The sequence below is a fragment of the Dasypus novemcinctus genome, chromosome 5 (genome assembly GCF_030445035.2).
Source record: "Dasypus novemcinctus isolate mDasNov1 chromosome 5, mDasNov1.1.hap2, whole genome shotgun sequence".
NCBI classification, from domain to species: Eukaryota; Metazoa; Chordata; class Mammalia; order Cingulata; family Dasypodidae; genus Dasypus; species Dasypus novemcinctus.
The window spans coordinates 23466911-23611089 of record NC_080677.1 but is presented as its reverse complement, the minus strand read 5'-3'; the positions used below and the strand labels follow the sequence as shown (position 1 = coordinate 23611089).

At 39.1% G+C, this 144179-nt stretch overlaps 1 protein-coding gene and 1 pseudogene across 3 annotated transcripts; one reads left to right on the top strand and one right to left on the bottom strand.

Moving 5' to 3' along the window:
• The first annotated feature begins 53005 nt into the window (after positions 1-53005).
• On the top strand, positions 53006-54316 carry LOC101445301 (thioredoxin domain-containing protein 15 pseudogene; annotated as a pseudogene).
• A 22864-nt stretch (positions 54317-77180) lies between these two features.
• HERPUD2 (HERPUD family member 2) lies at positions 77181-133876 on the bottom strand. 3 transcript variants are annotated; one of them, XM_004457117.5, is made up of 9 exons: positions 133516-133876; positions 132902-133301; positions 116367-116444; positions 105724-105837; positions 103274-103428; positions 83038-83160; positions 80582-80905; positions 78518-78635; positions 77181-78038 (listed from the first exon to the last, which is right to left on the bottom strand). In XM_004457117.5, the coding sequence occupies exons 2-9, from the start codon at positions 133046-133048 to the stop codon at positions 77877-77879; spliced, it is 1221 nt and encodes a 406-aa protein (XP_004457174.2). In that variant the 5' UTR covers positions 133049-133301; positions 133516-133876; the 3' UTR covers positions 77181-77876. The 3 variants fall into 3 exon arrangements, with proteins under 3 accessions (XP_004457174.2, XP_004457175.2, XP_012380094.2); XM_004457118.5 differs by having other exon boundaries at positions 105724-105834; positions 133516-133848; XM_012524640.4 differs by lacking the exon at positions 116367-116444 and having other exon boundaries at positions 133516-133649.
• Between the last annotated feature and the right edge of the window lie 10303 nt (positions 133877-144179).

The following is a 144179-nucleotide window of genomic DNA, read 5'->3' as shown; positions in this document are numbered from 1 at the left end:
GTCAGGCTATTGCCCTTGCCTGAGAAGGTCTGCAGCAGAAGCCAGTTCTACTCTTGGCAATGGGGGACATGCTCCTTTCTGGTGCTCAGTGGCATGTACGTGTGCTATTCACATCTTCACACACCTGGATTTTCCTTAGATCCGTGTGATAAGATGAAAAACTCAGGCATGGGCTTAGAGGAAATAGGGAATGCAAGCCTCTCAGTCTTCTTTGATTGAGGGCCATTCTGACTTTCCACGCTTAGAGAAAGGCCTTCTCTGCAGGGCCCAGCCTGGCTCATATGAGCTCTGCACCAGAGTCTGGACCAGAGTCCCAGTTAGTGGCAAATATCCCTTTGTCTTGATTGCTGGTCAATGCCTCATGACTGTAATTCCTTCCAAAATCTTGTCTGGCTGTGTGAGCACTGGAGGGCCTTTGCCGTAATACTTTCTCAATAATATCATCCTTAAATGAACCCCAAATCATTCCATCTTAACTCTGCTTTCAGCTCTGTCCCAGACTCTCCTCCCTGTGTCTAGACTTCAACTCCTTGGTTGAGGTTCCTGACTCAGCTCGCGGATTGAACCCAAAACCTTCATTGTCCTCCATGCCAGTTTTCATGACCCTGGGCATAATGACAGCTCTAGTCTCAGTTCTTTCAGTCTCTCTGGAAGTAACTTATCCAAGTCAGTCTTATCTACTGTAACAGGGCCTTGGGCCAACTCAGATCAACATAGGAGGAAGGGTCCAGTCAGGTGAGAAGAACATGAGTTGGACCCAAAATGACTATCAACCAAGCCTATCACTGGATAAAAGGTTACACTTGGAGGGCTCATTCAGTCATGTAGGGGGGGAAGCAAAGGCTTCTGTGATAGCCCTGTCCCTCACTAATTGTGGGACCTTGGGTGAGTTATTTAACTTCTTTGAGCTGTAAATTTCTCAACTGTAAAAGGGACCGTGAGGCCTACCTCCCAGCTCTTAGAATGGAGAATGATGGCATAATGGAGTTCCTAGTCCATGATGCAATGGGCCCCAGCACCTTGTTGGTATACTGGGAAATGAAAGGAAGTGAACATTATTTTGTCTCATGTGGAAGCATTTATGCTGCCTCTAAGAACAACAAATTTTTCTTTCAGCTCAAAGTCACCATAGAAATAGGCTAGGAATAAAGAGGTGAGAGGAGTTTTCATTCCCTTGAATAGAGAAAACCACAGGCACAAGTGACCACACAGATCTTGGGATCTCAAGTCCACCAGGGCAGTTTTCACGTCTTCCTGCAGCCTTGCTCATTGGTACCAAGATGGTCTTCAGAGGTTCAGGTTGGAGTGCATCTCCCTAGGTATAGCATCCAGGGGTACAAGAAAAAGGTCTCCTGACCCCCAGAAACTCTCTCACTAGGGTTTGAAATTCCTCCAATAGGGAACATAACTTTTTCTTGTACAATGAGAGAGAAAGCTTAAAATGGAAATACCACTTTAGGAAGGGAACCCTTAGAATGAATTTCACACTAAAGTATAAATGCCTGACAGTATATTTTCCTCTGAGTGATAACTTGAAAGGCTTACTGCATGCCTAAATGGGGAGGTTCACTGAAGAGGAAGTGCCAAAGAAAGGACAAAGCCTGGGTGGAAGACAAACTTCTCCTACTTCTCCCATGAGATTATAGTTCTGGCAAAGAGTCAACAATGTAGTGGCTCCTAGAGAGATTGCCCAATGAAGTTAGAATGATTTGCCCAGGACCAAAGAGCTAAGTGATAGCAGAGATCGTACTTTCAATTCATTAATTTTCTCTCTACTCTTACCCTGCAAGTGGTAATGTGTGAAGGCCAACATCAAAGTTTGCTCATGTCATACCATCAATCACACCTACCATGCCAGGAGTGGTCCTTCACAGCCAACCTTCAGCTATGAGTCCTGCAACAAATTAGCACTGCATGAAATGATTCAGCATAAAGATATTCTAGAAAATACCCGTGATGACAGACGAGCAAATTCCTGCCAGTAGACCTGCTCATGATCTACTAAGGCTCATGACCATTAATGATTCACTCAACAAAGAAAGACATTTCTCAATCCTAGAGGATACATACAAAAGTATATGTCTGGTAATGTTAACTACAATAATGATAAGGGCACTATCAACTGAGGATTTTCTCTGTACCAAGCATTGAATTTGATGCTTAACTTGTTAAATATGCACAGCTTAGAGTACACCAAAGGCAAGCCAACTAGCTCAGCATTTTGAGGAAATGGTTTCTAAGAACATGGTAGCTCCTTACATATTGATATAAACTTAGGCAGTGTTATTTCTGGATATTTCACATTAAAGATGTTTGTGCTGGCAATAGGTGATTGTGCTGAATTTATCAATGATCATATTACATTGTATTCATTCACATAATCAATACTTTTAAGCACCCATCATGAGAAAGAGGGTGGGTGGGTCCTGAGCATAGCAAGCAGAAGAGCATCTTTACCCACAGGGAATTTATGGCCAGGAGGGGAGGAGAATTATGAATGGAAATAACCAAAAAGTAAGCAATGTGAATGTAAGAAGTGAATTGTGAGTATATTGCTATAGAGGTTCAGGGGAAAGGGAGATTTCTCCTAGATAGAGGTGCTGGGGTAGAGTATGGAACATTTGAACTGGGCCTGAAGGAGATGGGAAAAGGAGGTAGGTTCAGAGGGTGGGCAGAGGGAAAAGCAAGGAAGAATCAGCCACAGGGCAGGAAGCCACACAACATGTGTGGAGAAGAGAGTGTTCAGTTAAGCAGCATTTATTGAGCATTTGTCCTCCCCAGATGCAAAGAGGGTCAAAACAAGATTCCTGTCCTTGAAGGGCTCACACTCTAGAGCAGCACTTCTTGATGTGCCCATCAATGACAAGATAAGAAGCCTGCACCAGAATGAGTATCAGCCTGCCTCTTCTTTTATTCAGAAAGTCTGGCCATGAAACAAGCAAGCTGAACTCATGACTGAATTGACGGACGTTTTGGCCCAAGCTCACCTCATCACAGATGAGCAGCTACAGCATTAGCTACACTTTGAATCACCCTTCTCTAGAGCAGTGGTCTCCAAAATGGGTACATGCAAGAAGAAAAAAATATATATTTTTTAAACTTACATTGTTCCACAGTATTTTATCTGTTACCCTTGGGGTCAGATGTTCCTTGGAATACAGAATTTGTTTTGCATGCTAGAAAGATAATATGGTACATATACCATGGTTTCTGTAACTCACTGCTTTAGTTTCCTGGCTGCTAAAACAAACACCATACAATGAGTTGGCTTAGACAATGGGAATTTACTGGCTCACAGTTTTGAGATTAGGCAAAGTCCAAACTTGAGCTTCCGCAAGGCAATGCTTTCTTTGCAAAGACTGTGGCATTGTGGAGCTGGTGCTGGCGATTCTAGGTCCTTGGCTTTTCTGTCACATGACAGTGTGCATGGCGGCCTCTCCAGGCTTCTCCCCCATTTTTCACTCTGCTTATAAAAGACTCCAGGAATCCAGATTAAAGTCCAACCCGAATCCATGGAGCCACACCTTAACTGAAGTAACATTTTGAAGAGATCATATTAACAATATTGGTCTGCACCCACCAGAATGCAGACCCAAACCAAGAATTTGTATAAACAATCCACCACACTCACTCTGCAGCACCTAGGCCAGCACCCACTAAGCAAACACATGAACATTTCTGCAGCAAAATTTGTGACTGATCCTTCTAAGCACCATAAATAAAGACTCTCATCTTTTCGGTGCAGCTCAGGTTTTGCCACTGTTGAGAGACAATTCTCCCTAGATTTCTTGGCAATTCTGCATGGTTCAGGTCTCTGAGCAAAGTTCAAGGATGACTGAAGAGCAAACATGCCTTGGAAGCTAGAGGTAGTGAATATAAAAAGATAGAGAATGTCTCTCTCCCCCAAAGACATTCCAGGATAATAAAACTTGGAAAAGACTTCTTCCCCAGAGGTGTTCCAGGGTAGAAAAGATAATGCCTTCCTCAGAGGTAGGGGTTAGGCAGGTTAGCTAGCAGTTTGCTTCTAAGATTAGGAGTTTCCTAAGGTTCCTCAGTATGACGCAGGTCCACTGTGTCTGCAGCATCCACCCTGGCCCACTCCACATTGCTCTCCTGAAACTTGGGGGGAAGGGGGTAAAAGGAACCAATATGAACTTGTTGGGCCATTAATATGAAACTGCCTAAAACCACTTGCGCTCATTATTCCCTTACTAATTGAATGTATGGAAGTGTGGCAAGCAAACCTTGGAAACTCCTTGCACATATGGCCTGGGAGCCAGCAATTAATATGTAATAAAACTTTCCACTCTTGGATCTTTTTTGGGTTTTAAAATTGAAGATGAGGGACTGTGAAATCCATCTTTATTTATGACCTTGACATATTCATTTCTCTTGCTGTGTATGCTTTCTAATGTAGATAATGGATTAGTACAACAGTACATGCATATCATTTATAAGTAAATAAATATGCATCTCTTGGGGGAGCTCAAAATGTTTTTGCTGTTAGGGAAATGAAATCTAAAAACCTTAGAGACTTCTGGAGGACCATGGCAGGTATAGAGGGGAGGCAGAGGAAATGATATGAAAAGGAGTGGGCCTGGATTGGCAAGGGCTCCAAATGCAAGGCCACCGAGTCTGAAATCTATTTGGATTTCTTCAGATTTCAGTGTAGTGACTGAACCAAAAGCTAGCTTCTCCTTCTAAAATAATTGTCCACTTCTGTTGCTTATGAGAGGTTTGATTTTCTTTCACTGAGTCTGAAAAAAAAATACCATTTTAGAAAATTACCAAGATTTAAAACACAGCATGGTACAAACAACCCAAAGAAGAGTACATATAATAAAATAAATGTTTGTGGGCTGGATGAAGTAGAGCAACTGTCAGCAGCCCCACTGAGTTAGGTTAGATCACCCTTTACCCCCATGTCTGGGCTTCCTTCTCCAGGACAACCTAAGATTCTCTTTTGGTGTAAAATTCCTTGGAGACACTTGAAGCTTAGATGCTGGTCTCAGAATGTGGGAGCTACACCCAGGACATCTAACACGATGATGATGGATGACGCCCATCCCAAGGAACAGAGTGTCTGCAACTGCAGGCAAGGTAGTTCTCGCCACCTGCTCCATGGGATCTAAGCTCCCTCTCAATGAGAAGCAGAGTGGGCATTGCTATCCCAGAATCCTGAAGACTGGGGAATGAACAACGGATTAAAGTAGATTTATTATTATTCTACTATAGACTTAATATTCTAACAATGGAAGAACTCTTATCATTGATTTAAAGCCAGGCCACCTGAGATTCTGAGGGGAGGAAGAGGGAAGAATAGGTATAACAAGGGGGAATTTTCAGAACATTGGAATTGTCCTGCATGACATTGCAGTGATGGATACAGGCCACTGTATATTTTGTCATGACCTACAAAACTGTGCAGGACAGTGTATAAACTATAATGTAAATTGTAATCCATAGTTCTTGGCAATACTTCAATATGTGTTCACCAATTTCAGCAAATGTACTACACTAATGAAGGATGCTGTCCCTGGAAAATGTGGGAGGAGGAGGGAGTGGGACATATGGGAATCCCTCATATTTTTCATGTAACATTTACATAATCTAAACTTTCTTTTAAAATAATAAATAAATAAATGTAAAGTTATTAAATTGAAAAAAAAAGTGGGAGCTAAAAGCAAGTTAGAAAGTTTTATTTAAAGCTTCTCATCTTACAGGTGAGAAACCCAGAGACCTAAAGTGACTTTCACAGGGTTCCACAGAGTCAGGCCCAGAATCCAGAACCCAGGTGCCCGACTGGCAGTCCCCAGGCCCTCTACCCTGAGAGGTGATGTGCTTTCGAGAGAGAACAGGAGCTTTGAAGTCTAACCAAAATGATTCAAATAATTCTGTCAAAGTGCCTGCACATAAGTGTGTGAGTTGTGATGAATTAGCAATCTACTTCAGACTCCGTTTTCTCATCTATAAAATAGAAACCAACCATACCCATTCCTCTGATGATTCTGGTACCACCGTTTGTATTCATACATGTTTCTATGCTTAGTTGTTTAGCCTGTATCCCCCAATGAAATAAAAACTCCTTGAGGGCAGGGATCACATCTTGCTTGTTAATCACTGTCTGTGTATATAGATGTGACTGATATTAATAAAGCATCCATATAAATTAATAACAGATATCTTTTGCTGAACGAATGAATGGTCACTCCTGCCTGTTGAACTAACATAGGACGTGGAGCCCAGCCTGACTCCTGGACTTGACTCTGAGGTTCAGTCATAGTTGAATGCCTGACAGGATCTTGCTCTGAGACCAGACTCCAGGCTGCTCCCAGCAGAATGCCTGAGCTTCTACTTCCTCTGCTCGGAGCTCTTATTCTTATCTCCTCTAGAGTCCCCTAGAGCACCCTAGAGTCACCCCTAGAGTCCCCTAGAGTCCTAATGGAGTGGGAGGGAGCCCAATAAAGTGTACCCTTTTCCCCGCCTGAGTTTCAAACCAATTGAAAGATATGACAAAAGAGCACTTCGTATGAAGGACACAATATTACCTTATTTCTGATAAAGCTGATATTGGAGAATATGGCTTATATCCAGGGTGGTAGTGTTCTAATAAAGAATCACAGAATAAAACAGACATACTTGCCCATTCCTGGGCAGAGACGGGCAGGGCAGGCTTCTCCCCTCAGGGGCAAAGCCTGTCCACATGGAGGAACTGGATAGAGTGCATCCTTCCAGTTCACTCTCCAGAAAAAGGGCAGAAAAGGGGTGTGGAGGGGCTAGTCTCATCAATCAGAATAAGTCATTCCTCCTGCCAAGAGGAGGAAGGAGAGAGAGGCCAGGAGAGCTATGCTGGTGGGGCTTCTTCCACATGGAAGGAATGTTCAGTGGTCAGAAAGAAGCATTCAGCCACTGCCCAAAGCTTTGCCTGGCTAGAATCTGGTGGAATCCAAAACACCATCTGCTTGCCTGCCTGACTAGCCTCCCCCTCCCTCCACTACCCTGGAGATATCACCACCTCAGCTCAAACCCCAGTCCCAGGGGGTTCCCTCAAATTCCCATGGCCCTGAGTCTTGTAGGCTGGCAGGGAAACTCTTTCTGAGGTCTGAGGTCACAGCCAGGCTTCGCATCCTTCCTGTAGCTCTTGCAAGAACCACAGCAAGGCCCTGTCTGGCCTGTGACTCCCTCTCCAGTGCTCTTTCCCCCTCACACTTCTGCCCCTGCTGTTCCACCTTCTGGCAAGGTTCCATATAGCAGCACCCAGTTCTCATGAGATCTCCCTCCAAGTAGCTTCAATAGATCTGTGGGAAAGAACGTGGTGGTCGTGAATGCGGTCTTTTCAATTCACAGAAGTTATAAAACCTTGCAGCCTGGCCTACCGGCCTGTACTCCCTTGCACTTAAGTTTCTGATGCACAGCCTAAGTTCTAGAGGTTACTACACTCATAGAACTTCACATAACAGAAATGCCTCCTGAGAGTATGAGATGATCATGGAGTGAGAGGAAAATATTGTATGAGAGCTTATTATGTACTAGGGATGTGCTGCATGCTTTAGACAGATCGTGTCATTTCAATCACAAAACAAGCTCATGAAGAAGGTCCATCATTACCTGCTGCATACCCAGGAGCATGGGGTTCAGCAAAGCTAACCAACCTGGCTGGCCAAGATCACCCAAACAGTCAGCAGAGTAGCTGCTGCCAAGTGTCGAGCTCTTCTCTTACCCATCACACACTCTGATGAGGATGTGCAAAGGGTACAGGGAAGAACCAACAACTAGAACTCCTCAGGTAAGCCAAGTCTCATAACTGCTCTGACTCAGTTTCCTTATCTGTAAAATGGAGTGATTACTTTTCTACCTCCAAAAAGTATAAAGATCTAGGGAGATGATCAGGAAATAGTGCAGGCCAAGATGTTCTGGAAATTAACACCTAAGAGATCATAATTTACGCAACTGCAATCCAACGGTCCTAAAACCCACAAATGGGAATGAGCAAGATTTCTAGCTGTGCCCCTGCTTCCAGTTGCAGCCTTAAGAAGGCCCAGCAATGCCCAAGGGCCCTCCTTAGTGGGGTTGTGGGCCACACTGTGGTTGCACAGGCCAGCCATAAGCCCTGCCACGCCTGCAGGAACAGAACTTGCCCTGCTTTCCATTCTTTCATTCCAGAAATAGTGAGGACCTCATAGCAGGTTACAGGGAAAACAGTGGAGCTGCCATGTTTTGATTTTACCCAGAACTTATCAGAGAAGAAGAGCAATTCCAGAGCCTCTCTGTACAGGAATGAGGATTGAGTGCTTAATTCCTCCAACTTCAGCTAAACACTCTCTCCTGAGTATAGTTGAAAGGTTAAGCAAGCGATTTTGTTTTCTAAATATATGCTGACATGGGGCCAAAAGAAGAAATGCAGGTTCAGATGGGGTCTAGAGAACAGGAGCTAACATTTGAGCACCAACTATGTCTCAGACACAGAACTGAGCATGTTCCCATGAAGTAAGGACTGTGACCCTCATTTTATGACAGATGAAGAAGGGGAAGTTTGGAGAGATTAAGTGATCTGCCCAGGCACATGGGTAGCAAGAAACAAAACTGGGGTTCAAAGTCAGCTTGTCCATTCACAATCCCATGCTTTTTCCAGGGCACTCTTCTCATCTGACTTGTTTAAATACCCCTTCATTGCCAGGTGAACAGAGAGCAAACATACTGTCAAATGCCAGTCCCTCTTATTTTCTCTCTTCATCTGTCCAAAATCTAACTATTTTTCCCCTGCCAGGTAGAAAAGTAGGCAGGCCCTTTAGACATACATTGGTGGCACTGAGTTTTCCATCTCACCTTAGAATAATAACACTTTTGGAAGTACTGAGTAGCTGATTTCTGTCTGTGCCTGGGATGCTGCCAGCAAGCAGAAGACCAAGATGTCAACCATTACCAGAGGTGGCGCCTGGAGCCCGAGTGCACTGCAGTGAGAAGGCTGGAGGCCACTGGAGGAAGCCAGGCCTGATGGCACCAGTGACAGCCTTTCTGGTCTCCATTCCTGTAACCCAGGAAACAACAGGGGTTCCTCCTGCTCGTGGTCACACACCCCTGTTTATTGACGCCCCCACATTTGCTTTCTGGACTCATAACCAGCATTAGAAGGGCTGGGTCTACTTTAGGCCACCGCAGCTTGAAATGGAAGGGGAAGAGTTTGGAAAAATTCTGGAAGAAAGTATTAAAACATGGAGGACGAGTTGGAAAATGACAGTATGAGAGGGAGGAGAAGGAGTACTTTGCCTGGAGAGAAGAAGAATGAAAGGTGACAGCATTCACAGGCAACTCCTTATTCCTGGTGTATTGTTTTTGTTGTAGAACATCCAGGACGGAGGCGGGGCAAGATGACGTCCAAGCAAGTACACCAACGGTCCTCTCTCCTGCAAAGGACCAGCTGAGTGGTGACGGAATCCTGCCGGAGCAGGATGTTTCAGGAACCTACAAAGCAGGAGGTGTCTGGATTTCCATCTGGAGAGACTGCCAACAAAATCAGTGCTTGCTCAAGGTAAAACTGCGGGTTTCTAACACTGAATTCAGAAGCCATGGAAAGGTAAAACCCTTCTCCCTAAGGCTAAGGGCCATAGCGCTCCCTGAGAACTGCCAGTAGCACGGCAGCATTCCCAAGCCCCATGTTCCCCAAATGTGTGAACCCCAAGCCCGTGTTCCCTGAACCCCCACAACCCACATTTCACAGACCAATGTACGCCGAGTCCACACTCTCCCGGGCCTCTGTTTCCCGAGCCCAGCACTCCCAGAAATCCAGCATTGCCCTACGCCTCCAGTCTCAGACTAACTCCGGGAGTGGGAGGGTTTAGGTGGGAGATGCAGAGGGGCCAAGGAGTGCAGGTTCAATTTTCTGGTGCCACCCCCCCTCATTTTTAATGAGTTTGGAGGAGCATATCAGCTGACTTGGGAAGAGCCTAGGAAGAGTGAGAGGTGAATCTGCTGAGAGAGCCTGATTTACCTAAATGCCCTGAGATAGGAAACTTGGTCTGGGAGAAGGCAAAGTCAGAAAATTAACTGGCCCCCTGTAGCACACCTAAGAGAGAGGGACAGTAGGCTGTGCTTTGCAGGCTTACAAAAGCATATTTAGGATTGCTGGCAAGGGGTGGGTGCTCTCTCTCAAGAAATTAAGAGATATTATGTTCTGAGGTGAGTTGGTTCACCACGGACCCATTTGAATCTCCTATGGGAGCTCTCACAACCTTCCTACTGCCCTGGGAGAGAGGGAAGTGAGGAATTGAGAAAGGGAGAAGGTCAGACTCCTAAGCAGTTTATTCAATTGCAAAGAGGATTCCTTGCCTGAGGCCTTGTCTGGTCTTTTTGTTGGTTTGTTTTCTTGTTTTTCCTTCCTCTTTACCTGCTGGGGCCCTTTTCTTCTTCTTTTTTTTTTTTTTTTTTTTTTTCCTTTCTCTTTTTCTTGCTTGCTTTTTTTTTCTTTTTTCCTTTTTTCCCCCTCTTTTTTCTTTTTTTATATTAGGTGCTGCAGGCAACATTTCTTATTTGCTGTGCTTCCTCATCCTCAATTTCCTCTTTTCTGTGTGTACTGATTTTGGCTACCAACATTATTCCCTTTCCTTTACATCTTTCTATCCGCCATCATTTATTGTTTCTCTTACATTCCACCTCTCTTTGTTTAGCCCCCAATATTTCTGACTTTTTATCTCTAACACCTCTATTCTGTTTTCTATTTTTTATTCACTCTTTATAGTATTGTCTTGTCTTTTCTCTTTCACTCTCTCCTGATCACACTGGCCTTTTAATTCATACTATATTCCTCCCCATATTGTTTACTATCTCATTACAGGTACTCCACTTTTTTACTGTTATAACTCAACACAGCTTATATAAGTTCAACATTCATTCTCCTAGATCTCACATGGTTCTTCTGCTAACATCCACTATCAATTCTACTGTAATATTTTTCTTTTCTTACCCCTTTTGCTTTCTCTGGGCCTAATATTTTCCTTCAAGAGAACAACAAGGAAATAGAATAAGAAGAACAAAGTGACAAAGAGAAGACCTAACACACACACAAAAACAACAACTAATTAAACCCTGAGATGAAGAAGCTAATCAGCTGAATAAACCCAACAAGATAAAATGATGACCAGATAGCAACAAAAACTACAGACCATACCAATAATCAGGAAAACATGGCCCAATCCAATGAACAAACTAAAAACCAGGAAGAGGAGTGGAACATCAAACAACTAATTAAAGCTCTCAAAACATGTATCATGGAACCATTTTAATGAAGTGAAGGAAGAGATTAAGCATATAAAGAAAACACTAAAAGAGCATACAGAAGAAATTGTAATCATATGCAAAAAAAGCTAATGGATATGATGGGGATAAACAGCACAATCCGAGAAATCAAAAATACACTCTCAGCAAATAAAAGCAGAGTTGAAGAGGCAGAGGAAAGAATTAGTGATGTGGAAGACAGCACATCTGAAATCAAACAGATAGTAGAATTGATTGATAAAAAGATAGAAAAAATCCAGGAGGGACTTAAGGACCTGAATGACAATGCAAAACACACACACATATGCATTATAGACATCCCAGAAGGAGAAGAGAAGGAAGAGGGGACAGAAGGGGTGTTGGAGGAAATTATGGCTGACAACTTCCCAAACCTATTAAGGGAGATGCATGTACATGTCCAGGAAGCACAATGCACCTCAAAGAGTATAAATCCCAACAGGCCTACCCCAAGACATATACTTGTCAAATTATCCAATGCACAAGGCAAAGAGAAAATACTGAAAGCAGCAAGAGAAAAGAGAACCATCTCATACAAGGGAGGCTCCATAAGATTAAGTGCTGATTTCTCATCGGAACCTATGGAGGCAAGACAGCAGTGGTATGACATAGTCAAGGTATTATAAGAAAAGAATTTGCAACCAAGAATACTCTATCCAGGAAAACCAGCATTCAAAAATGATGGAGAGTTCAAAATATTCACAGATAAACAGAAACTAAGAGAGTGAGCCAACAAGAAACCTGCCCTTCAAGAAATACTAAAAGGAGTTCTGCATGAGGAAAGAAAAAAACAGGAGAGACAGAGTTGGAGGAGAGTGTAAAAACAACTAAAATGACAAAAAGAGGGGGAAAAAATCAAACAACATACAGTAAACACAAATCCAAAGAAAATATGGCTAATATAAGTAATTCCTTGAAAGTAATAACACTGAATGCCAATGGATTAAATTCACCTGATAAGAAACACAGATTGGAAGATTGGATAAGGAAATATGACCATTTATATGTTGTCTAAAAGAAACGCACCTTAGACCCAGGGATTCAAGGAGATTGAAAGTGAATGGCAGGAAAACAAAAACCAAAAAAGGGCAGGAATAGCTATATTAATATTGGACAAAATAGACTTTAAATGCAAAACTATTGTGAGAGACAAAGATGGACACTACATATTAGTGAAAGAGATAATCTTTCAAGAAGAAAGAACAATCATAAACATTTATGCCCTTAACAAGGGCACCTCCAAATATATGAGACAAACACTGGAGAAACTAAGGGAAGGAATAGATGCCTCTACAATTATAGTGGGGGACTTTAACACACCACTATCATCATTGGACAGAACATCTCAAAAGAGAGTCAATAAAGAAACAAAGACTTTCAACAATACATTGGAGGATCTGGACCTAATAGACATATACAGAACATTACACCCAAATACAGCAGGATATACATTCTTCTCAAGTGCACATGGATCATTCTCCAAGATAGACCACATGCTAGGTCACAAAGAAAGTCTGAATGAACTCAGAAATATTGAAATCATAAAAAATAACTTCTCTGACCACAGTAGAATGAAGCTAGAAATCTACAAGGGCCAGAGACCCAGATGTGGCACCAAGATATGGAAGTTAGGGAAACGGACTTTGGCCCAGTGGTTAGGGCATCTGTCTACCACATGGGAGGTCCGCAGTTCAAGCCCTGGGCCTCCTTGACCCGTGTGGAGCTGGCCCATGCGCAGTGCTGATGCGCGCAAGGAGTGCCGTGCTACACAGGGGTGTCCCCCGCGTAGGGGAGCCCCACGCGCAAGGAGTGTACCCATAAGGAGAGCCGCCCAGCACGAAGGAGGGAGCAGCCTGCCGAGGAATGGCGCCGCCCACACTTACCATGCCGCTGACAACAACAGAAGCAGACAAAGAAACAAGACGCAGCAAAAAGACACAGAAAACAGACAACTGGGGGAGGGGAGGGGAATTAAATAAATAAAAATAAATCTTTGAAAAAAAAAAGATATGGGAGTTAAATAACACATTCTCAGAAAAACAGTGGGTCAAGGAGAAAATCTCAACAGAAATCAATAACTACTTTGAAACTAATGAAAATGATAACACAACATATCAAAACTTATGAGATGCAGCAAAAGCTGTACTGAGAAGGAAATTCATAGCCATAAATTCATACATCAGAAAGAAGAAAGAGTTATAATTGAAGAACTAACTGCATGACTGGAGGAATTAATAAAAAAACAACAAACTATCCCCAAAGAAAGAAGAAAGAAAGAAAGAACAAAGATCAGAGTAGAACTAAATGAAATAGAAAATAAGAAAGTGCTCAAAAATTAAACAAAACAAATAGCTTGTTCTTTGAGAAGATCAAAAAATTGACAAATCCTTAGCTAGACTAACAAAGAAAAAAAGAGAGAAGATGCAAATATACAAAATAAGAAATGAGAAAGGGGATATCACCACTGACCCCACTGAAATAAAGACTATAAGAGGATACTTCGAAAAACTATATTCCAACAAGAAAGACAATTTAGAGGAAATGGACAAATTCCTAGAAACACATAAGCACCTACATTGATGAAAGAAGAAATCAATGATCTCAACAAACCGATCTCAAGTAAAGAGACAGAATCAGTCATTAAAAGCCTCCCAAATAAGAAGAGTCCTGGGCCAAATGGCTTCACAGGTGAATTCTACCAAACATTCCAGAAAGAACTAACACCAATCTTGCTTAAATTCTTCCAAAAAATCAAAATAGAAGGAACATTACCTAACTCATTTTATGATGCCAACATTACCCTAATACCAAAGCCAAACAAAGAAAGGAAAAGTACAGACTAACCTCTCTAATGAACCTAGATGTGAAAATCCTCAACAAAATACTTGCTAATCATATTCAACAACACTTTAAGTGAATTAGACACCACGACCAAGTGGGTTTCATCCTCGTATGCAAGGATGGTTCAACATTAAAAAGATCAATTAATGTAATACATCACATAAACAGATGGAAGGGAAAAAATCACATGATCATATCTATAGATGCAGAAAAAGCATTTGACAAAATACAGTACACTTTCTTGTTAAAAAACACTGCAAAAAATAGGAATAGAAGGAAACTTTCTGAACATGATAAAGGGTATATATGAAAAACCCACAGCTAACATCATTTACAATGGTGAAATCTTAAAATCTTTCCCACTAAAATCAGTAACAAGACAAGGATGCCCACTATCACCCCTTCTATTTACACTGTGTTAGAAGCACTTGCTCAAGCACTGAGGCAAGAACCAGATATAAAAGGGATCCAAATAGGAAAGGAAAATGTCAAAATTTCACTATTTGCAGATGACATGATTCTATATATAGAAAGCCCTGAGAAGTCTACAACAAAGCTTCTAGAACTTACAAACAAGTTCAGTAAAGTCGCAGGTTATGAGATCAATGCGCAAAAATCAGTAGCTTTCCTGTACACCAATAATGAGCAATCTGAGGAGGAAATCAAGAAACAAATACCATTTACAATAGTAAATTTAAAAAATCAAATACCTAAGAATAAATTTAACTAAAGATGTTAAAGATTTATACTCAGAAAACTATACAACACTGTTCAAGGAAATCAGAGAAGACCTAAATTAATGGAAGAATATTCCCTGTTCATGGATAGGAAGACTAGATATTATTAAGATATCTATCCTACCAAAACTGATCTAAGGATTCAATGCAATTTCGATAAAAATCAACACAGCATTTTTAAATGAACTAGAAAAACTAATTATGAAATTTATTTGGAAAGGAAAGAGGCCCCAAATAGTCAAAGACATATTGAAAAAGAAAAATGAAACTGGAGGAATCACACTACCTGACTTCAAAACATACTACAAGCTACAATAGTGAAAATGGCATGGTATTGGCACAAGGATAGACACACTGATCAATGGAACCTAATTGAGAGTACTGATATAGATCCTCACATATAAACTCATCTGATATTCAACAAGGCCATCAAGCCCACTCAACTGGGAGAGAATGGCCTCTTCAACAAATGGTGCCTAGAGAATTGGATATCCATATGCAGAATAAGGAAAGAGGATTACCATCTCACACCTTATATAAAAATCAACTCAAGATGGATCAAAGACCTAAATGTAAGAGCCAAGACCATAAAGACCTTGGAAAACAAATGTAGGGAAGCATCTACAGGACCTTGTAATAGGAAATGGCTTTATGAACTTCACACCCAAAACACAAGCAGCAAAAGAACATATAGATAAATGGTACTTCCTCAAAATTAAAGCCTTTTGCACCTCAAAGGAGTTTGTCAAGGAAGTGAAAAGACAGCCTACACAATGGGAGAAAATATTTGGTAGCCATATATCTGATAGGAGACTTATATCCTGCATATATAAAGAAATCACTTATCTCAAAAATAAAAACAAACAAACCATTTTAAAAATGGGAAAAGATTTGAACAGACTCTTCTCCAAAGAAGAAATACAAATGGCTAAAAAGCCCATGAAAAAATGCTCAAAATCACCAGCTATTAGGGAAAAGCAAATCAAAACTACAATGAGATACTATCTTACTCCTATAAGACTAGCAGCTATCGAAAACAGAGAAGACTACAAGTGCTGGAGAGAATGTGGAGGAATGGGAACACTCATCCACTGCTGGTAGGAACACAGAAGGATCCAGCCATTCTGGAGGACAGTTTGACAGTGTCTCAAAAAGTTAGCCATAGATTTGCCATGACTCAGAAATTCCACTGCTGGGTATATACCCAGAAGAACTGAAAATAAGGACAAAAACCAATATATGCACACCAATGTTCATAGCAGCATTATTCACTATTGCCAAAAGTTGGAATCAACCCAAATGCCCATCAATGGATAAATGGATAAACAAAATGTGGTATATACATACAATGGAATACTACTCAGCTATAAGAAGGAATACAGTACTAACACAAGTGATAATATGGATGAATCTTGAGGACCTTACATTGAGTGAAGCAAGTCAGGCATTGAAGAATAAATACTACATGACCTCTCCGATATGAAACAAGCAAACCAAGCTGTCTCAGAGAGCTAGAGACTGGAAGATAGGCTTAAAGGAATTTGGGGGGGGAGGGGGGAGCGAGCTGACACCTACACAGGTGAAGTCTATGATAAGCTGAAGGTAAGTATTTGTAAAGGAAGGGATAAGATGGGGGCATAGGGATACCTTTGGATGGGACTTTGTGGGCTTGAGGGGGGCTATGGTTGGGAGGATGAGTTTGATGGCCCAAGGAATTGTTGGGAGGGCTAGGGAGAACAGTTGAATATGGGAGATTGTCAGGTATATGGCTGAAACTATAATGCTGAGAAAACTCTTTAGAAAATATAATAAGGAACAATTACATGTTTTAGGTGCTTAAGGGGAGGCATCTAGTACAGGGGCAGGCTTCTAGGGAGTGTGTGAGTGCTCATTTTGTCATAGTGTGTTAAATCATTGGGTGGAGACCCATACAATGAGTGTGATGGTGTACCCACATCCTGGGGTGACCTGATGTTCTCAAACAGAGGGAATTGTGTATCTTGAGAGAATCGGGGGCTCCCAATTGGTTAGGGCAGTCTAGTATGTCAAGCCCTCAGCATTGTTGCAAGTATCTGTAAATCTGGTCCCTCAAGTAGTGAAGATTGATTGTCACTGTGGGCCCTGAGGGAAGGGGAGAGGTATAGAATAGATGGAAGCAGGGCAACTGGGGGGCAATGGAAGTGCTCCCCAAGATCATGTAATTATAGATATAGAACATGTTAACTTACACCAAAGTGTATGAAAGTCTATAAGCTAAAATGTAAACCATAGTGTAAAACATAAGGTCTAAAAATTTTAAAATGTGTGCAGTCTAAAATAAAAACCATACTGTAAACCAAAATGGAACCATGTTTGATAGCTGTTTCAAAGTCTGTACATCAGCTGCAGCAAATATAACATGAATATGTAAACAGATCATTGCTGGGGAAAGGGAAAAAGGGTCGATGTGGGATATATGAGAGTCCCTTATATTGTATATATGAATTACTGTGATCTAAAATTTTTTGAAGACGAAATTAAAAATTAGAAGGAAAAAAAATGTATGTAGACACTGAAGAAGAAATGAAAGAAAATGCCTTGCCACTGTACATACAGGGCAACACCTATTACAATGATGAAAGGCAAAATGTTAAAAACAAAGCTTTATGACATTTTTCATTTTTTTAACACACCAATTTATTTTTACTTTATTTTAGTATTTCTAAATTACTATGTATTCTATTTCTAAACTTTAAACCCATCACTATTTCAATTTCCTATTAATTGGATTTGACAATATATTAGGCTTCATTATTGAAGAAGTTTTGGACCACAGAGAGGTTCAATTATGGCAGGGGAGGAACACTGGTGTAGGGTGTTATTGATGGAAAACACATGGGTGGGAGAGAGTTCTCCAGGGCACGCATATAGGGGACATAAAAATGTTCTGATATATCTTGGGTGTTTTCATAGTAGTTACAGTTACAAATGTCAACTGAGGGAGTGCTGAGTTCCTACTCAGTGGAGCTCTGTCACATTCCCCAATGGAACAGCAATAATCCCCCAAGTGCAATGGCAAAGACCAAGAAGGAAGGATGGTACAGTAATGAGCCCTTGATACTGATGACTATGCTTATGATTCTGTGTGCCTGAAACATGAACTAGGCCTAGAGCTGCAGGGTATCTAAGAGTTACCTCCTGAGAGCCTCCATGTTGCTCAAATGTGGCCACTCTCTAAGCCAAACTCAGCATGTAAATGCATTGCCTTCCCCCCAGCATGGGACATGACTCCCAGGGATGAGCCTTCCTGGCACTGAGGGATTACTACCAATCACTAATTGATGATGCAACTAGAAAGAGACCTTGAATAAAACGGTCAACTCAGACCAGCACAGTATTGCAGCCTACATGTAGGATTATGTGTTAAAAACTGCCTTGACAAATGAGTTTATATGGCTAAGAGTCTTCAAAAAACAGTCAGGACATCATCAGAGGGGTCACACTTATACACAACTCAGCAGGACCCTGGAAAAAGCCAAAGTAGATACAACCCTAGGTACTGGTTCTCCTGAAGGTTACAAAGACCCACAGGGTATATGGTCATGGCAGATGGATTTGGAGTTCTGTGCCATGTCAGAGGGCCCTGCTTTGGAATTTGTGCTCCTGAATGTGATGAGCTGAACTCAGATGTGACCTTTCTACATGTGCCTCTTTCTGTCACTTTTACTGAACCTGTGGTTGATGCTAGTGATGGTGTATATTTAGGGGACTTAAATCTCTGGACTGCCCATGTGCCAGCTGGACCCTGAGCCTCAGCAGAGTTGCAACTCCTACTCTCTGGTTCATTGGACTTACCCAGGTCAGCTAACAGGGAGGTGAGGATGGTCAACCACCACACCAGGGAATCAAGAGTGCCTACAACTGCAAACAGAAGAATTACATCCATCATCCATGTGGAATTTAAGCTCCCTCTTGATTTACAGGTGGAGTAGACATCACTATTCCAGGGTCCACAGGATGAGGAATAAAATATGGATTAGAGTGGACTTACTGATATTCTACTATAAAACTATTGTAACTAGTAATAGAAGAAATTGTAGCATTCAGGTGGAGAAAGTGGCCACAGTAATTGCTGAGGGCAGGGAGAGGAAGAAGAGATGTGATGTAGGGGGGCATTTTGGGGAATCTGAGTTGTCCTAAATGATATTGCAGGGTCAGATGCTGGACTTTATATATCCTGCCATAACCCACTGAATGTACTTGGGGAGAGTGTTAACTACAGGGTAAACTATTATCCATGTGGTGCAGCAGTGCTCCAAAATGTGTTCACCGAGTATGAGTGTGCCACAGTGATGGGAGAGGTTGTTTGTGTGGGAGGAGTGGGGTGGGGGAATGGGGGGTATCCAGGAACCTCTTAGGTTTTTTAATATAACATTCTCTGTGATCTATTAACTTTAATTTTTAAAAGTGTAAAAATTAAAATTAAAAAAAGAAAATTCTAAAAAAAAAGAAAATCCAGGATGTTGAGATACATCTTTTGTACGTCACTGGACACTTTCAGTAGGTTGGGCACTGGACTGGCACTCTTCTCACCTTATCTGTAATGGGTTACTCCTTCTGATCCATACTGCATTCCCATTGATGCTTTTTGAGCAATTAAAATGAGGAAGAAGAGGAGGGAAGAAAGAGAGAGGAAGAAAGGGGTGATGCAGAAAGAGAGAGGAAAAGCAACTCTGCAGATGTAGGTTCCAGGTTCTATATTAGGCATGTTATATGCATCCAACATTTCTCCTGGCATCCCCTTTGCAAACTGCAAAGTAGACATGAACTGGCCCATTTGAGAGATGAGGAGACTAGAGCTCTGACATGGTGAGCAATTGGTCCAATATCACACAGTTGGTTAATGAGCTTTCACTTATGCCAATTTGATTCAGAGCTGGTGGCAGGCTGAAAAGAATTCTGCTAAGGGAAAAAGAGAAATAAAGTTTCTTAGCCCCTAAAATAACCATGTGACTATGGCAAAACCAGGAGTTTTACTTAGATTATTAGGATATTTGCCTTCATTATCAACATTAACTTGTCTGTATAGGCAATCCTGTGCTTTGTTTGCAGGGTAATATGGGAGATTTACATCTACAGCTTAGCATGGAAAACAAGTCACTCCCTACTTCATTTTTTTTACAGTTCTTTTTTTAAAATAACAAACCCAGGAAGCAGGTTTGTGGCTCAACTGATACAAGCATCTGCCTACAATATGGAGGGTCCAGGGTTTGATACCCAGGGCCTCTTGACCCGTGTGGTGAGCTGGTCCAAGCACAGTGCCGTTGCGCACAAGGAGTGCCATGCCACGCAGGGGTGTCCCCCACATAGGGGTGCCCCATAAGCAAGGAGTGCGCCCCACAAGGAGAGCTGCCCCATGCAAAAAAAGCACAGCCCACCCAGGAGTGGCACCACACACGTGGAGAGCTGACACAGCAAGATGACATAACCAAAAAAAGCAACACAGTTTCCCAGTGCCACATGACAAGAATGCAAGTGGATGCAGAAGAACACACAGTGAATGGACACAGAGAGGAGACAACAGGGTGGGGGGGGGGGCGGGGGAAGGGGAGACAGATAAACAAATCTTGGAGAAAAAAAAAGAACAAACCCAAATTGTAAGTGTAAAGTCCAATGAGTTTTCCCAAAGTGAACATACCTTGCAACCAGCACCCAGACTAGAAATAGAACACTAGCAGCCTTCCAAAACTCCTTCTGGCTCACTTCTAGTTATTACCCCCTCATGAATAACCATTATTCTGACTTCTAACACCATAGAACAAGTTTTGCTTATTTTTGAACTGTATTTCAATGTTAACATATAGTATGTAGTCTTCCATGTCTGGCTCCTTTTGCTCAATGTTATGTTTGTGAGATTCATTCATATTGTTAAATGTAGTTGTTATAAATAACAAAATTTTCTGTGTGCTGCCTTGGCATCCCTCTCACTTTGGCTAAGTCACTTGCCTGAGCGCTTACCTTTGGCCTGATTAATAAGTAGCTTTCTAGCCCTGGGGCATAAACTTCCCAGAACCCAAACTCACATCTGCAGCCTCCACCACCACCTACTCCCCCATCCTCCACCCCTGCACATCTCACCCAACCCCACGGCTGGTCTCAAATGATACACTCACCATCCCCACTGCCCACAGCTCCTAGCCCCTTTCCTTTTTCACATGCATTTGCTTTAAACTAACCAATCCTTTACTCCCACAGAAAATCCACCTTCCACCCCTGGGCCACAATAAAGGCATAAGGCCACAGGACTCTCTCTCTCTGCTTATTATGCTCCCTGCCTGCTGGTTGAGCCACTCCAGCCAAGCGCGCTGTCGACCCCTCATGGCACACCCGGCCCCTCTCTTTCTGAGACCTGTGAGCAACAAACAATCTTTTCTCATGCATTATGGCCTCAGTTTTCTATTGGGTCACACCTGACCTCCACTTGGATCCAAATTTAAAATCCATTTAACTAATTCAAGTAGTAGTTGCTCATTCCTTTTAATTTCTGTATACTATCTCATTACATAGCTATTCCACCATTAATTTAACCATTCTACTACTGATGGGCACTTGGAGAGCTCTGGCTTTGAGCTATGATGCACAGTACAGCTATGAACATCCTAGCACATCTTTTGGTGAGCATATGTACCAACACAAACTTTTGTATACATGTGTAAAGGCAAATCCTAGCTGCTTATTTGTATCTTTCCCATAGTTCTTCAACATTCCCCTACTGATGAGATATAGGAAGTGAGAATTCAAAATTAATTCCATGAAAACCATTTTGGGATTACCTGATAAACAAAGAAGAGGCAATGAAACTTGACTGTTATGATAATCTTTGATACTCAGGCTACAGTCCCTGACATTCTGCTTCTTCCTGGAGTGGAAAGCTGAAAGACCCAGTGGCATGGCAAATTTAGAAAAATTACTACTACTCTCTGAGGACAGAGTTTACCTGTTGGTCTTCCACTAGGAATAGCCACTGTGGCACAGAACCAAAGCTGACAGTGCAGTTACTAGAAGGTGGAAGGCATTATGCCTTTTCTGTGCAGCAAACTGCCAGCTGCCCAGCATAGGAGGATTCTCCCAATGGGAGCTGAGAACTGATCCTTCAAAGCCTTAACTAGAGGTTGGAGGGTGAATATCAGAATGCTTCCTGGAGGAAGAGCTAAGTTCAAAACGAAGTCCATCATAGGGGTCAGAGAAGCACAGGAGACAAGTTCTAGAGCTAGGAGTAGGGGACAGAAAAGTTAAGAACAATGTCTCTCCAAAGACGTAGGCTGGAGGTAGACTCAAGTTAATAGATGGAGTCCAAGTTTGCATCCTTGCAACATACATTTTACCCATTCCAAGTACACATTAGATGGTTAGACCAGAATTATGTAAAGGAGCCCAACCTGACACACTCTAGCCAGTTAAATTTCGTATTTTCCATTATAAATTACTAATTTGCCCTTTGGGTTTCTACCCAGTGTCCAACACTGTGCCTGGAATATGGTAGGCCCTTGTGATGATTAGGCTATTATGTCAGCTGGGCCAGGTAATTGTGCCCAGCTGTTTGGTCAAGCAGGCACTGGATTAAATGTAATACAAGGGCATTTATGGACTTTAGTCACCATTGACTTAACTGCAGTGGTAAATCATAGATAGTTGATTATAATTCCATCAGTCAGGGAGATTGCCATCAGCAATGAGTGACGCTTTATCCAATCAGTTGAATGCTTTTAAAGGGGAAGTGATTCCAGCATTGAGTGAGAATTTCCCAGCTCGTCTTTGGACAGCCAACATCTCCCAGAACTCATCAAGGACTTTCACTGGACTTTCATTGGAGCCCCTAGTTGCAGCCTGCCTGCAGAACCTGGACTTGTGCATTCCCACAGTTATGTGAGAGACTCATAAAATCGCATACTTTTGACAGATATCTCTTTTTGATTCTGTTTCCCTAGAGAACCCTGACTAATACAGCCCCAATAAATATCTGTTGAATAAATAAATACATGAACTAGCTAATCCTTTTTAGTGAGCCAGAGTTTAAATTTTCTAGATTTATAAGCCTTGACCCTGAGTGACCTATAGTATCCCAAGTTGATACCTCTCTATGCTAACCACCAAGAACTCAAGCTTGCATAACACTGTCTTCCCTTACCCAGGAAGTCATTCCTCCATCAGCAAAAGTCTAGGCCCTTCTCTCAGAGAAGAAGCTGAAAATCTGGACAAAGGGCCACCTTGTGGCCCACATACAAATACCTGTCTCCTTGTCCTCAGAAGTAAAAGTCTATGAGAAAATTGTATCTCACCAAAACCACAGCATGTGGCCAAGTCATAACCTCACCAAATTCATAAACCAGACAGCTCATCCCCAACACCTTCATTTACAGCTCTTGACTCAGAGTGGGAGGAGACTCTCATGAAATTCAGCCCAGATGTGTTTCCTTTAATATTTAGTTCCCTCTAACTGCTGTAAAGTAGTTCCCAAGCCTTCATATACTGATCTAATTTCAAAGCTGATTCCCTCAGATATTTCTTCTAGTGGACAAAACAAAGGAGAGAGGACCTGAGAAGGAAAGAGAAAATCCTGTACAAGTAAATCAGAAATGTGATCAAAGACCAAATCTACCCAGAAAAATACTTTCCTGTATATTTTTAAGAGAATCTTTCCCTATTTATTTAGACATTTACTTCCAGGAGAGAGATTTAAGGCTTAGACATATTCTTCCCAGAGAAAGAGTAATGGGGCAGAAAAATAATATATGTTTTATCAAAGAGGAAGACAGTCTGAGTTCATATTTTGTCCACTCCACTAATCAGTTGTGTGACCTTGGGTTAACACTTCTGGGCACAGTCTCCTCATTTGTAAAGTAGGAAGAATAATTACAGCACCTATCCGATAGGAATGTTGTGTGGGATGAATTCCACTTGACATGCTATGAGAAATTGTATCACATCTATTGACCACTTATTAAATAAGCAAGATTATACTTAATAAATCTTGTGATGACCCTATAAGGTAGAAATCAACAGTCAAATTTCATAGAAGAAATCCAGAAGCTCAGAGAAGTTTAAGTAATTTGCCCAAAGCAATGCAAACATTAAGGGGAGATCAGGTATTTGAATCCAGGTGTTCTTGTCAGTAAAAGCTCAAGGTTATAGAAAATGTTGCTTCTTAAACCCACAGTTATCACATGATGGTTCCTTGTTCTCATCATGATGAAGGTAAGGCTTCCCAATGGCCTAAATGCTCTACTGTCGCCGCCCCCCCCCCCCCCCCCCCCCGAACTCCTAGCAGGCAAGGACTTCCAGACATGCGAAAGAAGTAATTGGTCTGGGGTGCAGTGTGAGGCCAAGTGATTCCCATGTTCAGCCAGGTCTGAAAACAACTGACTTAACACTTCAAGTGAATCAGCTGTGTTTGCATTAAAGCATGCCACCTTGTAATTTTTTTAGATAAAAATAATAGAATTTACAGAAGGATTAATCCCTAGGCAATATTCCACATTTGCTATTCTTTTTCAAAATGTCCATTTCAATTTGACTTTGGATTGCCTTCTCTCGGTAGTTTTTTCCATCCCTATTACATGGACAAACCCATAAGATTTAATAAAAATCCAATTATTTTGTACATTTATGTGGCTTTCACACACATTTTTCATAAACACTTCCAAAACCCCCTTTCTTTCATACAACACTCATAATTTGTTCCAATTTCATAAAAATATGAGATTTACTTGAGCAAATGTAAAATTCTGCTAAAGTAGGATTTTATGATAGTTTTTATAAATATGTTTCCTGTACCTACATAGTAGTCAACTCTTATATTCCTAGGTTAGTAAAGAGTGGAGATTAGCAGGAATCTAAAAATCAAAACACTGTTCTTCTTTCAAACGTCACATCTTCCCCGAAAGAGAAATATATGATTATTTTAGCTGAGGCTTTTTTTTATTCACACCTTAACCAAGGCAAGGACAGGCATTCACCATGCACTACTGAAGACCATCTGTGATAGGGAAATGGACACAATTCCCTTAACACAGTGCTTCCCAAACTTTATTGCATATTAAAATCACCTGGGATGGGGGAGCAGCTGTAGCTCAGGCAACTGGGCTCCCACCTACCACATGGGAGGTCACTGGTTCAGACCTGGTACCTCCTGAAGAAGAGAGCAAGCTGGCATGATAGGCAGGGGCAGCAAGCTGACATATCAAGACATGTAAGAAGAAAGAACATAATGAGAGGCACAAAGCAGGGAACAGAGATTCCTGGTGCCTCCTAAAGAAGACAGCAAGCTGACATGATGGGCAGGTGTGGCAAGCTAATGCAACAAGATGATGCAACAAGAGACATGGGGGCGGCGGACTTGGCCCAGTGGTTAGGGCGTCCGTCTACCACATAGGAGGCTGCGGTTCAAACCCCGGGCCTCCTTGACCCTTGTGCAGCTGGCCCATGCACAATGCTGATGCACGCAAGGAGTGCCCTGCCACACAGGGTGTCCCCCGCGTAGGGGAGCCCCACATGCAAGGAGTGTACCCTGTAAGGAGAGCCATCCAGCGCGAAAGGAAGTGCAGTCTGCCCAGGAATGGTTCTGCACACACAGAGAGCTGACACAACAAGATGACACAACGAAAAAGAAACAGATTCCCGTGCCGCTGACAACAGAAGTGGACAAAGAAGATGCAGCAAATAGACACAGAGAACAGATGACAAGGGGTGGGGAAGGGGAGAGAAATAAATAAATAAATCTTTAAAAAAAAAAACAAGAGACATGGGGAGGAAAAATAGAATGAGAGACACAACAAAGCAGGGAGTGGAGGTGGCTCAACAATTAGCTCCCTCCTATGTTGAAGGTCCCAGGTTTGGTTCCTTGTGCCTCCTAAAGAAAAAGGAAGATAAACAGACTCAGCAAGTGAAAACCAAAAAGGGAGTGGGGAGAAATAAACAAATAAAATAAATCATTAAAAAAAATAAAATCACCTGAAGAGCTTTTTGAAATTCTCATGCTCACAATAAGCATATGAAAAGATGCTCAACATCATTAGCTATTAGGGAAATACAAATCAAAACCACAATGAGATACTACTTCACAACTGCTAGGATGGCTCTTATTTATTTTTTTTTAAAGATTTATTTTTTATTTATTTCTCTCCCCTTCTCCCCCACCCCAGTTATCTGCTCTCTGTGTCCATTCACTGTGTATTCTTCTGTGTCGACTTGAATTCTTGTCAGCAGCCCTGGGAATCTGTGTCTCTTTTTGTTGCATCATCTTGCTACGTCAGCTCTCCATATGTGCAGTGCCACTCCTGGGCAGGCTATACTTTTTCCACACAGGGCGGCTCTCCTTATAGGATGCACTCCTTGGGCGTGTGGCTCCTCTATGCAGGGGACACCTATGCATAGTACAGCACTCCTTGTGAGTTTATCAGCACTGCATATGGACCAGCTCACCACATGGGTCAGGAGGCCCTGGGTTAGAACCCTGGACCTCCCATGTGGTAGGCATGGCTCTATCCATTGAGCCAAATCTGCTTCCCTTATTTATATTTTTTTAAATGCAAAGTAATAGGTATTAGTGAGAGGTAGAAAAAATGGAGCTCGCCTACATTATTTGTGGGAATGTAAAATGGTACAGCTGCTGTGGAAAACTTTCAGAAATTCCTCAGAAAGTTAAACAGAATTATTATATTACCAAGCAATTCAATTCTACTCCTAAAGAATTGAAAACAGGGACTCAAAAAAAAAAAAGAAAAAAGAAAACAGGGACTCAAGCAGATACTTGTACACCCAAGTTCCACCAGCATTACTCATAATAACCAAAAGGTAGAAACAACCCAAGTATCCATCACCAGATGAATGGATAAGCAGAATATGGTACAGACAAACAGTGGAATATTATTCAGCCATAAAAAGAAATTTCTGACACATGCTACAACATGATGAACCTTGGAAAAGATTCTAAGTAACATAAGGTAGACAGAAAAGGACAAATATTACATGATTCCACTTACATGAAATATCTAGAATAGTCAAATTCAGAGAGACAGAAACTAAATTAGAGGTTATCAGGAACTGGGGGTGGGAAGAATGGGAACTTATTGCTCAATGGATACAGAGTTTCTGTTTTGGGTGATGAAAAAGTTTTGGAGATAAATAGTGGTGATGGTCACACACAGTTGTGAATGTAATTAATGCCCACTGAACTGTACACCTAAAAATGGTTAAAATGGCTAATTTGTGTTATATATATATATTTTACCACAATGAAATTAAAAAACAAAATTTCTGTACCTGGGTTGTACTGTACATAATTAAATCAGAATTACTAGGAGTGCAAGTCAGGCATTCGTATTTTGTAAAAATGTCCCAGGTATGGAAATGAGAGCAAAATAAGTTTTCTACACACACCCCCAAGCTAACTATTTTAAGAAGAGACTATTTAGATTGGAGATACTTGCACATAAAAGTTTATTTGTGGACCGGACTCTATTACAAAATGAAAAACTTAAGAAATCCAAATGTCTCTTCATTTACCAAGGTTTAAAATTAAAGCAGAGCATATTATTTCAATAAATTATTACCCTTCAGATTTGAAGGCTAAACAAAAGTATGGTTCAATAACTGAATAATCTAGTTACAGCTTAAATGTTTCACAACTAAGAACCAAATCAAAAACTGATACCAAGAATCAAGTTTTTATCATTAAAATAACTAGTTTATATTTCTTTTATAACATAACCATTAATTAACTTATGAAACTTAACATCTTTATGTTTTTTCAGTTCTTAATTGTATACTACTGCTTTGCAACTTCATTCATGTAGCTGATTTATATCATTAATTCTTGTATAATATCTATTGTTTGGTAGTAAAATCTGTTTAGTGAAATAGTTTAAAATGGGGGCAAATAGCCACATGCTTCCCACATAACAAGGGTAAATTTTATTAAGGGAAATTTTTTTTCGTGTCTTTGTGTGTGTAAAGTGCCTCTTGATATAAAATATTCTTCTCCATCAAAAGGATTGAAATTCACTGCTATAGAACAGCGTTCTAGGCATCATGTTCCATCAATATATATCAAAACGCATAAGCTGGAAGTCCTAGAAATGAGACTTAGAGAATACCTGGAGAGGAGAACATTTTTGTTTTGTTTTGTTTTGTAACAGGCAAAAAATAAGAGCTATCAGCTCTTCTCTTCTCTGACGAGGTGGAAACAAAAAGTCACCTTGGAATAGATATTCATTTGGCTGATACTGAACCCATAAAGTCTCTTTTGCCCACATAACAATATAAAAAGCTGAGGCCCCTTTGGGGAGAAGAGCCTGGCAGGACCTCCTGTGGCCTGACAAAGGCTGATTTCCCCATGTGCACCTGGAGTGCAGAGCTGATTCACTGGAAACATTGGCCTCATCTATGTGCCAAGAAGCCTCCTGGGAAAATAAAAGATGGAGACTCTGACCCTCCGTTTAGAGGTTTAAAAGCAGCAGAGTTGCAACTCCTACTTTGGTTCATTGGTCTTACCCATGTTGGCTAATAGGGAGGTGAAGACGGTCAAACACCACACCAGGGAATCAAGAGTGCCTACAACTGCAAGCAGAGGAATTACATCCATCATCCATGCGTAATCTAAGCCCCCTCTTGATCTAGAAGTGGAGTGGACATTGCCATCCCAGGGTCCACAGGATGGAGGAATAAAATATGGAGTAGAGTGGATATACTGATATTCTGCTATAAAACTATTGTGACTAGTAATAGAAAAAATTGTAGCATTGAGGAGGAGAAAGTGACCACAGTAGTTGCTGAGGGCAGGGAGAGGGCAGAGGAGATGTGATGTGGGGGTATTTTTGGAACTTTGAGTTGTCCTAAATGATATTGCAGGTCAGATGCTGGACTTTATATATCCTGCCATAACCCACTGAATGTACTGGGTGAGAGTGTGAATTACAGGGTAAGCTATTATCCATGTGGTGCAGCAATGCTCCAGAATGTGTTCACCGAGTGCGATGAGTATGCCACAATGATGGGGAAGGTTGTTGATGTGGGAGGAGTGGGGTGGGGAAGTGGCGGGTATTTGGGAACCTCATATTTTTTTGTATGATGTATATATCTTCAAAAAAATACAATTTACAAAAATGATGGGGTGGGAGGGGAGCGGGGTATATGGGAGCCTCTTACGATTTTTATGTTTCTTTTTTAAATGTTTTTTAATGTAACATTCTGCGGCGGCTTGCTCGGTCGGTAGAGGTGGGGTCTGGCTGCGGACGAGGGGTCGGTCCCACTTGGGACGAGGGGTCGGTCCGGCAGCAGACGAGGGGTCGGTCTCACAGGGGTTGCGCGGTTCGGCTGACAGGGTCGCCCGCCGCGAATCTGGCAACGAGGGGGTCGCCCAGAGAAGCGGGTGACGAACTGGGGACAAGGGAGGCCAGGCCCTTGTCGGGGGCTCTCAGGACTGGAGGGCGCACGGCAGAAGAACTACCGCGGAGACAAGGTAAACACGCAAGTCCACTTTATTGAGGGAGAGGCAACAGTTTTATAGGGGCTGGGGAAGGCTGATTGGTCGAAGCCATGCCCTGTTCTGATTGGTTGCCGGAGAAAGGTCAGTGGGAGGTACTGGACGGGGGAGGGGTGGTGGTTAGGGATTGGCTGTTGCTGTTGCTGGGGGAAGTGGCAGGGTTTAGTGATTGGTGGCTGCTGTTGCTGGGGTGGAGGGCAGACTTGAGTTTCCCGCCCACGCCTGGCTGTTGCTGCTGTCGGGGGGAGGGAAAAGGGCAGACTGGATTTTTCCGCCCATGCCTGGCTGTTGCTGCTGTCGGGGGAGGGGAAAAGGGCAGACTGGATTTTTCCACCCTGCGCCTGCGCAGGGAGAAAGAAGAAGAAGGGTGCCGCCCCACAAGGCATCGTGTGGCGCCATCCGGGAGGAGGGGCGGCCGCGGAAGCATGGCTGCCGAGAAGGGGAGAGTCGAGGGCACTCTGCGCCCATGCCGAGCTTCCTTCAGGGGTGGCGGTGGGCCCGACCAACCACCCTACCATGGAGGCAGCGGAATTAGGCCTACCGCGGCCGCTCCCCTCGCCAGGCCAGCAAACCACACTTCAGCCCGAGGGGTGACCGCAACATTCTTTGTGATCTATTAACTTTAATTTTTTAAAAGTGTGGGAAAAAAAGGCCTAATATGGTCCCAGATGAGGCTGTTCAGCAGGAAAGGAAACTCTCCATGAGGCAGGAAGGATCTAGCTTAGTGGCCATAGGCCAGAGATGGTCCTGGCACAGCCAGATGGAAGAAGACTTTGACATGGAGAAACTGCTTTTTGCTAAGAGGAACTGCTGGGGTCTTTGAAAATCAAACAGAAAAATAATAAAGATGAAAATGCTTTAAACAAAAGAAAAAAGATAAATGGGACCTCCTCTAAATTAAAAACTTTGGCACTTCAAAGGAGTTTGTCAAGAAAGTGAAAAGGCAGCCTACTCAATGGAGAAAATATTTGGTAATCATCTATCCAATAGGGCCCTAATATCCAGTATTTTTAAAACCCTACACCTTGAAAATAAAAAGACAAACAACCCATTTAAAAAACAGGCAAGTGATCTGAATAGACACTTCTCCAAATGCAGAATGGCTAAAAAGCACATGAATGCTCAACATTACTAGCTGTTAGGGAAATGCAAATCAAAACTACAATGAGGGAAACGGACTTGGCCCAGTGGTTAGGGCATCCGTCTACCACATGGGAGGTCCGCAGTTCAAACCCCGGGCCTCCTTGACCCATGTGGAGCTGGCCCATGCGCAGTGCTGATGCGCGCAAGGAGTGCAGTGACACGCAGGGGTGTCCCCCACATAGGGGAGCCCCACGCGCTAGGAGTGCGCCCATAAGGAGAGCTGCCCAGCAAGAAAAAAAGTGCAGCCTGCCCAGGAATGGCGCCGCCCACACTTCCCGAGCCGCTGACGACAACGGATGCGGACAAAGAAACAAGACCCAGCAAATAGACAAAGAAAACAGACAACCAGGGGAGGGGGGGGAATTAAATAAATAAATAAATAAATAAATAAATAAATAAATAAATAAATAAAAACTACAATGAGATACCATCTTATACCCATTTGACCAGCAGCTATTAAAAAACAGAGAACTACAAGTGTTAGAGAGGATGTAAAGGAAAGTGAACCCTTATCCAGAGGTGGTGGGAAATGTAGAATGGTGCAGCCATTGTGGAGGACACTTTGGTGGTTCCTAGGAAAGCTAACCATAGAACTGCTACAAGACCCAGCAATCCCATTGCTGAGTATATATCCAGAAGCATCAAAAGCAGGGTCATGAAAAAATACAGGCACACCAATGTTCATCGTGGTATTAGTCACTATTACCAAAAGTTGGAAGCAACCCAAATGTCCATCAACAGATGATGGATAAGCAAATTGTGGTATAGACATACAATGGAATATTACTCAGCTGTGAAAAGGAATGCAGTATTAACACATGGGATAACATGGAGGAATCTTGAAGGTCTTATGGTGAGTGAGTAAGCTAGGCACTGAAGGACAAATATTACATGACCTCACTGATACGAATTAAGCAAATTGAGCAGACTCACAGAGCTAGAGTCTGGAAGATAGGTTTACAGGAGACAGAAAGGGAGTGGAGGGCTGTGAGCCAATGCCCACATGGGCAAAATCTATGATAAGGTGGAAGGGCATAGTTATGCAGTGGATGGGCATGACGGTGGTGCAGTGATGCTATTGGGCTGGGTGGTACTGGTCTGTGAGGGGACTAGGAGGGGAAGGGTGGGTTGGACTGTTCATGGAACTGGGGGGAGGGTAGGAAGAAGGAGCAGGTGAACTCTGGAGATCTGTGGGGGTGTGGTTAAAACTACAATGTTGGGGATTTGTTTTGGCAAATATGGCAGGGGAGGATTACTGGTGTAGGGTTTTGGGTGTAGGCGGCAGGACATACAGGACAGGATGCATGCACTTGGGTCAGGTTTCTATGGAATATGTAAGTGTTCTTCTTATCTTGGTGTGTTATATCAGTGGGTGGAGACCCACACAATAAACAAGAAAATATTAAACTCCCAACCTGGGGAATTGTGCTATGTTCTCAAATAGAGGGGGCAAAAGTGTCTCAGACAGTGCCCAATAAAACACAGACGGTGCCCAATAAAAGAAAAAGACCAATATGTCAAGCCCTCGATATTATTGCAAGTAACTATGAATCTTATTCTTCAAAAAGTGGCACTTAGTGCTTACCATAGATCCTGAGGGGAGGGGGAGGGAAGAATAGAATAAATGGAACATGGGACGTTTTTAGGGCATTAGATTTGTTCTGCATGATCTTGCAGTAAAAGATACAGGTCATTTTAAATTTTGTCAAAATTTTTAAGTGTATGGTCCAAAATGTAAATCATAACATAAACCATTGACAATGGTTAGTAGCAATGCTTCAATATTTGTACATCATCATAACAAATGTACCACCTGCATGTAAAATGTTATTAATAGGAGAGAGGGGAAAAGGGGGAGGGTGTTGGGTATATGGGAATCCCTTATATTCTCTATATTACTTTTCTGTAATCTAAAGCTTCTTTGAAGATAAAATGAAAAAAAATAAGACACTGGGGGGCTATATGGAAGAAATGCCACTGTGCATACAAGACAACAGATCTTACAGTGATGAAGGACATAATGACTAAAAAATATTTTATGTTAATTTTTTAATTTTTTTGTATTTTATTTGTTATTTTAAAAATTATTTCATTTTCTTTTTTTTTTTTTTCCTTTTTTTTTGCTTCATCTTTGGAGACATTTTAGATCACAAAAGGGTCACAACTGTAGCGGGGAGGGTCCTTGGTGTGGGGTGTTGTTGACGGGGGATGCATAGGAGGAGGCTCATCTGGGGCATGACTCTAAGGCATATGAATGTGTTCAAGTGTTCATGGGGCCTTGTCACAGTGGGTGGAAACCCACCCAATAACCAAATGAACATTGAAATCCCATCCTTGGGAGATCTGCTACATTCTCTAATGGGAGAGCAAGAATCCCCCACGTACAGGGGCAGTACCTAGTGAAGGAGGATGCACCACTGCACTGGGCCCTTGATATTAATGATTGTACTTATGAAGCTTTTCTTTTGAAATTGAAACTTAGCTTAGTATTATATGTTGCCTAAGAGTTACCTCCTGAGGGCCTACTTGTTGCTCAAATGTGTCCTCTCTCTAAGCCAAACTCAGCATATAAATATAGTATTTCCCCCACTTCCTCCCCAGTGTGGTACATGACTCCCGGGGAAAAACCTCCCTGACACTGAGGGGTTATTACCAAGTGCCAACTAGCAATGCACCTGGAAAAAGACTTTGATCATAAGGGGCAAATGGTAAATACAAATGAGTTTTTATGGCTAAGAGATTTCAAAGTGAGTTGGCAGGTCATTCCAGAGGTTATGCTTATGCACATCTCAGCAGAATCTCATTGAATGCCACAATAAGTATTGCCTCAAATAGCAGGGCTCCTGAGGGCTCTGGAAACATCCAGACATCATAGGCAAGGCAGACAGCTCAGGAGTTTGGTGCCCTGCCAAGGGGCCTTATCTTGGAATTTATGTTCCGCAGTGTGACAGAGTTAGACTCATTTACGGTTTCCCTACACGTGGCTCTTCTGCCCCTTCTATTTGAACATATAATTAGTACCATACTTAAAAGGTATATGTCCAAGAGACTTAACTCTTTGGCCTGTCCGTGTGCCAGTTGCGCCCTGAATCTCAACAGAGTTGCAACACCTACTCTCTAGTTCACTAGACTCATCCAGGGCAACTAACAAGGTGATAATGATGGACAACACCCATTCCAAGGAACAGAGAGTGTCTGCAACTGTAAGCAAGAGTTCCATCTGCTCCATGGAATCTAAGCCCCCTCTCAATTAGAAGTAGAGTGGGCATCACCATCCCAAAATCCTCAAGACTGGGGAATGAGCAATGGACTAAAGTAGATTTACTATTATTCTACTATAGACTTACTGTTATTCCAGCAATGGAAGAACTTTCATTATTGATGTGGAGGCAGTGGCCACTGGAGGTTCTGAGGGAAGGGAGAGAGAATAGGTATAACATGGGGACATTTTCAGGACATTGGAATTGTCCTGCAAGACGTTGCAATGACAGATACAGCCCATTATATATTTTCTCATAACTTACAAAATTGCGCGGGCCAGAGTATAAACTATTATATAAACTATAATCCATGGTTAGTGGCAATGCTTCAATATGTGTTCATCAATTGTAAAAAATGTACCACACTAATGAAGGATGTTGTTAATGTGGGAAAGTGTGGGAGGGGGAGGGAATGGGGCATATTGGAATCCTTATATTTTTATGTAACATTTATGTAATCTAAAGTTTCTTTTTTAAAAAAAATTAATCAATTTTTAAAAATGAAAATGCTTTATAGCCTAAACTGGTTTTAAAAATGCAGACCAGGTATTTGCAGGACTGAATTTCACTCACATTCTGTAATATTCAAGCATATTATAATTTACTAATAGCCATTAATTATCTGGTATACCCTGCATCCCTGTATTAGTCAGGGTTCTCGAGGAAAACAGAACTGACAGGAGATATCAGTAAATAGTATGAGATTTTTTTTAAAGTGGTTTATTATACTATTTGATTTTCTTTTTTTTTTTTCTTATGATGGTATTTTTTTTCAAAGATACTTAGATCACATAAATGTTACATAAAAAGTGTAGGGGATTCCCATATGCCCCACTCACTACCCCTCCCACACTTTCCCAAATTAACAACATCCTTCATTAGTATGGTACATCTGTTACAATTGATGAACACATATTGGAGCACTGCCACTAAGTGTGTATTATAGTTTACATTATAGTTTAATCTCTCTCCCACACATATATGTAAATTATGACAAGATATATAATGGCCTGTATCCATCACTGCAACATCATTCAGGACAATTCCAATGTCCCGAAAATGCCACCATATTACACCTATTTTTTTTTCAAGATATTTAGGTTACATAAAAAATATAGGGGATTCCTATATGCACCATTCCCCACACCTCCCACATTTTTCCATATTAACAAACTATAAGATTTTTTAAAATTGTCTCATGCAACAGTGGAGATGCATGAGTCCAAATTCCATAGGCCAGACTTCAAGCCAGGAGCTCTGATGAAGACCCTTGATAAGTTCCCCAGGTGACATTGTCTGAAGTAGAGATAGGAATTCTCTTTCTGAATGCTGAAATCACTTCTCCTTTTAAGGCTATCGGCTAACTGGATGAAATCTCACTCATTGCTGAAGGCAATCTCCTGAGATGATTGTAGATGTAATTAGTTACAGATGCCATCAACTCACTGATAATTAAAGTCCATGAAATATCTTCACATTATAATTAGACCAGTGCTTTACTGACCAAACAACTGGGCACCATTACATGGCCAAGTTGACACATTAGCCTAACCATAATTCACATTAGCCACCATGTGGGCCTGTCAGAAAGAGAGACCACCAGACATCTGCATCTCCTGATGGAGGAACACAGTGTCAACTGTGAAGTGGTCTTGCCCAGCAAAACTCAAACCCAAATCTGACCAAGCCTCCAGATATGGCTACTGCTTTACTAGAAATACAAGGACGAGGAGAACACCACCACAGAGATACAATCAGCAAAACAGAGACTGTGGGAAATTCTACCTGACAGACAACCTACTTTCTTCAACTAATACATTGTGGAAGGGAAAAGTAGAATAGATGATTAAAAACTCAAAAAAAATATAGCAACCAAATGCAATACAATGATTTTGTACCCTGATTTTTTTTTACTTTCATCTTTCCTTTTGTTTTTCTTATTTTTAACAAAATAAAAAAACTTTGAGAATATCAATGAAATTGGAATACCGAATGGATATTTAATCATGTTAAGGAATTGTTGATTTTGTTAGGACTTACATTGGTGCTATGGTTATATTTATAGACTTACTAAAAAATTATGGATCTAATTATAATCCAGGGTAGGCAAGGAGTACCAATTGTATCTAATTATTCACTTCTCTCTATTTTTAAATATGTTTAGAATTTTCCATTTTAAAGAAGGTATAAATACCCGTTTTAGTTAGCAAAGGCTGCCAAGGCAATATACCAGAAATGGGGATTTATTAACTTATAAGCATAGAGTTCTGAGGCTGAGAAAAATGTCCAAATCAAAGCATCAAGCAAAGTTCTCTCCCTGAAGACAGCTGTGGACGATCCTGGTCTCCTCTGCACACGGTGGCATCTCCCATTCTTTGTCTTCTCTTCTGGGCGCCAATGCTTTCAGCTTCTGGCTGCTCCATCTGGGCTTCCTCTCAGCTTCTGTGGGTTCTTCTCTGTTTCTATCTCTTTTCTCTTGGTCTCTGCCTTTTCCTCTGGGTCTCGTTTATGAAAGACTCCAGGAAGAGGATTAAAACCCACTCTGGGCTATGCTTTTTGTAAAGGAAAGGCATAATGCATGCCTTTCAGGCATAGTGAATGTTTACTGAAGAGTTCTCTCTTCTTCATTCCCATAAGTTTCAGGACCTTAATAATTTCCTTTAAATTAACAAACAAATCCAGGTTCAACATATTGCTGCTTACATGCATCAGATAAGGTGGAAGGTGGCTGAGTTTGGCATAGATTTTATGCTGGAAAGGAATTCCTCTTGAAATAAATTGTAATTACAAAATATTATTGAGAATTTTTATGATTAGCATAATCAGAATAAAAACATTAATTATAAGAAATCAAACTCTGGAAGAAACTGAAAACTTAAGACACATGAGCAAATATTGATAAAATAGTTCAGTGTATACTATAGGTATCTTACTTATCCCTGCAGACAGATAAAAAATGAAAGACAGTAATTTTATTAGGCAAGAGAAAAGCCTCCCCTCACCCATCTTTTGAGGTATGAGGATCTAAAACAAGGTTGGTTCTTCAGAGCAGAATTCAAGTAGCCTAGAAAACGTCAAATCCTTCTCTTTATTCTTCTTCTGATCTTTAAAAGCAAGGTGATATTGGAATCAAGTTCATTCGAATCAATCAAAGTTCAGCACATCAGTTTGGTATACATGAGAAAATCATAGGACTGGAAGGCAGGTGACCTGAATTCAAGATTTAGAAGCTACCCGTGGGATCCTGAGCAAATCCCTGAACTTCTCTAAAACTGAGTTGTCTTGTCTACAAAATAAAGAGCTTAGAGATGTTTTCTTCTAGATATTTAGACCTCCTTTAGCCCTAAAATTTTGCGATCTTAGAGTTAGACCTGTCTCACATGCTATATTACTGAATTGGCCACTCACAAATTACTCATAGTTCCCTTCCCTTTTGCCATTCCAATCATGAGCTAGAAAGGAAAGCTAACACTCTGGATTCCCAGACTCCTTTGCCCTTACATGGGATGGCCATGTGGCAAAGTACAAACTAACAAAGATGTTAGTTGAAGTCTTTGGGAAACTTCCAGGAAAGCCTTTTCGGACAGACTCAGCTATAAAACCCCATCAGCCTTTCAATCCTTTCTCCATCTTCCTGTTTGTAATATAGGCCTTGAGCCTGAAGCCCCAGCAGCCATTTCTGATTATGAGGCACAGACTACGTATAGGACTAAGGCATATACTCTAATGCTGCTGGAGGAAAAAAAAGACAAAAAAGAGCCTGGTTTCTGAATGCACCTTGGACCTAGTTGGCCAACAATCACATTGCTGCTGTTTGAAACAAATAAATCCTTACCTTTTTAAAGGGCTGTTAATTTTTAAAGTGCTCATAAATGTTATGAGCTGCTAATGAATGCAGTCCTAACTAATAAACCTTCAAAGTAATGTTTTTTCTTTGATTGTTTTCATAACAGTAATGATTTTAAAGTATACTTCAGAATTAATTCTTCTCTTTGGAAGAATTTCCACTTGGAGACAATTTTCCTTCACTTCTGTTTAGAGTTTTTTTGTTTGACTGTTTTTTGGTTTTTGGGTTTTTTTCTGTTTTTTGGAGGTACCAGGGATTGAACCTGGGGCCTTGTACATGGGAAACAGGTGCTCAACCACTAAGCTACATCCACTCCCCTGTTTAGAGCTTTTATATCTCCTACTCAACCCTCCACGACCTTGTTCATCCCCCTATTCCTCTAAGAAATTTCTCCAATTCTTTTAATGGCAGCTTATCAATCACACCCTCCTCTGTGCAACCACCACACCTGGGACTCTCCTCTATTTTTGCCTGACTCTTGAATTATTTAATATTATTATTTCATACTTACTAAACCAAGAGTCTCCAGAGGACAGTCATCATCTCTTATTCAACTTTCTTAATCCGAAGTCTAGCTTTGAAACTAGTGCATAGTAGATGTTCAACAAATGATAGTTTAATACAATAATTGTGGATGGGTACATTAATTCATTAATATCATAATCATTTGGCAAACTCATCACTTACCTGGAAGTGACCTGGGACACCTGTATTCCATGTTGATTGTTCTATTTGCAGGCTGAATAATTTCAGATAGCTGTATCCAGACTGAATAAGTGACACTGTCATTTACCTCTAAACATGGTATAAACTTATTTTCAAGAGGAATTCCTTTCCAGTGTAAAATCTATGTCAAACTCAGCCACCCTCCATCCTTATCTGATGTATATAAGTAGCAATAGGTTGAACCTGGATTTGTTAATTTAAAGGAAATTATTAAGGTCCTGAAACTCATGGGAATGAAGAACAGGGAGCTCTTCATAAATACTGTTCAGTAAACATTCACTATGCCTGAGAGGCATGCATTATGCCTTTCCTGGTACGGTATTTATTACAAATGGAAGACACAGTATGGTATTAATTCTATCTCATATATTGATTTCCTTGGCATAGCACAGGAAGAAGATATTCAGAAGTGCAGATTGTGTGTGTTTTTAAGGCAAGAGCTATCCTAAAAAGGTCAAAAAAGTAATTGGGACATAATAAGATTGTGTGAGATTACATTAAAGCCTACAATTATTCAGCTTATTACATTTTGCTACAAGCCACTAAAATGTCTATCTATCTAGGCAAATTGAAGCTGATTTAGTTTTGTTTAAGAATACTCAGAAAATTAATATTTTAGTGACCCTCATTCACTGAAGCTATGGATAAGACCATGTTTTCTCAAGGAAAGTGAGAAGAACTCAGAAGAGTCCTCAGAAACTGTGGTTATTCACCTAGAAAGTATTGGATACAATTTTTGTCCTGTACAATCATAAATTAATGAACCGTTTCTTTTTTTCTTTTGGAAATTTACTCCCCTTTTAGTTTTCTTCTTAAGTAAATTTATTTTTGAAGGAATTGCAAATCCATATCACAAATTTAAGTAAATATGTAAAATATATACATATGTATATAAATGTAATATGTGTACATGTATATTATATATAATATATATTATATTTATGCATATATATTTAATAGTAATTAAATTTTAGGAAGATACTATGACCCAAAAGGCCCTAAGGCTGAGGCCTGATCTTTTTTCTTAAAAAGTAAGATAATTGAAAAAGGAATCATTTTCTCATTTTGTGATTTAACATCATGCCCATGTATCATGTAATGCCTTTTTAAATACCATCAGAGATATACATCCCACAGCTTAGCAAGCATGAATATGGTAGAAAGAGCACAGGTTTTGGAGCGCAATAGAGATGGCTATAAATTCTAGGTCTACCACTTACTGCATAACTTAAATAGATTCCTTTATCTCTCTGTGCTTCAGGCTTCTCATCTGTAAATGGGGATAAAAAAGGACCACAATAGCATTTGGTTAGTGAGCAGAGTGTTATAATTTGCAAAAGCATGCTGAAGTGTGAAAATGTCTATAGTTCATTTTGAAATGTTTTAAATGGCTCTATATGCCAGCTTGGCTAGGATAAATCAGATCTCCGAAAGTTTTCTTTCCTGTATGTTTCTGCTTCAGGTGGGCCACATTTTTGTATGAGATTTGGAAGGTAGAAATGAATCAGGGGAAGCGGACTTGGCTCAATGGATAGAGCGTCCGCCTACCACATGAGAGGTCCAAGGTTCAAACCCAGGGCCTCCTTGACCCGTGTGGAGCTGGCCCAGGCGTAGTGCTGATTTGTGCAAGGAGTGCCATGCTAAGCAGCCCCACGCACAAGAAGTGTGCCCCGTAAGGAGAGCCGCCCAGCACGAAAGAAAAGTCCAGCCTGCCCAGGAATGGCGCCACACACACGAAGAGCTGACACAGCAAGATGACACAACAAAAAGAGACACAGATTCCTGGTGTTGCTGACAAGAATACAAGCAGACACAGAAGAACACACAGCAAATGGATATAGAGAACAGACAACTGAGGCAGGACTGGGGAGGGGAGAAAAATAAATAAATAAATAAATTTAAGAAATTTTTTTAAAAAAATGAATCAGCCATCATTATTATTTTTACACTCAGGCTGTTACAAGAAAATACAAGTGAAAACCACTAGAACTGCTTCTACCCATGAAAATAGTAAACCAAATAAGTACCCCATTCCTGGAGGAATCACAGAGCTTAGTGCCACCAAAATGGACTTGGAGGGGCAATACCTGCCACATCCCAATTCGACTCATGGATTTTGACTTTGCAGAAGACAGAATTACAGTGGATTATCTTAAATTTAATTAGGTGGTGACTCTGATTGCAGCTTCTATTCCAGATATGGTCTCATTGCTGGAGGAAATCAACAAATCTCCTAGCACCTGATACATTGCTATTGATTTTGCAAATGCTGTTTTCTCTATTCCTGTTAGTAAAGAACATCAAAGTAGTTTGCTTTCAACGGGGGAGACAAACAATACACCGTCACTGTCCTACCTCAGGAGTATATCAGCTCTCCAGCCCTGTCATAATCTATTCTACAAGGAACTTGGTCATTTTCCCATTCTACATAACATCACTCTAGTCCATTGCATAGATTATGTTGCTTGAAACTGGGTAGCAGGAAATAGCAACTACTCTAGATAAATTGATAAGATAGTTGCATGCAACAGATTATACTTTCATAAATTAAAACAAGCTGTCCCATGAATTTGGGCATTTCACCTCCAATAACCTAGTTCCTACCCTATTACAAACTTATATGACTAAATACCATAAACAATAAACATGATTTTTCTAACTTTATTACCAAAAGGTTCAAACTGCATTGCAAAACAGCTACCTAAACAGATCCCAGCATGATCTGAAACCTAAATATTTTATCTTCTGAGAAGACATCATAGAAAAATTGCCATTGTGTGATAATAAAAAGAAGCTTATTAGATACTGCAGACAGCTAACAGTACAGTATAGCTCTATGGTGTTGATTCTTAGATTCAAGTTTCCTGATTAAAAAGGCATACATTATCTTATTTTGATCAATGAACACCCATTCCACTGGAAAGCCTTAAACTGAAGAATTTTAGAAATCCTCCATAAACAGACAACTGCAGAGAGTAGACAGCTTCCACCCAAACTGTCAGATTAAGTTATAACTATAGGTAATAGATTGCTTCCTCCTAAAACAATCAAATGAGATTAATTTTTTATTTCCCAGCATCCTTTTCTTTTAATACTAATCTTGTCTTTTATTGTACTTTGACATATGCTAGGGACCAAGTAAAAATTTTCTCAATATGCTCTTCCATATCTTCATCTTTTTACTATTGGATTCAATGGACTTCTTTTGCAATTTAAGGAAAAACAGTAATCTTTTGTCCATTTTTATCAGACTATGGTGACTGCTCTTAACTTACATGATTGCTGAATCTCTAATCCCCCACCTGAATCTGTTAACAAAAATCGTAAAACCTATTCCTTTAAACACTTCAGGAACTAGGTATCTTTGTACACAACCCTTCTGGTACTCAAATTGCCCTCACATCATTAACCCCAACCTTCAGGCCTGTGAATTTCACATCAATAAAATGTTCTGCTGAGGCCATTACAATCATATCAGCAAAACACACCCCATCAAATGTAGGCACAAATAAGAAGAATAATATGGTTACAATAGACAGTTTGTTCTCTTTGGAGACACTCCAGCTTGCCTTCCTAGAACTGTTTAACTCTACTGAGAAAATCTGCCCACCCTAAAGGAGTAATCATTGTCTCATACTAGTTGAGTTAAATGACACATATTCCCAATAGAATCTGTGCATCTTTACATTATTACTCTTACGTATACACTACCTGTACTCTGAAGGCCAAAAAACCTACTTAAGTTCTCTAGTTTAGGACAAAATACAATCAGAGAGATGGAGCATGTGTGATTAGACTAAAAGTAAAGACCATGACCTGGATCTCCAGAACATTCCTACCTGGACTTTGGGATATGCTCTCATGGTCCAGGCTTAACCATCTAGCCCCTTGACTTTCCTGTCTACTACAAAGACAAATAATCATTTTGCTTGGCATAATTGCCTATATGTCACTTGGGCAATGCATCCTGTAGAGTCTAAAATCCACAACCATTGTCATGTCAGATAGTTCAATAACTCATCCTACAACAAAAAGCTTCTTCTTTATCCCTCACTGCCTACATACAATCCACCAGCAAGTCCTATTATAATAATTCTAGCACCAAAATACAAACCAGATCTGATCACTTTTCATCATCTTCACTGCTCAAACCAAGCCTAGCCACCATCAGCTGTCACCTACACTATCATGATAGTCTCCGGATATATACCCTGCCCTCCATTCTGGCCATTCATTCCTCTCCCACTGTCCATTCAATTCAACACAGCTAGAAGGAGCTTTACAAATAGGAAATATGTCTGTATATATAACATAGAGTTTATTAAAAGACGTTCAATCTCAAAAAGGAACCACACATTTTCAAATTAAAACAACACAGTTCTCGGCACAAAGTGATGACTCAATGAATATTTATTGCACATATGAAAAACAATTTGGCAAAGATTTGACAGATTGGCAAAGATTTAAAAATAAAAATTCACAGTATTGACAAGAGCTCATGGAAATAGCACTCTATATACTTGAGAAGAGATTGTGAATTTTATCAGAAAATTTTTCTCAAAGGTCTTCAAAATGTCCATATACTTTGAACAAGTACTTTCATATTTAAAATTTTAACTTAAGGATTTAATCAAGGATATGCTCAAAGTTGTAGCTTCTAAATCTTCTATGCAACCAGATGAGACCTTCAGAAATTAGTTGGTGTCTTTGTTTGTTTGTTTGTTTTTGCTATAGCTCCAAATATGGTCAGAGGATTAAGAAAGGGGATTTTTGTTACATTACGCAAGGAGGGGTTACCTAAGGAAGGCCAATGTTTCACAACCTTGAATGCATTTAAAACAATCCGGGGAGTTTTTTTTTAAATACCCTTTGCCCAGGCCCTATTCCCAGAGATATTCCATTGGTCTGGGGTAAGGCCCAGGCAGGATACTGTGAAAGCTCCCTAGGAGTTCTCACAGTAGTAAGCTGAGAAGGATTGACCTGGGCTTTCCTCACCGCCGGTAGGAAAAGGCCTTCTCCACATTGCAGTTTCTGAAAAGGGCAGAGACAGCACCCCAGGTGGACAAACCTACAAGGGATCTGTCTGCTCGGGAACTGCAGGAGACTCGCTGCCAACGCCCTTGACCGAGGGTAGCAAAGAGGGTTCCTGGGGCCAAACCAGCAGCCATTAGGGGTTATTGGTTATATAACCAACCTTTTTTCCATAAAATAATATTGTAAAAAGGAACATTTTTTCCAACTTAGTCCAAATTTTTATAATACCCAAAGCCTAGTATCTAAATGAATTAGATTTTCTGTGAAGAATTTAGGATATTGCCTGTCACATGATTAAGTGTTCAATAAATGGATCACTTTTTTCTTCTTTAAAATAAGAGCCCTTGTAAAGATAACATAAGATAAATTGCAAACCATCTTATCTGGTAAAATTTCCTGGCTGGAATTTTCAAAAGAAAGTAGACTTATTATTGTAGTAACAGGAGACCTTGTAACATTGATATAAAGAGAGTGGAAGGGGAAGGGAAGAATAGGTGGAACATGGGGCATTTTTAGGGCACTGGAATTGTTCTGCATGATATCACAATAATGGATACAGGCCATTACACATTTTGTCAAAACCTATAAAACTGTACAGTGCAAAGTGTAAACCATAATGTAAAATACAGATCTTCAATATTTATTCATCAATTGTAACAAATGCACCACATTAATGTAAGATGTTATCAGTATGAGAAAATGGGGGCAGGGAGGAGTGGGGTAGATGGGAGTCCCCCATACTTTCAATGTAACTTTTCTGTAATCTAAAACTTCTTTGGGAAGCAGACTTGGCCCAATGGATAGGGCATCCGCCTACCACATGGGAGGTCCGTGGTTCAAACCCCAGGCCTCCTTGATCCGTGTGGAGCTGCCAATGCACAGTGCTAATGCACACAAGGAGTGCCCTGACATGCAGGGGTGTTCCCCACATAGGGGAGCCCTATGCACAAGGAGCGCACCCCATAAGGAGAGCCACTCAGCACGAAAGGAAGTGCAGCCTGCCCAAGAGTGACACCGCACACACAGAGAGCTGACACAAGATGATGCAACAAAAAGAAACACAGATTCCCAGTGCCACTGATAAGGATAGGAGCAGTCACAGAAGAAAACACAGTAAATGGACACAGAGAGCAGACAACCGGGGGGGGGGGGAGAGAAATAAATAAAAAATAAATCTTTAAAAAAATAAAAAATAAAACTTCTTTAAAAATAAAGTTTATTATATGAAAAATACATATGTACGTATGAATTTAGACTAGACAATTTCCTCTCTCTCCTTTCCTTGCCTTCTTCTGTCACTTGCCATATTCTGCCTTGGATTCATTTTACAGCCTTAGCTCACCCACAAAAATGCAAAGCAGGGCCTTCATACATCCCTGCAGATGACGCTAGATAAATGAGAGGATGAGACAGCCCCCCCCCCCCCAGAGTAAGCTCCTCTTTTGCTTTCTCTGTCCACCCCCACCACTAGCACTTCTTCCCTAAGGATGGGTCAGGGTCAAGTACAAGCACAGAGTGAATCTTTTATGGAAAGAACATAAACATTCCTGAATTAGGGCAAATGTGTTCTCTGCCACTGAGGCACAGAGGTACACTTCTGGATGGCCATCATGTTCTGCATTAGCCTTTCCTTGCCATCAGCTAGTCAGAGGCAAGCTCAGTTGCACCCACAACAAAAAAGCTAATGGGCCTGCTTAGGTATTCTGCCTAATGTCCAAAGGAGTCTTCCTCTTAGTGAAGTCCCTCTATGACAGAAAGGATAGGAGTCTTACTGAAGTCCATCTATCTTTGTTGACCCTTTCTGATTCCCAAACACCAATGTTTCACTAGAAAAGCAACTAAATTACATTCAGTAGACCAGGCATTTTAAGTGCAGTTTAACCTTATATGTTCAAGAACGAATTTTTTTAGGTTATAAAAAATCATCATGGACTAGGAAGGGTCTTTTTTGTTGTTGGGGGGTGGTAGGGGAGCAGTATATTGCTCCTATTGCTGCTGTAACAAATGACCACAACCTTAGTGGCTCTGAACAACCCAAATTTATTCTCTTACAGTTCTGGAGACCAGAAACCTAAAATGCATTTTATAGGATTAAAATCAAGGTATTGACAGGGTGCATTCCTTCTGGAGATCCTAAAGGAGAATCTGTTTCCTTGCCATTTCCAACTCCTGGAAGCTGTCTACATTCCGTGGCTCATGGCACCTTTCTCCATCTTCAAAGCCAGCAGTATAGCATCTTCAAATTTCTTTCTGGCTCTGTCTTTTCCTGTTTCCCTGTTCCACTTTAAAAAACCCTTGTGATTACATGGAGTCCACCCAGATAATCCAGCATCATCTCCCCATCTCAAGGTCAGCTAATGAGCCCACTCAATTCCATCTGCTTGGAACATAACATCACCACGGGATCTGGGGATTAGGAAGGGGACATCTTCAGAGGGTCCTTATTCTGCCTACCACCAGGCTTATGCCAAATTTTGGTCTTGCTCATAAACAAATGATGTCCCTACCTACCTAAAGGTGAGTCTTCAATCTTCAGAAGAAGGCTTGAGGCTGTGGCATCAGGCTTCAGACAAGGAGCAAGAACTCTTGGCATGTTCAGGGCACCTTCAGGGCTACCACAATCAGGATTGCTTTTTTTTCTGAAATCCAAATATTCAGGGAACTATGATGTGGCTAACCAGAGCCCAAGTAGGTATTTGATCATCAGACCAAAATTAGGACTCAGGATTCTACTCAAAGTAATCAGGAGGGGGGAAGCCAGAACTGAAGCCCATAAGCCATCTAAGAGTCAAAGTAGGGGGGAAAAAATTCAAACACAAAATCCATCCAGCAAAAACAGGGCTACCATTATGAGACCTAGCCAAAAGCTTGGGATGGAATTGGAATTGAGCATACCAAAACTGAGCCCATTCAGCTAAAGGACACCTTTGTGCCTATTTGCTGATGGTCTGGGGCAGGTCGGTCTGGCTTAAAGGTACAAGGTTTGGCTCGCATTTTTCTTGCAAGTGAAATTAAAATTATATAAGTGTCTTGATTTATTTTTGCATTTTCCCAGTAACTGAAGAATCTCAGCAGTTAGAAGTTGAAATGTTGGCACCATTCCTATTTATAACCTTAATGTGGATGGAAGTAGCATTCGGAGGTATCGACTGGGCTCCCCTCTCTGCCCCCCAGCACCCTAACATTCTTGCAAGTTGCTTATATGTAGTGCTTACAAACCAAAGGCAAAGAAATGGTAACCTGACATTTTATCATTTTAATGCACACCACTCATTCGTTGCCAAAGAACTTTGTATTCAGCTGATTCCCCCTCCATCCAGGTATCAGCATTCACTTTATTTCCCACAATAATGGAATTACATTGGTGAAGGAAACAAAATATTACAGAGTGAAGCATGAAAACCTCTGGTTTATTCTGCTATGGCTCTAAGAAAAGAAATTTTATGTTCTACTTTCTGACTAAGGAAGACTCCTACGGTTGGGTGAGCAAAGAAGGGAAAAAAACTACAGCCAACTGTCACACTAAAATGTCATTTAAGTTCAGGCCTTTTTATTTTTAATTAATGCCACAAAAATATCTAATAGTAAATAATAATCTAAAAAGATCCAGGGAAGTGGACTTGGCCCAATGGATAGGGGATCTGCCTACCACATGGGAGGTCCAAGGTTCAAACCCGGGGCCTCCTTGACCCATGTGGAGCTGGCCCATGCACAGTGCTGATGCGCGCAAGGAGTGCCATGCCACGCAGGGGTGTCCCCCGTGTAGAGGAGCCCCACGCACAAGGAGTGTGCCCTGTAAGGAGAGCCGCCCAGCGCAAAAGAAAGTGCAGCCTGCCCAGAAATGGCACCACAAACCCAGAGAGCTGACACAGCAAGATGACGCAACAAAAAGAAAACACAGATTCCCAGGGCCACTGATAAGGATAGAAGTGGTCACAAAGGAGCACACAGAGAGCAGACAACTGGGGGGGGGGGCGGAGAGAAATTAAAAATAAATAAATAAATAAAAAGATCCAAAGGGAAGGAACATGAAACAGAAGGAAAACAAAGTAATAAAGATTATTGTGCACTAAATATGAGCCAGGGTATATTTTACCATGTATTCCCATGCATCCCAACAATAATCCTGTGAAACAGTCATTATTCTCTTCATTTAAATTGAGAATATGAGGCTCAGAGTAAAAATGATTTGCCCAAGGTTTCAAATCACATATCTATAGGCTTAAGAATCCTTTACACATTTTAGTTAGTAAATGGTAAGATTAAAATTCACACTTAGCTCTCTCTGAGCCCTGATATTTTTTTTTTTTTAAGATTTATTTTATTTATTTCTCCCAGCCCCCTTGTTGTTTGCACTTGCTGTGTCTGTTCATCTTCCTTGTTTCTTTTTAGGAGGCACCGGGAGCTGAACCCAAGGCCTTCAAAGTGGGAGGGAGGTGCCCAATCACTTGAGCCACCTCTGCTCCCCCTTTTCTTTAAGATTTGTTTTATTTATTTCTTTCTCCCCACCCCCTTGTTTTTCACTTGCTGTGTCTGTTCATTTTCCTGGTTTCTTTAGGAGGTACCAGGAGCTGAACCTGGGACCTCTGATGTGGGAAGGAGGTGCCTAACTGTTTGAGCCACCACCACTACCTCTAATATCTTTTTATGACATACCTCAAAATATTATTATTGTACTGTTATTTTTTCCAACCAGATTTTATGGAAAAATTCTGACTATCTTCAATGGTGGCTCCAGTGCAAATACAAGAGACATGTCAAAATTACTGGTGGAATTCTAGAAGGGAAGGGATGGCTGGCTCTAAGGGAAATGTGGTTCTAGGGAGGATTGGGAGATAAGGGGGCAATTACAGAGCCCTGCTGTGAGGAGAAAGGAAGGCCAAGAGTCTGGAGGCATGGATGGAAGACTGAACTTGTTTCTGGACTAGATGATATACTAAGGACTAAAATAAAAGGATCGCATCTTCTGATGCAACAATCAATTCTGGAAACTTATCCTAAGGAATAATTCAGCAAATAATATATGAGCGCACACATACACACACAAAAAAAATGTTTATTTCAACATATATTTACAAAATTTTAGAAATATCTAAGTCCAACGGTATGGAAATAAATCAGCAAAATATTTACCTCTATATAATTCCAAATAACATAAAAATTTTTGTTTTTTCAAGTATTCAAATATAGGAACATGCTTATAATATAAGATTAAGTTTTTAAAATCAGGAAACAGAGAAGCTGGGGAAAGATATTTACATCTTATACATGCAAGACAGCGCCTTGGGCTTTTGGGAAGAACAGGCTTCTGCCACTGTGAGCCTGTCGCCATCTGACTGCCACAACACCAAAGACACCCCTTGTGGCCCTTACATCTTCTTCTGGAAGCTTGCTCCCAGGGCATCTGACACTTCCAGCTGAGAGCAAGACCAGCCACCTCCTCTCTCCTTCAAGTCACCATAACCTCAATCCCCAGCCCTCCCCACTTTATGAAATGACACCACTGCCCACCCAGTTCTCAACCCAAAAATTTGGGAGCCACATCCTTGATTCCCTTTTTTCCCTCACAGTCTATAAACAATCCATCAGAAAATTCTATTAGTTCTACCTCCACTTAACACATGCCAAATCTGACTACTTCTCGTCATCTTCACTGCTCAAACTAATCCCACCTACCATTAGCTGCCCCCTGTGCTGCTGTGATAGCCTCTGGATGGATCTCCCATCCTCCATTCCGGCCTCTCCCCTCCCACTGTCCATCCATCTCACCACAGCCAGAGTGAGCTTTACAAATAGGAAATATAATTAGCTACTGGGCACATGAAAAGATGTTCAATCTCAACAAGGAACTAAACATTTTCAAATGAAAGTCACATGGTATTCAATGTAGACCTTGGCATATTAGCAAATGCTCAATATTTATTGAACACATGAAAAACCACTTTCATCTACCAAATAAGGAAAGATTTAAAAATGAAAATTCCCAGAATTGGAAAGAGTCAAATAATAGCACTATATTCACACTTACAGCAAAATTGTGAATTTTATTGGGAAAAAAAGTCTCAGAAGTCTCAAAAGTATCCATTTAAGAATATGAACAGGTCATTTCATAATTAAATTTTTTGTTTGTCTATTACTTTTCCCCCACCCATCCCAGATGGTTCCCTTGTCTGTCTGCTCATCTTCTTTAGGAGGCATTGGCAACCGAACCCAGGACCTCCCATGTGGGAGGCAGGCACCCAATTGCTTGAGCCACATCCACTCCCCCCATAATTAAATTTTTAACCTGAGGATTTAATGAAGGATGTGAGCAAAACTGTAGCTTCTGGATCTTTATGCAACAGGGTGAGATGTTGAGAAATTAATGTCTAGATTCATTCATTTAATTTTGTTTTGTCTTGCTAACTGCAGTACTTTGGGAGGAGGAGAAGGACTTTTGTCTTGCCCACTAGGAGGGTTTTGCCAGGTCACTGTCCTAGGGCAGTGTCTCTCAACTCTGGCTGCATTTAGAATCATCCAGAAAGTTTTTAAATCTACCAATCACCTAGGCCCATCCCCAAAGATTCAGACGCCATTTGGTCTGGAGTGGGACCCAGGCAGGGTATTTTTCAAGCCTGCTGGGGATTCTCACAAGCAAACAGGCTGAGAAGGGCAGGCCTAAGGGTCTTAGGGGGAAGGGGCCTTCTCCACCTTCAAGATTTCTGAGAGGAACAGAGGTATCCAAACCTCAAATGACATATTTGCATGGGAGCCCAAGGAGACTGGAACCCAAGCACCTTAACTTGAAAGCAGTGGCAAAGGTTCCTGTGGCCAGACCAGCAGTCAAGAGGGAACATCCTTGCAATGGACCTGCCTTGAGTTCACTCAGGCAACCATGCCAGAAGTAGGACCAGTACCTGGGCTCCACCCAGGTTACAGCAGTGGAGATGGTGACGACTCTTACATAGCGATTCCCTTGAAATATAACCATGCACCCCAGGCCTGCAATGTGTACTTACTACAGCTTACAGCAGTGTGGCCAAATGATTCCCAGGCAGAAGCCAGGACCCCACTTGAAAACTGGTTTGAGAGGTGGGAAGGACTGTATGAGGATAGAAATAAAGGCAGAAAGGTGTCTCTGTAAATGGTTGTTTTCAAGAAGGAACAAGAAAAAAAAATTATTGTAAATCATTCCTGGATAACAGAGTGCTAAAATTCCTAGCAGTTATGAGTCAAGAAGCCACAATTTACTATAAGCTGAACAAAACTAGGTCAGAGTGGAACCATCTTGAGACTTAATCATAAACACAAGTTTCCCTTCCCATTCCCACAAACGTGTCTGTTTGGTATGAAAACAAATTCTCTCAATTTGGCTATAAGCTAAACAGAGAGAAGAAACATTTCTTTCTGCCCAGAACGCTGCTTTGTCCCTGTCCTCGCGCTTCATTCAGAATCAGGGCCCTGGCGCCAACCTCAGGGGTAAGATTTTTCATCCTCATCCCGGCATGAAGGAAGCAGTGTTGAAAGCAAAGGATTTGATTTCAAGAGAGGAGAGTCTGTTCTCAAGGCCTAAACATTAGCTAAAAATGTGTAAACTGTGTCGTGGAATTCTGGCTGTGGTATGTGTCAAGCTAAGAAAACAACATGCCATCTTGCCATTTTGTGTAGCATAGAGGTACGGAGAGGCTGAGATAATGTATAAAGGGGTTGTAAATTTTGATATTAAAATAAAGAAGCCACTGGGAGAATTCTGCTGATGAAAATTAGAGGCACCATTGCATAAAAACCATTAAATTTAAATAGTGGTTATAAAAGTTTGTTGCTGGAAATATATAAATCTATGGAAATAACTTGTTTTTCCATGAGACAAGTATGTGGAAAATGAGAAAAGCAGAATAAAATCATATTGGGCAAACCCATATATATATATATATATTTTTTTTTTTTTTTTCCCCTATAGCAGTCATCACCTTCTACCATGGAATGTAATTTCCTTTTTGCTACATTTATTGTTTACTGACATTTCCCTCCTATTACGACGTGTATTTCTTTGAGGGCAGGGATCTTGGCACATGGTGGGTGTGGATCTCTGTGGTGGTTGGCCCGGGTCACAGCTAACAACCCCAGGTCTTCCTGATTCCACGTCAGCCCTTTCTAATCCAGCTCCACCTCTGCACGTGCTAACCCCAACACTGCATCATTCTAGAGGTGTTACAGAACTATTTAGTCCCTAAACAGGGAAGAGAGTCTCCCGTTTGCCAACCTCTCCTCCACAATAGCAAATCCTGGTTGGTGAGCTTTTCCCCACACAGACAAATCCTGATTTATTGTATTAACCTTAAATTTCCTCAACAGCTAATATTTATGGAGCACTTACTATGTATGAGAGACTGTCCTGGGTGCTGGTACAAACACAGACAAAATAGACAAAAACTCCTGAATTAATTCAACATTTGAGTTCATTCAACTAACATTTCTCAATTGCCCAAAGAAACTGATCTTCTAGGCAATGCCCTCTATAAATTTATCCTTAGATCTCTAACTCTATATTTAGAATCAGTCCCACACTGAAATCTCAACCTGACATCAATTTCTGATGTTTGTCTTTCAGCAGACAATAGAGCCTATAATACTCCAGGTCTCTTATAAGAACATCTTACCTTACACATATTGGAAGTGAACAGGGGCTCACCTCCCACAGGACACCAGAGAAAAGGACCGGGTATGTCACAGGTTGCACAAATCCTCCTGTCATTTCACAGAGACTTTCTCACATTCCTGAAGTAACCAAAACATCAAATCAAATTATTACTGAATTCCTAAATAAACCCCTTAATCCTTCCACAAATCTCTGGCAATCTGCTTCCATCTGACTAACTAAGACCATGATCTACCCATGTGGAGACTCTTGCCCAGGCAAACCCTTGGAGGTTTTTCCTTGGAGTGTAATTTATGTGCCAACTCATAATGTCTATCCTGAAAATACAAGAAAAGTCAATATAATGAAAAGCTCTCCCGGTCTCTTTCCTGAAATTCTTCTCCAGCTTAACCCAATTTCCCAAGTCACTTAGAGGCCTTTAAACAAAATGAAATCCTAATGATGTCTCTGCCATGAATAATTAATTGTTCGTGTACAATCTCCTCAACAAAATCCATTCTCATTAGATTACAGGTCCCCTCAAGATACGTGAGCTCATTATGGGCAATTTTGCATCCTCCTTGTACCTTGCTTTCTTTGTCCATCTCATCTGTGCCTGCAATGTGAGATTCCATCAACCTGACAGACTTCAAAGAGAGCTCCTTGTAAGCTAACTACAGGCCTTGGAGACGTGATGAAAAGCCTGCCTCTCTGCGTGAAAGGCGCCACGTGGCGGGAGACGCGCCCGCGGCGGCTGCGGGCGGCGGCTGCGGGCGGCGGGGGTGGCGGCTCGCTCCGCTGCGCGCGCAGGCGGCCCTTCAGCCGGGAACCAGCCCCTCGCCGGGGGGCAGGCGCTGCTGCGGGTGCTCGGGCCTCCCTCCCGCGGCCTGGGTTGGCAGAGGGAAGCGGTCTCTGCAGGTCGGAGGAGCCGCCTGCTCCCCCTCTCCAGGCGGGGCCTGTGTCCCCGAGGGAGGAGCCCCGCCCGGCCGGATGGGCCAGGACCCGTCAGCAGAGGCGGCCGGCGCGCGGCGGGACTCGGCACTGATGGGGAACACGCCGACGCCGGGAGAAGCTGACGACCAACTGGGCTCAGAGCCCGGGGATGGCAGCTACAGGGCTGGACGGGAGGACGACTCGAGAGGCAAAATCAGAGACAGCGGTGGAGCAAACGAACCTGACAGAGGAGTGTTACGGAGAGCCGGAAGGGGCAGAATCGATATAGCCCTGACAGACGTCCCCAGGAACCCTGAGTCTGAAAGCCCCAAAGGTGAACTGTGAGGAGAGAAATGCTGACAGAATTAGAAAATCTCTCTCTGAAAATTTTAACTGTGTCACAGGGCCTTATGGATGGTCTAAGTCCAAGGGATAGTGACTACACTCGAGTCCTGTTTTACACACCTTGGTGACGATTTTCTGCCGGTTTACCCCTCATTTTAATTCCCTGCCCATGGCAGTTCTGCCTTTTTGGGCACTGGATGCATCTCAGCATAGCAGCCTTTCTACCAGATTTGGCCCCTGTAGAAGTTTGATACAGTTATGTATTTCAAAAATAGATATTGGGTTATGTTTGTCATTTGGTCTGTACCTGGGCGTGACTAAGTTCTGATTAGGGCTTTGATTGGGTCACATCATTAGTGTCCACCAAGGGGTGGGGACTCACAGATAAAAGACATGGCAAAGGACAAGTTGAGGGTTTTTGATGTTGGAGTTTGATGCTGAAGCCTTAACCTGGAGCCCCAGGAAGTAAGCTTGCAGAGGAGAGAGAAGCAAGCCTCAGGAAGAGAGGAACCCCGAGCCCAGGAAGAAGCGAGCCCTGGGAAGAAAGGAACCCTGATCCCACAGAGAAGCAAGACCCTGGAACAGAGGAACCCAGGAAGCCTGAACCCTTGTAGTCGTCAGCAGCCATCTTGCTCCAACACATGAAAACAGACTTTGGTGAGCCGAAACTTATGCTTTATGGTCTGGCATCTGTAAGCTCCTACCCCAAATAGATACCCTTCATAGAAACCAACCAATTTCAGGTATTTTGCATCAGCACCCCTTTGGTTGACTAATACAGCCCCGTAGCTGTTCCCAGCAGTTTGTTATTTCAAGGAGCTAAATCAGTGACTAGATTTAATCACACAGACCAAACACTGGAAACTCTGAAAATCTTTATTTTCAATAAAACAGGTATAGAAACCAAGAAAAATGGGGTGGTAACCAAGATGACCAAGAAGTGTAGACTGGTTGCTTGTACTTTCCTTGTTCTTTTAAATTAGTTTTATTATGTATGCTATTGTTCAAACTGAGAGTAGGTGATGGCTATTTCTAGGACTAGAGCTGGAAGATGCAGAGTAGTGATGGATTGAAAGAAGAAGTTGGAAAGAGGAATTTCAGTCCTTCATTTCAGAAAGTAATGCTGTGATTTCATACATTTTTTTAAATTAAGTGTTGACTTGCAACTTCACTCAGATTAAAAGAACCACATATTTGTTCAACTATTGAAAGTGTAAAAAATTATAAAATGGTGTTTTAAGTAGTATTGTAATAAGCAGATGCAAAATTCAAGAGAATTCACTGTTCTTATTTACTACTAAACATAATACAATATTTTAAGGGAGTAACCAGTTTATGAAGATGTATTCTAGTGGAATGGTGAGAAGAAGAATAATATGGGCAGCGGACCTGGCCCAGTGGTTAGGGCATCCGTCTACCACATGGGAGGTCCGTGGTTCAAACCCCGGGCCTCCTTGATCCGTGTGGAGCTGGCCCTCGCGCAGTGCTGATGCGCACAAGGAGTGCCCTGCCACGCAGGGGTGTCCCCCGCGTAGGGGAGCCCCACGCGCAAGGAGTGCACCCATAAGGAGAGCCGCCCAGCGCGAAAGAAAGTGCAGCCTGCCCAGTTATGGCGCCACCCACACTTCCCGTGCCACTGACGACAACAGAAGCGGACAAAGAAACAAGACGCAGCAAATAGACACAGAGAACACACAACCGGGAGAGGGGGGAAATTAAATAAATAAATAAAAATCTTTAAAAAAAAAAAAAAAGAATAATATGCTGACTATATAGAAGGCAAAAATAGGACTCTAGATTATAGTTTTAAAAAACTCTTGATTCCCTACATGTCTAAGAAGGTTGGTTTTCTATTCTTTTGCAATTTCTCTTTCAGAGTCCTTAAGCAGAAATGTGCTCTGCTAGGGGAAGAATAACTAGAATGATTAAGTGTGAGCTCACAAGTAGCAACTGCTCCTTGCTGTCTTTGTTGATGGGGAAATAAAAGAGGCAAATACCTTGGTGGGGGGGAAATAAAATATAACATGGCAGCTTAACTGAAAAGAGAAAACTTGAAATTGAATTTACTATGGAAATGCAGAGTGGTTAATTCCTCAGTGGGAAAAGAGGAGAGTTTAAGGAAGATATCTATAGCCACCTTCTCAGAAGCTGACTTGTTCATCCATCAGTCTTCTCTCTTCATGCAAAATCCCTAATGATTAGCACTGAGAAGAAAGGAACACCAAACAATGGAACTTCCTGTGATCTCTTTTCAGATGTGAAATGCAAGTCATAAACACATTGGGAGAAACCTTAGCAGTCACTACACATTTGACAAATTGAGAGTGCTGGGCACTACCATCTGTTATAGTTATAGCCACTGGACCAATCCCCTTCACAATCCCTCACTTTTCATTTTTCCCCTCCTCTGTCCTCACCCACAAATGCACTCAGCTGGTCCAGCTGCGTTGCTGAATTGAAACAAATTTATTAAATCTGTGCTTGAAGTTTAAAAACTAATCTAGAAGAAAAGGATTTCATCTGTAACTTCAAACAGATGTTTTCTGTTTTTCTTCTAAATATAAAGAATATAAATTGGATTATGCCTGAATTATTGTTGATTTTTTCTTTTTAAGATTTATTATTCATTTATTTCTCTCCCCTTCCCCCCCATTGTCTGCTCTCTGTGTCCATTTTTTGCTGTGTGTACTTTTGTGTCACTTGCATTATCCAGTGGTACTGGGAAACTGCGTCTCTTTTTTGTTGCATCATCTTGCTACATCAGCTCTCCGTGTGTGCAGTGCCACTCCTGGGCAGGATGTGCTTTTTTCACTTGGGGCGGCTCTCCTTGTGGGGCACACTCCTTGCACGTGGGGCTCCCCTATGCGGGGATGCCCCTGCGTGGCACGGCACTCCTTGCATGCCGTAGCACTGCGCCCATGGAGCAGCTCACCACACAGGTCCCTGGGGATTGAACCCTGAACCCTCCATATGGTAGATGGACGCTCTATCAGTTGAGCCATGTCCACTTCCCTTGAAGTCATGGTCTAAAGAACAATTAGGTGTAGGATGGACTTGGTAGATGTCAGGCACAGAACTTATAGTTTTGCAATTTTTCTATATAGTTATAATCATCCAGTAGACACAATCTTGTGTCCTGTTCTTTTTCATCTAGTCTTCCATTTACTTTTTTTTTTAATGATCATTACCATCCATTATCAAACTTTTCCATTGCCCCCAAAAGAAACTCTGTATCTATTTAACAATAACTCCCCATTCCTCCCTTCCCCCAGGCCCTGGTGACCTATACTCTACCTTATGTCTCTACAAATTTGCCTATTCTAGATATTTCCTTTAAGTGGAATAATAAAATATTTGTCCTTTCGTGTCTGCCTTATTTCATGTAGCATAATATTTTCAAGGTTCATCCATGTTGTAAAATGTATCACAACCTCATTCCTTTTTTATGGCTGAATACTATTCTACTGTATGTATATACCACATTTTATTTATCCATTCCTCATGAGAATATCCTCACCATATTCAAGGAAGCAAATATCTCCCAAGATCTCCTTAGAAAAATGGTTGATTCTAGAAGTAGGGCAGGAAATGCAAAAGATGAGCCTGGAACATCTGGTTACACCAGAAAGCAAAAAAGTTGCTTGAAAAAAAAATCCACATGTTGAAAGGACACAGGAACCAACTGAAAGAGCTCCCAATAGCCAAAGCTGGAACAACTTGAACAGCAAAATAAATAAGTAGTAATTGGATTTTAACCCAAAGAATAAAACAAATATCCATTGGTCTATACTGACATAAACAAATGATTGAATGAATGAATGCTCACTCATGCATACATACATAAATGGGGTGAAGGGACAAATCTCTTGTACAGAATTCCAAATAATTTATGTAGATACTCTGCCTTCCAGAGGTGGAGTATCAATCCCACTCCATAAGTGTGGGCTCTGCAGTGATTTTCTTCCAAAGAGTGGGGAGGGGGGGCCTAAAAAAAGAGTGACTTTACAGTGGAGAAACTGGACAAACACTGTCCCAACCATGTCATCAAGGTCAACATCAAGAGTGGTAAGTCGGGAAGTGGATTTGGCTCAATGGATAGAGCATCCGCCTACCATATGGGAGGTCCCGGGTTCAAACTCAGGGCCTCCTGACCCGTGTGATGGGCTGGCCACACACAATGCTGATGCATGCAAGGAGTGCCATGCTACGCAGGGGTGTCCCCTGTGTAGGGAGCCCCACATGCAATGAGAAAAGTGCAGCCTGCCCTGGAGTGGCACCACTTACATACGGAGAGATGATGCAACAAAAAGAGACACAGAATCCCAGTGCCGCTGACAATAATATAAGTGGACACAGAAGAACACACAGCAAATGGACACGGAGAGCAGACAACCGGGGGTGGGGGAGGGGGTAAGGGGAGAGAAATAAATAAAAAATTAAATCTTTAAAAAAAAGAGTGATAAGTCATGTTGATAGCCTGTACTGTTGATATGATATGATGAAAATGGCACTTTACCTCTGTTGTCTTCTTCCCCAAAACCCACAACCCCAGTCTAACCATGAGAAAAATATTAAACAAATCTTAATGGAAAGGCATTCTTAAAAATACCTGACCAGTAGTCCTCAAACAGGTCAAGGAAACCGAGAGACTGTCACAGCCAAGAGGAACTTGTGGAGACATGATGATTAAACATAATGTGGTATCCTGGCTGAGATCCTGGAACAGAGAAAGAGTTCTCTTGGTTTCCTAGGGCTGACATAACAAAGTACCACAAACTAAATGGCTTAAAAGAACAAATGTATTCTCTCACAATTCTGGAGACTAGAAGTTCAAAATCAAGGTGCTGGCAGGACCACGATTCCTCTGAAGCCAGCAGGGTAGAATCCTTCTTTGCCTCCTGTAGCTTCTGGGTGCCGTGCTCCCTGGCGTTCCTTGGCTTGTTCCTTGACATTACCCCAATCTCTGTTTCCTCCGTCTTCATATGACCTTCTCCCCTGCGTCTGTCTGTATCTGTGTCCAAATTTCCTCATTTTATAAGGAAATCAGTCAGATTGGAATAAGGCCCACTCTGGCCTCATCTTAACCACATCTTCTAAGCCTATGTCCAAATAAGGCCACATTCATGGGACCAGGGATTAGAACTGAACATGTCTTTTAAGGGGACACAAATCAACCCATAACAAAGACATTAGGTACAAAATAAGGAAATATGAATAAAACATAGGCTTTAATTAATGATAATGTACCAATATTGTATTGTTAATTGCAACAAATAGACAATACTAATACAAGCAGTTAATAGCAGGGGAAATTGAGTACTGGGTATATGAGAGTTCTCTATCTTTGCAATTTTTCTATAAATCTAAAACTCTTTGAAAATAAAAAAAAATTTATTTTCAAAAATGAAATTAAAGAAAAAGGCCAAAAAGAAACATTAAGCAATTCAAATCCATTTTTATCTATTTGTCTTAGTTTTAGACAGTAATGATTAAATCCCTGTCATTAAAAAGAAATTTCGGAGGTGGCAACTTGGCCCAGTGGTTAGGGCGTCCGTCTACCACATGGGAGGTCCACGGTTCAAACCCCGGGCCTCCTTAACCCGTGTGGAGCTGGCCCATGCACAGTGCTGATGCACGCAAGGAGTGCCTTGCCACGCAGGGGTGTCCCCCATGTAGGGGAGCCCCAAGCGCAAGGAGTGTGCCCCGTAAGGAGAGCCGCCCAGTGCGAAAAAAAGTGCAGCCTGCCTAAGAATGGCGCTGCCCACACAGAGAGCTGACACAACAAGATGATGCAACATAAAGAAACACAGATTCCCGTGCCGCCGACAACAACAGAAGCAGACAAAGAAGACACAGCAAATAGACACAGAGAACAGAAAACCAGGGTGGGGGGGAGGGGAGATAAATAAATAAATAAATAAATCTTAAAAAAAAAAAAAAGAAATTTCCCAAGAGCATTGCCACGTAAAGCATAAGGAATGAGGTGTTAATCTCATTATGCAAATACTATGGCGTTGCCAATGGATTTTCTGCAAATTTGTCCTAAAGAGGAGGGTGTCAAAAATTAAAATAGCCTTTGCCTTAAAAATAAATGATCTGATTCAACCACCAAGAGCCAACTTAAGGCACAGGAAAATAGTGAGACAATAGAGTTCACCATCTCTAGGACCCACATTACTTTTACCTGGTGCCCCCACAGCACCCTTGATTCACCTGCAAAAGAGATTATACTTATTCTCTATATTTTTCTGAATGTTTAAAATATTTCATAATAATGTTATGGTAACATTTTTATCATTTTCTTTTTTACCTTCCGATTTTGAAATCACCTGAGACTGATAAAATAAGTTGTAAAATCAATGCAAAGAATTCCCATACATCCTTCACCCACCTTCCCCAAGTGTAAACAGTTTACATTGCCATGATACAATGATCAAAACAAGAAATTAACATTGAGGCAATAATGTTAATACACTATACTCAAAGTTCACCAATTGTCCCACTCATGTCCTCTTTTTGATCCAAGATCCACATTGCAGTGAGTTGTCATGTTGCCTTGTCTCCTCTAACCTGGGAAAGTTCCTCCATTTTTCGTAGTCTTTCATGACTTCGATGCCTTTGAAGAGTTAAACATTTAAATTTATTGAGTTTATGGCAATCTCCCCAAAACAGTTTTATTTAAGCTAACTCTTCAGCTAGTTGCCAGAATAGCCTCGATATGGGTTCTAATTCCAGGTGACTCTGTAACCTCAGGCAAGTCCCCAAAAGTGACAGGAGTTGGGTAGGAAAGCTGCTGGGGCAGAGGCAGGGATTGAACCCCACTTGGATTACAGATAAACTGAACGTTTAAATCTACAGTCTCTTGAGCATCTACCATGGTGCCAGGAACAAGCACACGCCCAGATGCCTTAGATACCTCCCCTCATTCGCAGGCGCCTCTGAGGTCAGGTAGCCCCATTCGGAGGAAGCGTGTCCACCCGCCAGGGTTTAGTGGAGCCAGGAATTCTAGCCTGGGTAGTCTGGGACCCACGCCCAGGCTATGGGGATTGCAAGCCCTGGAGCCAACTAGAGACAACAGTCTCCAGCTTTCCCAAAGTTTGGCCTCAGAGACCAGAACATCAGGGCCAAGAGAGGGCATCCCCTTTCCTGTGATTTTTCACTCTAGTGTCAAGTAGGATCTCCCTTCTCCCAGATGCCGAGGTAATCCCCACAGCCGGAGAGGTACGTAGTGTGATACCCCCATCTAGTGTTCAAAATAATAAAGTGCAACAAGGGTCTCCCTGCCTCTCCAGTCACTATTAGGGTATTAACAAATAATTTAGCAGAGGTTGACAACTTCAAAGAAGCAACATGCCAAGATGTAAGAAATTGATTGTAATTGCATGGTGTGCCAAGCCAGTGCAGCTTATGGAGTCAGAAGACCCGGGAGAAAATCCCTGTTCTGCTCTTACTCAGTGACTCACATCTCTGTCGCTAAACCTTTTTTTTTTCCTTCATATTTAAAATGGGGCTAATAATATCTACACTGAGGATTGTCATAAAATGCCTACATGAGTATAGGGTTCATAGGAGGCCCCCAGTTAATATATATTTCTTTCACCCTCCTCTCTACACCGTGTAGAGAATTTGACAATCAGAAGCCATGGCAATTGAAATGAGAGCTCTTGATAGGTGTGCTAATGTTTATCTCAAGAAAGGTCATACAAACTGTAAAATCCAAAGGCTGCTGAGCTCAGTGGTTAAGAGCAGGGACTTGGTTTGAGCACCAGCTCTGACATTGGTTTTTCCATCTATAAAATGGAAATATCAACCACAATATCTACCTCATAGGGTGGTTGTGAGAATTCAATAAGTTAACAGCTGAAAAGCACTTAGAACAGTAAAGTATTTCAGCTTTTTTGGAAGCTCAGACAGGCTGCCCATGGTCCTCTTCTGTCTGTCACAACTTGGTGATGACCGGAGAAACTAAACTCCAGTTTGGAGCTAGTCAAAGAGGCATCAGAATCAAAGGCAGTATTCGAACATGAGAGTGTGTGGTGATTAGGCAGAAATACAAGGGACAGAGTAGTATTCAAAAGGACAATACGGACAATATTTACTTTCATAAATGAAATAAATGCATACTCTAAGCCCTCATTTGTCCGAATCAATAAGAAATAGTCTTAATTACAGCAAACACTTACCAAATACTAATATTCCAAGTGTAGACTCAAGGGAGGCCTGGACCTTCCCGGGTTTCAGCCAGCACATAACCCAGAATTCTTGTGTGAACCCATAAAATGGGGCAGGAGTTCCAATAACGTTTTTTTTCTTTTATTTTTGCTTGTTTTATATCTTCTTTTATTTATTCTCTCTTAAATTTCTTATTCAACGTGGCACATAGGGGCTCAAAGCCAGCACTTATTTCATTTAGAAAAAGAAATCTTCTATTTCATATACTTGAGAATTGTGAAGAAAATTCATATCCACTATAAAAGTTAGAAAGAAATTAAAAGGTGGTCCACCAGACTATAATATTTGGCTTGGCAAAATTTAAATGACATAGGATTTGGGTTTTTTGAGTTTTTCGTTAGTTTGTTTACTTTTTTGAAAATAAATCAATTTTATTGATACATATTAACAAAGCATACAAGTCATCCAAAGTGTACAATCAATGGTATTTGGCATAATTACATAGCTGTGCATTCATCATTTCAATCATTATTAGAACATTTTCACTATTTCAATAATAACAATAATAAAAAAGCAAACAAACAAGAAAATTCTTCACCTCTCAATCTCTCAATGCTTCTCCTGCTGCTGTTTCTGGCTATTACTGCACAATTATTTATTAAGCAGTTTTACTGAGATATATTCACATACCATATGATGTATCTAAAGAGTATAATCAATGGCTTTTAGTATATCACACTCTTGTTCATTCACCATCACAAAAAATTTTAGAATAATTTCATTATTCCAAAAAGAAAAATTCCACACCCCTTAGCAGTCTTTCCCCAATCCTACATAATCACTAATCTAATTTCTTCTTTATAAATTGATTTATATTTCCATTTTCTATAAATGGAATCATATATTATGTAGTACTTTGTGTCTGATTTTGTTCACTTAACATGCTTTTTTTTGGTCTGATATTAACATCTTGTAGTATTAACATATATTTGTCCAGTTTCAAAGAAAAATTCTTTTTCCCATTTTTACCCATAAAATTTCCCAATTTTACCCATATTCATATTTCACATGCGGTTTTACTATGTTGTACAATCCCATGCTACATTTTTTAACTTTTCTTTTTGTAATATATATGACTTTAGACTTCCCCTTTAAACCACTTTCATACCTGCATAGTAGTACTGCTAGTTACAAACATTATGTTGGGCTGTCATCTTTTCTATTTATTTCCAAAGATTAACACACATCCTTTTTACCAATTCTGCACAAGTTAACCCTCAGCTTTCCATTCTTTAACCTCATTCTTTTTCTGGCGACCCATATTCAAGTTACTAACTCTGTGAGATTACACAGTATACTTCGTTCGTAGTAGTGCAATTAGACAGTATTTGTGCTTTTGTGTCTGGCTTGCTTCACTCAGCATAACCTCCAGGTTCATCCATGTTGTCATGTGATTTATGACTTCATTTCTTCTTACAGCTGCATAATATTCCATCATGTGAATACACCACACTTTATTCATTCATTGGTTAATGGACACCTGGGCTGTTTCCAACTTTTGGCACTTGTGAATAACGTCACTATGAACATCAGATGTCACTTGTCTCAGTTCTTCTGGGTATACCCAGTAGTGGTGTTGCCAGGTCATGTGGCAATTCTGTATTCAACTTCTTTAGAAACAGCCAAACAGTCCTCCACAGCTACTGTACCGTTCTACATTCCCACCAATAGTGAATAAGTGTTCCTATCTCTCCAAATCCTCTCCAAAGGAGATTTTGTAAATATCTGTCTTTTTAATAAGTGGCCATTCTAATAGGTATGAAATGATATCTCAGTGTAGCTTTGATTTGCATTCCCTAATCACTAGTGATATTGAACATTTTTTCATGTTTTTCATGCTATTTATATTTCTTCTTTGGACAAATGTCTATTCAAGTATTTTTCCCATTTTTTAATTAGATCATTTGTCTTTTTATTGTTGAGTTGTAGCATTTCTTTATATATCATGGATTTAAATCCTTATTGGATATGTGATTTCCAAATATTTTCTCCCATTGAGTGGGCTGCCTTTTCAACTTCTTGACAAAGTCCTTTAAATCACAAAAGTGTTTAATTTTGAGGAGGAACCACTTACCTATTTTTTCTTTTGTGGTTCATACTTTGGTTGTAAAGTCCAAGAAACCACCACTTACCACAAGGTCTTTAAGAAGTTTCCTTACTTTTCTTCTAGTGATTTTATGGTCCTGGCTTTTATATTTAGTCTTCGATCCATTTTGAGTTGCTTCTTGAATAGGGGGTGAGATAGGGGTCCTCTTTCATTCTTTTGGTTGTGGTTATCCAATTCTCCCAGCACCATTTGTTGAAGAGACTGTTTTGTCCTATTAAAATGGCTTTGGTAGGATTGTCAAAAACCAGTTGGCTGTAGAGGCAAGGGTTTATTTCTGGACTCTCATTTCTATTCCACCGATTCATGAGTCTATCTTTATGCCAATATCATGCTGTTTTGACCACCGTAGCTTTGTAATATGTTTCAAGGTCAGGCAGTGAAATTCCTCTGTCATTCTTTTTTTAAAATGCTTTTGGCTCTTGGGGTGCACTTTCCCTTCCAAATGAATTTGGTAATTTCCTTTTCTATTTCTGTAAAGTAGGCTGTTGGAATTTTGATTAGTATTACATTGAATCTATAAATCAGTTTGGGTAGGATTGACATCATAACAATATTTAGTTTTCCAATTCATGAACGCAGAATGTCTTTCCATTTTTTAGGTCTTTATTGATTTCTTTTAGCATTGTTTTATAGTTTTCTGAATATAAATTCTGTACTTATTTGGTTAAATTGATTCCTAGGTATTTGAGTCTCTTTTTTGCTATTGTTAACAGAATGTTTCCCTGATTTCCTCCTCAGATTGTTCAATACTAGTGCACAGAAACATTTCTGTTTTTGCAGGTTGATCTTGCATTCTGCCACTTTGCTGAACTTGTTTATTAGCTCCAGAAGCTTTGTTGGAGACATTTCAGGGTTTTCTAAGGACAGGATCATGTCATCTGCAAATAGTGAGAGTTTTACTTCCTCTTTTCCTATTGGGATGTCTTTTTTTTTTCTTGTCTAATTGCCCTAGGTAGGACATCTACCACAATGTTGGATAACAATGGTGACAGTGAGCATACTTGTCTTGTTCCGGATCTTAGAGGGAAAGCTTTCACCCATTCCCCATTGAGTTCAGTGTTGGCTGTCGGGTTTTCATATATGCCTTTTTTCATACCGAGGAATTTTCCTTCTATTCCTATCTTTCAAGATGTTTTCATCAGGAACGGATGCTGGATTTTGTCAAATGCCTTTTCTGCATTGATCAAGATGATCATATAGTTTTTTTCCCCTCAATTTGTTAATGTCATATATTACATTAATTGATTTTCTTATACTGAATCACCTTGCATACCAAGAATAAATCACACTTGGTCGTGATATATGTCTTGATATGCTGTTGGATTCTATCTGCAAGTATTTTGTTGAGAATTTTTGCATCTGTGTTCATTTGAGAGATTGTTCTGTATTTTCTTTTCTTGTAGTGTCTCTATCTGGCTTTAGGATTAGGGTGATGTTGTCTTCATAAAATGTGTCAGGTAATTTTCCTTCCTCATCAATCTTTTGGAAGAGTTTAAATAGGACTGGTGGCAATTCTTCTTGAAATTCTTGGTAGAATTCACCTGGGAAGCCATCTGATTCTGGACTTTTCTTCATTGGGAGATATTTGATGATGGATTCAATCTCTAAATATGATTGGTTTTTTAAGTTCTTGTATTTTTTGTAGCATCAGGGTAGGTTTTTTGTTCATGTCCAGGAATTTGTCCATTTCATCTAGGTTGTCTGGTTTGTTGGCATAGTTTTTCATAAAACCCTCTTATGATATTTTTTATTTCTGAAGTCAGTCATAACTTCTTCCTTTTCATTTCTGATTTTATTTATTCGCATCTTCTTCCTTTTTTCTTTGTTAGTCTAGCTTGGGGGTTGTCAATTTTATTGATCTCAAAGAATCAGCTTTGGTTTTGTTGATTTTCTCTATTGATTTTTTTTCTCAATTTCATTTATTTCTGCCCTAATCTTTGTCATTTCTTTCCTTCTGTTTGCTTTGGAAATGGTTTGCAGTTCTCTTTCTAGTTTCTCCAGTTATTCAGTTAGATCTTTGATTTTAGCTCTTTATTCTTTTTTAATATAGGTATTTAGGGCTATAAATTTCCCTCTCAGCACTGCCTTCGTTGTATCCCATAAGTTTTGATAAGCTGTGCTCTCATTTTCATTTGTCTCAATGTAGTTATTAATTTCACTTACAATTTCTTCTGACACATTGATTATTTAGGAATATGTTGTTCAGTCTCCACACATTTGAGAATTTACCTCTTTCCTGTCTAGTATTGATTTCCTGTTTCATTCCGTTATGATCTGGAAGGTGTTTTGTATAATTTCAATCTTTTTTTGAGACCTGCATTGTGGCCTAAAATGTGGTCTATCCTGGAGAAAGATCCATAAGCACTTGAGAAGAATGTGTAACCTGCTGAGTTTGGGTTCACTGTTGTATATTTGTATTTGCCTGTTTGTTTATCATATTGTTCAAGTTCTCGTATTCTTGTTGATCTTCTGTCTAGTTGTTCTAATGATGTGAGTAGTGTGTTGACATCTCCAACAATTATTGTAGAGATGTCTATTTTTCCCTTCAGCTTTGCAAGAGTTTACCTTATGTATTTTGGGGCACCTTGGTTAGTTGCATAAATATTTATGAATGTTATTTCTTCTTGGTGGATTGTACCTTTTATTAATATATAATGGCCTCATATCTCTTATAAAACTTTTTTGCATTTAAAGTCTGTTTTGTCTGATATTAGTATAGCTACCCCTGCTCTTTTTTGGTTACAGTTTACATGGAGTCTCTTTTTCCAACCTTTAACTTTCAGCCAGTTTGTATCCCTGAGTCTAAAGTGAGTCTCTTGCAGGCAGCATATGGATGGCTCTTTTTTTTTTAATCTATTCTGTCAACCAACCTTTTTTTTTAATTTCTCTCCCCTTCCCCCCCACCCTGGTTGTCTGTTCTCTGTGTCTATTTGCTGCATCGTTTTCTTTGTCCACTTCTGCTGTTGTCAGTGGCACGGGAATCTGTGTTTCTTTTTGTTGCATCGTCTTGCTGTGTCAGTTCTCCGTGTGTGCAGCACCATTCCTGGGCAGGCTACACTTTCTTTCACACTGGGCAGCTCTCCTTATGGGGTGCACTCCTTGCGCATGGGACTCCCCTACATGGGTGACACCCCTGCATGGCACAGCACTCCTTGCGCGCATCAGCACTGCACATGGGTCAGGTCCACACAGGTCAAGGAGGCCCAGGGTTTGAACTGCGGACTTCCCATGTGGTAGACAGACGCCCTAACCACTGGGCCAAGTCCGCCGCCGTCTACAACTTTTGATTGGGGAGTTTAATCCATTAACATTCAATGATATTACTGTAAATTCATTATCTACTTCCACCATTTTTTCTTGGTTCTCATGTTATATCTTATTTCCATCTTTTTATTCTTTTAGCCATCCTTTCTGCTATTCTTTCTTCTATACTCTCTGCCAAGCCTCTCTCTCCTGTCTTTTTCTTTCAGATTCTAAGTCTTCCTTTAATATTTCCTGCAAGGTGGATTCTTTTCTATAAACTCTCAGTTTCTGTTTGTAAATATCTTAAACTCACCTTCGTATTTGAAGAACAATTTTACTAGATAAAGAATTCTCAGCTGGCCGTTTCTCTTTTTCAGTATCCTTATTGTATCATACCACTGTCTTCTCACATCCATAGTTTCTGAAGGATTTGTTTTATATATATATCCTTATATATATCTTATATATATATTTATCCTTGATTCTATAGTAAATAATTGTTACTATCATAATAGCAATGTGTTTCCTGGTTTTCAAGTTTTAGACAAAAAATAAAAGCAAAAAACATAAGAGTTATAAGACAAAGTATAAAATATTTAATTTTACATACTGGACAAATTATAATTGAAATAAACTTTGATAATGAAAAAATAACTAAATTATGGTATGTAGATGAAGGAAGTAAGGAAGGAAAGATAAATGTGCACATTTCCTCATCTTTCATAACAAGGATTTAATAGGTATATCCTAAAGTTGATAGACAGTTTTAAGTATAATATATTAGTATGTGTGATACATACTAAAATCAATACAACAAACATCAAGCAGGAAGACACAGTTGAATGAGTTAGTCATCTTCATGCAAAAAAGGAAAATAGCAGCTACTGTCCAAAGCTGATCAATCAAAAAGGCTAAATATGTGAGAGTGATATGAACATATATAATGCTAAGCACCAAAATAATTACAAACAGAAGCCATTGATAGTAATTGCCTCTGGGGGATATGGATGAGGTGGGAAGGTTATATCAGGACCCTCTCAGGACAATTTGCATACCTGCAAGGACAGGTGGATCCTCATTTAGCCAAAGCTGGATTTAAATATTCAGATGATACTATCAGGATCTTCTCCTGGTCTCCACCTCTGGGGTGTTTACCTCTCTGTCTTGGCCTTATTCTCTCCTACTCTCATGGGTAGAAAGATGATCATGGCAGTCCCAAACTTAAGCCACCCCAGTATATCAACACCAGAGGAAAACTAGCATTTCATTCTCTAGGGCCATCCACATTCTGATAAGACCTTTATGAGTTATATACCTACACCTTGGACTAGTCACTTTTTCAGGGGAAAAGTACAATGACTGATCACACCTGGGCCAATGCCCAACACAGTAGCCAGCAGGAAAAAGGGAGGATAGGGTTTATCATCATCCATCCGGTTCCATTACCATTGAAAAATTAGGCTTTTCAAATTAGTGAGAGAAAAGGCCATATTCAGAGTCTCAGTTGCTAAGTTCCAGTGGCAGTTTTCACCACACTGTTCAGTGACAAGTAGGTGTGCCCATTTATAACTTTTCCTAAGTCTGGTGTAAGTCAGAACCTAAGGTCTAATTATATCTGTATGCACTAATAAAATTGTATTGTGAGACAACCAGCAAGCTGGTAGCAGAGTAAGGAGCTCCTAGTCAGCTCCTGCTACAGAGAAGTTAATAATCACCCAGTGTTATCTAAAGCACCTGTTTGGAAGCTCCAGGACACCAGAAGAGCATCCTACAACATCCTTGAAAGAATGGAAGGAGCCTGCCCACCTGCTGAGAAGACTCGTAAGTAGAGCGCTCCACGCCCCCGAGGCTCCTGCCCATCCTCCACTGGCAGGACAAGCCACCTCGGGAGCTAGTCCCAGCTGGAATTGGAAGCTTCACTTTCCAAAAACAGGGAAGAGATGATTGGGTACCAACTTCAGCTACTTATTAGTAGATTCGGTGGACTAAAGTATAATCCTAAGCACAGCTAAAGTTTGAACCCGTTCGAGTCAGAAAGAGGCCAGTAGCCACCATTTTAATTCTGCCCCTGGATGAGGGGAAGCAGATGGACTGAAAATCACAGGGCTGGTAGTGATATAGCCTGTGCATAAATTCAAAATTGTTTCCAAGAGTACCTAGTCCCCAAGATGGCCAAGTAAGTAATATAGGCCCTATAGTCTCTGAATGTTCCAAAAGGATGTGAGACAAATGTGTATTCAAGGTTGCATCCGGATATGCTAATTCAAGTTTACCTGAGATGTGAGCGATATGCTAATTCAAGCTCACCGGAGATGTGAGGGATATGCTAATTCAAGCTCACCTAAAATATGGGGGTACTATAATTCAAAACTTATCTGGTACTCAGACAAACACTTAACAAGGAAAGTCATTTTCTTTCACAAAAGCACCATTTAGCTCCCTATCCTTATATCTTTTCTGTATAAAAGGGAACCCAAAATTCTATTCAGGGCTCGGTTTTTATTAGGACGAGAGTCCGCCGAGCCCGGCTGGTCGAAATAAACTAACTTCCTTCTCGGTACTCTCGTGTCCTGGCCTTCGATACCGCGCACACCCGATTTCTCTACAACAGTAGGGACCAGCTTCTTTCCATCCATATCGGATTGCAGCTCTAGCATGAACTCCAGCTCCCCGCCCCCCCCTTCAGCAGGGAGGAAGCTGGGGGGACCAGCACCACCCTCTCGGGGAAAACACAGGCCACACCATGGAGGCCGGTGATCCTCCTTCTCTGGCAGCAGAAGCCACCTCAGGAGCTAATCTGTGACTGGAATTGGAAGTTCCATTTCCCAAAAACAGGGGAGGAAGAGACGGTTGGCCATTGACTTCAGCTGCTGATTGGTGAATTTGGCTGGCTGGAATATGGCCCTGAGAACAGCTAAAGTTTGAACCTGTCCAAGTTGGAAAAAGGCCAGTAGCTGCCATTTTTACTCCACCTCCAGCAAGAGGGGAAACCTGGCCGACTGAAAATCACAGTGCTGGTAGGTACCGGCTTCTTTCACCCAAATCGGCCTGCACCCCTAACCTGGGCTTCAGCCCCATTTCTAGCAGGGAGGAAGCTGGCAGACCCCACACCAGCCTCTTTGGGTAATTGCAGGAACATTCGGCAGGCAGATCAAATATTCAGAAGTCTACCAGGGAAGCTGCAGTCATCTTGGACCCACATGGCATAGACTGCTGCCCACATCTGCAGCTCCATCCTCGCCCCAGGCAGGGGAGAAAGGGGCTTGAAGCTTCATTGGTCTCTCTGGGCACTGTCTAGACTATAGTCTAGACCTGCAAACTTGGATTATTCCACACAGCTGTGGCTCTGTCCCTTCTCCTGGCAAAGGAGAAAGTTGGGAGAAACTTCTTCAGTTCCTGGGGAAATAAGGGCAGCTTGAGCCTCCACAGCTTATAGCACTAAGTACATGCTTGCCTCCTATTACACAACCAGCAAGGGAGAAAGGAAAAGAAAGCCCTAAACTGAAAAGAGAAACTGCACCCAGAATAAATACATCTAGTAAGCCAGATGCCAAAACACAAACAAAAAATTACAATCCACACCAAGCAACAGGAAGATAAGACCCATTTAAAGGAATAAGATAAGCCTCCAGATGACATAAAGAAGTTGAGACAACTAATCACAGATGTTCAAACAAATCTCAATAAATTCAATGAGATGGCTACAGAGATTAAGGATATTAAGAAGACACTGGATGAGCACAAAGAAGAATTTGAAAGCATTCATAGAAAAATAGCAGATCTCATGGGAATGAAAGGTGCAATCAATGAAATTAAAAATACACTGGAATCATATAATAGCAGATTTCAGGAGGCAGAAAAAAGGATTGGTAAACTTGAAGAAATGGTCTCTGAAAGTGAACATACAAAAGAACAGATGGAAAAAAGAATGGAAAGAATTGAACAAGGTCTCAGGGAAATAAATGACTGCAAGAGATGTGTAAACATGCATGTCATGGATGTCCCAGAAGGAGAAGAGAAGGGAAAGGGGACAAAAGGAATATTTGAAGAAATAGTGGTAGAAATTTTCCCAACCTTATTAAAGGACATGGATATCCATGTCCAAGAAGCACAATGTACTCCCATCCAAATAAATCTGAATAGATGAACTTGGAGACACATACTAATCAGAATGTCAAATGCCAAAGACAAAGAGAAAATTCTGAGAATAGCAAGAGAAAAGCAATGCATAATATAAAAGGGGTACCCAATAAGATTAAGTGCCAATTTCTTATCAGAAACCATGGAGACAAAAAGACATTGGTATGATATATTTAAGATACTGAAAGAGAAAAACTTCCAGCCAAGAATCTTAGATCTGGCAAGACCGTCTTTCAAAAATGAGGGTAAGTTTAGAATATTCACAGATAAACAAAACTGAGAGAGTTTATAACTAAGAGACCAGCATTGTTAAAATAAATTTTAAAAGACCTAATTGGAAGAACATTCCATGCTAACAGATTAGAAGACTGTCATTAAAATGTCAATTCTACTCAAATTGGTATACAGATTCAGTGCAATCCTGATAAAAATTCCACCAGCATTTTAAAAAATAAATGGAAAGCACGATTGTGAAATTTATTTGGAAGGTTAAGGGGTCCTGAATAGCCAGAAACATCTTAAAAAGGAAAAGTGAAATTGGAGGACTCTTACTTCTGGACTTTAAATCATACTACCTAGCTACAGTGGTAAAAACAGCATGGTACTGGCATACAGACACATAGGTGAACGGAACTGAATTGATGGTTCAGAAACAGACCCTCACATCTAAGGTCAAGAGATTTTTGACAAGCCTGTGAAACCCACCCAGCTCAGGCAGAACAGTTCTTTCAACAAATGGTGCTAGGAGAACTGGACATCCATAGTCAAAAGAAGGAAAAAGGACCCCTATTTCACCCCTTATACAAAAATTAACTCAAAATGGAAAACCTAAATATAAAAGCAAGAACTATAAAGATTCTAGAAGAAATTGTAGAAAAAAATCTTCAAGTCCTAGTGATAGGTATGATTCTTAAAGGTGATAAGAGAAAGACTGAGATGGACTACTGATGCTTAATATATGTAGAAGTTTTAATTATTTTTATTGTAAAAGTGTGGAAAATGTATAGATTTGATGGTTAACACGTTATAGTGAGTAACAGCTGATTTAGAAATGGGAATGTGGCTGGAAACGGGTAGTCTAGGGATGTAAATATCAATTGAAAGACAGCTAGAGAATAATCTAGGGACTAAATAACACAATGAACCCAGAGGGTAGATGAGAGTTGTGGTTGATGGTACAGATCCAAGTGTCCTGAGCTAGAGCAGAAGTACATCACTATGGCAGGGTGGTGGGAATGTGGAGAACCATGGGAAAAATACAATTGGTGTGGCCTATGGACTGCGGTTAATAGCAATACTGTAATAGTCATGCATCTGTAATAAATATGTACTGTGTTGATAATGGGGAGTATGCAAAAAGTGTACCAAATGTATGCTGTGGACCATGGTTAGTGGAATAGTCTGATGATACTATCTCATAATCTGTAACAAATGTTCCAACATAGTGTGGCATGTTGATAGAGGGGTGTTGTATGGGAATTCTGCACATGTGAATAATTGTTTTCTAAGTTCACAACTTCCGTAATAAAAATATATTTTAAAAAATAACATGTTGGGTTGGGGGAAAAATGCATGAAACAGGAGGTGGCTTAATCAGTTGGGCTCCTGTCTACCATATGGGAGACCCTGGATTAGCGTCCTGGTGTCTCCTTTTAAAGGCCACAGGCCCGGGGCACTGCAGAGAGCCAACTGAGCAAGGGGACGCAATAAAAAGGGAGATAAGCAAAAAAAAAAAATGCAGAAGAGCATGCAGCAAGCGGACACAGAGAGCAGACAGCACACAAAAAGCCACAAGGGGCAGGGGATAAAAAAGTCAATAAAAAAAAAATGCATGTTACATATGATATGAATTATAGTAAGATTTTGATAATATTCTTTCATAACTTGTAACAACTGTTTCACAACAATGCAAGGTGTTGGGGGTGGGCTGATGTATGGAACCCGTGTATCATGTTATATGTTTGCTTCGTAAGTTCACAACTTTTATTAGACACTTATTGTTTATGTAATATTCACGTATAAATGAGATAAAAAAAATTTTTAGTATTAATAATAGGGTGGGTTGGGGGGAAAATACACCTAACGTAAGATACTTTGGTTAGTAGTAGTATTTTGAGGATGCTCTTTCAGCATTAGTTAAAAATGTTTCACAACAATGCAAGGTATTGGTGGTAGGGTGAAGTAAGATGTGATATATATATATGTTTGTTTTGTTATTAATGCTGTTAAGTCTTTTATCTCTTTATAAAAGTAACTTAAAACAGGCAAAAATTCATTACAGCAAAAGTTTAAAAAGAGATAAGCATAAAGAAGTATCAATCCCACAACTGTCAAAATATTAACATTATAGATGTATAGTCTTCCCATGTCTTTGCATATACCCACATATATAAAAGTGAGGACATGCTATTTTCAATATATTTTATCTACCTTTTAGTCATATTTCTACATCATTTTTAATGGCTACATATATAGTATTTCAATGTGTGAATGCATCATAGCTTACCTGGTGGAATTTGTCAGTTCTAATTTTTTTCTAGTATAAACAATATAGTAAACACCTGGATTGCAAAATCTCACATACGCATGATAGTCTCTGGAACTTTTGTTGGTTCAAAGGTATGTGTATTTTTTAAGCACTCATTCATTTACTAAGCAAACCACAGGGCACTCTTCTAGAACTGAGGCAATAACAAAGAGCAAAAATATATTCACACACTCACACAAAAAGACACTGGGGGAATAAACAGAAGAAAATGTCATTATACATACAATAGATCATAAAGTGACCAAAGACATCAAAATTTTTAATTCTTTACTTCAAATTTATTTTTAAATTTTTTGTATTTTGTTATTTTTAATTTTAATTTTTTTATTTTTTAAAGATTTATTTTTATTTATTTAATTCCCTTCCCCTCCCCTGGTTGTCTGTTTTCTGTGTCTTTTTTTGTTGTTGTTGTTGTTGGCTTCTGTTATCGTCAGCGGCACAGAAGTGTGGGCGGCGCCATTACTGGGCAGGCTGCACTTTCTTTCGCGCTAGGCAGCTCTCCTCACGGGGTGCACTCCTTGCGCGTGGGGCTCCCCTACGCGGGGGACACCCCTGCGTGGTGCAGCACTCCTTGGGCGCATCAGCACTGCGCATGGGCCAGCTCCACACGGGTCAAGGAGGCCCGGGGTTTGAACCGTGGACCTCCCATGTGGTAGACGGACGCCCTAACCACTGGGCCAAAGTCCATTTCCCTATTTTGTTATTTTTAAAAACCATCATTTCGTTTTCTTATTAATTGTATTTGGTTATTTTGTTAGCTTCATTTTTGAAGTTTTGGATCACAGAAAGGTTACAACTGTGGAAGGGGAAGATCATTGGTGTGGGGTGTCAGTAATGGGGGATACATGGGAGGAGGTTCATTTGGGGCATACCTATAAGACATGTGAATGTGTTCAAGTGTCCATGGGGCATTGTCCCAGTTAGTGGAGATTCACACAATAACCATAAGAATATCAAATTCCCATCCTGGGGAGCTCTGTCACATTCTCTACTGGGACAGCAAGAATCCTGAGTACAGGGGCAGTGAATAGTAAAGGAGGATGGACCATTGATGGGCCCTAGATATTGATGACTGTTCTTATGAGACTTTAGAGATTGAAACTTAGCCTAGTATTATAGGGTACCTAAGAGTCACCTCCAGAGAGCCTCCTTATTTCTCAAATGTGACCTCTAAGCCAAACTCAGCATATAAATGCATTACCTTTCCCCCAGCATGGGACATGACTCCCAAAGATAAGCCTCCCTGGCACTGAGGAATTACTACCAAGCACCAAGTAGCAATGCAACTGGGAAAAGGCCATAGCCAAAAGGCGGAAAGGGTAAAGACAAATGAGTTTATATGGCTAAGAGACTTCAAAGTGAGCTGGGAGGTCATTCCAGAGGTTACGCTTATGCACATTTCAGCAGGATCTCATTGGCTGCCAAAGTAAATATTGCCCCAAATAGCTGGGCCCTAGGGCTCTGAAGACATCCAGACACTATAGGCAGGGCAGACAGCTCAGGAGTTTGGTGCCCTGCCAGTGTCCCCAGTGTGACAGAGATGGATTCTGTTGTGGTTTCCTTACACATGACTCTTCTGCCCCTTCTATTTGAACCTATAGTTAGTACTACAGTTGATAGGTGTATGTCCAAGAGACTTAAATCTTTGGGCTATCCATGTACCATTTGGGCCTTGAATCTCAGCAGAGTTGCAACACCTACTCTCCAGTTCATCGGACTCACCCTGGACAACAAGATGATGATGACAGACAATGACCATCTCAAGGAAAAGAGAGTCTGCAACTGCAAGCAAGATGGTCCCATCGATCTGCTCCATAGGATCTAAGCCCCTCTGAATTAGAGGCAGAGTGAGCATCACTATCCAAGAACTCTCAGGATTGGGGAATGAATGATGTTCTAGAGTAGACTTACTGTTATTTTACTATAGATTCTGATTGTAGCAATGGAAGAACTTTTATCATTGATGTGGAGGCAGTGGCTACCAGATTGTGTGGGGAGGGAGAGGGAAAAATTTGTAATCTGGGGGCATTTTTGGGACTTGGGAATAGGCCTGAATGACATTGCAATGACAGCTACAGGCCATTATATATCTTGTCATAACTTACAAAAATGTGCAGGAGACAAAGCAAACTACAATGTAAACTATAATCCACGCTTAATGACAATGCTCCAAAATGTGTTCATCTATTGTAACAAATATACCACACTAATAAATGTTGTTATTAATACGGGAAAACGTGGGAAGGGTAGGGAGCAGGGCATATGGGAATCCCAAATATTTCTTACGTAACATCTATGTATTCTAAGTATCTTTTTAAAAATGAAAAAGTATATATAAAAAAGAATACATTCACCACCCTCAGTGCCCTGATATCTTGTGGGAAAGACAAAAAAGAAAATAAATATAAACTATAATGGTACTAAGTACAAAAGGTAAGTGGTGCTACCAGGGAAAACCTTCCCTAAGGAACTGACAATTACCATGTCTGAGGGATGATTATTAAGTGTTACTGTGACAAAGAAGGAAGGGAATGTGCTCCAAGCAAAAGACAGCAGCTATAAAAGTCCTGGGGCTGAAAAGAGTGGTAGAATTGGAAGACCAGCCTAGCTTGAACAGAAGTATCAAAGGAGAGCACAGTCTGAGATGAGGCAAGGGCCAGAACTTTCAGGACTTTGTAAGACATGGTAAGGAGCCTGGTTTTCATTCTAGGAGCAAACAGATGACACTGACTGATCTGCATATTTGTGACAGGCACACTTAGAAAAGTTGATACTTGCCTTCCAGAAAGACTATATATTATTTTACATCTCCCTATAGCTTCACCAACACCGAGCATTCTTATCTTAGCAATTTTAACTTCTACACACTACATTATTTTTCATGTTTATTACCCATATTTATGCTTTGGTCATTTCCTATTGGAATGTTTGTCCTTGTTTACTGAATTTAAAACTTTGCTAATTACCCTTTCCATCATTTTTTCCTTTTAATTATGTATGCCAGAACATTACATACATAGCAACCTTTTCATTTAGGGATTCTGCCATAAAGGTATTTTCTCACACCAATGTAAGCATTCCACCTATTATTTTATGTATTCTCATTGCTTTATTGTTCATATTTGATCATGATGTCACCTAGAATTTGTTTTTATATAAACAGAAACCTAATTTTACTTTTCAAAAGGTTAACCGTTATCCCTTGAAATGTTACCTATATCATTAAACTTAGAAAATAATTCATAGAAAAATGTTCTTAAGCTTCTATTCTGTTCTATTACCTAATCATATATCCCTATACCAGTACCATAATCACAATAATACATTTTCATACACAAGACATATGTTCTCCCATCTACATTTGTTTTAATTTAATTAGCTACCCTATAAGAAACTTTCTCCTTTCTTATGCAATATTACATCAGCTTTTGCAAGAATTTTTAATAAACTTCTGAGGTTTCAGACCACCTGAGAACTAGAAGGCATTCATCTGTAATGGAAAGAGGTGAAAATGAACTTGAAGAAAGCAACCCTTCCAAAACTACTGAAATTGATACAGATTTTTGCATGTAATGGGCATGTTACTGAAGAGTTGGAACAAATATTCCTTAAGACAGTTTAGCATAATTGACCTTTTATTTAAAAAATTACAGGGAATGATTTCCAACATATCTTATTTTATAAAAGTACTGCCTGTATCAAACATTTTTATCGCTGTTAATTCCACAGAAGAGCTGCCTTTTTATACTAATTCCAATTGATGGGATACATACCCTTAAAATAGAAAGTTTCCATTATTTATTCAAATTTCAAAATTAAGATTATTGAGTTTATTGCTTTATGGCTGGGCAAGATGCTTCTAGTACATTTTAAATAATATTCTTTATTAAAAATTATGAGGTCATTCTGTTTAAAACTTTTAGGATAGTTCACAGAAAATAGGTATATTTACTCAAATTATATATTGAAGGGTTGGGCTACTAGCTGTAGACATTTATATATAAAGCAGCTCTAAAGAAATAAGGCGCACAAACAGGTCTATCTGGGTATAATGTACATAATTGAAATGAATAAAACCTGGAAGACCAATATTGTTACATTATGTTCTGTTAGGATCTTAAAAAAAAAAAAAAATCACACATTTAGTAGTCCATTTGTGCTTAAAATATTCATATGCATATAGAGCTTAAAGAAAAAATACCTCTGTACATGATGATCAAAAGAAAGTTATAAATTTTTTTGAAATTGCACTGTTATTTAAAACACTTTCCTAAAGTCAAACCCTCCTTTGCAGCTGGCACAGTTTTTCAAGTCTAATTGGCAACCTGGGGAGGCCCCTCTGGTATTAGTGAAGTAAAGAAGGTGGTGATAAAAGACCAAGCTGAAGCCATTAATCCAGGCCTTTGAATTGCACTGGCATCTTCACCTGCATCTTCTCCACTCTCATCTTCGAGACCATCATCCATAAGACGCTCCTTTCAAACAAAACAAGAACATACTAAATCATCTGAACAGCTAGTAATAACTCTTGATAGAAAAGATGAGAGTTAAGTGCTTCTTTACTAGAAAGAAGGAATATGAGTAGGTAATATAAGGAAGTGGTACATCTCTGATCATATATCTTTAAAGTTCAAAAATGAGCAATTCTTCAGTGTTCAGATTCATAGGGAACAACTGCCAATACAATACAATAAATCCACAATGTGTGTAATTTTCTTTTTTGGCTATTTCCAGGAAGAATAATGTTAATACTCCCCACTTCATTCTAGTATATGACTGACTCAGTATTAAAGTTCTCCATGATGAAACCACCACAAAATATATATTTTAGCTTTTCTTCATGTGCCATTCCATAAATACCTATGGAACAACCATGACTCTTTTATTATTTTGGTCCCATACAGTCTTGAAGAAACACCAATATTTAAAATATACAAGAACGTCATTAACATACCATTTCTTCAAGTTCTAGATTGTTTACATTTTGCCCATCATTGTTAACTTCCACATTATTGTTGGGAGCCTGTTGCTGACCTCCTTCTTGCCTAAAAGGAAACCATCCAGCTTGGTGTCTGTTCGGTAAAATAAAGAAAAAAGATAATAAGTCCCAGTTATTTTTATCTGTAGCATTATAAAACATTAGTGTCCTAAAAGAGAAAAATGATTGGAACTATTAGGTTGGTGCAAAAGGAATTGCGGTTTTGAACTGTGAATTTAAAATTATAACTAGGCTCAAACACACCTTTATTAATCAAAATAGGAACCATTAAAATCAACACATTTTTGCCAATGAGAAATAAGTTTATTCCTGTAGCATAAAATTCCGTCCTTTGGGATTCGACAAACTCTTGGAAAGCATTTTCTGCATCCTGCTGGTTGTAGAGGCTTTTTCCCTGCAAATAGTTGTCAAGATGTTTGAAGAAGTGGTAGTCAGCTGGTGAGAGGTCAGAGGCAAAACTTCGTAGCCCAACTCATTCAACTTTTGAAGCGTTGGTTCTGCAACATCCAAGCAGACATTGTCGTGGAGAAGAATTGGGCCCTTTCTGTTGACCAATGCCGACTGCAGGTGTTGCAGTTTTTGGTGCAACTCATCGACTTGCTGAACATACCTCTCAGATTTAACAGTTTTGCCAGGATTCTGAAAGCTGTAGTGGATCAGACTGGTAGCAGACCACCAAATGGTGACCATGACCTTTTTGGGTACAAGTTTGGCTTTGGGAAATGCTTTTGAATTTCTTCTTGGTCCAACCACTGGAGCTGGTCATTGCCAGTTGTAAAAAATCCACTTTTCATCACACGTCACAATCTGATCAAGAAATGGTCCATTGTTGTTGCATAGAATAAGAGAAGACGACACTTCAAAAAGACAATTTTTTTTATTTTTGGTCAGCTCATGAGGCACCCACTTACTCAGCTTTTTTAACTTTCCACTTTGCTTCAAACACCAAAGACCATAGAATTGTCGATGTTGAGTTCTTTGGCAACTTCTTGTGTAGTTTAAGAGGCTCAGCTTTGATGATTATTCTCAATTGGTCGTTGTCTACTTCCGACAGCCTGCTACTACACTCTTCATCTTCAAGGCTCTCGTCTCCTTTACAAAATTTCTTGAACCACAATTGCACTGTAAGTTAATGGGCAGTTCCTGGCCAAATGTGTTGTTGATATTGTGAGTTGTCTCTGCTGCTTTACAACCCATTTTGAACTCAAATAAGAAAATCCCTCCAATTTGCTTTTTGTCTAACATGATTTCCATAGTCTAAAATAAATATAGAGAGCAAGTAATAAATCACTAGTAAAAAACCATAAAGTGAGAAATGCACATTAAAATGATATATAACATAACCATATTTATTTAAGAATGTATGCCAATATCAAATGGCAAATGGCAAGTTTCAACAATGCAAAACCGCAATTACTTCTGCACCAAAAGACCAAATCTCTCACTTCAGGCCAGGACGCTATCCCTCTCAAAACAGTAACTGCAAAATAAGAATCAATTAAAGTCTAAAAGTCTATCGTGGGCTTAACTGACTCTATTAAGATATATTAGTACTTAAAATCTTTTTTATGTTTTTCAAAATGAAATTCAACTAGATATGTCTTTGCCTCTTGGGGAGAAGGGGGAAGAGAAAGTTGGCCTACTGATAAAAACATCTGACCTATACCCATAGGACTTTGTGTTGATAAATGTAATTAAAAAGGACATCCTTATGCAGGACAATACTGTATACTTCCTCAAGTTCTAAGCAATTAACAGGATGTATCTAACTGAATTAATAATTTATATAAAAGATAGCAAAGGAAAGAAATCTGCTTCTAAACAGTTCTGATAACCATGCCTATCCAACATAACCTATTCCATGCTTTGGACATCAGAAACATGCCAGCTATGTGAAGCTCAGCATTCACATTCCTTCAGTCAACGTTCCCTGACTGAATACCATATATTACATACAGTGCTGAACAGTTTTAGAAAGTAATTAAAAGGAACTACAAAAGGTTAATAAACATCACTCACATATAAACCAGTAGCATGGCTCCCATTACCATGATAAACCGACTAAAAGAAGAATAGAAGTATACAATACTAAGGAGAATTGCAGCTCGTGAGAATGTGTACATCCAGTCTAGCCAGTCTCGATTGAAGTCTTCTTCATTTAGCACTGGACCTCCCTGTGCATTCATCTGAACATTCTCATTCATAGGTCGATTTTCTTGGGCCACTATGTTTGGAGCAGGTGGGGGTTCTTCTCCAGGAACATGTGCCATATTTAGAGGCTGTGAACCGGTAGGTTGACCTGGGTTGGCATTTGACGTGGCCTGAGCTGAAACTGCAGCTTGACTGAAACATTCACCAAAGTAAGTATTAACAAGAAAAAAAACTTTACCATACTATATTGTATACCTGAGGAGCCATATGCATTTTTCATAAACCCAGTATGGTATATCACAACTCCTGCCCCACATATTTTAGGTAAGCACAAATTCCAATGGAAAAGTAGAGCCAAGATTGATGGCTGTAGATATAGCTCAATGAATGTTCTCTTAGCCTATCAGTCTAAAGAGGTAGGGGAGAGGTAGAAGAGATAAGAATAGCTTATACTCATCACTAGTTTTTCTCTCTTCTACTACCTTTTCACCAAGTACCACTTTTGTTACTCTACATAGGATGAATACCCCCTGCCTCACCACCACCTCCTCCTCCCCAAAAGACACATGTTGTAAAGGATCTGCCTAAAAATCCATATTATTTACCCTGCATGGCTACTGTCAATGACAAATGATTTTTAAAATATCAAAGAGATCCCATATAACTACTCTTGAACCTCAAGCCAGGCTTATATTACATACAAGATACCTTGTATCTGTATAGGGCCTTTTAGTTTTCAAAACATTTCTTAATTCTTGGATATTCTAATACATAGGAGAGTTATTTCATTTTAAAGGTGAGAAATGGAGGTTGATTTAGTAGCAAACTACAACTCACACAGTTCTCATGAGGTTTATAAATGAGACAAGGGATGTAAAGCTCCCAGCAAAGTACTGAGCACCCATAAGTCACTCAACTATTACTACAGCAATTTATAAGGTACAAACAGCTTGTCTTGGCAAATGGGTTATAAAAGAGATAATTAGGATATGAGGCTCATAAAGGTCAGCTTTATGGGGAAAAGTCTGGAGGAAGGTTGAGGGTTTAAACTTCACACAATAGGCAAGAGAGCCACCAGATATTTTGGGAGATGGAGGACGAAAGATCCAAATCCGTATTAACAATGCTAATCTGAAAGTTTTATACAAGATGAAATTTAGTAAAGAGCCTAAAAGGAGGAAGAGCTATTGCAGTAAAGCAGGTCTAAAATATGAAAAGATGTAAAAACATTGGAAGCAGGATATAAAGGGCAGAAGCCAGAGACATCATATCAGCTCATCTTGATAAATTACTGAGTTCAGGAATAACAGAAGCCAGAATCAGAATCAAAGTTGATTAAAATGCAGAGCTTGTATGATAATTAAGAAGAGAAAGCAAAAAAGTTAGGAAGGAGAATGCACTTAGAATGGAGAGGTCAAATTTTAGAGACTAAACACAAACATCCCTTTGGAATTCTTCCAACAATTAAATGAAGGTATAGGATTAAACACAGCAGGAGATGAAAAACTGGAAGTCATCCACAGATAGCTAACAACTAACACTGTGAAAGAAATCCAAGGGGACTGACCCAGGACTGAATCCTGTCTTCCCTACCAGACTGAGATCCGTAAGACACCCAGTTAGTATACAAATGTCTGTTGAACTGAGTAAGGAATGTTACCATTTAGAAGAAAAAAGGGGGAAAAAATAAGGCTATCAAAAGGACAGAAAAATAATGATCAGAAAATAAAGAATAAAGAGACTAACAGACAAAAAAACCAAGGAAAGAAGAACATTAAGAAGCTAGTCCATGTTAAGTGAACACATAAGTTCAGGATAATAAAGGTCAAGAAACTGTACTTGGTGCTAAGACTGTTTGTTCCACATTCATCAAAATCAAGAATTTCTAAAATACTGACAGTCCAGTAAGCACATAGGCATAACTAAACCCTACATAGATCTGAGCCCCACTGACATGATTCTTCCATTTCCTTTTTCATTCTGTCTCCTATCTCTTCATGTAGATTTACTGCCTACTAGTGAAACTTTGTTTTCTCCTCTTAAGTATACAAAATATTATACTAAACCTTGCTGAATGTTGCTTAATTAGAGGAAAGGAAGAAGCTGAGAGTAGGCTTAGTTTTGAACTGTAAACTCTTCATTTAGCCAAATACTTTATAATAAATTATCTGCTGAGATGTTTGAGAATTCCTTTTCATAATAATTTTAAATACCAATGAAAATACACCACCAAATGAAATTCCAAATCAACTTACTTAGGATAAAAACAAAAATAAAACAAATAACATAATGAATAACTGAAAAATGAATTTGAATTAACTTACTATTGCATATAATACTGATGAGCATACATCTGATGCCACCACAGCATCTGCAATGGGCTGAAAGCAGGATACACTGGGAATCCAGCCGGAATACCCTGCCCAGGGAATTGGTTGTCTACATTTCTACAATAAAGAGAAAGTATTTTAATGTTCTAGAAGTTGAAAGCAGTCCTCTGAAATTTCATTTCTAAACTACAAATCATCCATTAACAAAATGTATTAAATCTTACTGAAAAGAGAAATACATTTTTCAACATTCTGTAAATAAGATATTATGGCTTACATAATATAACCTTAAGCCAAAGTGTTTACAATAACTAACACTTCAGCCCAGTTTTAATGGGAAAATAAAGCAAGCCATCCACAAACTGTATAGCAAATCTGTGTATTTGTTATCTTCTCATTTCAACACAGAGTCCAAAACATTTTCATTTTAAGTACATTCTCCTAAAGAACTATTAACCAAAACTCTAATGTATACTTCAAGAAAAAATATTTGAGGAATAGGGGACCTAATCAAATGGTATTTTACATTAGTAATAGAAAATGATTAAAAATACAGCAGGGGAAAGAGCCGATGTGGCTCAGTGGTTGAGCACTGGCTTCCCACAAGCGAGGTCCCAGGTTAAATCATCGCCTCTGGTGCTTCAAAAAAAAAAGCACAACCAGGGAGCAGATGTGGCTCAAATGGTTGAGCGCCTGCTTTTCACAGGAGAGCTTCATCTGGGGTTTGGTGCCCAGTGCCTCCTAAAAAAAAAAAAACAAGCAAATCAACAAAAAGACCAACTCAGGGGAGCTGATGTGACTCAGTGGTTGAGAGTCAGCTTCCACTTACAAGGTACCCAAGTTCAATCCTTGGCCCTGGTACATACCAAAAAAAAAAAAAAAAAAAACAAAACTAATTTAACTTATAAACTACAGTAAACAATACTGTAATATTTTTGTACCAAAGGCAAAGAAGGTACTATATCAATGCTAAAAAGCTAAAAACATATCGGATTTAATGTTTTCTGAGATATGAATATGATTACACTTTTTTTTTTTCATTTTCTTCATTAACAAGGAGATCTTGGTCATGTGATGTAACTAATCTACGTTCATTTATGTGTCTTTCTGAACACTGGAGAACAAATGATTAGTTGTTAGGATTAAATGAGATCAATGAGCCTGGACAGAAATTTTTAAAGAAATCCTTCCATGTTTTGTTAAGCTGCCTTTTTGTCTTTTATTTTTTGAAGTTGAATGAAATTTTACTTTTTAAAAAATTTATTTTAAATACAACAGCTAATAACTGTAAAATAAAAAATCATTTACAAAGACCTATAAAATATTTTTTAGTTAAAGAAACAAGATATGCATTTTTATACATGATTTTTTAAAATAGGAAAAAACTTCTAAGTCAGTATGACTTGGGAAAGGCCACACTTCATTTCTTTATACCTGTTTCCTCACCTATAGAATGGAGCTAATAATAGAATCTTCCTCATATGATTGTTATTCAATATTCAGTAAATGTTAGCGATTTTTATTTTTACTCTCTCCTATCCCTAACTCCAAACATGACTTCAAAGTATGTAATGAGAGATGGGTTTAAATTTACATGTATCAAGGATAACAAGAGGTAATATATAAGTAAAACAAAATTTGTGAATTTATTACCTCTCCTTTTACTCACATTACTTAAATTTTATCTTTAGCTGACATTAATTTAGTTCATCCAAACTACTTTAATTTTATATTTTAAAGACAACTTAACATATAATTGGCAATAAGGGAAGCGGATTTGGCTCAACTGATAGAGCATCTGCCTACCATCTAGGAGGCCCAGGGTTCAAACCCAGGGCCTCCTGACCCACATGGTAAGCTGGCCGATGCACAGTGCTGATGTGTGCAAGGAATGCCCTGCCATACTGGGGTATCCCCCGCACAGGGGAGCCCCATGCACAAGGAGAGCCGTCCCACGTGAAAAAAAGCGCAGCCTGCCCAGGAGTGGTGCCACACACATGGAGAGCAGACACAGCAAGATGATGCAACAAAATGAGACAAAGATTCCCAGTGCCACTGACAAGATGCAAGTGGACACAGAAGAACACACAGCAAATGGACACAGACAGCAGACAACAGGGGTGAGGAGGGCCAGGAGGAGAGAAATAAATAAATAATTTTAAAAAAAATTTTTTAACTGGCAATAAATGTTTATAGAAAGTTAATTTAGAAAAGCTTCCAGAGGTAAACAGATGTGACTCAAGCAGTTGGGTACCCACCTACCACATGGGAGGGTCGAGGTCTGGTTCCCAGTGCCTCCTAAAGAAGATCAGCAAGACAGCAAGCAGATGTGACGGGCTGGCACAGCAACCTGACACAACAAGATGACGCAAGGAAGAGACACAACAAGGAAACACAATGAGAGACACAACAAGGAGGAGCGGAGGTGGCTCAAGCCATTGCATGCCTCCCTCCCACATGGGAAGTTCTGGGTTCAGTTTCCGGCACCTCCTAAAAAGAAGACAAGCACATAACAGAGACAGAAAGGAGACAGCAAGCACAAAACAATGAGGGAGGGGTGGCAGGGAGAAATACGTAAAAAATAAATCTTTTTAAAAAATTGTTTTAAAACGCTTACAGAGCTAAAACCAACAGACTATACCTGAGGAAACTTGATACCAGGTAAGGTGCCAACTCCCCTACATATTACCTGAACTTTCCTTATCCTTGGAGAAGGATGAGTAATCATAACAGTGGCTCCCCATCCTCAAAAGATCCCTTCACCGCTTGAATATAGCCCCCACTCATACTTTCAAAGCCTTCCCTAAAGAATAGCAGAGAGGCCCCCATTAGAGTTCCTTCTTCTCAGCTCTCGGTACATGAGTCCCCAAAAGAACCTTAATCCTGTTTCTTTAAAAAGATGTCAATTATTATGCCAAATAAAAGCACAAATACTATATGATTCCATTTATATAAAATATCTAGAATAGGAGCAGATGATAGATAAGAGGTGACAAGGAGCTAGAAGGAGAGAGAAATGGGGCATTACTGCATGATGGGTACAGAGTTTCTGATTGGGATAAGAAAAAAGTTTTGGTAATGAATGATAGTGATGATTGTACAACTCTGTAAATATAATTAATGCCACTGAATTGCACACTTAAAAACAACTAAAATGGCAAATTTCTCATATATGTTACCACTATTAAAAAAATTAAAATGCCTATTAGTGATCAAATGCAGAAAAAAAGCCACACCACTGGAACAAAGAAATATTATAAAGCATTTCAATAAAGAACTTGGCATTTATACCAGGGAGCTGATATATCTCTGAGCAAATCTGAAATCTAATAAAAAGTACTGGAACAATATGAAACTGTGTCTAGGTATACATTTAAAATTTTCTTAATATTTCCAATAAGGAAAATTTCAATCCCCCTAAAAGTAGAATTCCACCCATCTCTACCACTGAAATAAGAAATAAAATCTCAACCAAGTCCAGGAACTTCTGGGCCTCTTCTGAAATTCTTCAACTATAAAATGGGAAGGGAAAACGGACTTTGGCCCAGTGGTTAGGGCGTCCGTCTACCACATGGGAGGTCCGCGGTTCAAACCCCGGGCCTCCTTGACTCGTGTGGAGCTGGCCATGCGCAGCGCTGATGCGCGCAAGGAGTGCCGTGCCACGCAAGGGTGTCCCCCGCGTGGGGCAGCCCCATGCGCAAGGAGTGTGCCCGTGAGGAAAGCCGCCCAGCGTAAAAAGAAAGAGCAGCCTGCCCAGGAATGGCGCCGCCCACACTTCCCGTGCCACTGACGACAACAGAAGCGGACAAAGAAACAAGACGCAGCAAATAGACACCAAGAACAGACAACCAGGGGAGGGGGGGAAATTAAATAAATAAATCTTTAAAAAAAATAAAATAAATAAAATAAAATAAAATAAAATGGGAAGGCTGGACTTTGTCACTGTTTTTAAATGTCAGATGAAAAAAAAACCCACTACACTCACTTAGAAAAATGTTTCATAGACCCACCTCACCCTCACTGGAGTCCAGAAAATAAGAAGTATGGAGTGATTATTAAAAATATGTTTTTAAAAAAACAAAAAAACTTAACAGTATAATTCTGATATGCTTCTCCCCCTTTTCTCCAATAAGTTAAAAACTACTGAACTGTATAATTGCTAAGATCCATTCCAGGCCCAAATTGACATATTACAACTTTCATTTGTGTTTTATTACCCTTCAGACAAAATGATATGTATTAGGTATTCTCCAGAAAGCAAGAAATAAAAGATTTTTTATATTAAAATATAAAGTGATCTTTAAATATAAAGAAATAAACCTATCAATGAAACAATGGATAATCCAGAAAGAGATCCTATTACAAAAGAATTTAACACATTTTAAAGGATGTATAACCAAATAATGGGATAGGAAATTATTATTTGGTGCTGGGAAAGGGGACTACCAAATTTGTGGTAGGAAGAAGAGAGTTTAAAGCTTCATCTCATTCTATGTATCAAAGCAAGTTTCAAGGGGACTAAAATGAAGTATTAAGAGTTAAACTATAGAAAATCTAGAAGAAACTGGAACTAATTATTTCCAAGTCTTTGGAGGGAAAAGGACTGTCCATTCAACTTAAAAGCAATAGAAGAAATCACAAAGAAAGCAATCAACATATTTGTGCACATAAAATTAAAGACATAGGACTCAGAAAAAAATTTAAATTATTAGTAAGTTGACTACATCTATGGCTGATCACATCTACAATCAACAAAATAGACTGCTTTAAGCAATGAGAAAAGTCTCATTCAATAAATTGAAGGCCTTCAAGGAAAACCTGATGATTTCAGCAGTGAGAAAAGAATTTCTATCTCTACTTCAGCCAGTCAGCTTCTTCTGGGGCAGTCAGAAACCTTCACTGTAGTTCCAAAATTGAAGCCTGTGCTATGGAATTCAGACTTGCCAATCCCCACAGGCACGTGAGTTAACTCCTACAAAAATTCTCACATTATGTACATACATACACACACACACACACATATCTCCTAAAGGCTGTTTTCCTAGTAAACCTTAACACAAGCCTTTAAAAAAACATTTGACAAAATTAAGCACCTTTAAAAAATGACAACATATCCAATTGCACAAGTAATTCTACTTTTGAAAACCGTCTTTCAAGAAAACGAAACATGGATAAATCTTAACATTAAAAAATGTATACACATCTCTGTAGGCCTTTTTACCTCCTTATCCCTTATAGGAACCACTCACTAAACCTACTCCTACTCTCGGCCCCCTCTCCCATAGTAATAGAGAGAAACTAGAGTTTAGGACAATAGTTCATTACATAAAAAGGAGAGATTTGTGCATTATCAAGAATGTGAAATGACAACCAAAAGAATAGGAGAAAATATTTGAAATGACAACCAAAAGAATAGGAGAAAATATCTGATAAGGGTTTAACATTCTGTTTTAAAAATCCTACAACTCAACAACAAAAAGGCAAATAACCCAATTAAAAAATGGGAAAAGGACTTGAATAGCCATTTCTCCAAATAAGATAAACAAAAGGCCAACAAGCACATTAAAAGACGCTCAAAATTGCTGGACATTAGGAAAATGCAAATCAAAACCACAATTAGATACTACCTCACACCCACCTGAATGGCTATTATTAAAAAAAAAAAAAGAAAGAAAATAACAAGAGTTCACAAGGACGCAGAGAAACAGGAACCTTGTACATTGTTGGTGGGAATGTAAATGGAGCAACCACTATGGAAAACAGCTAGCAATTCCTAAAAAAAAAAGGTTGAACACAGAACTACCATATGACCTGGCAATCCCACTTCTAGGTGTATACTCAAGAGAATTAAAAGCAGGGACTCAAACAGATATTTGCACACCAATTTCGTAGAAGCATTATTCACAGCAGCCAAAAGGTGGAAGCAACCCAAGTAACCAAGCAGATAATGGATAAATAGAATGTACTGTATGCATATTATGAAATACTCCTCAATCATAAAAAGGAATGAAGTCCTGACACATGCCACTACATGAATAAACCTTGACCACATCATACAGGGTGAAATAAATCAGAAACAGACAGATACTATGTAATTCCACTTATATGAAATAGGCAGAATTATGCAAATTATTATAGACAGAAAGACAAATACAGGTTACCAGATAAGTGGGAGGGGAGATGGGGAGTTATTGCATAATGCCTGTAGGGTTTCTGTTTGGGGCAACGGGAAAGTTCTGGTAATGGAGGGTGGTGAAAGTAGCGCAACATTGTGAATGTGATTAATCCAACTGGATGGTATTCTTGGGAGTGTCTGAGATGGAAATTTTATTAAATATATGTTCACACAAAAAAAAAAGCAGCTAAAGAGGCAATGACAATTAAATGCAATACATGGGAAGCGGACGTGGCTCAACTGATAAGAGCATCCACTTACCATATGGGAGGTCCGGGGTTCAATACCCAGGGCCTCCTGACTCGCATGGTAAGCTGGCCCACGTGCAGTGCTGCCGTGCACAAGGAAGGCCATACCACACAGGGGTGCCTCCATGGAGGGATGCCCCACGTGCAAAGAGTGCACCCCGCAAGGAGAGCCACCCTGCATGAGAAAAGCGCAGTCTGCCCAGGAGTGGCGCCGCACACACGGAGAGCTGATGAAGCAAGATGACCAACAAATAGAGATGCATTTTCCCAGTGCCACCGGATAATGCAAGCAGATGCAGAAGAACACACAGTGAATGGACAGAGAGAGCAGACAATGGGGGGGAAGGGGAGAGAAATAAATCTTTAAAAAAAAATAAAAATAAGTAAATGCAATAGATGATTCTAGACGAGATCTAATAATGGAGAAAAATCTCAAAAGAGCATTATTGGAACATACGAAAAAATTGGAATATAGACTATAAGCTTTATATCAATGTTAAATCTCTTGATTTAACATTGGTGGTTACATCAGTGAATGTCCTTGTTCTTAGGAAATGTGCATGGGAAATATTATGTGCTCCTGGAATATGATATACATAACCTACTCTCAAATGTTTAGAAAAGAGATAGAAAGAGAAAGAGAGAAAGAGAAAGAGAAAGGGAGGGAGGGGCAAAATGTAAAAATTGGTGAATCTGGGTATTAGGGGGGAGAGGTAGGCTAGAATTCTCTGTATGGGTATTTTATTATTTTTGCAACTGTCCTGTAAGTTTGAAATTATTTCAAAATTAAAAATTTAAGAAAAAAAGATTCATAACAGAACTTATTACCATGTTAAAATAGTCCTATTTATAATATCACACCTATGAAGATATTTATTCTTTGACCCATCAATTGTACTTCTAAGAATCTATCCTAAGTATATACTGGTAAAAAATGTGCAATTGTGTATTACAAAACTTTATCACAGCACTATTTGTAACAGCAAAGATGAAACAACACAAATATTCATCAACAGAAGAGTGGATGTCATTGCTTATGTATTCAATTAATTAATTACTATGACACTGTAAAAAAGGAATGACAATCTCTCTATGTTCCTATGGGATGATCCACTATAATAGCTTTTCATTTTTAAGCCAAGTGAAGACAACTGTGTATAATATACTATTTCTTTTGTTTGAGAAAAACAGGGATATAAACATTTCAAGTCAATTCTATTTGTAGATTCTGTATTTGCAAATTCTCCTACTCACTAAAATTTATGTATAATTCCAAAATCATTATCTGCAGGGCTTTCACACTCATTCACAGACATGCACCAAGTGGCAAAAATTTGAGTCACCTAATATGCATATTCCCAGCTGAGGCTGAACAAGGTGACAGTCTTGTCTTATTTCAGCTCTTATACTATTAAAAAGTGTCCTTTTCACAGTATATTTAGTGCCACATTTTTCACATTTTTTTGTTTTGTTGGTGATTTCTCTATTTAAACTGACCGCCCAAGCTAAAGTGCTGTCTAGTGTTTCTAAGCACAAAAGCTGTGATGCACCTTAAGAAGAAAATACATGCTGGCTCTAAGTTCAATGTTAATGAATCAACAATATATATTAGTGTCTTTAAACAGTAAAACAAGGTTATGTATTGATTAGTTTGTGTGACCAGAGGCTAGCAGGACCCTTGCGCTGTATTTCCCCTAGGAGTATTCTGTAATTCACTGTTAACAGTGACTGTATAGAGCACACCCATCACAAATAACAATAATCAACTGCACAAATACATATACTTTATATATGTATAGTTTAGTTTATACATATGTAATTTTTGGTTTATCTTTCCATTGTTTCTTTGTGAAAATTCAAAAAAATATGTATCTATATCCATTCAGATAACTGGAAAAACTGGAATACGGACTGTATGCTTTATATCAATATTAAATCTCTTGAGCTTGATAATTGTATTTAAGGTGGTTCATAAGTCAGTCTCAGGAAATGTACATGGACATGTTAAATGTTAAAAAAAAAAAACATGATGTATGCAACCCACTTTCAAATTTAAGCAGATCGATATAACCAAACAGAAATATAGACATAAAATGGTATAACACATGGCAAAATACTAATAGTTGTTAAATCTGAGTCTCTAGGTGGGGGTACACTGGAGTTCTCTGTGTTGTTTCTGTATTATTTTTCAGCTTTCCTGTATGTCTGAAATTGTTAAAATGTTACAAAATGAAAGTGTTTAAAGTGTTTTTTTTCTAGTCCCAGAAAAAAAAAAAAAAACGAAAAACAGAAACGTAGTGGAAATAGATGAAAATGATAGTCTGTTAATAGTTGTTGAAGCTGGGTGTTAGGTACGTAAGGGTCCATAGTATTTTATGTACTTTGTGAATGTTTAAAAACTATAATAAAGCTTTAAAAATTAAAAAAGCACTGAATATTACCTGCTTAACTTAAATATATATCAACAAGAGGCTTATTCACTAAATTATATTAATCTTATAATGGAATACTGTTCAACCAATAAAGAATGTTACAGCTTTATGTGTACTAACATGGGACAATCTTTAATACATTTAGTGGGAAAAAAAAAAAAAGATGTCGGTTAGTATGTATAGTAACTATATTACCATTAGTGTCAAAATATATGTACACACATACAACTGTCTAAGCAGTTTATCTCTAGAAGAATGCAGGGAAACAGTTAACAATGGTTGCCTCTGAGGAGGGCAATTGGGTAGCTGGCAGATACAGGAACTAAACTTTGGTATACCTTTTTTGTTACCTCTAAAAATGGTACAATGGGCATACACTATGTCTTAGAAAATAATCTTTAAAAATTGCCTGTTTACTATCCTGTCTCTCACACCAAACTCTGCTCCTAAGAATATTTGTTATATCTTTAGCAATTAACACAATAAATATATCTTGAATAAGTGAACATCACAACTTCATAACAAGACTGAAAATAAAGTACCAATTATAAGTAACTATTTAATATAGTAGCTTGTAAATTTCATTTACTTTTCCAACATTAAATAAAAATATAATGTTAATGACAGTAAAAATTACAATTATATTAAAGAAAATCATTTGCAAAGAAAAGGATAGTGGAAAGAAATAATGTCAACAAATAACTGTCTTTAGGTGACTGGACACAGGTAATTTTTTCTTTTCCTTTACTGTCTTTTCCAAATTCTTTAATATGTATAATTTCTTTTATTATGCAAAATAATTAGGAGCTAGTTTTATTTTTTGCAAAAGAGCCAAATAGCAGAAGGGGGAAATGCAACTATTTGTAATATATAGTATGTCTGTCTCCAGTAAAATGTCATATTGTTTACACAAGGAAAACAAGGTTAAGAGGATAACCTGGTCCCTACTTTGTACCCTGGGGAAGTCAGAGAAAGGAAACTGATATGTACATATGGGAGGAAATCATAGCTGATGGCAAAAGTTCTCACAGCTTTTTTTTTTTCTTTTTGGATAGGATATACCAAGCTAGTGCTATAGAAAAAAAAAAAAAAAAACATAGGATGGGTGGGAGGTAGAGTTGCAACCACACTAGAACACACTACTTGGCAGAGTATAATAAAGACTATGACAAAAACCAAGGCCTTGAAAGACAAATTTGTCATTCACAAATATATACTGAAAAGAACACAAAAGAACATTAATTAATATGCTTTTAAAAGTTTAGAATTATAAAGGAGAGGATATGAAAGGAACTAGAAACTTCAACAATCAGGAAACAATTCTTTCATAGAATTACATTAGGTTTACTCCCCGCCCCCCACCCTCCACCCATACAGGTGACACAGCAATTGCATGGAATCCCCAGTTTCCAAAATATGGCTTTTCAAGACTCAGCACTTGCTTTGCGTTCCCTGCTGTACTTCCCCTACAGACAGTTCATATGGTACCACCAATCCAGCCATTCCCACTCCTCCAAGCAGAGACTTAATAGCCCATCAGGGTTAGTAATTCATCTGCATATCTGAGCTCCTTCTGTTGTCAGCAACTACAAGATTCATTTTCCTATCTTCAGTGCCTAGTGTAGAGCAGATTCTTAAAAAAATATTTACTGAATGAAGTCTCAGGGCCCTGATCTGAACAGACTTGCTCACATAGACTTAAAATCTGACCAGGAGATTTAACTAGGAAAGTTTTTAAATTGGGGATGGGGTACCACAAATGAACTCAAGATAAAACAACAAACTATGGGAAAATAGTGAAATAAATATAAACATCAGCAAGGCTGTGAAGAATACAAACTTCAAGTCAGATATAGATGTGAATTTCATTTCTGCTACTGACCCCTTCTTTGAAACTCAGGCAAGTTATAAAACATTTTTTTAAATTAGAGAGGTTACAGGTTCAGTGAAAAAATCATGCAGAAAATAAAGAATTCCCATATTCCTCCTCCCACTTCACACACATGGTGTTCTCTATTATTAACCCACTGCATGAGTGAGGTACCTTTGTAACAGATGATGAAAGAACATTATAATTATACTACGAACAACAGTCCATAGTTTACATTAGGAGTCACTGTTTGTGCTGTACAGACCTTTTTTTAAATTTTTTATTCTAGTAACATATATCCACCACCCTAAAATTTCCTCTTTTAACCACATTCAAGTATGTAATTCAGTGGCACGAATTACATTTGCAATGTTGTGCTGCCATCAACACCATCAATTTTCACTGCCCCAAACAGAAACATTGCAACAACTGGGCATTATCTTCCCATTTCCTATGCCCATTCCAGTCCCTGGTAACTTGTATTCTAGTTTCTGACTCTTACGAATTTGCTTATTCTAATTATTTCGTACCAGGAAGGTCTAACAATATTTATTCTTTTGTGCATGACTTATGTCACTCAGTATGATGTCTTCAAGGTTCACCCATGTTGTTGCATGTTATCAACTTTATTCCTTTTCATAGCTGAATAATATTCCATTGTATGTATATACCACATTTTGTTTATCCACTCATCAGTTGATGTACAATGGGTTACTTCCATTTTTGGCAGCTGTTTGGGTCTCTGCTTTAAATTTTTTTTTTTTTAATATTTATTTATTTCTCTCCCCTCTCCACCACTGTCTGCTCTCGTGTTCATTTGCTGTGTTTTCTTCTGTGTCTGCTTGTATTCTCAGCAGCACTGGGAATCTGTGTCTCTTTTTTTGTTGCGTCATCTTGCTGAGTCAACTCTCCATGTGTGAGGTGCCATTCCTGGGTGGGCTGTGCTTTCTTCGCGCAAGATGGCTCTCCTTGTGGGTGCACTCCTTGCACGTGGGGCTCACTTTCAGGGGGGGCACCCCTGTGTGGCATGGCACTCCTTGTGCACGACAGCACTGCACGTGGGCCAGCTCACCTTATGAGCCAGGAGGCCCTGGGTTCGAACCCTGGACCTCATATACAGTAGGCAGATGCTCTATAATCCGCTTCCCTCTGCTTTCAATTCTTTTAGGTACATACATAGTAGTGGGATTTCCAGGTCATATGGTAATTCCATACTTAACTTTCTGAGGAACCACCAAACTGTTTTCCATGACGCCTGCACCATTATACACTGCCACCAGCAATGAATGAGTGTTCCCATTTTCCCAACACTTGTAACTTTCCGTTGTGTTTTCTTTCAATAGTAGCCATTCTAGTGGGTTTGAAATGTTATCACATTGTGATTTTGATTTGCACATTCCTAATGGCTAACGCTGTTGAGCATCTTTTCATGAGATTTTTGGCCACTTGTATATCTTCTTTGGAGAAACGTCTGTTTAAGTCTATTCCATTTTTTAATTGGGTTGGTTGTCTTTTTAAGTTGTAGGATTTCTTTATATATTCCAGATATTAAACCCTTGATGGATATGTGGCTTCCAAATATTTTCTCCCATTCTGTAGGCTGCCTTTTTACTTTCTTGATACATTCATTTGACACAAGAAAGTTTTTAATTCTGAGGAAGTCCCTTTCATCTGTTTTGTTTTGTTTTTTTTTTTTCTTTATTGCTTGTGCTTTGGGTATAAAGTCTAAGAAACCATTGCCTAATACAAGGTCCTGAAGATGCTTCCCTTTATTTTCTTCTGGCACCTTTATAATTTTGGTTTTTAAATTTGGGTCTTTGATGCAGTTTGAGTTAATTTTTGCATGTAGTATAAGCAGGGGTCCACCTTCATTATTTTGCATATCAATATCCAGTTTGGCCAGCACCATTTTTCTTGAAGAGACTTTTCTTTCTGCATTGTTGAAAATTAATTGGCCATACATGTGGAGGTTTAGTTCTGAACTCTCAATTCAATTCCATTGGTTTATACATGTTTGTCCTTGTCCCAGGTTCCATGCTGTTTTGATTACTGTAACTTTTTATTAAGTTTTAAAATCAGGAAGTAGGGATCCTTTAACTTCCTTCTTTTTATTTCCAAGATAGTTTTGGCTATTTGGGCACCTTTATCCTTCCATATAAATTTGATGACTTTTATATTTCTGCAAATAAGGACATTAGAATTTTAATTGGGATTGCATTGACTCTACAAATTGCTTTAGGTGGACTTAACACCTTCATAATATTTAGTCTTCCAATCCATGAACACGGAATACTCATCCATTTTTTTAAGTCTTCAATTTCCTTTTTTTATAAGCGTTTTTTTCTTTATAAAGGAGCTTTAGATTACTTATTATATGGGACTCCCATATACCCCACCACACCCCCACTTTCCCCCATTAACAACATCTTTCATTAGCGTGGTACATATATTACAATTGATGAATACATACTGAAGCACTGCTACTAAGCATGGTCTATAGTCTACACTATAGTTTACACTTTGTATCACACAATTTTATAGGTTTTGACAAAATGTTTAATGGTTTGTATCTGTCTTCTTTGATTTCTTTTAGCATTGTTTTGGAGTTTTCCAAGTATATGCTTGGTTAAATTTATTTCAAGATACTTCATTATTTTAGATGCTATTATAAATGGAATTTTCTTCATTTCCTCTTCAGATATTTCAAGACGAGTATATACAAACACTACTGACTTGTGTGTGTTGATCTTGTACCCCACCACCTTGCTGAATTCGTATAGAAGTAGCTTTCTTTTGGATTTTTCAGGATTTTGTATATATAAGATCATATCATCTCCAAACAGAGAAATTCTGGTTTCTTCCTTTCCAACTTGGATGCCTATGATTTTCCTTGTCTGATTATTCGGCATAGAACTTTCAGTACACTTTTGAGTGACAGCAGTAGCAGTGATGGCATCCTTGTCTTGTTTCTGATCTTAGAGGGAATGCTTTTGGTCTTTCACCTTTGAGAATGATGTTAGCCATGGGTTTTCATATGTGTCCTTTATCAAGTTGAGGAAGTTTTCTTCTACAGCACATTTTCTAAATATTTTTATCAAAAGGGGTGCTGGATTTTGTCAAATGCTTTCTACATTTGAGATGATCATTTTTCCCCTTTGTTCTATGAATGTGATGTATTACATTAATTTATTTTCCTGGGTTGAACCACCTGTACATACCTGGAATAAATCCCACCCGATCAAGGTGTTGAATGCAGTCTGCTAATATTTTGGTGAGGATTTTTGCATCTATATTCCTAAGGGATATTGGTCTGTGATTTTCTTCTATTCTGGTCTATTTATCTGGCTTTGCTATTAGTTAGGTTGATGTTGCCCTCACAGAATGACCTAGGAATTGTTCCCTCCCCTTTAATATTTCGAAGAGTATGAACAGAATTAGTGTTAACTGTTCTCCCATTTTTTGTAAAATTCACCAGTGAAGCCACCTGGTCCTGGAATTTTCCTTGTTAGGAAGGAAGGTATTTGATGACTGATTCAACCTCTTTACTAGTTATTGCTCTGTTGAGATATTCTTTCTCTTCTTCAGTCCATGTAGGCAGTTTGTCTTCCTAGGAATTGTCCATTTCATCTTGGTTATCTAATTTGTTGGCAATCAGTTATTCACAGTATCCTCTGATAATACTTTTTCTATCTATGGGTTCAGTAGTAACGTCTTCTCATTCATTTCTGAATTTAGTTATTGGCATCCTGTCTCTTTTTCTGGTAGTCAGGCTAAAGGTTTGTTAATTTCCCTGACCTTGTAAAAAGAAAAAAAATTTTGGTTTCATTGATTCTATGTTCCTAATGCTCTATTTCATTTTTTTTCCATTCTAAACTTTATTATTCCTTTCCATATGCTCATTTGAATTTGATTTGCTCTTCCTTTTCCAGATATCCCAGATGTGACGTCAGGTCTCTGATTTGAGATCTTTCTTCTTTTTTAATGTAAGCATTCAGAGCTATCAGTGTCCCTCTCGGCAATGCCTTTGTAGCATCCCATAAGTTTTGGTATGTTGTGTTTTCATTTTCATTTACCTCAACGTATTCCCTAATTTTCCTTGTGATTTCTTCTTTGACCCATTGGTTATTTAAGAATGTGTTGTTTAATTTCCACATATTTGTGAATTTTCTAGTTGTCTCTCTGTTGTTCATTTCTAGCTTCATTCCGTTGTGGTTGGAGAAGATACCACTAACCACTAATTGACTGATTTAACAACTTTTGACTTTACTGAGAGTTGCTTTGTGACCTAACATATAATCCATTGTGGAGAATGATCCATGTGCACTATAGAAGAATGTATTATGCTGCTGTTGGGTAAAGTTTTCTACATATGTTTGTTAGGTCCAATTGGGTTTTTCTGTCATTCAAGTCTTCTGCTTCTTTACTGATCTTCTGTGTGGATATTCTGTCCATTATTGAGAGTGGTGTATTGCAATCTACTACGATTGATATAGCATCATCTCTTTCTCCTTTCAAATCTGTCAATATTTGTTTCATATAATTTGGAGCTCTGCCATTAGGTGCGCGTGTATTTATAATTATGTCTTCTTGTTCAGATGACTCCTTCATCAGTATTTAGTCATCTTCTTTGTCCCTCGTAAGTGTTCTTGACTTAAAATCTACCTTACCTGATAATTATATGGATACTACAGCTTTCTTTGGGTGATTTTTTACATGACATAATTTTCCTTCCTTTCATTTTCAATCTACTTGTGTCTTTGAATTTAAGGTGATTCTCTTATACACAGAATATAGTAGGGTCATGTTTTTTTAAATCCATTCTGCCAGTCTCTGCGTTCTGACTGGAGAGTGAAATCCATTTACATTTAAAATAATTACTAAAAACACAAGATTTTATTCTGCCATTTTGCTGTTTGGTCTTTGTCTTATACCTTTTTTGCCCCTCAATTCTTCTGTTAATGCCTGCTTTAATTTTTTTTTTTTAAGATTTTTAAAAAGTTTATTTCTGTCTTCTCCCCTCGCCCCCCTCCGCACCATACCAGTTGTCTGCTTTCTGTGTCCATTCGCTGTGTGTTCCTCTGTGTCGCTTCTGTTCTTGTCAGCAGCACCAGGAATCTGTGTCTCTTTTTGTTGCGTCATCTTGCTGCGTCAGCTCTCCATGTGTGCGGTCGCCACTCCTGGGCAAGCTGAACTTTCTTTCGTGCTGGGTGGCTCTCCTTTACGGGGCACACTCCTTGCACGTGAGGCTCCCCTACACAGGGGACACCCGTGTGGCACAGCACTCCTTGCGCACATCAGCACTGCACGTGGACCAACTCCACACGGGTCAAGGAGGCCCTGGGTTTGAACTGTGGACCTCCCATGTGGTAGGGAATGCTCTATCCATTGAGCCAAGTCCGCTTCCCTGCTTTCATATTTTGATTGTTTCAATTGTACCACTTTGAGTCTCTTCTCATTTCTTTCTGTATGTATTTTTTGTATAGTTTCTTTGTGATTACTATGGGGCTTAAATTTAGCATCCTAAATCTATATAATAGTCACGTTTGATTTGATATCAGCTTAACTTCAATAGCCTCCAAGTACACTGTTTCTACATCCCTTGGTGTCCACGTTCCTGTTGTACCTGTTACAAATTGTATCTTTATACACTGTATGTCCAAAAACATAGATTTATGATTACTTTTATACATTTGCATTTGAGAACCTGCAAGAGGTCAACAGTGGAATTGCATATCAAAAAAAAAAAAATACTATGCACTAGTACTGGCATTATACTTATTCATGTGGCTACCTTTACTGGAAGTCTCTGTGTCCTTGTGCCTCTTTGATGCAATTTCCTGTGTCCTTGCCTTTCGGTCTGAAGAACTCTCTTTAGCATGTTGACAAACTCCCTCACTTCTTGTTTATATGGGAATATCTTAATCTCCCCCTCATTTTTAAAAGACAATCTCATGAGATATGACAGTCTTGGTTGGCAACTCTTTTCTTTCAGCACTTTGAATATTTGTACCACTGACTTCTTGCCTCTTTGGTTTATGAGGAGATATCATACTTAATGTTATTGCTACTCCTTTGTACGTAACATGTTGCTTTCCCTTTGCAGCTTTCAGATCGCTCTCCTTGTCCTTGGCATTCAACAGTTTGACTATTTTTTTTGTCTGGGCATGGCTCTGTTCAAGTTTATCCTGATTGGGGATTTTGGCCTCTTTAAAGTGCACATTCATTTCTTTTCTGCCCTTATTTCTGTGGCAATTCCTTCTACCACTTTCTCTCTTTCTTCTCCTCTAGTGCTTCCACAATGTGTGTCCCATGGGTCTCTTAGGCTGTGTTTCACGTTTTTTCATTCTCTTTCTTTCTGCTCCTCAGAGTGAATCATTTCAACTATTTTATCTTCAGGTTCACTGAGTCATCTTCTGTACACTTCAATCTGCTGTTAAACTCTCCATGGAATTTTTCCTTTCAGTTACTGTGGTTTTCAACTGCAGTATTTCTGTTTGGTTCCTTTTAAAATTTCTATCCCTTCTTTGAGATTCTCATTTTGTTCATCCATTGTTTACCTGATATCCTTTAGTTCGTGCTCTCTGTTTTCCTTTATCTCCTTTAGCATAATGAGGATCTTTTTTTTGTTTGTTTTTTATAGTCTTCAACCTGTATATCCAATATCTGGACTTGATTAATGGTTGCTGGATTTTTAACTTGTTTCTTTGGAAGGGACATCATTTCCCATTCTTTGTTAGTTTTGTAATCTTTTGCTGCACGTGGCTTGTGTTTTTTTTTTTAAGATTTATTTATTTATTTTCCCCCTTCCCTCCTCCTTCCCCTGCCTTGCTGTTTTTGCTATCTGTATCCATTCGCTGTATGATCTTCTGTATCTATTGTTCTTTTTGTCTTCTCATTTTTTCTCCTCTGGGATTCACCAAGAGTCAATCCTTGGGACCTCTGATGTGGAGAGAGGTTCCCTGTCAGCTGCACCACCTCAATTCCTTGTTTCTGCTATGTTTCACCTTGGCTCTCCCCTTCATCTGTCTTTTGTTGCATCATCCTCTTGCTGCATGACTCACTTGCACCAACACTGGCTCACATGCAGGCACTCAGCTCACCACGCAGGCACTGGCTTACTGTGCAGGCAGGTTTTCTCTTACTCTTTTTCACCAAGAGGCCCCAGGGATCAAACCCAGGTCTTCCAGCATGGGAGGGGGAAGCCTTATCACTTGAGTCACATCCACTTCCCTTGTTTTATTTTAATATTTTTAAGTGTTAACTCTGAGATTTAGTCAATGAGCTGTCTGTATTAAGTTCGTATCCACATATTGATATGACAGATTTTCTTCAGAGTCAGGAGCTAAGAAAACAAATAATTTAGGAAACAAAACAATAACTGTGCCAGTTATTGTTCTAAGCTCTTTACATACATCAACTCTTTTAATCCATGCAACAACTCCATAAGGTAAGTATTATTACCCCATTTTCAGATGAGCAAACTGAAGCAGAGTAGGGAAGAGACTTTCCCAACAGAGTAAGTAGATAAAGCCGGGATTCAAATCCAGACAGGCTAGCTTTAGAATCTGTGCAACCACTATGCAATACTGCCCTTCTGATTTAAAATCAAACATAATTCTTCTCACAGTAGAATCCCTAAATGAAATTCATTATAATTGAAAGGGTTGTTGCTCACCATTTTAATACTCACTTTTGGCAAAAAAAAGAAAAAATGCTATGTCAGAGTTTTCTAATCTGTTTAAGACACTTCTGAGAACCAAATGCCTTTATCGCTCATGTTTATGATTTCCGTAACAGCCTAGTTTAGAGAATGCATTAACCATTCTTGCCAATATACCTACGGTCTTATTGTGAAACCTGCAATCTTACAAGCTTTGTCTTGTTTCTTATAAAATATATTCACTCTGAGTATGAGATGAAAGTCTTACCACCCAGATATAACTACTATTAATATGATATTATATATTCTTCCAGATTTATTTATACACAGAATACTCCCACTAATACCACCAAATAAAATAAAGTAAAATCACTTTCTAAATTGAGAAGAACTGAACTACCATAGACTGGGGAAAAAAAAAAAAAGGAAATTAATCACTTTCTAAAAAATATTTTAAGCTACTATTTCAAAATGAGAACACTACTTTCCACAAATAACAGTTAGTATAATCATTTTCCAAAAACAAAAAGTTTCATAGACATTTTATAAAAGTCTACAATCAGCCTTATCTAAACACTTATTTTGAAAGGAAAGTCTTCACATTCAGGAAATGAGTTAAATGAGTTTTCTTACATTTTGCTATATACTCGGCTTTATATTTCTATATTAAGAATTGAATTAAAAGTTCTAAGTAAAAAGTATCTGAATGTTTGTGCTACCCTGTTTAGCACAGCTGTCGATAGCTATTCCTTAGTTATATCACCTACATTAATCTTTCTGAGTCATAGCCTTTCTACATTTCCAGCCCCCTATCATAGAACTGGGACACTGATATACAACACAAAATAATTATAACTGTCTGTTACTCATGTTTCCTTTACTTCAAAACTAACAAACAGTAGTGCCCCAGTAGAGTATTCTGGTTTCAGATATAACCTGGGTCCAAACCATATTCTTCAAGATCCTATTCTCTGAACATCCTGAAATATGTGCTTTACTTGTGGTTGTCAGCTACATTTCCTCCTGGAACTGCCTAACTCAAGAGGCCTGCTATAATTGCTAAGTATAAGGCAGTCATAGCAACCTACTTGAGATAATTCCTCCACAGTAACTCTCAATACATCAAAGATTCTGAGTAACTATCAACAGTTAGCATACCCTTATCATGATTTTACTCTACCTCAGTTGTTACCTGCCTGGCTAATGAGGAACATCTGTGGAGCTTTCCAAAACCAGATTACTGGGTCCTGTATTCTTCCAAGTACACCTTCAGTCACCCATTCCTCCAGTCCCAAAAGACTAATTGAGTAACTGAATAGATCTATACTGAGACTGAGTTAAAAAAAAAAAAAAGTTAAATTACCTAGATTCTTGCTATACAAAGTGTGGTTCAAGGACTAACAGCATCAGCATTAACTGGGAACTTGCTAGAAATATAGACTCTCAGGACCCACGAGACCTACTGAAGTGGAATCTGCATCTTAATGAGATCCCCAGGTAATGAGAACAAACTTTAAAGATTGAAAGGCAGTGCCTTAGATGATTCTCATGTATGACCAGCTTTCAAAACACTGCTCTAATTCAACCTTCAGTTCTCAAAATATATAATCATGTATATGAAAAATTTTCAAATGTACTTTAATTACTGCAAAAGAGCTAGAATGAAAATCAGGAGTAAGTGATTTTTTGTTTGTTTGTCTTTTGAGGTACTGGGGCCAGGGATTAAACCCAGGACCTTGTATGTGAGAAGCCAATGCTCAACCACTGAGCCACACCAGTTCCCCACGAGTAAGTGATTTTTAAGAGACCTCAATTATGATCCACAGCTACCACAATTCCACTCACCCTTGCATTACATATGGAAACTGATGACTCTGTGCAGGGTCAGTTTGTGCTTGTGCAAGGTTACGTTGCCTCAATCCTTCTGAAGATGAACTGGCACCTATAGTCAAGGTTTCCTGACTGGATGATGGGGTTGTTGATCCTGAATGATCTGGACTCTACAAACAAAAATGTCATTATTTTTCTAGAAGACTTAATTCATTGCAATCATGAGATTATATACATACTATTAACAAGTACTTATGAAATCCCTCTGTAAAATAATGGAATTTTAGAAATTTACTAATTTGAATATTCTACCCAGTATAAAAGATAAATATTTAATTTCTGATGAGACAAAAGACTTCAGAAAAACAAAACTGCTTAATTACACAACAACATTCCATTTCTCAATTGAAAAGGCTGGGCTGTAGAGTATTTACACACGAAAAAATAGCATACTAAATTGTGAGGATTAAATTAATACATGCAAAGCTCCTTTCACAATGTCTAGCATATAGAACATGCTTAATAAATGGTACTTATTACTGTGTCATTTAACCAGCAACTATGTGCCAGGTACTGTATTACATGTTATTGGTAACAAATTGGTTTAAAATAACAAGGAACATGCTAGGAATCAGTCCTAGAATCTGATGTTAACTCTGACATTAACAAAGAGTGTGACCTTAAAGGTTCATATAACCTGAGTCTCAAGCTTTCTTACAGAAATTGAAGTTGAACTAGATTTTAAGTTTCAAATGTACTTTCAGTTCTAAAATTCTATTAGTACACAGACATGACTAACAAATACAGTTTTTCACAAAATGAACAAAATAACCATCAGGGTATTTAAACCTTCATGCTCAAATGATGTCAGTGACTTGAAAACTCAATAGCTTTAAGCAATATAAATCTCTTGAAGACCAACCCAATTTGTTGCTGTTTGAAAAGTTTGTCAAGTGTTTTATGTAAAATTAAAATGCATAATTTTCCATAAATTATAGTTCTCCCACTTTAAAAGCTAGATACAATATAATTTTAAACTCCTGTCAAGTTTGTTAAAATTGTATTTTTACCTCTACTACCTTCCTATTGACAGGATGTCTTTTTGTATATCTACCTTCCTATATCCTGCCATGAGAAAAGCTCCCAAGTACACAAATCTTTCGCAATACTAATTAAAGCTTTCTCTAAGATGTTACTCCAGACAAAATGGATACAAAAATATCTTATAAGAAGTCGATTCTTAGAAACAAACTGAAAAGGCCTCTTTTTGGCAAGATTTCTCATTAAGAAGAGATCATCATAATACGGTGTTAATTCACATAATGAATAGAAGAAAGACCTAGCCATTTGGCAGCACAGCCTAATTACTCTAGAATTAATGATTTCTAATCTTATTAAGTAACTCTTTCATGATTATATTTTTAAGACATTGTCAAATCCCTATGAAATTTCTAAGCCATGAAAAATTAAAGAGGATTCAAAACTTTCCTTTAATTTTTTTCCTTTGTAATTTTATCAGATGCCTTGAAAAATGGAATATATGTACTAATGACATGAAGTCACGGCTGGGGAATCACTAGACAAGTCAAGTCAACAGGTTCTTTCTCAACAAAAATGGAGCAAGATAACTATGCCCAAAGACAACTATGCCACTGAAAGATCTTTCCACTGGTTTTAACCCTTGCCACTCCTCTCCTTGAAGTTTTGGCTAGATTTTTTAGTAAGGAAAGTATACTTTGCAGTAGGAAAGCTCCCTACTAGAAAAATTTATAGCAAACTTCCAGTCATCCCAACCCTCTTCTCTCATCCCCAAAAGTATCATATATAAGCACTTCCAGGAAGTCAAAAATAATGACATAAAAAGGTTAGGGACAATGTCTTTAAAACTTGGAGAGAATGTCTACATTGAGAAGTTCAACCATTAAGAAAAATTTTCTAAAATAATTATAGGCAGATGGGAAATAAGGAGGAAGGGATGAATACCCAAATCTAAATGAGCTAAGTCTATTAAGTAATTTTTCTCATACAGGTAGAATGTACACCCAAATCCTGGATTTCAAAAAACAGAACTCTTGACCAAGCAATTTAAAGAAGATTTAGCTTACTTAGAATTTAAACAATTTAACCCATCTTGAATAAAATACACTAAACTATAAAACACTGAAAATAATCCTTAAACTTCACTAGCCTGAATTTATAGTATATAACCAAATTATAATTTTGTTTCCTGAATAACTATAGATAGCATCTATTACTGATTGGCCAAAGCAGCTAATTATAACAATAGTGAACAGGCTTCAAAGAATAACAATGTATATTGGATCTTAAAAACAAAGTTTAAATATCTAATTCTGGCTGTTTAAAATACAATCTCAAAACTCACAAGCTCCAACTGTTCTGTTTTTTAAAGGTATAAAAAGGATAATCAGAAAACTTCAACGTTTACTTCTCCCAAAACAACTCACAGAATTGCTGCTTGATGCCAATGCTTCATGGCTTTCTCTACTGGTGTTGGATCTTGGAGAACTGGGAGGACTCCGAGAAGTACACACTAGATGAACCATATGATACTCATCCTGCTAAAATTAAAGAAGATTACATTTAAAGGGCAATATCAGAAAATGTACAGTTCAAAGGATCTGTAGCTAAGCTGAAATATTTGACTCATACTTATGTACCTTTTAAGCCATGTTAATAGTAATAAATTGTCATTTGAAGGTATATTTGCCATTTTAATATTTGGAGCCCTTTAGAAGTCAATATTTTCTCCATGCTATGAAAACAATCTAAAAACTGAGTAATTGCTATATTAAAAAAGAATTACCTTGTCTACCAAGCAATCTTAAACCAAACAACACCGTAAATTGTATTAATGCAGTCTATTAATTCAATAGAAAAACATCTACTAGCTTAATATCAAAACTAATCATCACCTTGAAGCTTAGGCCTAAAAACACTGAGTACAAAAATACTTCCACCATAATTTCATTTACCTTAATTTTATCTAGGTGATGTGTCATTTGTTTTTACGTCAAAACTGTTTTATCTTCAATTATACACAGATGTAAAGCATATATTTGGTCTATATTCTATACTTGTGTTTCAACAAATCTAGAACTATAACTGAAATATCCTAAGTAATGATTGGAGTTGGCATTTTAGCTTAGTGACACCATTAATGCACTTATACTTACACATAAAGAACAACCAACCAAGTAAGATGGAGAAAGGAAACAGATCTTAAGAAGACAGAATGAACGATGAATCAGCAATTTTTAATAAAAAGAGAGAGAGAGAATAAAGAAAAGGTGGCAGTTGACCCAGCCAGCATCTTAAGATGGTCCAGGGTGACCTTACCCCATAGAATCTTTGAACAACTAGCATAAACTGGTAGAGTAACCTTCCTCAAAACACCAGAAAAAGGTTTAGAGACTTACAGTAACTGAGTAAAAGCCAAATCAAGAAAATACACATTTAACATTAGTAGAAACTTGCAGCACCTTTACAGAACCACTTCAGAACTTTCCCAACAGTGTGGAGATCCTAAACTCCAATTATAGGTCTCTGACCCTGCTCTGAGGTACTGCAGTAACTACTATGTGCTAACTAACTCCGGGCACCTGCATTTCTTGATAGGAGGGCTAGACTCTGAAGGAAAGCAGCAGCCAACACAAAACTAATAAGTAAAGACTGAGAAAAGTGGTTTTTTGCATTGGTTTATTTGTTTTGTTATCTCCTGACACTGAAGAAAATATCTGTCACATCAGTATCTGGATACAAACTTAAAGAACAGACAGCTCAGTAACTAAATCCCATAGTTAACACTTAAAAATAATAAAATAGTACCAAGTGCAGCAAAAGATTACAAAACTAACAAAATGGGAAATGATGACCCTTCCAAAGGAACAAGTTAAACATCCAGCAACCATTAATCAAGTCCAGATATTGGATATACAGGTTGAAGACTATAAAAAAAAAAAAAAAAAAAAAAAAAGATCCTCATTATGCTAAAGGAGATAAAGGAAAACAGAGAGCACGAACTAAAGGATATCAGGTAAACAATGGATGAACAAAATGAGAATCTCAAAGAAGGGATAGAAATTTTAAAAGGAACCAAACAGAAATACTGCAGTTGAAAACCACAGTAACTGAAAGGAAAAATTCCATGGAGAGTTTAACAGCAGATTGAAGTGTACAGAAGATGACTCAGTGAACCTGAAGATAAAATAGTTGAAATGATTCACTCTGAGGAGCAGAAAGAAAGAGAATGAAAAAACGTGAAACACAGCCTAAGAGACCCATGGGACACACATTGTGGAAGCACTAGAGGAGAAGAAAGAGAGAAAGTGGTAGAAGGAATTGCCACAGAAATAAGGGCAGAAAAGAAATGAATGTGCACTTTAAAGAGGCCAAAATCCCCAATCAGGATAAACCTGAACAGAGCCATGCCCAGACAAAAAAAATAGTCAAACTGTTGAATGCCAAGGACAAGGAGAGCAATCTGAAAGCTGCAAAGGGAAAGCAACATGTTACGTACAAAGGAGTAGCAATAACATTAAGTATGATATCTCCTCATAAACCAAAGAGGCAAGAAGTCAGTGGTACAAATATTCAAAGTGCTGAAAGAAAAGAGTTGCCAACCAAGACTGTCATATCTCATGAGATTGTCTTTTAAAAATGAGGGGGAGATTAAGATATTCCCATATAAACAAGAAGTGAGGGAGTTTGTCACCATGCTAAAGAGAGTTCTTCAGACCGAAAGGCAAGGACACAGGAAATTGCATCAAAGAGGCACAAGGACACAGAGACTTCCAGTAAAGGTAGCCACATGAATAAGTATAATGCCAGTACTAGTGCATAGTATTTTTTTTTTTTTGATATGCAATTCCACTGTTGACCTCTTGCAGGTTCTCAAATGCAAATGTATAAAAGTAATCATAAATCTATGTTTTTGGACATACAGTGTATAAAGATACAATTTGTAACAAGTACAACAGGAACGTGGACACCAAGGGATGTAGAAACAGTGTACTTGGAGGCTATTGAAGTTAAGCTGATATCAAATCAAACGTGACTATTATATAGATTTAGGATGCTAAATTTAAGCCCCATAGTAATCACAAAGAAACTATACAAAAAATACATACAGAAAGAAATGAGAAGAGACTCAAAGTGGTACAATTGAAACAATCAAAATATGAAAGCAGGGAAGCGGACTTGGCTCAATGGATAGAGCATTCCCTACCACATGGGAGGTCCACAGTTCAAACCCAGGGCCTCCTTGACCCGTGTGGAGTTGGTCCACGTGCAGTGCTGATGTGCGCAAGGAGTGCTGTGCCACACGGGTGTCCCCCGTGTAGGGGAGCCTCACGTGCAAGGAGTGTGCCCCGTAAAGGAGAGCCACCCAGCACGAAAGAAAGTTCAGCTTGCCCAGGAGTGGCGACCGCACACATGGAGAGCTGACGCAGCAAGATGACGCAACAAAAAGAGACACAGATTCCTGGTGCTGCTGACAAGAACAGAAGCGACACAGAGGAACACACAGCGAATGGACACAGAAAGCAGACAACTGGTATGGTGCGGAGGGGGGCGAGGGGAGAAGACAGAAATAAACTTTTTAAAAATCTTAAAAAAAAAAAATTAAAGCAGGCATTAACAGAAGAATTGAGGGGCAAAAAAGGTATAAGACAAAGACCAAACAGCAAAATGGCAGAATAAAATCTTGTGTTTTTAGTAATTATTTTAAATGTAAATGGATTTCACTCTCCAGTCAGAACGCAGAGACTGGCAGAATGGATTTAAAAAAACATGACCCTACTATATTCTGTGTATAAGAGAATCACCTTAAATTCAAAGACACAAGTAGATTGAAAATGAAAGGAAGGAAAATTATGTCATGTAAAAAATCACCCAAAGAAAGCTGTAGTATCCATATAATTATCAGGTAAGGTAGATTTTAAGTCAAGAACACTTATGAGGGACAAAGAAGATGACTAAATACTGATGAAGGAGTCATCTGAACAAGAAGACATAATTATAAATACACGCGCACCTAATGGCAGAGCTCCAAATTATATGAAACAAATATTGACAGATTTGAAAGGAGAAAGAGATGATGCTATATCAATCGTAGTAGATTGCAATACACCACTCTCAATAATGGACAGAATATCCACACAGAAGATCAGTAAAGAAGCAGAAGACTTGAATGACAGAAAAACCCAATTGGACCTAACAAACATATGTAGAAAACTTTACCCAACAGCAGCATAATACATTCTTCTATAGTGCACATGGATCATTCTCCACAATGGATTATATGTTAGGTCACAAAGCAACTCTCAGTAAAGTCAAAAGTTGTTAAATCAGTCAATTAGTGGTTAGTGGTATCTTCTCCAACCACAACGGAATGAAGCTAGAAATGAACAACAGAGAGACAACTAGAAAATTCACAAATATGTGGAAATTAAACAACACATTCTTAAATAACCAATGGGTCAAAGAAGAAATCACAAGGAAAATTAAGGAATACGTTGAGGTAAATGAAAATGAAAACACAACACACCAAAACTTATGGGATGCTACAAAGGCATTGCCGAGAGGGACACTGATAGCTCTGAATGCTTACATTTTAAAAAAGAAGAAAGATCTCAAATCAGAGACCTGACGTCATATCTGGGATATCTGGAAAAGGAAGAGCAAACTCAACCCAAAGCAGCAGAATGAAGGAAATAACAAAGACTAAATGAGAGATAAGTGAAATAGAGATTTTAAAAACAATAGAATCAACAAAGTCAAAGTAGGTTATTTGAAAAGATCAATAAAATCAACAAACCTTTGGTAGTCTGACCAAAAAAAAAAGGAGAAAGGATGCAAATAAGTAAAATCAGGGGTGAAAAGGAGATAGTACTACTGAAAAATGACGTGTGGATACCCCGAACAACTGTTCACAAAGTATACAACTAAGAAGAAATGGGAAAATTCCTAGAATCACACAAACCCACAATTACTCAAGAAAATATAGAAGATTTCCATAGACCAACAATAAGAGATGGAATCTGCCATCAAAAACCTCAAACAGGGAATTGGATGTGGCTCAACTGATAGAGCATCTGCCTACCATATAGGAGGTCCAGGGTTTGAACCCAGGGCCCCCAGGTCCATGTGGTGAGCTGACCCATGCGCAGTGCTGCCGCACGCAAGGAGTGCCATGCCACGCAGGTGTGTCCCCCATGTAGGGGAGTCCCACGCTCAAGGAGTGCACCCCACAAGGAGAGCCACCCTGTGCGAAAAAAGCATAGGCTACTCAGAATGGCACCACACACATGGAAAGCTGACGCAGCAAGATGACACAACAAAAAAGAGACACAGATTCCTGGAGCCACCGAGAATACAAGCAGACACAGAAGAACACATAGCAAATGGACACAAGAGAGCAGACAACAGGGGGAGGAGAGAAATAAATAAAATCTTTTAAAAAAAAAAAAACCTCAAAGAAAGGCCCAGAACCAGATGGTTTCACTGCTGAATTTTATCAAATATTACCAGAAGAATTAACACCAATCTTGCTCAGACTTTTCCAATAAATTGAAGAAGATGAAACATTTACTAATTACTCATTCTATAAAACCAACATCATTCTGACATCAAAGCCACATAAAGATATCACAAAAAAAGATTATAGACCAATAACCCTTATGAATACAGATACAAAAAATCCTCATCAAAATATCAGCAAATTGTCTCAGCAATACTAAAGAATTATCATTATCTAGTGGAATTTATTCCAGGTATGCAAGAGTGGTTCAACATAAGAATATCAATTAATGTAATAAACTACCTTAATAAAATGAAGGGAAAAAACTATATGATGATCTCAACTGATACAGAAAAGGCATTTGACAAAACCCAGATTACTTTCTTAAAAATAGTAATAGAAGGAAACTTCCTAACATGTTAAAGAGCACATATGAAAAAAATCTATTGCTAACATAATCATTTGTGAAAGACTTGGAAGGTATTCCCTCTAAGATCTGGGACTAGACAAGGCTGCCCACTATCACCGCTGTTATTCAACATTGTAGTAGAAGTTCTAGCAATTTGGCAAGGAAAAGAAATAAAAGGCATCCAAATTGGAAAGGAAGAAGTAAAACTCTCATTATCTGCACAGAACACCATCTTATATATATATAGTCCTGAAAAATCTACAACAAAGTTGCTAATAAATAAATGCAGAAAGTGGTGGGGTACAAGATCAACATGCAAAAATTATAGTGTTTCTATACACTAGTAATTAGCACCCAGAGGAAGAAATCAAAGAAAAATTTTCATTTATGATAGCAACTAAAAGCATCAAATATCTTGGAATAAATTTAAACAAGGATTTTAACAGAAAACTATAAATCTTTGCTAAAAGAAATTAAAGAACATTAAATAAATGGAAGGACATTCCATGCTCATGAATTGGAAGACTATATATTGTTAGTCAACTCTACCCAAAATGATTTACAGATTCAATACAATCTGAATCAAAATTCTAACAAGCTATTTTGCAGAAATGGAAAAGCCAATTATCAAATTTATTTGGGGGACGTGGATGTGGCTCAAGTGATTGAGTTTTCACGAACCATACGGAAGGACCTGGGTTCAATCCCTGGGGCCTCCTGGTGAAAAAGAAGAGAAAGCATGCCTGCTTGTGCACTGCTTGCACAAGTGCCCACATGGTGAGCCAATGCCCTGTGCAAGTTAGTCACGCAGTAAGATGCTGACACATCAAAAGAGACACAAAGGGAGAGTCAAGGTCAAGTGCAGCAGAGACCAGGAATTGAGGTGGCACAATAGACAAGAAATCTCTCTCCTCATCAGAGGTCCCCAGGATCGAGTCCTGGTGAATCCTAGAGGAGAAAGACGAGAAGAGAAGACAGAAAGAGAAATACATACAAAAGATCACACAGCTAATGGACATGGTAAAAAGAGGAGCATGGGGGTGGGGAAGAGGGAGGGAAAAGAAATCCTACAATGCAAAAATAAAAAGACAACCCAATTTAAAAATGGGCAAAAGACTTGAATAGACATTTCTCCAAAGAGGATATACAAATAGCTAAAAAAGACATGAAAAGATGCTTAACACCACTAGTTATAAGGAAAATGCAAATCAAAACCACAAGGAGATAGCAATTCACACCTATTAGAAGAGTCACTATTAAAACAGAAAACTGTAAGTGTTGGAGAAGATGTGGATAAACAGGAATACTCATTCATTGGCAATGTAAAATGGTACAGCTACTGTGGAAAGGTAGTTTGGCAGTTCCTCAAGAAGCTAAATATAGAGTTTCCATATGACCCAACAACCCCACTACTAGGTATATATACCCAGAAGAACTGAAAGCAGGGACATGAAAAGTTTTTTACACACTAATGTTCAAGGTGGCATTAATCACAACTGCTGAAACATGAAAGCAACCCAAGAGTCCATTACCTGATGAATGGATAAACAAAATGTGGTATATACACAGGATGGAATATTATTCAACAGTGAAAAGGAATGAAGCCCTGATGCAACAACAATATGTATGATCCTTGAGGACATTATGTTGAGTGAAATAAGCCAGACACAAAAGAACAAATACTGCATGATTTCACTGTTATGAACTAATTATAATAAGCAAACTCATGGAGTTAGAATCTAAAATATAGGTTACCAAGAGAAAGACTAGGGTTAGAGAATGGGGCATTGATGCTTAACTTGTACAGATTTTCTATTTAGGCTGATGGTAAAGGAAGGTTTGGAAATGGATAGTGGTAATGGTTGCACATTATTATCAGTATATTCAACAGCAATGAACTATATTGGTTAATGTAGTTAAAGGAGGAAACTTTAGGATGTATGTATTAGAATAAAAAATAAAAAATAAAATAAAGGACTGTACAACACAGTGAACCCTACTGTAGACAATGAACTATAGTTAATTGTACAAGTTTAAGAATGTTCTTTTATGAATTATAACGAATGTGATACTAATATAAGGTGATAACAGGGTGGTATATGGAAAAATATTTACCTAATGTAAATAGTAGACAATAGATATAACTATTTCATCAATTAAAACAAAGATAACTATTGTTAAAAACAAAGTACAATTATTTTTTAAAAGTGCTATCATCAGTAGCAACAAATGTTTCACACCAATGCAGGGTGCTGGTGGTGGTGGTGTGTATGAGAATACTGTATTTTATGCCTGACTGGTTTGTAAATTCACAACTTCTGTAACAAAAAAAAAGGAATGATTGGGGCAAATTAATGAATTTTATACATTTTATACAGATTTGTAATTGAAATAAATATTTTGTAGTAGTAATGTTTCATTATGAAACTTCACCATTTTATTCTCTCAAAGTGTCTAGACATTCAATATCTAAAAAAAAAGGTGGAGTGGGCAGAAGGATGAGGAAGATGTCGAGTGTGAGAAAGATTAACAAAGCTACTAGAACCTAAGAATTTACCAAATGCCTACCATGAACCTAGATTTTTTTTTAAGAAGGTATTGGGGACTGAACCCAAGAACCTGTATATGGGATACAGGCACTCAACCACTGAGCTACACTCGCTCCCCTAGACTTATTTTTAGTTGTGAGGTAAATACTAGAAAGGATAAGAGTCAGCCCTCTCTTTAAAAAGGCTAATGATTATTAAGAGATCAGACCAGCACATTAGAGCACAATTAGAGATATATATATAAAACAGTCACTTGTACAAAACTGAGAATCACAAACTATTGTTGCCTTAAAAGTTTGGCAAAAGAAGTTAACGGGGGTTAGAATACTGAGGAGAGGCTGCACAGACACAGTAAGATATGAAATAGGCCTGGCAAAGTAGTTTGAAGGCACACCGATTTACAAGACCCACTTAGATGCTGAATAAAAGTTATTAAAAAGCATCCAAGTATAAGATGTTTATCCTTAGAAACCTGGTTTCAAAGGCTATAATAATTAATTCTAATTAATTACTATTAATTAACATTTGGGGGATGTTTCTGTAAACCATTTTATAACTTAACAGGTAAAGCTAACAGCAGCATTTTATTGAAAAGAGTAAAGGCGTACACTAACTTTATCAAAATCATTCAAAGATCTGTTCAAAGTATTCTATATATAAGGAGCAATTTTTATTTATGTCACCTGGGTTTGAACCATTTCTGGCAGAAAAAGCCTTTTAAACAGTATTTATGTGTAGATTCAAACTATTCTTGGATTAAGATAATTATTTATCTGTGTTTCAAAAAGCAGGTAGCAAAAAGGCTTCCAGGCATAAAATGAGGGGCAAAAAATCTGTGAATTCCTTTTTTTTTTTGAGAGAGAGAGAGAGAGGTAATTTATTAGACCACTTTGGCAACGTGAAACTGCATTAATTAAAATGAAATGACAGCAAAAAATCACACTGGCAAAGCTACAATGTTAACTACACAAAAGCAAAATACTGGTAAAAGACTAGCATGCTCTCCACTGCGAACCTTGTCTCCCAACTTTTATCTCCTATTTGTTGTTCTGCTTTCAGTTCAGAGTAGTTCCCCTAAAGTCTCATTTCTGGGGAAACGGACTTTGGCCTGGTGGTTAGGGCGTCCGTCTACCACATGGGAGGTCCGCGGTTCAAACCCCGGGCCTCCTTGACCCGTGTGGAGCTGGCCATGCGCAGTGCTGATGCGCGCAAGGAGTGCCGCCCCACGCAAGGGTGTCCCCCGCGTGGGGGAGCCCCACGCGCAAGGAGTGCGCCCGTGAGGAAAGCCGCCCAGCGTGAAAGAAAGAGCAGCCTGCCCAGGAATGGCGCCGCCCACACTTCCCGTGCGGCTGACGACAACAGAAGCGGACAAAGAAACAAGACGCAGCAAATAGACACCAAGAACAGACAACCGGGGGAGGGGGGGAATTAAATAAATAAATAAATCTTTTAAAAAAAAAAAAAAAAAGTCTCATTTCTGTGTCACAGTATTGTCTCAAATGTTATAACAACCATCAATTGCATCTGAGGGTAGAGTAAGGGTGGAAACTGACTGGGAAGGATAAAAGGGATCTTTCTGGGGTAACTGTAATATTCTATACCTTAATAAAGGTGTGGTTACGTAGGTGTATACATTTGCCAAAAATCAGCAAAATTACACTTAAGATTTGTGCATTTCATTGTGCATAAATTTTACTTCAGAAAAAAAAAACTGGTGTAAGACTTTTGAAACTTTCCTACAGACAACCATAAACAAAGAGGAGACTGATACAGATCTTCTAAACCAGATAATATCCAGAAAAACATTTTTAAGATTTAAGTCAAAGACAAGGCAAAACATAAAAAACTTTCAATTCAATTCTACTATACTCAAAAAACAAAAAGCAGCATTTCAAATGCAGAAAGGTTCTAATAGCAAATTCCACAAATGAATACAAACTAAAAACTGCCATTAAAATAACTATTAGCCAAGCTGTCACAGTGTTCAAAGTTTGCATACTGCAAGTTGAACTGCAATTAGACTCCTAACCCAAGTTACCCATATTAAAACATCAGGGGAGCAGATGGGCTCAAGTGGTTGAGCACCCACCTCTCTCACGGGAGGTCTCTGGTTCAGTTTTCAGTGCCTCCTGGAAAAAAAAAAAACAAGCAAAAAAAAAACCAACTTAGGAAAGCCGATATGGCTCAGTGGTTATATGCCAGCTTCCCACACATGAGGTCCTGGATTTAATCCCCGGCCCCCAGTACCTAAAAAAAAGAAAATCATGCTGTTGGGTCAAAGGAGTATTTAGAGGAGAAATTGGTATCAATGAAAACCCTTACCACTACTCCTGTGCTACTGACAAGTCAATTGTGTGTTCTTGCAAAAGATGACAAATACCTAATGCAAATACATAATCCTTTTTCAGATTTAGTTTTCCAATGGCTATACAAAACTGTTACCTGAACTAATCAGAATCTACCATTCTGTTCTTTACTTTCAAATTTATCTTTAACTACTATGCTACCCAAAAGGGTTGATTTTAAATGGCTAAAAACTGAACTAAAACTTTAGACCGTATCTCCTTTCATACTCTGAATGTATCATTATCAAACAGTGATAGAAAAGCTTACTTTTCTGAGAATGTCTTTCAGCTGCAGATGATCAGGAAGCAGTCTGCCCGAATACACCAATCTCTGATCCTTAGTCAACTAAGAAATGGGACAAAGAGAAGAATTCAACTTTTTCTAATTATAAAAATTGAAGGCTGGGAATAACATGCTTAAATACAGATAAAATAAAACTCTCTTTAGGGCACAAATAAGCAGAAAACTGACATATACTTTAAGAATTTTTGTTTTTCCAAACTCTACTTAAGAACATTTAAGAGCTCAACAAATGGCAGCATATCTATTACAAATATAATAAACAACAGATAATTAACAAAAAATATTTTGGGGAGAGAAAGGTAAATTGGAAGTTTATCTTTTCAGCTATAAGGCATATGACTATCATTAAAAACCTTCAAGGCTATAAATGAGGCCTATTAATATCAATCATGAGATAACATTTCAAGGTTACCAGAGTTATTTTGCATTGTTTTGTATTTTAAAAGTCAGTATTTAAAATTAACACATAAAATTTATTTTCTTCTTAACTAACATCATGCAGAACAATTTACTGACTTTAACTAGAGAACCATTTGGATTTAGTTACAATTTTAGGTAACTACTCTAGTTTTTATTATTCCTGATATTCTCAAGAATATCTTTGTTCATTTTTAAAAATTACAAGACTAAAGAAAAGTCAACTAAGTTTGCATGGAGAGTCAGTTGTCATCTTGATATGCAATCCAGAAAAGGTAATAAGTTCTAGTTGTCTCTGTCATAATTTGTATTTATAATAAGTCTGCTAAGTGCTCAACCTGCTAGCATTAAAATATTTAAAATTACAGCATTTGCATGTATGGTTCAGATTTAAAATATTCTTCTCCAAACAACAACAACAAAAAAACAACAAAAGAAATGGGAGGTAGACGTAACAAGTTATGGCTGTTTCATAACTGAGAAACAGCCAAATGTCCCTTGATTTCTATTGAAACAATTAAATATTATCTATATCAACAATTTTAATATATCAAATCCAAGCCACAACTATAACAATTTTTAGACAGACTATATATTCAACATAGCTACCAAAAAATGGTCTAATATTAAACACAACCAAAATAGAAACATAGAAACTGTCATACTGAGTGAGACCTCTGGTTCAGGGATCCTAGATACCAAAGACCAAGGAAAAGGAATAGTTATGATTCCAAGATACTTAACTGCTAAGCAAAAACCACCCTTCTCCTGGAAACATTTTTCAGTATACCATTCCTAAAATGCTGGTGTACAAATTTCTATGTACAAACAACCAAATATGACTAAAGAGTTTTTCAAATATATATATAACAAGATTTAAAACTTCAGTCAATATATAAATACTGAGTAAGACACTAGATGATAAATTATATAAATGCATGTTAAATACTAAGTAGATAATGACTGATTTCATCCCTAGACAAAATGAATTATCTAATGCCTTATATATTTCCAAATGTACTTAATACTTCATCTAACTACTTAATACTACATACTAACTAAAGTCACAAACTATTTTTTCACCAAAAATTTAATAGATACTTCTATAATTATTAAAGTTATATTACCCTTTTGCATATTTAATTCTTTATAATTTTTGTTTTTACTTTAGTGAAACAACTCTCAAACATATACAAAGTAGAGAGAAGAATATAATGAAGCCCCAGGTTCCAAAAACAAAAGAATTATCAAAATTACCAAAAAGTCAAAAGTACCAAGGTCAGTAGGTTGAGAAACTTTCCAAGAACTCCAAGTATCCAGCTTCAACAATTATCAACATTCTACTATTCTTATTACATCTACCTCCCATTTCTTTTGTTGTTTTTGTGTTGTTGTTGTTTGGAGAAGAATATTTTAAAGCAAATATCATACATCATTTATTTTTATCTGTAATAATTTAGTATATATATTTAAGATAGTTTTTAAAGTAATCACAATGTTATCACATTCAACAAAATAAATAATTATTATGCAATACCATTGCAGTTCAACTTTTCCCTAACCCTAATCCCAACCCTAACCCACTCAAAAATGTCTTTTTACAAATGGTTTGTCTGAATCAGAATCTAAACAAAATTCGCTCACAGAATTGGGTTGTATGTCTTTTAATCTTTAACGGTTTTTAGTCCCTTTTAATATTTTCCATGATATTTGTTAAGGAAACCATGTTGTTTCCTCATAGATTTCCAAGTCTGAATTTGGCTAACTGTATCATCCTGGTATGGTAAACAAATTCCTCTAGTAACCATTTAATGTACTTAGATCTAGAGGGTTGGTTAGATTAAAATGCTTTTTGTTTGATAAAGAGTACTGTATAATAGTGCTGTTTACTTCCTGTTGGATCACACTGTCAGCACAGGTAGATCAGTTGATCTACTTGTAGTGAATTAAGATCAATCAGTGGGTTCAGTTATCTTCAGGTTGATCCATTCCTTATAAAATTCCTCATCAGAAATCTACCTTATGGGAGCAGATATGGCTCAAGCGGTTGAGTGCCTCCTTCCCACAGGGGAGGTCCCAGGTTTGGTTCCCAGTACCTCCTAAAAAAACAACAACAACAAAAAAAAAAAAAAACAACAAACAAAATGAAAAACCAACTCAAGGGAGCCAATATGGCTCAGCAGTTGAGCTGAGCTTCCCACATAAGAGGTCCCGGGTTCAATCCCAGGCCCCAGTACCTAAAAAAATAAATTTCACTGTATTACTAAATCCAATTATCTAGATCCATTCCTTCATTAGGGATGGAAAATTGTTATTTCCTAATTCCATCACTCCTTATGTGTTTATTAGATGTGATTCTTCTAAAAGAACGTTCTCTCTCTCATCAACTATATAGACTGTTACCCAGTCTGTACAGGAAAAGCAGGAAATGCTCAATTCTTTCCTATTATAATTTTCCAACCTTCAAAAGTGACCCATGAGTTTTGTTCTGCTTTTTTAAGTATCATTATAAACTTGTGGAATTTTCTATTTTTTCAATACATTGCCCTTTTTTTTTTTTTTTTGATGCTCAAAATTATACCATCTTTGGTCAGTAGAAGTCCCTTCAAGTTAGCCCTGTGCCATTTTTTTTTAATTAGAGAAGATCTAGATTTACAAAAGAAAAAAAAAATCATGCATAAAATAGAGTTCTCATATACCACCCTATTATTAACACCATGCATTAGTGATAAGAATTTGTTAAAATTTATGAAAGAACATTTTTATAACCCAATCCTTTTTACATACACATAATGTGCCACTCTGTGGAAGTACTACTGTTTATTAATGGATACGCGAGAGTTTCCAGGTTTTTTTATTACAAGATTCTATTTATCTCTCTATTCCCTTACAACATCCTGCAAAGGGGAGACCACTAGTGATCTTGATAAAACAACCTGGTGAAGTGGTAGGGTACAAACTAATTGGAAAGACTTTAAGCCAAAAGGAGAAGAGTATAGATACAGTGAATATATATTAATACAATTTATAACAGAATTATTGTGACTAGTAATGGAAGAAACTGTAGCATTGATGTGGAGAAAGTGGACATGGTAGTTGCTGAAGGCAGGCAGAGGGAAGAAGAGATGTGATGGGGGGACATTTTTGGGACTTGGAGTTGTCCTAAATGATATTGCAAGGGCAGAAGCTGGATATTATATATCCTGCCATAACATACTGAAAGTACTGGGGGAGAGTGTATACTACAATGTAAATTATAATCCATGCAGTGCAGCACTGCTCCCAAATGTATTCACCAAATGCAATGAATGTGCCCCTCCCCCCCCCAAAGAATAAAACTTATAAAAAAAATTTTTGCTAGGGGGAAGGAAGGAAGTAGGGCAAGAGCTAGAAGGAAAGTAGGATTGGGGGTCTATTTTTTTGTTGGCGGGTTAGTTGAAGAACAGAAAAACAACGATTTTTATGCCAATAAGAGTAATCCAGTAGAAAGGAAAAAATGATGATGCAGGACAGAAAATACAGAATTTTGTTCCATCCCTTATCTAAAATAAGGATGGGACCCTGTATGGAGAGGTGGGCTTAACCAATTCATCAAGTAATAGAAGAACATGGCAGAGATATAGTAGGTGTAGAGAAGTTAAGAAATTTGTGGTTGTTCTTACCACCACGTGCCTTGGTTTTCTCATCTGTAAAATGAAAGCAATAACAATATCTATCTCACAGGGCTGGATTTTCACAATAAAAATGCACATAAACTGCTTAGAACAGAGCATAACAAATAATGAGCATTTTGTGAGCATTAGGTACCTGCTCCTCCTCCATCATTCAGGCTCAAGAAAATCTGAAGAGAGATTATGTGAAATTTTTGAAAGGTTATATGAATAACATCAGGCTGTGGGCATTCACTATGTATAACAGCATGATTAAGAAGCTGCTAAAATAGGTTTAGTTAAAGCCGCCGCAAAGGCTATCACATTTATTTTTATTTTTACTGGGGGAGGGGGGTCCTATCACTTTTAACAACTAAAAATTAAAGCCCCAAGTCACATTAGAACAATTTTCAAGTTTCAGTTTAAAATGACAGTTATAAATAACAAAAGCAAATCTTTTAACTAATTTTACTTTCTCTACACAAAGAGAAAAATATATCCATGCTGGTAAAAAGAATTCCATGTCCAAAACATAAGTATTTAACTTCTGATTTTTAGTGACAGGACCTATTGTTTACCAACTACTTTTACATGTAAAAATATATATGTATCTGCTTCTTGCACGGGTAACCTCTATTTTCCACTAAGCTATAAGGGTAATGGAATTAATCAGATACTGTAAGCCAAGTATCACTTATAAAGAGGATGGGAAATAAAATTATGCTGGAACACTCAGTATCTGGGACTACTGATAACACACCTATCAAGAAGGGAAGCGGATGTGGCTCAGGAATCTAAGTTCCCACCTACCACATGGGAGGTCTAGGTTCAGTTCCCAGTGCTTCCTGGAGAAGACGAGCAAGATGGCAAGATGATGTGACAAGATGGCAAGCTGACGCAAGATGATGATGCAACCAAGAGACAGTGAGGAAAAATAATGAGAGACACAACAAAAGTAGGGAGCAGAGGTGGCTCAGGCGATTAGGCACCTCCCTCCCACATGGGAGGGCGCAGGTTTGGTTCCCAGTGCCTTCTCGAAAGAGAAGACTGGCACACAACAAAAGGACACAGCAAATGCAAATAAGGGGTGGGGAGAAATAAATAGATCTTTTAAAAAATAAAGAATATTGACAATTTAACTTAAAAAGTTTTTTTCCCCCCATAATTCATTAGTAGATAGGTTTAAAACAAATCTGTCATAGAAGCAATACAGGGCACTGTCAGTCAAACTGAAACATTACAGACTCCAGAGACCACCTACGCTTAAGAAACCCTGCAATAAAGTAAACCACAGGCAATGAAATATCATGATATCTATAAAGTGATCATCCTGATTAACTATAATGATAATTTTTAAATCAAGATAAAAATATAAAATTAAAGATTTTGATAATTCATAGTCCTAAAATTATGGGTCCCAGTTTGACAAACCCATCCCAATAAACACTGTTTGAAAGCTAACACATAAAACCTTTTTAACCTAAAATACAGCCTAATGAAGTAATTACTACTAGTAGCCCACAGAAAGACTAGTAATCCCTTATCCCCAAATCCAACATTTTTAAAGCCTACGCCCAATGAACAGAAAGACTGGGCAATGGATAAAGAAGTCTCTCAGCAGCAAGAGGAAAAGACCCAATAGCACCTAGCAAAAGGTTCCGACATTTGCAAAGAAAAGGAAAGCAGCAATGACCTTTATTATTTGTACCTCTAGAAAAAGAGATGGAGGTTTAGCAAACCCATCAGGAACCATGTGCACATTTCATTCTTATCACTGGTCATTACTCCTTCAGGGTCCTTTGCTCAATTTTCCATCTTGTGCCCAATTCTAAAAGCCAGGGTTCTTCAGATAAGTTCTATACTTGTCTCTCTATCCCTCTTTCTCCCTCATACCTAGACCCAAATATCCAAAGGTTTAACAGATAGGTATGTGACACCTACAGATGGCCTAGAGGCAACTCAAACATGAAACATCTACAGTGGATCTCAATTCCCATCTCTAAAGTCTTTCCTCCTATTTCTTCCCCTTCTGGTCATGACATGCCATCAACTGTGTACGACAAAAGCCTTGGCATTAACCTTGATTTGTTCTTCTCTCACCTTGTCTCCCATATCTAATCCGTCAGCAAATCCTAAAGACTCTATCTCCAGAAGTCTCAGATAGGTCCATTTCTCTCCCTTTCCACTGCCATTACCCTAATCCAAACCATCATCTCTTCCCTGGGCTTCTGCAATAACCTCTTAACTGTTCTTTCCACTTTCATTCTACAATCAGCAGATAAAGTGATTTCTTAAAAACATAAATCAATCTTGTCACTCTTTAATGGATTTAATTCTAATTCTATACCATGACCAGACAACCCTGTCTCATCTGGTTTCTGTCTCACTCCAACCTCCTTGGATCCTATTCTTTCCTCCTCACTCATTAGCGAAACTGGCAATTATTAGGATCCTCAAATATGTCAAGCTCTTTCCCCATTCAGACATCCTGTCTACAGTATTCTTTCCCAGCCCCTGCATGGCTGACTCTTAATCATCTTTTAGTTATCAGCTTAAAAATCACCTCCTCAAAAGTCTTTTCTGACTACACTACTTAAAGTAATCCCTTCACAGCACACCTTGTTTATTTCCCTCACAACACAAACCACAATCTATAATTACGTAAACATGTTAATTTCTCTAAGTGGAATATGAGTGTCAAGAACACAGGGTCTGTATCTGTCTTGTTCATCACTACATTCCCAGAGCCTAGCACTACATTCCCAGAGTAAGAGCTGAATGAAAATTTGTGAAATGAAGTGTCAAGTCCAGAACTGGCTGCATACATAAATTTGGAAGACCCAACTTATTTGAAGTTCATTTTATCAGTTATTTTACATGTAATCATTAATAACAGAAATGAAATATTCAGCCTATTAATCACAACACTAATTTAAAACACTTTGCTGGTACTTACGTCACGTGCTTCATTTCTGTACATGATACTGATACTAGCAGATTACTATGAAGGATTAATAACATAGCTAGTATCTTGGTATTAACATTTCTTTATATTAGTGCTTAACATCTAATAAACGGTTTTATCTCTCTATAGCAAGGAATATCAATTTTCAGAAAAGCAGAATACAATAATGTAACAAAATTACAAGGCACCCAATGAAATACATGAAACAAAAACAAGTATTGACGAGGCTATGGAGAAATCCAAACCCTCACACAGTGCTGGTGGGATGTATAATAATGCAGCCTCTGTGGAAAACAGTTTGGCAGTTTAGTTAAACACAGACTTACCCTATAACTGAGAATATAACAAGTTCCACTGCAGGTACATACCCAAGAAAGTTGAAAACCTATGTCCACACAAACTCATACCCAAAAGTACAAAGCAGCAGTATTCATAATAGCCCAAAAGTAGAAACACAAATGTCTATCAAATGATGAGTGCCTACACAAAATGTGGTATATCCATACAATGGAATATTATTCAAAAAAAGGAATGAAGTACAAGCTATAACATGGATGAACCTTGAAAGCATTATGCTAAGATAAAGAAACCTGAAAAAAAAGCCACATATTCTATGATATCATTTATATGTTATATCCAGAACATCCAAATCTATAAAGACAAAAAGTAGATTACTGATTACCAGGAGTTAAGAGGAAGGAGACTGAGGAGTGACTGCTAAGGAATATGGGGTTTATTTTTGGGGTGATAAAAATGTTCTGAAATGGTGATGCTCACACAACTTTGTAAAATACTAAAAACAAACGAGTTGTATACTCTAAAGGGGAAATTTTTATGGTACATGAATTATATTGCAATTGCTACTTTACATTGAATATTCAAATGCTTTCAAATAAGCTGAAGTTCTAAAAAGAAAAGGAATTCTTTTAATTTCACAGTAGTTGGAAAACAGGAAAAAATACATTGTTCATGTCCCTAAATTAGGAAAGAAGGCCTGAAAAATGTTCTATCACTAAAAACTCTTGGGAAACCGATATGGCTCAAGCGATTGGGCTCACATGGTAAGCTAGCCTGAGCAGAGAGCGGGCCCGCGCAGAGTGCTGGCTGGTAAGCTGGCGGGAGCGGAGTGCTGACACAGCAAGATGACACAACAAAAAGAAACACAGAGAAGCAACAGGGAGAGACACAACAGACCAGGGAGCTGAGGTGGCGAAAGCAATTGAGCACCTCTCTCCCACTCCAAAAGGTCCTGGGATTGGTTCCCAGTGCCACCCAGAGAGAAGACAAGCTGATACAGAAGTACGCACATTGAATGGACACAGAGCAAACAATGGAGTGGGGGTGGGGACACAAATAAATCTTTGAAAAACAAACTCTTCAACTTAAAACCAATTAATTTAATTTAAATATCAAGCAAACCAGTTAGATATTAACAACAAACAGCACAATGATCAACTGAATGAATTTTTTTAACTAGTTATTTTGGTATTGGAATCTATGGCATTAGAAAAAGTATAGATTTTGAGATCTCAATTCAAATTCAACATGATTTGTAAAAGGATGCAATTTTATTTGTCCAAACCTGCTTGTAACAACAGTATCTTTAACCCCAACTGAAAAGACCATTTCTGTATTGGTTGGGGAAAGCAAAGTTATTGCTGGTATAACAAACCCCAAGATCTCAATGGCTTAACACAGTAAATTTCAGAAAGAACAGAGCAGAGCAAGAACAGAGCAGGAGCAAGGCAGAGCAGAAAAGAAAAAGGAAGGAAAAGGAAAAGGAAAAGAAAAAAGAAAATTACACAGTACCTTTTAAACAAAACATTCAGAAAACATAGGATTGGCAAATCTAAAATAAAGTACTATTAAACTGTCAATTATAAATTTACACTGATAAGATACTGGCTACACCAGATTAACATATTTATAAACATACTTGACCATTTCTGTTAACAACACTATTCTTCCTCTTGCTCAAGCCAAAAACCTTGGGCTTAACCTTGACTCCTCTTTCCCATACCCTACAATTCAATAGTCAGCAAGTCCTATCAGGTACACCTTCAAAATGATAATCTTCTCATACCTCCACTGCTCCACCCTAAATGAAGCCTGTTGAAATACGGTAGAGAAGAGTTGGACAAATTACCAAATTAGAATGATGGCAGAATTACACCATTCCAAATAAGCAGGTACCCAAAAAAAAGGTCTTGTTACCCATCTAACAGACATTGCTAAGAACCAAAATGAGCATTGCTTACCTGCTAGTAAAATACGGAAAAATAAATCCTAATCTGGGGGAAAGTCTTTTTTTCTTTTAAAATGTTTACATATTCCATTATCTTAAGTATCTGACTCTTTAATGTTTAATTGAATATTCAAAATAAGTAAATATTATACAACCTTAATGCATTTAAAATATTCACGGGAGGCGGACTTTGGATAGGGCGTCCATCTACCACATGGGAGGTCCGTGGTTCAAACCCCGGCCTCCCTGACCTGTGTGGAGCTGGCCCATGCACAGTGCTGATGCGCGCAAGGAGTGCCGTGCCACGCAGGGGTTTCCCCGCGCAGGGGAGCCCCACGCGCAAGGAGTGAGCCCCGTAAGAAGAGCCACCCAGCGCGAAAGAAAGTACAGCCTGCCCAGGAATGGTGCCGCACACATGGAGAGCTGACACAACAAGATGACGCAACAAAAAGAAACACAGATTCCCATGCCACTGACAACAACAGAAGTGGACAAAAACAAGAACACGCAGCAAATGGACACAGAGAACAGACAACTGAGGTGGGGGGGAAGGAGAGAGAATAAATAAATTTTTTTAAAAAATAAATAAAATAAAATATTCACAAGAGTTGACAAATGAGTTTACAAAACCAACAATGCTTTTATATTTCAAAGTCATCTGGTTGGTATGACTGTGTCAAGGACTAAATGGGACTCGCATACATGGCTTAAAAAATCATGTTCTAGTATGCCCAACCATGGTATCATCAAGTCAATTTCACATGCTAATTTAAAAATATCTAGCATGCTAATAGCTCAGTAAAAGTAATCTTCAATTTACAAGTGACTGTAAAGAACTAAAACCCAAGCTCTTTGACACTAGTAAGATTTCAGTACTCATATAGTTCAGTCACAAACGTTAAAAATAGCTTTAAAGAGATGGTTCCCAGGAGGCACACAAAATATAGTTTCTGTAGGAAATAAATTCTGTGAATTTGTACTGGAATACATTTCTCATCCATCTCTCATTAAAGATACCCAATCTAAAGCCTCAGGAAATTTAGAAACACTGTAAAAACAAAAGCCTGGTTTACACAAACTGCCTTTACTCCTTATCTCCGTGCAGTGTCAGTAAATAAAACCAGCATACAGAAGCTTAAAGAATAATGTTTTCTGGAACTCCACAGGGACATTCCCTGTCTAGCTGCTTCCACTCATAGGCCATTCATCAATCAGATGTATATACAATAGAGAATACCAGAATACATGACTGTTATGTTTCATATGATGAACTATCACAGACATGCAAAGCTAAGGCAAAGTCAAGGTGCTTTGAGGTCTTAAGATATTATGATTAGTGGTTAGGGCATCTGTCTACCACATGGGAGGTATACGGTTCAAATCCCGGCCCTCCCTGACCTGTGTGGAGCTGGCCCATGCGCAGTGCTGATGTGCGCAAGGAGTGCCCTGCTATGCAGGGGTGTCCCCCACGTAAGGGAGCCCCACGTACAAGGAGTGCGCCCCATAAGGAGAGCTGCCCAGCACGAAAGAAAGTGCAGCCTGCCCAGGAATGGCGCCACACACACGCAGAGCTGACATAACAAGATGATGCAACAAAAAGAAACACAGATTCCCGTGCTGCTGACAACAACAGAAGCAGAGAAGAACACAAAGCAAATGGACACAGAGAAAAAGACAACTGGGGTGGGGGCGGGAGCAGGGGGGGAGGGAAGGGAAGAGAAATAAATAAAATAAATCTTTAAAAAAAATAAAAATAAAGATATTATGACCCCAAAACTTATTGAGTGGATGTAGTCCAGTGTTTGAGCACCTGCTTTGCATGTAAGGGATCTCAGGTTCAATCCCTAGTACCTACCCCCCAACCAAAAAAAAATAAAAGTACCCAAAACTTCCCTGTAGTTTATCAGAATAAACAGAAATAACTGCACCCAAAGCTGATTAGTGTTAAAGTTATGTTATCCACTCATTAATCAGTAGCCTTTACATGACAAATCATCTAAACAAATACAACTCTTTTTATATTTCAATTGCCTCTTTTCAGTTTGCTAGTATAAAACTGAGTTGGCCAGGTCTCTAAGGGCCGTTTTTCGTATTATATATACAACAACTACATATAATGTGAATAGTAATGGTTAAGGGCGTAGGCTTTCAAGTCAGACCAACATGGGTTCAAATTCTAGTTCCATTACTTACAGTTCTATGGTCTTAGGCAAAAAAATCACTAAGCCTCATCTGTAAAATAGAGCTAATAACAAAACTTGCATCACAGGGTGTCTATGAGGAATAAATGTGATAAAGGATACAAAGTACTTAGTAGAATGCCTAGTATATATGGCAACTACTTATTAAAAAGTGGTTTAAAATCCAAACACCAAATGTGACAATTAAATAAAACCTTTCCAGACAATCAAATCAGTATTTATTTATTACACAAAGGAGTGAAACTTAGCCTCAAAGTTCTAGAAAACTTCTATTTTAAAAAGCATTGATACCTGATCTGGTAAAACATTATCTTCATAGAAGTCTACGGTGGAGTTAAAGTAATGAAACAAACTTCAGTCAGGACTCATTCAATACTTTTAACTTAGTCTGGTTTTCATCAATCTTCACATTCAATTTAATAGTAACCTTTGTTCAAAAAAGGTTTTAAAAATCTGAGCAATATTACCACATGACAGACAACCATTTTTAATTCATTTATTAAAGGCTTATAAAACTAGTTCAAAAATTATTTATGTGTATATATTATAGTCCCTTTATACCAACAGTTTAAGGGGGTTATGCTATTAGATTTTAGAGATGACTTCCTTATTAAGGTAATTAAGAGTTATTACAAAAATGAGAGAAATATAAATCTTGAATTACATCGTTCAAGCTATTTCCACTGGTAATGAAAATAAGACTTCCTTCTGGGTTGTAGTTTGGTTATGGAATGTTATATTCTCAGAATAGAACCTACCAACTGGTTCTCATTCATGCTTCCTTTAATTCTAACAGAATCTCAAAGCAAAGGAACAATCTGAAAAAGCAAGAGGCATTTTGACCCCAAGACTGAAAAAGGGGAAGCCAAGACAAGCAAGCACCAAAAAGGCACACCTTCAAAACTGAATTCAGGGTAAGTCAGGCCCATATAGTTACTATGTGTGTATAAGAACAGATAGTAAGAAAGACGAGATGAGAAAGGTGCCTATTAGACTTTGCCATATTTTTTAAAGTTTTCTCAAGGATAGTCCAGTCTACCTGATACATTAAGGTCAACTATTTTGACATTTACAAATATCAAGTTTTCTTAAAGAATGGATAACATTCTAATAATTATGTCTAAGCTAAGATTAAAGTCTGAGACTCAAGTAAAAGTGGCTTTCTTGACTGGTATCTTCACCCCTGAGAAGCAATTTCCTAAATTCCAGAGTAACTATTTGACACTTCAGATCAATTTCAGGATACAAAAAAACTAAAGTTACAAACTGACAACAAATGTCACTTTAGAATATGACTCTCAATTATCTATATACACTATCAATATTAACTGCTGTCCTTCCCAGTCCCTAAACCAAGTCCTAAACCTATTATCAATACCATTTGAAGTTATAAGTCCGAGAGAGCTCAACTCTATACCCGAAGTTTTGAATGATGACTTTGTAAACATGTTTATAAATATGGCAACTGCTTAACTTCCTAACTGAAAATACCTTGCCATTCAGAGCTCATTAAGGATCTATGATCTTTTTATTTAGCCTATATTAAGTAATATAAGATAAAGCATTTAGATTCGTCAGTGCAACATTAGCTCTGAATAGTTTTTTAAAAAGGAAGCTGTAAGATCCCGACTCATCTTGTCTGCTTAAAATTGTTATCCATTCTCTAAGAAAACTTGAAAAGTCCTGTGAACCTTTTCCTGAAAGAGCGACCTAATCCCCCAATCCCCACTCGAGATGACTCCTCCCGTGCTCCTAAAGCACATAGTACATTCTTCTTGTGTAACACCAGTCACATAATACTGCAATTATTTCCTTTCATATCTGTATCCCCCACTAGAAATGAACTTTATTAAGAGTAAAGGATTTATTATCTTCATGCCTTGCATATGGACATTCAAATGTCAGGTCAATGAAATCCTAGTTAAATAAATAAATAAAGTCCAAGAAAGCATGCTTTGGAGGAAGGGAGAGATTAAATCTATTGTGGGTTTATTGGGGGGGAGGGGGGAGATGAGGGGGGTGAATTTAAAATACCCATGTGGAGATTATTTATGACTAATTTAATCATAATTTGGATTAATCATAATTAATCTCCACATATTGTACACACAACTGCAGAGTTTAGCCAGAATCCTATTAACAGCATGTACACACATGACCTATCTTTGTAAGGATCCTAAAAGGAAAACTTCAAATATCCATTCTTCCCCTCTCACAGTTGCCATTTATTTTCCTAGAAGCCACTGCCACAGGGACCAGGGCTCTCCGCCTACTCCTGACCCATCAGAGACTATTAGGGAAGTCCTGATCAGAGTCATTACATTTCTACTTCTTATGGGGGGCAGGGATGCAACCTGCTCTTACAAGGCAATGGAGCCCTACTCTGCTTCTATGTCCATCCATCTGCACCAAACAGATATGCAAAGAAGAGGCATAAGAAATTATCTTTGTTAAACACCAACCAGCATTTGAAACAAACTCAGAATCACCATTACATAGTCATTGTGGGTAGTCTTGAGAACTAAACTTCCCTTATATTATCATTTATATTGCAACATGTTCTGAGTTCTAAATAACAACCACACAAAATAAACTTGTTGAAGACTACCTATGGCAATATTCTGGGTGCCATTAAGCAGTTGATCTGCTCAACAGTGATACTTCACATCAATTCACATATAATAGGCAGAATGTAAACCTGTCAGATCTAATAACTATACAAAGTTCTCAGTGAAATTCTATAAAAATATATACACAGATACACGCTGTCCCCAGACTTCACCCACTCTCCTTAATCTAGAAATGAACTTTTTTTTTTTTTTTGAGATACAAGGGGCCAGGGATTGAACCCAGGACCTCATATGTGGAAAGCTGATGCTCAACCACTGAACCACAATCAGCTCTCCTGAGATGATTTTCCATCTGCTTGGGTTTTTTTTTTTTTGTTTTTCAGAGGCACTAGGAACTGAACCCAGGACCACTCATGGGAAGTAGGTGCTCAACCACTAGAGCCACATCCGCTCCCCAGAACTTTAGAAATTATTACAACTCACTTGGACTTGCGATAAGAGTAAAGAAGTTAGGTTTGCCACAAGGGCAGGTCATTAAAGGTTGCATATTATTTGGTACAGAACCCAAAAATATCTCCAGTGTGTACAAGAAGCAGGCTAATTGGGAGGGAGGGGCAGAGAGAGGTTTGTAACTCATCTAGTCCTCAAGCAGCTGACTAATATACATGGGCAATGAAGGCGCTGGTGATTAGGGCAGCAGTGGCAAAACTCCTGCCAAAAGCAGGCTTCTGCAGACAGATAAGGGCAAACAAGTTTCACCATCTCACTTCTGATAGTTTTTAAAAGAGAAAAAGTTTTAGAAAAATTATACTCTTGGTCTATCATATTGCAACAAGTCCCTTTTAGTTCAACAGTATAAATAATAAAAAGATTCTCACATGGATAAGGACATACCTTGAGCATCTACTTAGATAAATGCTCAAGAATGCACAGGAGAATGGTGTTCAGGCTATGTTATTAACAGTACTATGGAAATCCAGTAGTTTCAATACTTCTGAAAAGCTGTTTACTTCAAGAAGGTATAACACTAATCAAATTCAATACGAAATCTTTCATAAAGCAGAAATTTTTAAAATAAATTGTTATCCCCTAAGTCAATCTTAACTTGCAAACAAAAGGTCTGAGTAAATGAAGAGTTCCAATTAGTGTGATGCAAGTCCGTAAGTAGTGTGGTGTTTTGTGGGGTTTTTTTTTTCTCTTACTAAATAGATTTTTATCCTGACAAACACAGCTAATGCCAACTAACTGCTGTTTTTCTAAACCTTCTGTTTTTGCAATAACTGACCTATTACTATGGTTAATCTAAAACCTAAAATTAAAGACTAACACTGAAACAGTCTAAGTTGTAATCTTAATATAGATCACATGTCTTCCTTACTTATGTGCCTAAAAAATTTAAGGAGAGCCTAGAAAGCATAGTTGTCTTCCAACAGATCCATGCCACAGGCTCACATATGCCTGATGCTAAAAATATTTCCCATCCAAAAATCTAAGCCTCTTCATTAACTACATGGTTTAGTGATTGTTAAACTCTACATGTACAGAAATTAAAAATTTATACAATGAAAAATGTGAAAGGTTCACTTTCATATACTCTACATTAGATTACACTTCTTTTCTAAATTGCTCCCAGGTCTGTGACTAGTTAATTACCAACTATGTCCTTTCAAATCTGACTTTGGGGACAGATGGAGCTGTACTATTTGTCTGTGTTTTATTTGCTATCTCTGAAATATTCAGATATGATTCAGAACAGAAAACACTGCCATATCGATTTACATATGGCCATATGAAAGGAGTAAAAAGATGCACCAAATGGTGGGGTGGGGGTGGAAGTACAGTTCTCTTCTAAATTAAAGAAATTTCCATTTGTCCTCTACAGGAGAAAAATGAGAGGAGGGCAGGGACTGGAAGAAAGTGAAGCTACAACTTATAACTCTTTGCTTTTTGAAACATATTTACTAATCTTGAAAGTATAACTTTTAAAGGGCTCACGTATTTCCAAGAAACAACTGCTCTTCAATATTGAACAAATTTCTGGGTTATATGGTGAAAATGAAATTTTCACCAAAAAGCAACAAAGGCTTTATTTAATGTGAGTTGTAGTGCTTCTTTTATCTTAAAAAAAAAAAAAAAAAGCTTACATCCTTCTCTCTTAGGTTATAACTTCGTTTAAGTCCAAGGAAATTGGCCCCATTTTCATGCCTGCCAATTCTTAGGTCTCTTGATATTTCTGCACACTCTTACTAATTAACTGAAAGTCACCAGGAAGATATTAATGATGGTTCGGACACTCAAGAGACACATACAACCTCAGAACTCAAGAGGCTTAGCGGTCTCCCAAAAGAAATCTATTTGATTCAAGAGAGGAGGGGATGAGCAGGGGGATGGGGCGGGCACAGCACGGAAAGCTGCTGGCAGGGCAGCTGAACCTAGTTTTTAGACACTTACTGGTTTGCTAGGGTACACGTTGGATAGATGCGATTTTAGTTTCCCCACGGTCCAGTTCAAGAAGCAGCTAATAGTCTGGTCACTGTATTTCTGATTCGGTGCTTTAATGATGAGGGTCACAGGCATCTCCATCCCACTTTGGTCCATGGTGTCCCCAAAGTCGGATAGAGTCGACAGGAGCAGCAGTTAAACCCAAGTGAGTCGAGATGGTTACAGCCTGCGCGACTGGGGTGGGGACGGAAGTGAGCGGGTTCTTAGTATTCCGTGTCCAAGTCTAGTGCATCGGGCGATACGAAGGCCATTGCCGATAACAAGGTTGGACAAACTCGGCGGCGGGGTCTGGGGGCCGGGCCGTGGGTGCAGTTTTCCCCGCCAGGTCCGGGTTCCGCCTGGCTCCGGACTGCGGTGGGAGGCGGGGGAGAGAGAGAGAGAGAGAAAAGACGATGAAAACGGAGGGAGGGAAGAAGGGTTGAGGGCGCCACCGCCCGGGACACCGCCCCGCCCCTGCCACGACCCCCAGCTGAAACGCAACAAGGCCCCTGCGCGACGGCCCGGCGGCGCGGGCCGGAGAAGGCGCCGAGCCACTCACAGCGGCCCCTTCGGGGAAGGGATACCTGAGAGGAGGCCGCAGAGCCGCCGCCACCGCCCTCCGCGCCCGGGCAGGACCCCTGGACACACAGCCCAGCTGGGCGTCCTCCCCGGCAGCCGCTCCCTGATGCTCGGCCGCGGCGGCCACGGTCGGCCCCGAGTCTCGCGAGGTGGCGCGGGTGGAAGTGCGGAAGAAGTTGGCCGAAGGGCGCGGCCGCGGTCTCCACCTGACCCCCGAGCAGGGCCGCCCCGGCGCGGCCGACGCGGCTGCAGGTGACAAGAGGGCGGGGCCGAGAGCCGAGGCGCCGGCGTCGAGCGCGCGGGTTTTGTTGTTGTTGTGAGGAGGGTCTGGGTTCCCTTTAAGCCGGAAGCGCGGGGCGGAAGTGCGTCACGCGAGGCACGCCCCGGCGCGTGGCCCTGCGGGGCCTGCGGCGAGCGGGACGTCCCAGAACGCCCGGGGCAGCGCTGCGGGTTGCTCCGGGTGTCCAAAGCCTGAGAGTTTGTTCGGCCGTCGTCCCGATAGCCAGCGGCATTCGGGCCTAACCCTAGCCTAGTTGGCGCTAGCATTTCTTTGTCTTGACCACATCCTGAAGATTTAGGAAGTATTTCTTCATCCTAAGATTAGTCTCTCCAAAAGTTTCCTACCTGATCCTTAAAATTCCTTGAGCATCGTGCCGTGTCAGCACGTGGCGTGGGGCGGGAGCCGGGGAGAGAGAGAGAGGCTGTGGAGTACTTTGGGCAAAGAGCAAAGGCTTTCTGTTAAACCTGAAGTCTGCCTCTGCTGGCTCGCATGACCTGGCTAACCTTCCTGCGCCTCAGTTTACTTCTCTACATGGGGACGGTAATGCCTCTTTAACTGCACAGCACGCTGATGAGTAAATGAGTATATAGGTAAAGCGTCTGGAACAGTCTGGCGAATGGCTGACTCAAAGGTTAATTTCCATCTCTTTTAATCTTAGAAAACTTGACACGTGTTTACTAAGTACGTGCTGTGTGATCAGCACAATGGGAGATGCAGAAAGTTGAGAGTTTTATTTTGCTGTTTCCTAGCTTAGACGTAGGAACATGAAGGTTGTAATCCACTGCCCAAAACTGACTTATTCTCCATTTCCTGCACGAATTTAGGAGTCAGTACTAACAGTTAAAGTTGCTAGGTATACATTTTCATGGCTCCAAGCCTCCACTTACAGGCCAAGGGAAACAGAACAGGACTTTAAGGAACTGCACTCTTTCCTTCAGAAGTGTTTACACCTATGTCTGGGTTGGGGCCAAGGGGAAATTCTTCTCAAAAGCTAATTCCACTCTAATGTAAGATGTTGATAATAGAGGAAACTATGTCTGTCTGTGTGTGTGTGTCCAGGGGGTCTATGTGGGAATTCTCTATACTAATTCTGTAAACCTAAAACTTCTCTAAAAATAAGTTTTATTGTTACCAAAAAAAAGTTAATTCAGCAGGATCCCTTACACCCTCCCCTCCTCAGCTGGTTCTTTATGGTAGGACATAGTATCTTAGCTGTACCCTCACCTGCTCTTCTGAAACAACTAAGTGAAGTTCCTTTTATTTCCAAGCATGGAATGACTACAGCTTGCTCTGACTCAGGTTTTCTATGGCAGACTTTGCTTGTTGTCTACCCAACATCTATTTTCCCAATACCAGAAATTTAAATTAGTTCCAGCTTAAAATACTTTCTCAGGCTACCTTGCAGATAGGGGCAGCCATTTGACACAGTTATAGCCATTGAGATGAAAGTTGAAGCTAATACCCACAGCTTCCAGGGAAGCTTTAAAAATAGACTCTGCCAACCAGAACTCATTCTTGCTCTACACCTGTTTTCCTGGAAGGAATGTGATGCCTGGAGGTGCAACAGGCGTAGTTCAACTATGAAGCCACAAACAGAAGAATATGGTAGGCAGAGCAGAAAAAGTCAAGAGAAGCGGGTCCTTGATGGATTCATTGTGCCACCATACAAGGGCTAGGCTGTCTATCCTAAGGCTTCTCAGGGTTTTTTAAAACAAATTCATTTAAGCCAGAAAGTCTCCCCCGTCACCACACCCAACCCTGCAGCTCTTGTCATTTATGCTTAACTCAGATTTAAGAGAAATCCTTTTGAGTGGCCATCTCACTTGGCACTATGAAATGTATGTTATCAATTAAACACAGAATGTACATTTTACTGTGATAAGCACCACTTAAAGTAGAGCTTTACTAGCATGGACAAAACTATTTTAAAATACAGTGAACATTCAAGAAATTGAAATATATGAGGATTAGGGTGATAGAACATCAGAGATATAAAAAATGCTTTTTTGTTGTTTTGTGTGTTGTTTTACTTCACAGCTTTCTGAATGAAGCAGTTACCTAAAAATGCTTTTGTTGCTGTCAAATTTGGCCACAATAAAAACAGTATGTAATAATGATCCTACATTTATTAAATTACGTATATATGTGCATAGAACATATGAAAGAGTGGTCCCCAGAATACTGAGTGATTGACTTGGAACTGGGGGTAAGAAAAATGGTTACTATTGAGGAGATGCAAGCTGGCAACAGTTCCTCAGAGGGAGGCTACAATGAGCCCTGAGGTACATATCTAAACCACTGTACACCTTGCAGGTAAAAATTGGAAATGTGAAGGAGCCACTGCACATCTCAGTTACCATCTGTTGCTTAAAGACAGTTTCTAATGAGAATGCTTATGAGTGCAATGCTAATAGATTATAAAGGATTTGTGGTTGTTAATAATGAATCTATTTTTACAATATTAACTATTCACATAATTTTAGTAGCTAGTTCCACAATTCAGGGTGATTTCTGCCCATGGAGTAGCTCTCTTTTAAAAAATATTAAAATTTAAAGAAAATTATTAATAAATAATGAAAATTAATATCCAGTATTTATGGGATGTGCATTTACTTCTAATTGTTCTCTTCTCTGGGGTGGGAAGGAAGCCAACTAGAAGGGCATGTATTGATTCATTCTAGGAGATTCCCATTTCTTTCCAAATTTCAAAAAAAATAAAGTGTGTGATTTTGAGCTTTTCTTGCTGAAATGTGGCATGCCTTCCAGAAAGATAAAATATTTTTATGATGTTGGATAATATAGTTTGGGTTTTTTTCAATAACTCTCTTGGGAGAAAAGACTTTAGTTAAAGTGATGATCTTGCAGCTATAAATTTCAAAGATGATATTAGCCATCTGGCTTCTGATTCTTTCCATTTCCCTTTTCACCATCCTTATCACTTTTTTAAAGATGCTCTGTCACAAGGCAACTAATCAAAACTTAATCAAGTTCATTATTTTTTTTTTAAATGAAATCCTACACATGAAGCTAGGAAAATTAGCTCATTTCAACACTGCACTTTCAAAATTTTAATTGGTTCCAGATGTTTGATTATAAACCATCTTATAGAAAATGGAAGGAAGAAAACCAACACATGCATTAAATGGCAAATGGGGGCTGAGTGTTTTGAGTTATGTGTCATCCAGTGAATTCTCAGAATAGCCCTGCAAGGTAATGAAGACATTGAAGATCAGAAAGGGTAAGTCTCTTGCTCAAAGTAATAGAGCTAATGAGTTCCAAATAGAGTTCATCTGATTCCACCAGAATTCACTCTTTCCACTACACTGCACTTTCTTATTTAAAGATATTTATAGATAACAAGAAATATTCCATAGGAAAAGGCTTTCAGGAACATTATCTTAACAGTCATCTTTTTTTTTTTTTTTTTGCTTTTTTAATATATAATTTTTATTTTAGTAACTTATATACAACTTAAAACTTCCCCCTTCAACCCCATTCAAATATTCAGTTCTGCAAGCTCCTTTCAAAATGCTGTGCTCCCATCACCAAAACTTTTCCATCCCCCCATACAGAAACTCTGCACCCAGGGCTTCCACCCCAGGCCCCAGTAAACTGTATTCTACTCTGACTCTAAGTATTTGCTTATTCCATTTATTTCGTCTAAGTGAAATCATACAATATATGTCTCCTTGTGTCTGGCTACTTTCACTCAACATGTCTTCAGGGTCCACCTTCCACGTTCTCACCTGTATCAGATCTTCATTCCTACCCACAGCTGAATAATATTCCACCATGTGGAAGGACCACATTTTGTTTCTCCATTCATCTGTTGATGGACACTTGGGTTGTTTCCACATTTCAGCTGTTGTGCATAATGCTGTGCAACGATGAACATTGGTTGAGTCCTTTGCTTTCAGTTCTTTTGAGTATATACCTAGTAGTGGGATTGCCAGGTCACATGGTAATTCTGTACTTAACTTTCTGAGGAACCGTCAAACTGTCTTCCACAATAGCTGCACCATTTTACATTCCCACCAACAATGTAAAATTATTTCACTTAAGTGAGATCATACAATATCTGTGTCCTTGTTTCTGACTTCTTTCACTCAACATGATGTCTTCAGGGTCCCTCCACATTATCCACATCCTCTCCAACACTTATTTTGTTTGTTTGTTTTTAAATAAATAGTAGCCATTCTAGTGGGTATGAAATGGTATCTTATTGTGGTTTTGATTTACATTTCCCTGATGGCCGATGAGATTGAACATTCTTTCATGTGTTTTTTTGGCCATTTTTATTTCTTATTTGGGGAAATGTCTAGTTTTTTGCCCATTTGTTGTTAACTTGTCTTTTTGTTGTTGAGTTGTATGGTTTCTTTATATATTCTGGATATTAACCCTTTTTAGATATGTGGTTTCCAAATATTTTCTCCCATTCTGTAAGTTGTATTTTCACTTTCTTGCTAATGTCCTTTCATGCACAGATGTTTTAGATTTTGAAGTCCCACTTATCTGTTTTATCTTTAGTAGCTCATGATTTTGCTGTAAAGTCTAAGAAACCACAGTCTAAAGATGCTTCCCTGTTTTCTTTAAAGAGTTTTATAGATTGGGCTCTTATATTTAGGTCTTTGACTCATGTTGAGGTTAATTTTTGTATGTGGTATGAGGCAGGAGTCCACCTTCATTCTTTTGCCTGTGAATGTCCAGTTCTTCCAGAGCCATTTGTTGAAGAGATGATACTTTCCCCATTGAGTGGACTTGGAGCCCTTGTTGAAAATCAGTTGGCCCTATATGTGATTCCATTGGTCTGTATATCTGTATATGCTGTTTTGATTACTTAGCTTTTGTGATCAATTTTTAAATGGTTAAGGATGAATCCACTTCTTTCTTCCTTCCCAAGATGTTTTTGGCTATTCCGGGGCCCTCACCATTCTGTATAAATTTGATGACTGGCTTTTCCATTTTTGCAAAGAAGGCTGTTGGAATTTTGACAGAGATTGTATTGAATCTGTAAATTATTTTGAGTAGAATTCCATCCGTTAACATGGAATATCCTTCCATTTACTTAGGTGTTCTCTGATTTTTTTTTAACTCTCATATATTAGAATTGAAAACATTCTCCAAAGACAAATACATCTGTGTATTTATTTCCATGTATCTGATGATGGGTTACAAATTGTATTCCAGTTTTCCAAGCAACTATATTTTTTAAATCTTAAAGACTTCAACTATACACAGTAAGTTTCCAACTATTTTAAGTTTATATACTTTACATAGCATACCATTTTTCAATGCTACTTTTCCCCCCTAGCATCAAGTAAAATACATTCCATGAGATTTATTGACATTATTTAGAGTTAGATACAAACTTAATAAGAAACACATCAGATGGAAGGAAACATGACTAGCAGTTGGTCGTTTCTTGGGATCCCACTGGAGCATATCTCTCATGAGCTGAATTGCTTCACTGCTGGCATTTGGAATCAGAGTCTCTAAACTATTGCGGACACACTGGGGTCAGCAGAAGTTCATAGCATTTGAAAGTTGTTAGCCCTCAGTCCAGTTGGTCTTTTTTGGTGTCACCAGCACTTGGCAAAGTTTGACTATTGTGTCAATTTCACTGGCTCCAGGGAAGAGTGGCCACAGAGTGTACACTTCAGCCATGATGCAGCCCATGCCCAGATGTCTATGGGGGAGCTGTAGCTGGTAGAGGACTTCATGGGGACTTGAGGAGCCCTGTACCATCTGGTAGATACATGGCCTATGTATGGAAGTCTAGATCACATTTCTCAGGCCAATCCAAAGTCTACAATTTTCACAAGTTCTGAACCCATGCAGAGGAGGTTCTCGGGTTTTAAGTCCCAATGGAAGAAGCCGTGTTTGTGAATAAATGCCAGGCCTTGCAATATCTGATATGTGATATTCCTTATAGAAGACTCTGGAAACTTTCTTTCTTTAAAGAACTGGTAAAGGTTTTCCTTCATGTAATCAAAGATAAAATAAATGGGATCATTTTCCCTGATAACTTCTTTTAATTTTACAACATTGGCATGGTTGAGTTTCTTTAAAGACATAACCTCCCAAAGGTTCATGCATTCCTCCCAGGAATAAAACTTTCTTTTCATTCTGCAGAATGAAGTGACTGGTCCAGGTGATCTGTAGTGCCCCATTTATTGTGCATTTATTGCCCTGCAAGATGCAAATCACACTACAACACATGGGAGGTCACTGGTTAGGTTCCCCGTGCCTCCTAAAGTAGATAACAAACTGGCGCAATGGGAAAGGGCAAGTTTTTAATAGCAATCAATTCCCCAGACTCAGTGCTCCTTCCCAGCAGGAGGGACCCTTAGTTTCCATCCCCAAGCTGCCTAACGGTTGTGTATCTATTCATGGTGTACCCGCTCAGGCCTGACCCTCAAGGCCAAGACAGCTCAGTACTGCAGCGGAAGCAGGCCTCCCCAGTGTGTAACCAGATTTTTCAATGGCAGCACCAGCACGAGATATTCACCACGTGACTCTTCCCCAAATACATATTTTCAAAGTTCCGTCTTCTGCTGGTGCTACAAGTGCAGCAGCCCACTGGAAACAGGAAATGGGGGTGATCGTTGCTAGGAAAGGCTGAAGGGTCCATGCAGGGACCCCAGGGAGGTCCAGAGAATCACACGGGGCCGCGCGGCGCATGGTAGCACAGCAGGAACACGGCCCTCTCTGATTTCTTTCAGCAATGTTTTGTAGTTTTCTGTATAAAAGTTGGCTTAGATTTATTCCTAGGTATTTGGTTACTTTGGTTGCTATTTTAAGTCATCTATAAATAGGTCGATCTTTCCAGTACCACTGGAATCACTCACCCTCATCTCTGAAGGATGATCAGGCAACCTTTGGCCTAAACCTTTACAGGGAGAGGGAGCACTATAATAATATATAATAACCGCAGTTATTTCAAGTGAGTTGAAATCCACCCTCTTGTATTTTCTGTCATTAGGCCTATATTTCCCTCTTGACCAATCTGAAATACGACTTTTATTCCACATGCCAGCCCTTCAAATAGATAACTATTAACTGCTCTGTACATCTTCTCCAGACTAAACAACTCCAGATCCTTCAAACATCCCTAAGAACAGCTTCCAAAATCCTCAGAATACTAGCTCACCTTTGGACACCCTGGTCTGTAATACTCATAATATGTAGTAACCACAGTGAGTAATTGGTGCAGACATGTTGTGACTAAGCTAATATAGTCTTCATAAAGACACATCTATTAATGCAACGTAAGATTTATATGCATGAGCTACTTCAGCAGGGGGCTTCAAGAACTGCATGTCTGCTCTTTACTTAGAGTGAACATTTGGTTAAGACAGAAGTCTCAACTCTTCTGATTCAATCTAGTCATGCAATTTGTGCTTGGAGAAAATTGTTGTTAAATAACACCTCATGACTTCTTCTTTAGGTGCCCAGAGAAGTAGTGGGGCGTGGGGGGATCCCTTGCCGTTTTCACCATTTAGAGGCTTTTTTTAATATATATATGCACAATCTAATTATTTATGTATTTTTTAATTCCCTCTCCTCACCCCAAAATGGCTTCCTCATCTGTCTGCTTGTTGTCTACTCGCTGTGTCTGCTTATCTTCTCTAGGAGGCACTGGGAACCAAACTGGGACCTCCCACATGGGAGGCAAGTGCCTATCCACCTGAGCCACATCTGCTCCCTGCTGGCTGTGTTGTCTGCTGGCTCTGTCATCTGCTGTCTGTGTTGTCTGCTGGCTGGATCATCTGCTGGATGCAGCATCCACTAGTTGTAACATCTGCTTATTTTCTTTAGGAGGCACCAGGAACCAAACCCAGGACTGTCCATGTAGGAGGTGGGTGTGCCTGACTGCTTGAGCCACATCCACTCCCCCAGTTAGAGCATTTTGACCTAAATATATATATTAGCAGTCTATTGCTGAAAAACAAGTTACCCCCAAAACTGTGGGTCAGAAATATAGGAACAGCTCAGCTCTAGCTTAGGTCTCTTATGACATTGCAGTCAAGATTTCAACTGACATTGAATCATCTGAAGACTTGATTGGGACTGGAGACTCTAATTCCAAGGTGACTCACTCATAAGGCTGGCAAATTGGTACTGGTTTTGGTGGGAGGCTTTAGTTCCTCCCTATGTGGACCTCTCCACCCTGCTTGAATGTTCTCACAGCATGACAGCTGGATTCCCTCAGAATGAGAGATCCAAGAGACAGAGGCAAAAGCTGCAATGCCTTTTCTGACTTAGTCATGAAAGTCATACACCGTCACCTCATCAAGCTTTATTGGTCACAAATACCAGTTCTGATTCAGTGTGTGAGGAGATTATAATAAGGGCATGAATGCCAGGAGTTGAGGATCATTGGTCCTATCTTGGAGGCCAGCTACCATAATGTACCTTACAGATCATAACAGATATTCTTTCTATATGTAAGATCATAACAGATACTTATTCCTTCTATATGCAACTACCCAAGTCCACATCCCAACACCATATTGCAATTGTTTCACAATTGCTTGCCCTTCCTGCAACACTCAGCTTCCCTCCTCCCAGACTTCTTCCACCACTTTCCTCCAAAAAATTCTAGAAATATCTAATGCTCTTGGTCATCTTTCTCAAATGATTATAAATGTTTATATTTGTAGCTAAAAGCAAGTATAGTTTAGTGGAGTTTGAGAATATTGCATTTTCTATTCTACCTTCAAATAAAGTTTAGACTGTAGCACTAAATTGAAAGGAACCTGGAGAAGAGTCGTTGGTCTAACATAAAGATTCTTAATCTGAGTTTAGAGTGACATCAGCAATGTGTATGCTCCTGAATTGTCTACAGGACTGTACAAATGTACACATGTGCATCTATCCACAGGAAGAATCCACGGCTTTTACCAGCGCCTCAAAGGGGCCATTTGTAATGCCTTCTGGAGTCCTAATGAAATCCAACACTCATTATGATCTTTTTCCAGTTAAATGAAATGAACTACTACACGAATTATCAAGTAATTGCCTCCAGGGTCCAAATACACCCTTCATTGCCTGCTTTGATAAGGGAGCTAAATGTTGTAACTATTCTCCTTTTCCAGCTGGCATGAAATTAAGATTGTCAGTAGAGGGCACTGGAGGGATAATAGAGGAGGAAGGGATTCCTCTTTCTAGTCCTAGTGGGCTCCTCTAGGCAGACTCTTACAGTGCATATGGCTTCTGCAGTTCTATGTTCTAGCAGCACTCATGACTTCTGCAGCACCATGTTCCAGCAGGACCTAGTGGGGAGCAGTGTGCATCTCCTGCCATAAACAGCTTCTCCCAACACAATCTCAGGCAGGTTAGAAGGCAATTCCTGTGAATAGTTTTCCCTGGCACCCCATCAAGTGGCTTTACAATGGAGTACCACCATACCACCAATGCAGCTCTGTCCATGAACAGCTTCTCCTTACAATCCAGAGGTGGCTTTGCATCTTCAGCAAACTTCTCTAACATCTAATGTGTTACCTCTTCAATAAGAGTCTAAGGGCAGTGACCCCTATATCTGCTGTTCCTACAGTCTTTAGAATTCTCCTTTCCAGCCATTCCCTCATTACTCCAATTCCCGGACATAATAGTTCTTTATATTAAATTTTTTATGTTCAAAATACTGTGTGGTTGCTGTCTCTTGATTGGACCTTGACTCATACGGAATTGTGTATCAGAAGTAGTTCCAGGAGATAGATGCACAAAGGTAGGATTTGAGAATACGTTTAGTCACATTCTTTGGCTTCAATGCTGTGCTGAAATATTCCCCAGTAGGAAATGAGATACTAGAAATCCATGACATACAGGTGTATTACAACTAATCAAACTATCATGAGTGTTGATTGCAATGGAGTACCAACTGAAGCACATGGTTGCCCAAGTGGGTCCTACATCTGCCCATTAAGGCAGCTAAGATGACGATAAGGATGGTGTGAGATGGATTCTTCCAAGTGCACTTGAGTAATTATAGAAAGAAAATGACAGGGTCAGGTCTTTCAACTCTGAGCTCAAGTCATGATGTGAGACTAGAATGCTTCCATGACAGCTGTAAAAGAATCTTTTAGTTCTTGCAGACACAATGTTGATACTATTATTAATCAAGGAAACAATTTTTATTTTACAGGTCACTGAATTATAGCAGCAGTTGAATTCACAGTCCAATAAAATTTTTCATGTGGAAGTTAGGGCATCAATTAGGAAGGAGTGGGATCCTGAAAATTGGAATGGGGCCAACTGCTTGAACCCAGATTAAACTGACTATCTTGAAGCCCCAGCTCACTGTAAGTATCCCTTATTAGTGGAAGTAGTTTGTCGTCGTCATCGCACCTCCCCAGGCCCCAGAGACTAGCGTTCCTTTGCTTGAAA

Excerpts from the sequence above, each read along its gene's own strand:
- HERPUD2 (XM_004457117.5), bottom strand. The coding sequence starts at position 133,048 with ATGGACCAAAGTGGGATGGAGATGCCTGTGACCCTCATCATTAAAGCA. Across the intron at positions 80,906-83,037 it reads CATCAGTATTATATGCAATA|TCAAGCTGCAGTTTCAGCTC; the intron begins GTAAGTTAATTC and ends TGAATGTTTCAG. Across the intron at positions 78,039-78,517 it reads ATCTAGAACTTGAAGAAATG|GAGCGTCTTATGGATGATGG; the intron begins GTATGTTAATGA and ends TTTGTTTGAAAG.